Source organism: Manacus candei, unplaced genomic scaffold, assembly GCF_025592945.1.
Source record: "Manacus candei isolate 608988 ecotype Guabito, Panama unplaced genomic scaffold, ASM2559294v1 h1tg000014l, whole genome shotgun sequence".
NCBI classification, from domain to species: domain Eukaryota; kingdom Metazoa; phylum Chordata; class Aves; order Passeriformes; family Pipridae; genus Manacus; species Manacus candei.
The window spans coordinates 47,167,844-47,282,246 of record NW_026138062.1 but is presented as its reverse complement, the minus strand read 5'-3'; the positions used below and the strand labels follow the sequence as shown (position 1 = coordinate 47,282,246).

At 42.1% G+C, this 114,403-nt stretch overlaps 3 protein-coding genes and 1 long non-coding RNA gene across 10 annotated transcripts; 2 read left to right on the top strand and 2 right to left on the bottom strand.

The window, feature by feature from the left end:
* Positions 1-6,379: 6,379 nt before the first annotated feature.
* Positions 6,380-24,214, bottom strand: LOC127467376 (uncharacterized). 3 transcript variants are annotated; one of them, XR_007903075.1, is made up of 3 exons: positions 11,010-24,214; positions 8,606-10,919; positions 6,380-6,981 (listed from the first exon to the last, which is right to left on the bottom strand). It is a non-coding gene; the product is annotated as an uncharacterized LOC127467376 (long non-coding RNA). The 3 variants fall into 3 exon arrangements; XR_007903076.1 differs by having other exon boundaries at positions 6,761-6,981; positions 8,606-21,809; positions 22,101-24,214; XR_007903077.1 differs by having other exon boundaries at positions 6,761-6,981; positions 8,606-22,232; positions 22,808-24,214.
* Positions 24,215-24,594: 380 nt separating this feature from the next.
* Positions 24,595-73,477, top strand: RAB30 (RAB30, member RAS oncogene family). 5 transcript variants are annotated; one of them, XM_051779292.1, is made up of 7 exons: positions 24,595-25,175; positions 27,802-27,947; positions 28,409-28,445; positions 56,374-56,474; positions 57,899-57,982; positions 62,644-62,827; positions 64,932-73,477. In XM_051779292.1, the coding sequence occupies exons 4-7, from the start codon at positions 56,382-56,384 to the stop codon at positions 65,180-65,182; spliced, it is 612 nt and encodes a 203-aa protein (XP_051635252.1). In that variant the 5' UTR covers positions 24,595-25,175; positions 27,802-27,947; positions 28,409-28,445; positions 56,374-56,381; the 3' UTR covers positions 65,183-73,477. The 5 variants fall into 5 exon arrangements, with proteins under 5 accessions (XP_051635252.1, XP_051635253.1, XP_051635255.1 ...); XM_051779293.1 differs by lacking the exon at positions 28,409-28,445; XM_051779295.1 differs by lacking the exons at positions 27,802-27,947; positions 28,409-28,445.
* A 4,601-nt stretch (positions 73,478-78,078) lies between these two features.
* Positions 78,079-85,846, bottom strand: DDIAS (DNA damage induced apoptosis suppressor). The gene is made up of 5 exons (XM_051779231.1): positions 85,515-85,846; positions 84,653-84,781; positions 83,508-83,669; positions 82,614-82,731; positions 78,079-80,877 (listed from the first exon to the last, which is right to left on the bottom strand). The coding sequence occupies exons 2-5, from the start codon at positions 84,763-84,765 to the stop codon at positions 78,328-78,330; spliced, it is 2,943 nt and encodes a 980-aa protein (XP_051635191.1). The 5' UTR covers positions 84,766-84,781; positions 85,515-85,846; the 3' UTR covers positions 78,079-78,327.
* A 226-nt stretch (positions 85,847-86,072) lies between these two features.
* On the top strand, positions 86,073-113,975 carry PRCP (prolylcarboxypeptidase). The gene is made up of 9 exons (XM_051779264.1): positions 86,073-86,367; positions 102,486-102,626; positions 103,669-103,770; positions 104,105-104,286; positions 105,050-105,207; positions 105,821-105,993; positions 107,422-107,586; positions 108,719-108,906; positions 112,737-113,975. The coding sequence occupies exons 1-9, from the start codon at positions 86,242-86,244 to the stop codon at positions 112,939-112,941; spliced, it is 1,440 nt and encodes a 479-aa protein (XP_051635224.1). The 5' UTR covers positions 86,073-86,241; the 3' UTR covers positions 112,942-113,975.
* The last annotated feature ends 428 nt before the right edge of the window (positions 113,976-114,403 follow it).

Below are 114,403 nucleotides of genomic sequence, written 5' to 3'. Positions count from 1 at the left end.
GTAGCTGATTTGTAGAACAGCCTTAACTAGAAAGTTTGCCAATATAGTTACAGTAGAAGACCTGGTAAACCCTCCTAGAGGCATGATCCAATTTAAATTGCTTTTCTAACTGTCTATTGCTTATACCAGAACTGCAAAGGATGTTTTGCCACTGAAACTACACCTGTGGATTTTTGACAGCCAGCATAGCTGTATTGATTGGTGAATGTTGTTTCAGTCCTGGTATTGCTAAATCAGCAAAACTTTTAAAGATAAATCAAGCCTCCATCGTCTGCCGGCCAGATTATTCCTTGTCTAGGTTACACAGGTCTCACACAGCTTCCCTCACTTTTATTCACCTTTAGAGTTGTACCTTGGTGACCTCTGAACTAGTAACCACAAGCCTTTTATAACAGGATTATCTCCTGTTTAGAGCTAAGCATCTAGGTTGCTCTGAATGTGAAGAGCCTAGTTTTCTTCATAAGGTCAAAATGCAGGAAATGCTGGAGTTGCAGATTTGTGGAAGCACAAAAAATTTCAGCTTGTTTTTCCAGTATCTGATGGTGAATAGAGATGAATTGGAGATGCTTGATGAAGGAACCATCTACTAACATTTCAGTACTTTAAAAATTCTGGATATTGTAACTTTTCTAATATAGATAGGGTTTCACAACCTCAGAAATTCTCAAGGTGTGATAAATACATTTAGTAAAGGATCATTTGCTCAGTTGATAATTAGGAAAAATTCAAATACTGACATACTGAAAAATATGTTTAGTATGTCTAGACAAATGTACTAACCTATATTGCCCTTCAAAGCTTTGCAAGATAGTCCTGACATCTTGTAATCTCTGTAACATTTTCATTATGATGGGTTCATCTTTACAGTAAGGCTCAAACAGCGATGAGCCAAGATCAAAGGCTGAGAATAGATAGGAAAGGAACTGTTGAGTCTACATGTTCCTGCCTTGGTCAATCTACACTAAATACTGTGGGGAAAAATAAAAAAGGCAGTGTCCTAGTTACAGGGGCCAGGACCAGTTTATCACTATGTGGTTGTAACCAAAACTGTGTATTCTGCACCCTCTATGTCATTTCTGATGGACTGTTAATAATGGATCGTTTGCAGCAGCTGCCCAGGGCACACCTGACACCTCAGCTTACAAACTGGGTGTTAAAAACTCTGTGAGAAGTGTTTCTTTATTTTCACACCAATGACTCAGCTGTGATGACTCCCCTCCAGGGAGGCATGAGCACCTTCACACTCAGCCTGAGGGGGCAACTCTGCTTATGGGCCACAAAAGACTGGCATAATAGGCAGCTGCAATGACCTAGTCTATCAAAGATTCCCAAATATCCCATGACTCACAGAGTTAAATCACCTATTGTGAAACTGCCAGCCCTGGAGGAAGTACTGGACATTCCCACCTGAACCCAACCAGATATAATCTTGGAGTTTTGGGAATTCCAGTACCACTCGTCGGATCCAGAGGAGGACCAGAACTTCAGCAGGACTACAGCCATCATCCAGAGCAACAGGTTTTTCTTTCCTTTTACTTTGCACCCAAGGGAGCCATGTGGTGCTCAGCACAGGGGCTAAGGAAGACTATTCTGTTCTTGTCCCGGGGTGCTGGGTTATACATCTGTCTTTGTGGGTTAAAACCAGTTTTCTCTGTATCACTGTATTTATTGTAATCTTTTTAGTAAATTGTAACTGACTTAAAATCTCTCTTGAGTTGGGTTCATTTCTCCTGCTGGTTTACTTTTAAACCAGCACAGGCAGATTTCAGAAACATTATGGATAGTGTTATCAAACCTAGCATTTGGTATGTGGATATAGCACCCAAAGATGTGACAGGGAGCTTTTGTGAACCACATCCTTATTTATATTGATTCTAAAGAACCGGATTACCAGTAAGAGCCTGACTGCAGCAGTGTCCTGGTTCTAAAGACTTGCTGAGTTCCCATGAAGACTTGTGTAATCTTTTGAAACCTCATGTTGTCACAGCTAAATTGTTATGGATACCTGGGTTGACATGCTACCAGCTCACCTTCTGAAATGACATCTTGGTGGGTCTTGGGAGACTGGAGGACTCAAAACCCAGATAATATTTTATTCTGGCACTTCTGTGTTGTTCTCAGCTACCCAGACAGATATTTATTACCATTCTCTGCTAGCTGTGACTGGATGACATTTTGCTGGGCAAGGTTCTGGGTTGCTACAGTAACTGTCTCTACAGATCCATTCAATCAAGCAAGGCTCTAGTGACAAGACTCATGCTTTCAGCAGGAACATAAATAATTCACATTTTTACTGGCCAGCTCTCTCTGCCTTCCCTACAAGCAAGCTGGCAGCTCAAAGGAAAGCAGCTGTGATTAGTTAGAACTAATATCTAGAGAGTTAAAGGCATGTTAGAAAGTATATACTATGTTTTGGAAACATTTTGCTTCAGAGCCTAATTTTTTTTTTGAGAGGGGCAACACCAGCAAGACTGTCAACTGTTTTTCAGAGAGATAATGGAAAAGACTCTTCATTTAACTAAACCTGCTCCTATCACATCACATCACACTCCCCCAGTTATCCCTCAGTGCAGTACAGCAGCCAAAGAGGCAGCTGGCTTTCTTACTGATAAAGCACACAGTCACGTAACACCACAGAATTAACCTGGAAAGGATTCCCTGGTGTTTCAGATTTGTCTGGCTGTCCCTACCCACGGACAGCCATTGGCACAGATGCCACTGGGTAACCATAACAGTGAAGGACCTACAACGTTTAGGGTCTGTTTATGCAGGGTGCTGGAACTGCTCATTAAAACTTGGTGTGACTACTATAATACTTCTACATACAAATTCAAGAGGATTCCCTCCATGCAAGTTGTACACCCTTCTCACTTTTCCCACCTATGCAAACTGTCCATCCAGTATTTAATCCATCTCCTTCTCAACTATGCTTCTGCTGTTCAGTCTGGGAGTTCAACTCTTCCTTCTGCAACAACAACATCCCCTTTTACAACTATTTTCAATGAATATGGGATGAATGTCAACAAAAATAGGATGGATGTCAATAAGTATGGGATAAATGTCAATTAATATTGGAAGATGGGAGTCTGCAGCAGTGTTTGGATGAGCCAAGGTCTCATTCACCTTTAGCAAGCGAATTGCCCAAGAATTTTGTGAGTAAATTTCATGTAATTAAATAATATTTAGGTTGTATTAGTGTTCAATGTGACTGCAGCTAGCCTAGCCTCAGTCATAGACTGACCTTTTCTTTCTGTTACAGTGTGGCCTGATAAAAAGTCCTTTAGCACTTACATGTGTGCTGGTTTGGGCAGGGGTAGAGTTAATTTTCTTCACAGTGGCTGGTATGGGACTGTGTTTTGGATTTGTACTGGAAACAGTGCTGGTAACACAGACGTGGTTTCCTTACTGCTGAGTAGTGCTTACAGAGTCAAGACCTTTCTTGCTCCTCACCCCACCCCACCAGCAAGTGGGCTGGGGGTGCACAGGGAGGAGACACAGCCAGGACACCTGACTCCAACTATCCCAAGGGATATTCCAGACCATATGGTGTCATGCTCAGCATATGGAGCTGGGAGAAGAAGGAAGGAAGGAAGGAGGGGATGTTTGGAGTGACGGCATTTGTCTTCCCAAGTCACCATTACACGTGATAGAGCCCTGCTCTCCTGGGAATGGCTGAACACCTGCCTGCTCATGGGAAGTGGGGAATGAATTCTTTGTTTTGATTTGCTTGCATGCACAGCTTATACTTTACCTATTAAACTGTCTGTATTCCAACCCACGAGTTTTCTCACTTTTACCCTCCGGATTGCCACTGGGGTAGGAACGTAAGAGAGCGGCTGTGGCTGTGTGGGGCTTAGTTGCCTTCTGGGGCTGAACCACAACAACATGTCATGTGTCTTTCTTTAGTGGTCACCTGCTTGTGTTGGAGATTGTAGATGCCAGATCATTGTGCTGGGAGCTGCTATCTGAATTAACAGCCCCTCCTGCCTTTCCTTTTCTCGTCACAGCTGTTTGTGATTGCAGGACATTCTGGGGTTTTTGATGCTTCTGTGCATTGCATCCACTTACTAAATGTTTTGAAGTTGGTGTGGGAGAATGTATCTACTTTTCCTAGGTCCCTTTTTAGAAATACTTCTAGCCTGCCAGTTCTGTGGAATAAACTATAAAGAGACTGGAAAGCTCTAGACTTCTGGTTGTGGTTTCTGCTCCAAATAATGACAGCAAATGGATCCACATCAGAGTAAAGACCTAATCCAGGCGTATCCATGCAACTGATATTTCTGCCACAGGCAACAGTTGCAAAGCATGACAGGTGGTAGAAGGTGTGTTCTGATCCTTTTGGGAAAACCAACTGCTCACCAGCTCTTTCTCCCCTGTTTTCTGTGTGCCAAATCATTCACGACTTTGTGCTGCTCTCCACTGCATTTCAGTCCTCAAAATGTTGCTCTGCTTGTCAAGTTTATTTTGAATTTTAATCCCATCCTCCATTATAACCGCAATCTCCCCCCTTTTGCACTATCAGCAAATTTGACACATGTATTTTCTATTTCACCGTGTGCATTGTTAGAAAAACTTTGAAAAAAACTAGGATAAAAACATGTAGCCACCTTTCTGTGGTGAAAATATATGAAACCAGATTTGCGCTGACCCTGTAGGGGTTTTATCTAGTTTGTTTATGAAAATGCACCACAAGACAAAAATTTCACTTTAGTCCACATATCTAATTATATCTACAGCTTTTTGCTCATGAGTCTTGTTAGCCTAACATAGAAAGAAATTTGATTGCGATTTCTGCCAGATATAATTTCTACCTGATGCATTCATGGTAGCTGCTACTCATTTCCTTGTTGTTTTCCAAATGCTTACAAATAACCTTTTATCTGCTCCAAATTGAAGGAACTGAAGATGACTGGCCTTTAATTTGTTAGTTACAAAGACCAAACCCTTCAAATCCTACTTCTTATTGACGATATTAGAGTAACACACCTTAAATGAATCCACTAGAAATGCTGGAATCGATTTACATAATGAATTTATAGCCTGCACTACTGCATGCTCACAGTGCATGCAGACCTGACTAACAAGAGAAGCATCTGATCTTTGCACTACCACTGTAAAAATCAATGGGGGGGGGGGAAAGGGAATGTAAACACCAAGCTCTGAAGAAGAACAGTTCCCTGATGTCTTCATGGAAGCAGACCTGAGATGGGTGCCTGCAGGTGCACATCACTCTGTTCTGATAGTGAATCACTGATAAATGTTTTCTGAGGAGAGTTACACAACCAGTTTTGCACCCCTGTAGAAATTGCAGCTGCTTGGCTTATGGGACTGTTATGTGAGACAGAAGCCCTACTGAAGTAGACATTTTCAGTGCTTTTTTCCTCTCCAAGAATCTGCTTACCCATACAATGATTTCTATTGGTTTGATAAGATTTTTTTCAGATAAATTGATGTTGCCAATTGCTAATGTCTTTGTTACCTATCATGGGGAATAAAAACACCACAAAGACATTAAATACTGGAAAAAATATACAAGGTATTTTAAGAAATATACATTTGTTTTGGGTTTTTCTTTTTTTGTTTGTTTGTTTGTTTGTTTGTGTTTGTGTGTTTTGTTTTTTTTTTTTTTATTAAAAGCAAAGCTCAGATTCTCTTTCATCAGAAGAACCCTATCCATCAGAAAATGCATGGTTTGGCAGTGAGGTATAAAGTGGTTTTCCCCTAAGTCAGTAGATAAGGTAAGAGGTGTCTTTCTTTCTAGCTCTTAGTTTACATTAGAAGGAAGCTTGTGAATTGAATTTGGTTACTGCTCTTGGGGCATTTTTCTGGGAAGAAATATTGTGATTTTTGGCTAAAAATCTCCTCTCGTTGCCTGAAAGTGTCAAATTTTAGGGTTCAGCCTACACTACTAGCCCAACAGCTTAGTATTGCGATGAAAAATCTTTCTGTCTGTATTGTATTGCAAAAGGTTTCCAGCATTTCTCTTGAGAAGAGCAAATCTGGTCTCAGGATGGTGTTTTAACTCTCACTTAACACAGCTGTGGTTCCAGCAACATTAACACTCATGGGACCCTGAGTAGGAGGCAAAACAGACACCCTCTCTTTTCCCACTCCCATGCTGGGTGGGTTGCACTGCTATGCATCTCCCTACCAACACATCTCTTCCTTCTCTAGGTTTCAGCGTGCACAAGAAAACCCAGGCATGGATCAGAAAACAAATTATTCTTGCAGTCACCTGAGTTTGTATGTTCACAAAATAACATTGTTGCTACCTCAACAGCAGAAGCACTTTCAAGAAACCCTTCTCTCCTTATCCCACCCTGTACAGGTGTTCTATATGAAATAATATAAAAAAATGTTAAATCTCAGTGGGCTGGACTCTGCTTCTGGAGTAACCACACAGAGGGTGGGGGGACTGCAGCATTATCAGCACATTACCCCTTGTTATCCAGAATAGGCTATTCCCTGATTCTTCAAACAGGATTTTCCTGTTACTGTGTGTGGGCTGGGAGGTTTAACTATGTTCTGACTCTTCCTACTGCTATGATTGTTATTGTCGCCTAGAAATCTTTATGGATATTGAGCAAGGAGGCATAAACCTGATCAGGGGAGTAGTATCAGTGCTTGGCAAACCCAATCTTTCTAAGGGACAGCTGTCATCCTCACAAAACGCCAAGTGAGCAACAACCCCCCTCAACCCTTTACATTAAGGAACAGTTTTTGACTTAAGCCTATTTTGTATCTTATAAGAAGATTAAAAGAATTAAAGAGAAACCAAGTGACCTTTTCAGTCCATTTAATATTAAGTATATGACACACAGCTTCATCTTATACAAGGCCAGAATAAGTAGAAGGACATAATGATTATACACTTGTTGTGCTGCTCTTGGGGACTTCCAAGCTGGATTGCCCTGCCTGCATCCATCTCCAGAGGATCTCCAAGGCTTCACAGTTGCATACACGTACCTTTAGCTACAGTTCCTGGAAAAAAAATCCTATTTTTGTTATAGCAGAGTGATCACTTCAGTATACTGAAGAGGAAAGCTCTCTTGGCTGTGCTGCAAAAGTTTTGAGGAGGTGGGAAGTGGCTGAGGGTGGGTGGGAAGGGCCACGTAAAGCCATGGCACACCTGCAGACCCTGCCCAAGGGGTCCTGCACAAGGTCCTCATGAATCAGCACTTCTTTCATCGATGGTCTGAATAGACCCTGCTCATCAGTCACATCAGTACAATAGTGGCACACTGGTGTGGGGGACATGGAAGGTACAGAGAATGTGGCCTTGAAAGAGGTGGCCTACAGCAGATCTGTGCCTGACAGCCTGTTCCCCAAGCTGGAAGACAATCTGATGTGAGCATGATGACTTCTTCCATACTGGTGGTGCCTAAAGCCCTTGCCTTTCCCTCAGTAAATGCCAAACTAAGTTCAATCTTTTTGAGGACTCCATAGACACTACCGTAAAACAACTCACTGGCTGACCTAAATGGGAATGATTACAGAAGTATTCAGAATGTTCTTTTCCACAACCATCATAAAAGTCCTAGGCTAATACCCAAGTGCTTTTACAATCCATTTGCCTGAGTTGCTAGTAGGAAAATAGCTTCAACTACAGTTTATCTGCATAGTATAGGAACATATAGCTGCCTAATATCCCTGTCTGCTTGCAGCACTCTGTTAGTTCAAAATGTACATACAGTAAATATTGTCGATCATAAACAATCCATAATGAACTAGCAAACTGTTCTCTGGTATATTGGGATATACTGTGAGAATCAGCACTTGGAGATGTGCCAAGTGAGATAGAATTGGGACATGTTACTGGCCTGGTCACAGCCAGTTCTTGCTTTGAGCTGGCTTTATATATGACTATACCATGTTTGGGTATCTTAACATAATTTTAAACGTACATAGACAAAGAGTAAAAGACATGTATTTCTGTGTCTAATGCTTTGAAATTCAATGCTGTGAGAGGAGAGAGAATCTAGCCCCATAATAAAACTGATCTATGATAATCCAAATATATATATATATATATATATATATATATATCTCCTTTGTATTTTATATGATTTAGGCTGCAATTTCGGTTAAGTCAATAAATTTGCAGGTTTAAATTATCCAGTCACCAAGTAAATGCAGCAGATAAGCAGAATATATATGTATTGGTGAGCTGGTAAGCTGCAGCAGAACTCAGAAGCAAGCAGGCACATTAATAGGTTGCTCAAATAAAATATTTTTAGATTCTCTCTATCTGCATTTTCTTCCTGATAGCAGAAATTCTGGCTTCTTCTTTTGCCTTTTCCCTCTCACTGGTTCCATCACAGGTACAAGGAAGTATAAAGGTACCTATTTGTTTCACCCACATTATGTGAAACACTGCAAAATGCATGCACTAGGTCATGAACAGGTAGAGGAGCAGCAAATATGCTTTGTTGAAGCTCTGCATCTGTTAGAAAGGGCTCCATGCTGCAAATTGTGCAAAGATACAAGCATTTAAAAGGGTGAAAATCACAGTGACTAATTAGCCCAACAGGTTAGCTCTGCTGAGGTGCTTTAGAGTCCTTCTCATTTGCCTTGCCCTTTTATTGCTCCTTACCTCTGTACTCACCTTCTGTAAATGTGAATGATCAGAAGAACAACTTGATGCTTCCAGGCCAAAGTTTAGCAATGGGTTTACATTCAAATCTCTCTGTTCTGCAATTTGCTTTTGTCTTGTAAGTGTGCAAATCAGTGCACCAAGCATAGGGCAGAGGAACAGCTGTCTTCAGCAATTAACTAAGGAATTCACATTATAATCCTGCAAGACACCCAAAGGCAGGCACATCCTCATTTCAGAGGTAATAAACATTTATAATTATATTAACAGCTGAGTCAGCAGATCTTTGAGGTATACTTACTTCCAGTTTTCCCTCGAAACAATTGTTGCAAAACACAAAGCTCTTAACTTCAGAAATCAGATTTTGTTAAACATAAAGGAATACTTAAAACAAACAAAAACCACCAAAAAAACCCCCAACTATAGAGAACACTTCAAGTTAGGCAGAACAGAAAGTTTCTAAATTAACTCCTTGCAGGGCAGGTTCTTTCTTTCAAATACTTCTCTCTGTCCCATCCTATCTTTAAGATGTTTCACCCATGTTTCATGATGCTTAACTGCATCAAAGAAAAGTATGTTGCACCCTTTCCAAGGGTCCAGCCATGGCTGCAGCATCTTCAAGACAGAGGCAGCATCTTCCCTGGCACCAAAACAACACCCTGTATGTTTTATTATAAACCATATTCCAGGGGACAGAATAGATAGTAAACATGAAGAGAGCGGGTACTACCCCTGCAAGTTGCAGGAGGCCCTATGGCTGCAGCTGCTTTGCCCTGCAGCAGTTGGTTGGATGCTCTGTAATTGCTTCCTTTGTCCTGTTTCAAACCTGCTGTGTATTTAGGTAGATGTTCATTAGAGGTGAATATATCTGGCAATTTTATGTCTTGTGTTGACTTACGCAGGTAAATGAAGGCATGCTAGCAAATCCATAGCACATAAGCATATTTGTGATATATAAACAGCTACATTCTCAGTATTGGAAGATAAGTATCTATTGTGGTCACTTTATTGGGGATGCTAGAGCCTGTGTAATGTACAGGGTGTAGGCAGTCACTTTGGAGATGGATGCAAGAGGCTGTATGCCCAGAGCTGTATGCCCTCACAGATTGTGACCCAGGTTGTGGTCTGATGAAGTAAATACATCTTGTGTCCCATGTGTGGGTTGCATAAGAAGGGTGAATGCACACGCATGAATCTCACAAAACACATTTGCCTAATTTACTTAAAATTTCACCAGATTGATTAAAAACAAAGCAATGATCTATATTTTATATGATTTCAGCTCCATTTTCAGTTAAATCAATAAATTAGCAGATTCAGATTATCTGGTCACCAAGTTACCACAGCAGATAACCAGATCACATAATGAAAAAAGTAATTTTTTTTAAGCTTATCTTGGAATGAAATGAAGGTCTAGTTTTCTTATAACCTGAAAAACTCAGCTACTATTTAGCTAATATTTCATTGACACAGTTAACATGTCACTGGAGGACTCTGTCATTACTGGGCATAGGTGGCTGTGGAATATTAAGTGTATATTTTGGTCTTTGGCCAGCTAAATGATCCAAGCAGACAAGAACTGTACCCACACTCAGTTCAACAAATGCAGTTAAACAAATGCTTGTGTGATATCTTTAAATCTCCACGTTAGTACATGTTTTATGTTGTTCTTTGCCATCTCTATGCAGTTACACAGAGTATTTTGACGATTTAACACGCAGACAGATGATGGTTGAATCATCTCCAACAGCAATTTTCAAATAGCACTGGCTTTTTCACTGAGGAATGTAGCAGTGGCAGAGTGCTTTTGTTTTTAAAAACTGTAAAAGACAGTTCACTCTCCTCCTCTCTGACCATGGCTTAATGATACAATAAATCCAATACTAGGGCCCTTAGTATCAGACCATAACCTGCTACCCAAGGTCTAGATCAACCTTCACTCGTGCTGTCAGTTAAAATTTCTTAAAAATTTTGCTAATTTCTTATTGACACACTTAATGTGATTACAACTACCGCTCTCTGTGTGTCATTGTTACTTTATGTGAGATCAGAAATCAGCTACCAGCTGTTATAAAACTCATATGAACTCCAATAATAAAAATTATGGAAACAGCTTCACACATGCACTGGACGCACTAAAATTAAGACATGCTTTCACTGAGAAAAAGTTAAAACATAAGTGGTTCAAGCAGCTGTTTAATTTGTTAGGCTCTTTCTCCTTAAAGTCACTCTGGGATTTTACCAAATTAGGTGTTCTTTCATAAGGGTGCAAGGCAGAGTGTGTAAGGGTCTTGGTTGAGAAAACAGCCCCGGCTCCTGGCTGACACTGCAAATGCAAAAACCTCTATCAGTATGAATTTTGTTTTACAAAAATAGTTAAAATAATTAAAATTTCTTTAGCACAGTATCTCCTTACATGCCTTCTTTTCTTGTCAATCACTGTCATGTTCTCAACATTTTTAAAGCACTCTATATTTTTACTGTGGATGAACAGAAAAGTAATACGAGCTGACAGTTCATCTTGTTAGCTTTTGACCTGAAAAACACAAGACTGTTTGGCATTTTATGAGAGGACATTCCACTAATAGTTAAACAGTTTTCTTGTACCAGTTGTCAGGGGGATTTTAAAAAGCCTCCCATGTTCTCCTCTATGTGTGAGTGAATATTGAGGCTTGGGAAGACGTGGTGTGCTGTCAGTTTTAGTTGCAGAGTTTCAGGGAAGAGCGAGGAGAAGAATGGAGAGAGAAGTGGTATCGTTGCTGCTTTAAGTTAGTACATGGACTCCTGGCTACTGGTGTTCAGTTAGATTTCTGAAAGATACAACTGCTCTGTGCACTGCCTCACATCTCCGTTGCAAAGTTTGATTTTTGTGTATTAAAAAATGGCATTTTTCAATGACTGAAGTTTTGCCCTATTGACTTGCCTTGGGAGACTGACATGTCTTCCCCCATGTCACCCATGACCACAGAGCAGGGTAGTATTTTCCTGTGCTGCTGTACAGTATGTACTTCTTCCCTTTGTCATAGAAGCTGGAGGATGTGTTGATTCAGAAGAACAGACCCTGTAGTAACTGCAAAGACTTCAAATCCTTACAGTCACAGCTGGTTTTAGTGCTTGTCTTAGCTGAATTCAATAGAATGACTGGAGTTGCAATAGCATGGGCAAAGCTGTTCTGCCTTTAGTAAATTGCTTTCCCTTGGCTTCCCACAAGATGAAACCTCTTCTCAGCATTGCTGCAAGGCAGAGACAAGACACATACAGGAAAGAGTAGAGCTTGTTTTGCTGATAAGAAGCTGCTTTTTGAAACAGAATTAGACCCTCCTCTGAGCATGCGTTCTCTTCAAACATGTCACAACGTCCTTGTTTCTAAAGTCTGTCCTGTCAAGTCCTGCCTTGTTGATTTTGGCAGAAAGTTCAGACAAATCAAGTAAATGGTGACTAATCTCTGCTCTAAGAAAGTAAGATCTCACTGGGAAAGCTGAGCATATCCATTAAAATATTCCACAAGAAAATTCATCGTGTTGCATCTGTATTTTCCTTGTCAAATACTTTGAAAAATTCTGTGCCTTGATGAAGCAACTGTCAGTTGTCAATATCTAAAGTCATTGCATTTCAAAGCTTTTACCCCACCAATGTAATTTGGCTTGTTCAATGTTCTTTTCTCTTTCTTTATAGGATAATAGCTAAATTGAGTTGGTTCTAGGAAGGCACAATGGCTCCTCGCATGCACACTATGCCTGAGTTCACACCATATCAGCTGTGTCCAGCAACAGGCAAGACCAATAAGTGACTTATGACACTGTCCAAGAGATGAACAGGAATGTCTCGCTGGCAGAAAGGAATTAACAACATAGTGCTGCAGTCCCCAGCTATTTGGCAGGACACCCAGCACACTGCACAGCCATTAGAAATGCAGCTCTTCAGCCAAGATATGTTTTCAGAGTCAAACTAAACTAACCCCCCATGAATTAGAAGGACCATCCAGCCTGCTTTACCTAAGCCCCTGCTATATGCTGTAGAGAAAGGATAAAATACCCAACTGTGCAAACCTGACGAAAGATCTTATGTTTTCACTTACTCTATTTCATCCCTTGAAGGGTCAGGTGTCATATTGCTGAGATTTCACTGGCATTAGGGGCTTTCTCCAAAAGACAGGAAAATATAATCTGGTGGAACACTGCAGTATGTACTTTCTATCTGCATCCAGAACTACTTGGCCCCTGGACTCATTACTATATGGAAGGAGAGTAAGGTGCATATAGGAAATGCAATTAATCCCTAAAATCAAGAATTCATTATTTCAACCCAAACTACACACAGGTAATTTTTTAGCAATTTGTTACAATTCAAATCAGCAGTGCTGAGGATCAAACCTTTTTCCTAGGAAAGTGCAATAATTCATCCAAAGCTGGTAAAACTGGGACTAGTTCAAGTAAAAACTGCTGTCTGGTACCATCAGTCCAAATCTCAAGGGCCAGGTCGCAAACAACAAAGAGCTTGTACAGGGAAGGGTGAAAGGTTAGAGATGACTCAATATTGCACTGCATCATTGCAAACAGGAAGAGGCTATTTCATAAACCATGGGGCATTTCCATAAGTTGAAAGCCTATCTGTATGCAAACAGGTCATTACAGCAAGGAATCATAAGATTTTCCATGTTATTAACCTTAAGCAGAGCACAAGTACTGGGCACATTAAATCCTGCAAAAGGCTCTCTACAGTCTGTTGTAGACTGGAAACTTCTGGAAGAGCCACAGAGTATGATGGTGTCATGCATACACCCTTGTGTTTGCAATAACCTTCTTTTATCCTCCTGAACCTTTTCCTCTAATCCCTTAATAATTGTTGAGGCATTTCTGTCTTTAAATACACCAAACACACTTCTTGCATGTGGCTTTGGAAACAGGTTCATAAAGCTTAATCCCTGCAGAGGAGGAAGATGTGAATCCTATTAATGTTTGATATTGCCTGTGTTTTGTGGAAGGGAAAACAAGATGTTATCTGCAGTTTGTAGCCAGTGGGAAGATGCCTCTTTGATCTTTTGCTGGAGTTGGTCACTAGGTTGCTCTATTTCTGCAAACAGAGAGGAATTTTACCTACTCTAGGAAATACTAAGGCCTCATCTGCGCTACACTTCTGCAATAGTTCAAAATAGTTCAAAAGATTGCTGGTACTCAGATTTTTTTTTTTTTTAATTAAAGACCTTTAGATAGGAATTCCATTTTGAAAATATTTTCCAAGTGGTAAATAAATGGAAATCAAGGACAGAAATTGTTGAATTTTTGTTCAAACCTTTCAAAACTACTTAAAAATGTGTAGGAAAATTTTCAACAGAACATCTAATTCAGAATATAAATCACTATATATTAGAACATGATGCATTTTCCATCATCATTTACTACTACCTTTTATTATGTACAGCTTCCCAACAGGTCTCCAGTCAACGACAGTCTGAACTACTTATACATGTGCAATTGGTCCCATGGGGAATTCTACTGATTTCAGAAAAGTTAATGACTATCTACTAGTTACATGGCTTTAACTGTCACACTTTATTCCCTTGGATGTGAAATCAGATCCATAAAATCTATTAAGTGTGTACAGACCTTCAAAGAGGAGGCAGAGTACTACCCAATGGTAGTAGCAGCAGCCTGCAAGCACAGCGGGTGAGATGTACCCCAGCTAGATGTGTAGGTCAGATGTCTAATGTTGAGTTGTTCTAACCTCTGCTCCCTCTGTAGTCAACAGAAAGGAAAAGACATCTCAAGAGACAAATTTGCCTCCCTGCAACGCAGGCGCAAGAATTGAGCCCATTCCTGTGTAAGTTACTCCTATAATTAACTATCTAGTCATTAACTGTCGCGCATAGTGTGACTCCACATGATAATAATACAGGCACAAATGCTGTTTGGGATCAGGCTTCTGCTAGCTTGTGTTCTGTAAACTTAAGACTCTTGAATTAGCATAAGAGGTGTTGAAATCAACCTTGATATGTGTGCAGTCCTCTCCGCAGAGTGCAAGGAAAGCCCACACTGAGACGAGGCACCTGCTGGGTGTCTGAAGTTCAGCGAGATGACTTCCATTCACTGTTAGTGGCTTATGTTTCAATCCCTAATAAATGCTAGAACACCGACAACTTATTCGATTATTTATTTCAAGTACTTTGGTCCTAGGCTAAAGTAGTTCTAAATCATCACCAACATTATTTCAAACCTGTCTTCCTAAATTTAGTTATTTTTGGTTATTCTTACCTGGAAGAATGATGCCAGAGGAAAACAAACAAACAAACAAAAACAACAGAAAAAATGAGAAAAATCTTTTCTAGATTCTTCTTACAATTACTAAAGATGAAGTATTAAGAAACAAAGGAAGCAGTAAGGTCATCATGCTCAATATTCAGCCCATACAGTGTTTAAACATTAAAGCAATACATAAACGGTCTTAAAACCTCCCTCTGCTGGCGGAGACTCACCAGTACAGTCTGCCAACAGCTACAGCTGCCTCTCCAGTGTCAGAACCAGCAGAGATCCACACCTCTGACGTGCATTTTGCAGTGCCACGTAGTATTTGGCTACACTGAAGACTTCAGAGGTGTGACACGACTGGTGGGGAGCTCGGGAGATAGAAGGTCGAGGGACACCCTCTCTCTGCCCATTAGTGTTATGGGTTCTGCCATTCCCTCAGTCCTCTCACAGCTGTATCCAGCCCAGGTTCCAACTTACAGCCATGGCCTACGAGTGTCTGCCACATGGGAGAACATTGCTAACACAATACATGTTCTCTCTGCTGCTCTGTAGATAAAACTGGTGAGCTAAGAAACCACAAACACTGCCTGAATACTGACTTGTGTAACCACCTGCATGCACTCACTTTATCTAAAATCAGGGCTCCTTTTATGATTTTTAGTGTCTTTTAAATAACTAACACAAAGCCACCTTTTATTTTGGCCTCAGAAATGTGAACATATCTGATGATGTCACAAATGGGCTATATGAAAATGGCTCAGTAGTTTAAGCTGTCTCAGGAAGTTACATTTATCTACAGATGGCTTCCAATATAATCTTTCTATGATTATGAATGTATTCAAATTAGGGGAACCCTACAGAGGCACTCTGATTCTCCTCGTTAAAATGTGTCAGCTAGTTTTCCAAAGGATAATAGTTTTTAGACAGAACACTGTAGAAGTAACATGTAAGAAGGGCTGGGTTTGCTCAGCCTGCTGATGGCTTTTTGCATGATTGTATTTTAGCTGTGACAGGTTGGTTCCCAGCAATACACTGGGTCTGCACTTACAGGGCATGTGCAAAATGTCACTTATGTCTTTGCAGTATTTGAGGCAATTGGCTGTAAAGATCTGTTTTTCCTCAGGTGTCATCAGTTTAGGAAACGGAAAGTGCTACTCTGAAATTTCAAAATGCAAAGGTTAAAAATATGAAACTCAGCACAGGAAAAGCACTTTTTGTCTACTTTTAAAGTGTTATTAATTTGTCCCCTCTCCTTCCCCCCCACCGCCCCAAGATTCAAGAAGGAAAGCAAGGCTCTTTCCTCCAAGCTTTCTTTTTTCTTCTTAATAATGATGGGATGCAATAGCTGGAATTCTGCAGCCATCAGAACCACCACCTTCACACAGTTAACAAATGATAATTATCCTAGGGCTTCTCACACTAAATACTGAGTGTGATGTACTATGTGTGGGTGACAAGGAGATAGAAAAAGAAAAAAAATGGAAGCATGGAAAGCCTGTGTGTTGGCACACACCTAGATAGAAACAAAATGATGACAAAAACCAAATGCCATTTGTCAATGGTGGACACGAACAAAATAATGCTTTGCTTTTCCTGCTCTGTGACTGACTGCAGAGCAGTAAATTCAGGGAAGACTGGAGTAGCCATCCCTTTGCATTGCACAGAGGTGAACGTTACCTGGAAACTGCAAACATAAAAGCACTACCATAGCAGAGGGAAAGCTCAGGGAGCACATTTCCTTTGGGAGGAATAAGACTGGTACATCAACAGTACCCAAGAGTGGTACTCATAGCACAGAATGAAGCAAGCATCTTCCTAACCCAGTATCTTCCAAACCCAGCATCTTGGCTGAAGTGATTTGTACCTAAACTTACCTTCAGATAATGGAGAACTGCCCATAGCAAAGGGCTGGGATACCTGAGATACCATCAAACCCGTGCAAACGAAGCTGCAACACCACTCAGAATGAATGGCAGCAATGTTATCCATCTCAGAGAGCCACAACACTCAAGTGTTGACAGAAACTTGTGAGACCCCACACATACCTGGTTCCATAGCCAAGCATGTCACATGCCTCAATACTCATGACAAGGTTAATCCACAACCAAACAACCTTCTCGAGGATAAGAGTTTAAAAGACAGATGTGATTGGACATTTTAATAAAATAATTAACATAAACTGTATTTGTTGGGGACCAGATATTCATGTTTGATTTGTGCTCAAGAGGAAACAGCTTCTCTATCCCAGGAGTCTGTCAGCAAGACAAAACTACATTTTATGAAGTGTTAAATTATGAATTATTATACAATAATGTATACAAATGTATTTAAATATATACCTTTTATATACATATATGCACAATTTCCAGATATGTATTTATAAATGTATTTACACTACAAAAATACTTATAAATTACTGTATAAATGTATTATTTATAATGAAAAGAAAATCCATTTATTTTCATTGGGCCTACTAAAACTCCATTTCATCACCTCCTTTTTTCCAGGACGCAGCACTGAGAAAGCAGTTACTCCAGTCACAATCTACCCTGGAGGTCAGAGGAGCTTTCAGTGGGCAGGAATATGAAAGAGGCCAAATGGACCTCAGTGATATGAGCTAGTAAAGCTCATCCTTGCCATTCCTCCCTGGTTGAGACACAGTACCCACTTGTACACAGTACCCTGTGCAACACCCTCTTGCCAATTCACCTGAGGATTGCACCTGCCCGTACTTCGCGTTTCTCTACAAAGGGTAACAACAGCAACAGTCTAACTCTTGGGGGATGCAACTGCTGTTTTAGCTGACATCCGCTAAAGCAGAGCATGTACAGCAAAGCCGCTGCTCATCACTCTGAAACAGCTGCCACCACATTGTCCTCACCAGAGAGCAACATTCACCATTATCACAGTGGAGCAGTAAATCATATTAGCATAGCAAGAGTTTATGGTAGAGCAGCCAATTTCATTGGTAGCAGGAGGAAACTGGGATTAGCTTTTCATCTATTATACGTGGAACATTTTAATACCTAATTCTCTCTTTTGCAGACCTACTCTAACATTAAATATAAAATTATATTTGGCTACGTGTGCAGGGGTAACATACAACTCCCCGCATGTAAGAATTAGTTCCATAAGAGGAAAATATATTGGTACTCTTGGTAAGGAAAAAACCACGTCTCACTCCAGCTCTCTGTTCATGCTGGGATTCGTCTCGACTACATTGAGCTATCACTAGTCCTGCTTACAGGAAGTGAATTCATGAAGCAGGAGGCTTGTGCAAACCTGATCTATGCAGACCGCAGTCAAGACATGAATGTTAGCTACTCACTAGCAGTCCACTAAATTATATCCTTAGGACTTTGTATGTAGATAACAAAATAAAGAAAGTGAAACCATGTGAGTGGAAACTTGTCCAGGAACTGTGATACTCACTGTGGTAGCCAGTTTTTCAGGAAGAGGCACTTGGAAAAGAAATAGCAAAAAACCCCCCAAAAAATAATGAGGTGGTAGAAAAGAGTCAGGTAGCGATAATGTACAGAAAAGCTAAAAGTCTGGGTAAAGAGACTAAGGAAAAGAGCAAACCCAGGGAATTCTGGTATAGACACTATTAAATGCTGCTGTCCCAGAAGTTGTGTGCTTTTTCACAGCGCAGCATTACTTACCCAAAGGAAATGGTTTGTGTGCACTAAGGAGCGCTCTGACTGCAATACTGTTGTTCAGGTACTCACCTGCCTAAGCTAGTATTTTAAGCTGAATCATACAGGAAGCAACACAAAATTTTGCACCTCTGCACACAAATAGCTGGAGAACCTGAGAACACTTGCATGCATAATGAGAGACTCCAGTCTATCAATTTAGTTGCAGGATTTTCTAAGAAAATAAATAATGGTGCATCATTTGACTTAAAAACTATGGTTGCTAAAATTAAATTTTAACCTCTGGTTATGGCTTTCACTCTCCCTGTGTTCACTTTTCAACCACACCTCACAAAAACAGGGACAAGGAACAGCACTGGAGGCTTGCCATAACTAAAGGCTCACATTGCTCTCGTCACAGGAATCATCATTTCCTAAAATGTATTCTTTCCACAAAGATATTTTTAGTGAGTTTTCAATTTCAGTACAACTTATGTGACCCTTGAAAAAAATCCTCTGCTGCCCCTCGCCCCCCCCCCTTTTTATTATTTTGAAAGTATTAAGAGCTAGTACCATGGTCAAAGATTTGTCAGCTCATGGACTGCTCGCCTGGCACAGACACACACATCAGCTGAGCAGTATCGGTTACCAACTCAGGTTTACCCCTACACAACAAAAACAGACCTTTCCATGATCAGTGGCAACTGAGTGAGGGCCACCCCAAGCACAGTCTCAGCACGATACCTCCACCTGCTCTATGCAATACAGGGCTTGATCGAGCTTTGTGCTGCAGAGGGCAGTGCAAACACAAAGTACATCTAAACACGCAGCCTGAGTGTTTGTGGTTCCACATGGAAGCACTCGTGTATCTTAAAGCTTCAACAGTGTGAGCCAAAAGATTTATGCTCAGCTCTGGAGCCTGTCTGAGTAATTTTCTATGCAAGTCTTCAGCAACTCGTGGGTGTGGAAGGCGTATCTTCACCACAGTGCTGCCATGAGCCAGCTGGCTTTGCAGGAGTGAGGTGGACAAAGAAAAGCTATCGTTCCAGGAAATACTATTATGTGACAAAACCTGAAGCTTTTGGGGTGCTTCTGAATTGGTTAGTGGCACACATGCTCGTAAGAGAAATGTGGTCTGCTTACAGCCCTATGGTCTTCAGTAGTCATGTCACACCATCCCACCTTAAGAGATATATCCATGTGCAGCTAAGAGACAGCCACAGAACGTTTTGAGTCTCCTTGTGTTTAGCAAGTTTTCCCCACTGTTAGTGTGCCTTCTGAAGAGGGAACTTCCCACAACTGGAGCCCTGGAGTCTCTTTTACTCAAACTACCTGCAGTTTTTCAGTGTCCTAACATTTTGAAGTCCTGCATATTGTGATGACCGTCTCCAGTATCTACATAAAATCAATTTCCTGTTGCAGTATTATCTCTCTTTTCAACTCAAGACAGAAGTTGTGGAAAAAACCACATTCTTCTCTCTAGTGAGCTCTTTCAGATACCAGATCTTATGAACCCAGGGACTTGCAGTAGCCTGCACACCCTTTCCTGTTGTGTAACTGCTATTGAACTGCTGCCACGTTTTGGTTGAAGAACATGTTCATGCTAACTGAAAAGGTTCTTGACTGCTCTTAGAGCACTCTTCTTGTGCTGAAAGACACACAAAAAAAAGAAAGGTTACACTTCATAATTAGTCACTAGAATTATTTCCAGAGCAGCTTTACAGACTCCTTTTGCTATGCAGGAATACTAGGCTCTTCCAGATACTGGTTTAACAGCTTCCTCCCCACAATTTCATTGAAAACATTTAAAAAAGGCACAGAAGCCTTCCACTCCTTCCTGTTTTTCCAAGCTCTCCCTGTCAAAGAACCAAGACAACACAATGCATTCTTCTGTGCTATGATTAATATACTTGGAAACAATAACATGATATAGAAATACTTACCTATTCTACCCAGCTAAATTCACCCTCTCACCTTTCACTTTGCAGCTCCGTAACTTTTTAGGAAACAGCTCCATGGGAGACAATTGCAACCAACCAACCAACCAAACTTCATTGCAGCTTCTTCATCCGCCATCATCTGAGCAGTAACTTTGATGTGAAAGAGTTAACACCCTTCCACCAGAGGCTTTGAAATAAGCAGTTGGGACTGTAGACAACCAAGTTATACAGCTGGGATAGTTAAGAAAATTGGATTTTAAAACACAACTCACATTCCAAGAGTAGCATAGAGGTACTCTTGTAAGGTATCAATAATCCTTACAAACTATATTCCACTAATGCTAATGTGCATACCACGAATTATGTTAGGCCTGACAGTGAGTTTGCAAGAACCAAGACAACCCCTGACAGTTCTCTGTGCTGTGCTGCCATGGATGTTGACACTGTGGCATTACAACACCAGACACCTTAAAAATTACATAATAATCTATTTGTACACTTCATCTCGAAATCTGTGTATCTCATGCAGACTGCAGAGCTGGCGTAGTACAGTATCCAGTGACTGCTCAATGTAGAGCATCCAAATCCTTGACGCTTTCATTTAGAGGAAACTTGTCAGAATGAAAGCTGAGACACAAAGACAGGTTTCTACATATGAACTTAAATTAAACTTTGATTTAGCAATTTCTTCTTTAAGTCATCACACATTCCTACTTATCCTTCTCTTCCTCACATCTCCTGCAGGATCTTCCAACTCTTTCTCCAGGTCTTCAGGAAACTGGGTGGTTGCTTACCTGAGTCCACAGTGACAAAAATCACTTCAGCAGCAAAGAAAATCCATAGTTTTTGCAGTGTAGGATGTCAGCATAGTAGTTCAAGTACAGACAAACATATCAGCTTCATAGGCTGAGGACCAGACACACACCAGAGTAAGTTTCCACTAACAGCATTAAAGTAGAGCATACCTTTGTGTTTAAGAAAAGCCGAAGGCAGGCTTTCAATTCTATCACCACCTTGCATATTTTTATATGAAACGCCAAGAAAATGTTTATTTCTGCAGTAGGACTGTAAGCTTCTTGTGGATCTTGCAACTAAGATCTGTTCGGTCAGGAGAGACTTGTACATTAGCGCTTTCAGGTGGACATACTATCCAAGTTTGACACATAGAAAACAGGTTTTGTCATTAACAGTTCTAACAAGTTGTCATCAATGAGTAAAATCCATACATTGACAAGTATCAGACACCCCCAAACTGATTGAAGTGAACCACACACACAGAGAAAACTGTTTTACTTGTCTCTTGTATCAGGCATTCACTTGGGTTGTTTCTGAAGTCATTTCCTGTTTCCTACATTTTGATATGCTATAGCAACTCTCTGCTGAGACATCAGGGCATCTACACGTAAAGAAATAAGGTATAAACAATGGTAAAAACAATGAAGAAAAACTATCTGCAAAGTGAGGTGCACTTCTCAGAGCAGCAGCACTGACTCCAGTGGGATGGGGAGGGAGAGAGGGAAACCACTGCAGGTGGTTTAAAATGAATTGTTTCTAAACCAGTTTAAGTAACAAAACAAACTGTCATTAGACCAGCAGATCATCCTGGTTGCAGATTTCACATACACTTCTGCTGCCAGTTATAGAAAACACAATCGAGCCTACCCTAGAATTCCACTGCAATACTTACCATCAGTACCAGGTATCAGCTGTGCAGATAAAAGCATAGGGCTAAAGTCTACTGTGGAACACTGTTGTAACTGTGAAGTCATCATGCCACTGCCCCTTTATTTCACCCACAGTTCACCTAATCTAAAGGTATCTGCAAAGAAAGAAAAAAGAAGTAGAAAAGAAATAAAAAGGGCTGTACTTGTAATCCAGAATTCTTCAGATGTATGGAACTATTAATGAAAGGTACAGTAGCAAGAGAGCATTCCACCCTCTCTTTTTCTTTACTCATGAATATGGCAAAATGGGACAACTGGGACATGAGGAGAAGCACTTACAGGACACTAGACTTTTTACAGGATGGCAAGCAACTGGTTCTGATTCTTTAGCTGAAGAGAGCTGCATATAAAGCCACAGAAGAATGGCACACATTGCTGTAATACCAGCAGATTTTGAAAGGTTGCAATGTTCAGGTGAAGCAAATGCATCACAGAACATCTCATGACATCCTCCCTTCCCCCCTTGAGTGTCTCCTGGGGCAAACACACTATCTGTGTAGTTATTGTGAGGCAATATCCTGAGCAAATACATCCTACTTACCTCCAAGAGGAGCCAAAGCATGAAATAAACCCCACAGCCCCATTTGTCCTGAGCTGTACCACTACTGGACTTTAGCTAACACATCAAGCAAGCCTGTAAAACTCTTCACAGCTCCTTTCAATTGCGTACCTTCTTGAGATAATAAAGTGCTTTATTTCACAGGAATCACTTGTAGCCAGAAAGGGTATTATTTCACAAGCCATGCAATACCTTGAGCATCCTCCCTTCGAGTTTACATTAAAAGTCTTCTATACATTGTTTCAGGGAACTTCAGTCCCCTTAAGCCTAAGAGAGCTTTGATTACTCTCTCTTTTGGTGAGCAGATCATTTCCCAATCCCCAACACAAAAGCCTAGCAAAAGCAGTACAATAAAGTCTAAAACCCGCTGGTCAAAATTCTAGCCTACCTCCTAGATGCCAGCCAGAGGTATGCTGAAACTAAGACAGCACCCAGTCATCTGCCTAAGCCACACCAACATCAGACAGCAAGCACAGCTAAGATAATGGGCAAGCAAGTTAGATGAACTGCTGAGATGCCTTACAACATCTCATCCATTCTCTCAGCTTTTTCAAGGCTGATATATGACTCTATGGACACAGAGTCATAGGTCTGGGTTGGAAGGGACGTTAAGGACCACCTAGTTGCAACCCCCCTGCCGTGGGCAGCGATACCTTCCACTAGACCAGGTTGCTCAGAGCCCCATCCAACCTGGCTTTGGGATGAGGAAGCCACAACTTCTCCAGGCAGCCCGTTTCTGTGCATCACCATCCTCGAAATAAAAAATGTCTTCCCTATATCTAATCTAATCCTATTCTTTTCCAGACATACTGAGGGCAGCTGCCTCTAGGAGGAAGCAAAGCTCCTCCTGCTGGTCACACTAAGCCCTATGTCTATGACAACCAAGCACCACTAGTGCAATTATCAGACAGAAGCTACAACCCTGAAAAAAAGCCTCAGAACAGCCAACACAGCCTGTCACCTGGTATGCGACAAGGGCATGACCTAGCCTACTCCCTTTTGACGACCTCTCCCACCAAGGCCAGCGCTACTCTTTAACCCCCAGCCCGTACTTGGTCCCACACCCAAGTGCCGCGGCTGCTACAGCCCCGCACGTACCCCTCTCCCCGGACAGCTCAAGGGGCACAACCCCGAGAGCCACCGGAGCCGCCCCGGCTCCTGCGCCACACAGAGCAACCTCCCCCTGCCCGCCCAGCACCGCCCCCGGCCGTGACCCGCAGCAGCCTCACCGCGACCCCCGCCCGCTCCCACCGCACACCCATCGCAGCCCGCCCGGCACAGGGCCCGCTACCGGGGCGTACGGGCCTCGCCGAGTCCCGGGACAGACCCCCTAACCCCGCCTCTCTCCCGCTATGGAGAGAGGCGCTGCCCCACCCAGAACCGGCGGGCACGGAGAGACATCCACCATGTCCTTCAGGGCCCACCACCGCGCCCCTCCAGCCACTCCTCAGCCTCAACCGCAGCCTCCCCTTCTTCCTCACCCCCTCGCACACAAGCTCTTGCTTGCCCCTCAAACCAAGAGCTAGCTCCCGCCCTCCACCCTTTTCCGACATCTTAACCCGGCTCCCCGGCCGCTCCTCCCGAGCCAAAAGCGTCCCACGCCATCAACATGGCGGCCGCCACAGCCTCCTTCCCCACCCCTCCCGCTCCCCACCGCGGCCGCGCGGCGCGGGGCCTGCCGGGAAATTGAGTCCCCGCCCTGTAGGCGGCTGTGCTATGGATCCTCCAGATAAACTACAAACCCCAGAAGCCCCCGCGCCCCGATGGCGCCAGCCAATGGCTAGGCGGCATGGCGGCCGATGGCCCCGCCCCGGCGGGCTCTGGGGTGATGTCATTGCCCAGCGGGGCCGCGGGGGCGCGCCGCGCGCCGCCGCTCATTGTGCTCCGCTGGTGCCGCCTCCGCTGGACACGGCGGGGAGGACCCGCTCCCGCTACATTCCCGACCGGGGCCGCCCTGCTCTTACTCCTGCACCGTCCGGGGCGCGCTGCCCTGCTCTTGCACCGCTCGGGGGGGGCTGCCCTGCTCTTGCACCGCTCGGGGGGGGCTACCCTGCACAGCACCGTGGGCGGCCCTGCCCTTATCCCCGGAGAGGGCTGATTTGAGCCGAGCCCCGCTGCTCCTATCCTGGGGATCCTGGCCCGAGGGTGGCTCGGCACCATCCCGAGGGGCTGCGCTGCTCGGGGAGTGAGCACCCATTCCCGAGCGGGACTGCCTTGCGCCTAAGCCCGCTGCGCCCATCCCGGAGAGCTGCCCTGCGCCGGGTGGGTGGCTAGCACCTATCCCAGAGGGAGCGGGCTGCCGTGCGCCCATCCCTGGGGGCAGCACCTACCACGGGAGTGCGGGGACTGCAGCGCGCCCAGCCCCGCTATCCCCGCCGCGGGGCGGCCCCGGGCTGCCGCTTCTCCCGTCGCCGGTGACCGGCTCCTGGCTCCCACCTCGTTTCATGTTTGTGGATAGGGAGGAAAAATCCCAAACCAGGTTAGTTCTGCGCTCCTCTTCTCTTTTTTGTGTGTGTTTTTCCTTCTCCTTTTACCCCCTCCCCGCCAGGCCCCTGTCTCCGTATGCGCTTCCTCGCACTGTGTGTTCCCCAGCGGGGAGCAGCGCTGCCGAGCGGGGCTGCGCTGTCTGTCCCTGGCTCTGCTGGAAAAGGAGGAACGGGGGAGAAGGAAGGGGAAAGACCCCTAGCGCCCTAAATAGGGTCATCCCTGGGAGATGAGTGCCCCTCGCCGCCTTTCGGGCCCGGTGGCAGCCCCCGGGAAACTCCCGCAACTCCGGAATGCTCCGGGCACACCAAAGCGGCGCGGTCCCGAACCGGGGACACCGGCGGGGAACCCTGTCTTATTTGTCTCCTGCACTGGATAACAGCGGAAAATAAGATGGATTTTGAATTGCTATCGCTAAGCCTTGCTAAGTCTGAGAAACCCGGGGCTCCTGGGGATAAAATAAGTACGGGGTGCATTTTAGGATGGTTTTGGGGGCGCTGGTGTGTGCTATCGTGTGGCTTCAGTGTTTTGACACCTCTATGCCTCCCCTCTTTCAGGGAAATGGGGGAGATTTGAATCCAACTGGCTCTCAATCCTGGCTGTTTGCAACTGTCCAGCTTTCTTTTCCAAGTCACATAATGAGTTTGTGTCTTAAAAATTGTCAATTGGACAGCCTGATGGTATATTTCAACTTCCAAACTACTACTCTGACCTTTTTCACTTTTATCATATATACAAGAAATGCCTGTATTTTAAACTTTGTAGAAAGTCTGTAGTCCAGCAGAGCTTTGTTTTACTGTGCCTTTTTGTTTTTTTCCTTGTTCCTTGCTGTTTGTGAGGTGTAGTTCAGATCTTTACTTGAACAATGCTAAGATATTAGAGTAATATACTGGATATTTTTTTGTTAATACGTAACGTCAGAAGGTTTTATCCCCTTTTATTACTACATTACTCCTGCAGTTGCTGGTGGACCCCAGATATCCCATTTTGCAGTGGTGACAGGGAAATGTATGCACACAGAGGGGTCCTGCTGGCCTCAAATCTGTCAGCGTTTCTCAGTGCCCTTTAAAGTTAATCCACCCCAAAGCCCACTTGGAGGCTGTTCTGAGAGTAGGAAGAGAGTGTGCAGCTGAGCTGATATTTTTAATTTCCCCCCCCTCCCCCCCGCTGCATATTTGCTTCTGCGCTTCTCTTGTGTAACTGGCACTGTGTGTCCTCTGGCAGGGCTCTCCCTGGAATCGCAGTGCTGGGGAGAGGGTGACATGAGTGCAGTGGGGACAATGAAACTCCCTGTTTGATTTGCTTGAAGTGTTTGTAAACACTGAGGCAGTGTTGGGGTGTCCCTATGCAATGGGTGGCATTTTACAGCTTTCCCTCCTTAAGTGAGATAAACATGCTGCATCCACATCTCCTCCCTGCATTTATTTTATCTGTGTTTTTTCTTTCCTTCCTCTTTATTATTGACTCAAAGGGGAAGAACAACAGCGCGTGCAGGCGTTGCCTTTGGTTGGTCTTTTTTAAACATTTTTATTTCCTGGAATGGTGTTTTCCTCTTTATTTTACAAGGGAGGGAACGGATAATCTAATAGAGGGTTTCCCATCTTGGCTGTAAAAGGAGCAGTTTTATAGCAGTGATTTTGTTAGCCTGGGATAGAAGGCACTGGATATGAAGCGATAACTTGAAAGTGTAGACTGGGAATTGTTCTGGGAAATACTGATACAGAAATTGATGAGAACAAGCAAGGAACCCATGGCCAGGAATTTTGTATTTAAGTAATACAATCTTATATTCTGTTTTCATCTTTCCATGTGTATGTGTCTTTACAAATATGTATTGCTGTTTTGCTCATTTGGGGTGTTTTTTTTTTTCAAAAATTATTACATTTGTTGGATTTAGAAAGATTTGTGACAATGTGTGCTAGCATTTTAAAGTTCTATTATACTATAACACGAGGTGGATTAAAAATGTACCTCAGAAATCTACACTATTATTCAGGTGAAACTTTGCCTTGCAGCAACTGAAATATAGCACATAAAAAGAGACCAAAAGCTGAAAATCACTCTCTAGATAAATGATTGCTGTGAAAAAGTAGAGGTGAGCTAAGGGCCCTTTTCTTGTCCTGCAAAGACCTAAATGCAATGAACGTGTTTACTGTGATTCAAGAAATCCTCAAGATGCCAGTTACTGAAATTGAAGAGAATATCCCAGAAAGACAGCACTAAATATTTCCTCAAGTCTTTTTCCCTAATTTCTTACTAGTGTCCAGTTTCTAAAGGGAGATTCAGGGCAAGGTGGTCTCATGGTCATACTCTGTAGAGTTTTCTTATATTATAGTCCTGTTCTTAATGAAACTGAGTATGATGCCTACGATTGACTTCTTAGTAAAGCCAGAAGTTGCATCTTTGCACATTGGTTTTATCAGCATCACATATTTGCCATGCACTGCATTAAATTGCCCAAAACTGTTGCAGAAAGAGATTTAAGCTGCTCTGGGGTGTTGGGTGTCACCCAACCTCATGTACAGAGGGACCCAACGACTGATGAGATGAGGGGAACTGGGAAGGGCCAGAGCTGGGCCAGATTTGCTGACTTTTAAGCTTAATTTTTTTCTTTGCTCCAGAGGTGAGCTATGAGAGGACAGTGATTTCTGTAGCCTGGAGTTGGGATCTGGCAAGGCAGCTGAAGTTCCTGAAGCAAGAGGTGGATGGCTGAAGGTGGCTCTTCGGGGAGGAACTGAACAGTGCCAAACAGGCATGGGGAGGGAAGGTGAGAATGGGGCAGTGGGAGAAGGGTGTCTGCAAGCAAACGACTTCTGTTTGTCACCTTACTGTGAGAGAGCTTTCCTCTGTTGGCAGATCTATGCTGTGTGCTTCCTGTCTTCCCAGCCCCAGCTACAGGTGGTCGGTATTGCTCACTGCTTGAGCTGCAGTGTTGTGACTCTCTGATTGAAGCTGTAGAGAGCTCTTGGTTTCAGCTCTGGAGCTGCTCTTGTTTTGTCCTCAGTGGGATGGCCAAGCTGGCATCCATCAACTGGCAAATTGAGGTGCTTGCTCTAAGTTTTGTGGTGTGTCCCAGATAGGTGTATCTGCAGCTGATTTTTTGTGGGAGTGATAGATTTGTTGGCATTTTCTTATGGTTACATAAAATGTAGCCAACAAAGAGATTATAGTACCTGGGAACTAGATCAATTCCTTTTCTAATTTTAAAGCATATTATCTTTTTTTTAGGACAGGATCAGCAGTTTGAGTGCAAACCTTGTTCTTGGTGAGTACAGAAAGAGGAGTGGGGAATGTGCTAGGAGCTAGTTCATGCATATTGTCAAATAACCACCCAGGCAGTGTGAAAATTCAAGAAATTCATTGCAACTATGTGGCTGGCATGACAGGAGTGTGGAAAGTAGCACAGGATGGGCATACCTTGCAGTGACAAAGCTGTTTAGATATTGATGCTTGTATGGATGTTTGTCAAACTTTGTAACAGAAGATTTAGGAGACAGTAAAATCATCACCTGTATTATGAATAGGTTTCTGACACCAAAAACATCATCTCGGTTGGAGAACTCTTGGGGCAGAGATGCTCAGCAACAGCCCTGCTTTGGCTGGAGGACAGATGAGATGACCTAAGGCAGTGTTTTGATTGACTCTCTACTTTCCACAATTTCATTTTGCAGCAAGCCATTTAGCTTCCTGCTCCCCCCCCAGAGTGATTCTGTCAATAACTAACTAAATTCTCATTTTAGTTTTAATGGCTCTCTTAGAGTAGGAAAGAAGTGATCTGTCATGTTTGCCATGTAATTCTGGTTGGTCTGTGCATAAACTGTGAATTTAAAGGGGGGGGCAGGGTGAGGTGAGTCAAATATTCCTCAGATGCTAATATGTTGAAATAATTAGGGCACAACAAGGATAAACTTGTCCCTTAAAATCATTGTCAGGATTTAAACAGAGTCAAGACCACATTGAAGTCTGTTGCTATTACAGTAGTTTCATAACTAATCTGTGCTATTAAACATTGTCCCTGCATAAGGTATTAGTGAGATTTGTGTTATAATGTCATTTGATTTCACCTTGCATAGATAAAAATAATTAGGGAGCTTTGTTGCTTTGAGCTGAGGATGGATATTTAGGTTGTGAACAGCTTGAGACTCAATTGCTATTTGTCATCTCGCCTCGCCTGGAGTAACTGCCTCTTGCTACACTGCAGAGGTGTGCACTCTTCCCTAATATACTTAAGGCAAAATTTAAACCTATTTAAAACCTATTTAAACTAACCTAGCTATTAGTTTCCTGAGATAATTAGGGAATACTTGTACAAACAGAGGAGAAAATCTTCAGTAAAGTCTAACGGAAATCTGCTTCTGTCCTTTTAAACATCACAGGATACCTTGTTTATATTCTTTCCTTTTAGCAGAAATGCTTTCTTTTAGGTTCTGCTGAACTACAAGTTAACTGTAACCTTTAAGTATCTGAATAGTGTTTTCCTTTAGACCTTGAAAAGAGTAATGAGAAAAGGAAAGAGAGAAGAGGAAGTGGAGGAAAAGCTATGCTGGCATGAAAAAAGATGAGCTTGCACATGGTTTCTCAAAAGCGTGTATCCTGCAGGCTGAATTTAAAGGGAAAAAAGAAAAAAGGTGTTAGAGATGCCAAAGTGTACAGAAGTCTGTCCTGCTAAAGATGCTGTCCATGGAGGGAGGGACTTCATGCAGGACCCTGGCAGCCCAACCCACTGCTGCACTGTTCTACTTCTCCTCTGCAATGAAGGTACTGAAACTCTGCTTTTTTGATTAAGCAAAAAGCCAGTTACTCAAAGGGCAGTGTGTGTGCATTTAAAGTGGGAGTATTTCTTCATATAAATCCAGGCTGTTGTTTGCAAAAAAGAATTGTCAAGGAACTACCATCCTGTAGGCTGGTGCTGAGCCTTGATGCCAATTTGCTGGGAACAGTGCAGAAAATTAATCTGTGTGTGAGAGTCTTGCATCCCACAGTAGCAATCATTTGCATGTGCTTTCTGGAGTATTTTGGACAGAACCCCTCACATCCAAAAACAGGAGCTTTCATTGCTTTGGCAGGGGGGATCACCCCCTTACCTGGCTGTGGAAGGATGGGATCCCTCTCCAGAGTAATCAAGTAGTTAGGATAGTTTTAGTTGGAAGGAACCTAAAAAGATCATCTTGACCAACTGTGTCTTGAATATTTACAGGCTTGGGCTATTACCTGCCTCTCTAAGAAGTTTGCTGCAGTGTTTTACCGCTCTCTTGGTAAAGAAATGCTTCCTTCTGTTCAGTCTGAATCTCCCTTGGTGCGGCTTTGAACCATTCCCACATGTCCTATCACTGAATCCCAGGATAAAGAGATCAGCACCTCCCTCTCCACTTCCACTCCTCAGGAAGCTGCAAGGAGCAATGAGTTCACCCCTTTTCTTCAAACCAGACAAATCCAAAACCTTAGCTGTTCCTCACAGGGCATGTCTTCCAGCCCTGACAAAGATGTATGGGGTTATATGGAATGTTTCACTACTCAGTGGGATGTTGCCACTGAGATAGCACCAGCTCAAGGGGAACTGCTAATGTCCTTATTCCCACCCACTTTCTCCCTTCTTGTTTTCCATCTACCTAAGCCTCTCCTTGCTCCAGTGCAATCACCCCACCTCCCCTTCCTCCTCTGCTCTTCTTCTGTCTAGTGATGTTCAGCAGTAACCTTTAAGAGCTTGGATAGCCCCAGACTACAAATGAATCTGAGAAATGGGTATAAAGGGAGACTTAGCTGAAGAGGATGTGATGCCAATAGGAAACAGGTTATTAAAGATGCTGAGTAGAATAATGTGTATCTGGTTAGTAGATCACCCCACCTATGCGCGCTCTTCCCTGAGACAGATGAAACTTAAGGCACAGGAGCTTGTCAAACCCTCCTGTCTTTTCAGTGGTCATTCTTTTGCTATAAATACCCATTCATCCATAAATACAAAAGAGACGGGAGATCTAGAAAAATCTATCCTCCAGAAAAAATCCTGGATCCATGTTCAGGATGTAGATCATGAGCTGAGACATGAACACCAGCGTTCAGATCTACGACCAATCAAAGAACAACTGAAAGGGATTGCCAGGATTAGAAAAGAGATTTGGGGTTTGCTATGTTGCAAAGAGTACTTTCAGTAATGAAAAGCTGACTTGAAAAATTATCATTAGCACTTCTCTGTGATTTAAATTTCATTGCCTGAACTCAGAGAAATGGAGGATAGATCAGTCAAGGCTTTTTATCTAACAAGGTTCTAAAGGAAGCCAGATTCATGTCTAATTAGTGAGAAGTTCTTCATGGTGCCATCTCTTAAGCTTCCAGGGGCTAACATGTGGTGTTTTCCTGACAGTCGTGGTTGCAGCATGGGAATATTTACCTAAAATAACACCCTTAATTAAAAACGTGGTTACACAACCTTGTATAACCTGAATTATTGACCTCAAGAAATCCTGTAAAGGGTGTTCATGCTCTGCAGTCCTGTTGCTTTCTGATGGTGGAAGAAGTTTTAAATTCTATCTTCTCCAACACTGGAGATTCAAGCTTTATTCTAATGGCTACTGAACTTGATTAACTGAGAGAGGGGACAACTGCCACTTGGAAAAATAATCATTTTTTTAATTGTTCTTTCTTTATAGCTATTTACACAAATACCTGAAAAGTAAATGTAGGCTTGAAAAAGCTTTTCTGGCTCATTTGGTCTCCCTGCTAGTCCTCTGGAGACATCAGATTATTCCATCCTGAGACAAGTAATCTTTAGATGTGAGAATCAGGTAGCCTGAAATTGCTGTGGGGCTGTCAGTTCATTTTTGCATATGAGGAAGAAGATTAAGAGAAGTAACATTAGCCTTTTTATTCTTGCATCTCCCTCGAAGTTCATGGTGCAGTGTGTCCTGTGGAGAAAAGGTATTAACTCGGATAAACCTGCAGTAATGAGTCTAATTAAACCCCAGCAAAGATTGAAGAAATCTCTAACTCTCACAAAAGGGTAAGGGCATATTTTGGATTTCTGTATGTCTCTTGGCTGCTGAGGACTTTGAAATGGCTGATTTCAGGATCAGATTCTGCGTGTGGTTGACTGCAGATGTAGAGGCAAGTTCAGCCTCTGTGATGATAGGTTTGGGCTCTGCTCTTCTCTGTAATCCCACTTTCCATGGCATAATTACAGAAAGTGCTTTCACTCTAAAGGAAATGTTTTAACATAGTTTGCAGCTAATTCCATGTTTTCTATCTGAAATACACTCAAGTGCAGCGAGTGTCTGCACCATTGCAATTACTCCAGCCTTTTGAGCAAGAGGTGTTCTCCTGTCTGTAACCACCAGAAGACAGAAGATTGTAGTACTCTCTAATTTCTCACATATCTGAAAATATAAAAATCCTCACAGTAAATATTTGCTCTTGAGAACATTAGATAGTTGTGGGGGGATCCTTGAACAACGTTGGCTCTATTAAAAAAAAATAGTTGTGTAAAGACTGTATCCATGTACCAGCAGCTTGAAACTGCAGAAACAGAGTTGGTGCCTGATTTCTCTATTGCATTTATCCTTGTTCTGAACAATTTGTTCCTTCTAAAAAGGGAACTGTGCCCATTTTCTTCAACTCAGCAGTATTCACATTTCTAAAATGTGGTAGTAGCATTTTGCTTGGATTGATGTGTTTGTGTGCACATAGAAAATCCCCAAAAAATGCAGGTTTCTGTTAACTCTTTACTTTCAGCAGGTAAATGGGAAATCTAAAGTTGAGCTCTTAACTCCATGTTGTTAGATTCCTGCTCGATCTATTTAGGAGAGAGAGGCATGAGTGTTAGACACTGCTGGAAACTGCTTTGTGGGATCTGTAGGAATGAAGACTCCTCTTGTGTTGTGACCTGCTATTGGTATGCCCTGACCATCTCATGTAGGGATATAGTGTATGTTCAAACAAAGAAACAAACAGTGTCTTTTAGCAGTCACTAACCCCAAATTCTGAAGTATTTTGCTTCCCTCTCCCCCCCGCAATTGGAAAACAAACTTAAATATATCCATATTGTTATCCTGAGGTACTTCTCAGTATTTCCATTATGTTTGTAAAGGATTTTTGCTAATGTAGAGTGTTTCCCTCTACTAGGAAATCTTTCTTTCCTTTAAGTAGCACTTCTGTTTCCACGGTTCTGCAGGAAACCTCTGTCTTGGTGCACTCCCAGATGGCTGTGCAGGTCACTGGTCTCTATGTGTCACTAGGAAGCACTGACATAATGGTCTTCAAAAGCATGGCCTGTGAGAAGTGTCTGCTGGGTCATGTTGGATATCGCTGTGCTGGAGATACTTGAGATTTCTCTGTCCTGTGCCATTATACATGGTTATTATGGACCATTCCTAAGCTTTCTACTGCAGATGCGAATGTAGTATGGGTAATTTTTAAAGCTCCTTCTCAAGCTGATGCATGGCCAGAGATGTGTGCTTCCATCATTAGTAACTTCACACTGGTCATTGTGAATGTTCAGACTTTTGTCAAGGGCCATCTCACTTATATCAGGATTGTCGCTAACCTGCTGTGCCTCTGGATTGGAAAACTGCTTGGATAAGTCAGTCTTAAAATTAATCTTTTTGCTAGGTTAACTTTTTGGGATAGTGTCCCTAGGCTGATTCAATGTGGGTGGTTAGCTGGTATTTAATAATAATAAATAAAGGCATCTTTAAAACAAATCCTCTGTAGTTAGAAATTCACAACTGAAGAAATTCAAAATAAATTGAGTATTGATTTGCACAATGAAATAACCAAAGAAAACATTCATTGTGGGCTGAGGCTATTTCTGTTAGAATAAAGGAAGCTGATTCTGAAATAAATACTAAATCAAGTATCTCATTAAAATCTGCAGTTTTACAAAAGCTGTTGCCACAGGAAGGAAGACCCTAGTGTGAATTATTGTTTTACTGCAGCTGTCAGTCATTGCAGCGTGAACATGTTGCACCAATTTGTAAAGTAGCCACTAGTAACCAGGTCATCCTGCTTAAATGTCAAACGTCTTACTGGAAAATGTGTGAAACTACATAAAAACTCTTTCCATCTTGTTAGCACATCTTTCACAGTATTTCTCATTTTGCTTGATGACATCAGTTCTTGAAGATACAGAGGAAGGTTTTAAAAATACCTCCTGGGCAATGCTGGGTGATGCTTAGCTAATGAATTTATTGATGTTTGTCTGATATTCTGGAGGGTTAGTCCACTTCCTCTGATGCAGTTTTTGAGTCATCACTCTCTTTATAACTGTTCCTGTATTTTATGTGTAGATTGGATTTCATTATCCTTGATAAAGTCTTTGAGATAGAACTTCTATCTGTTACTCCCTACTTTCTCCAGTGAGAATCTGCAGTTCTCTGCAGTCTGTAGGTGTTACTGTAATGTGAGTAACCAGTGCTGTAACTTGGGTGGGAATAGCCATTAGTGATTTTAGGGAATGACAGTCTCCTTAATTTCACTGCAAATCCATCTGTATAATTTACAGTTTCGTCTAGAATTACATATTTTGTATTTTGAAGGCAAGACAACTGAATTCTGCATCTGTTTTGTGTTTACAGGCAAGCCCTTTCTAAACTTTGTTTCTTGGTTGCCTCCATCTGTAAAATGGAGATAACCTCAGAGGGATGCCTTGAATATTCATCAGTGATTTATTGTATGCTACTGAAGAGAAGTGTTACCAGCAATGCTAATGAAGTTTATTACTCAGCCCCTCTGCTGCACATTGATTGATATTTCAAAGATCTGCAGTCTCCACAGTGAGTGCTAGCAAATTCTTAACTGGACTTAACTTGGAGATGACACTAATAACTTCGATTTACATGAGGCTCTTCCTTTGGAAGAGCTCCAAAGAATTTTATAAACTGTAATGCAAGCCATAGTGTAAATATTGCCTTAGCAGCCACCAGCTATCAGGGAGTTCCTGTGTGATGGATATTGCAGTGCAGCTGGCAGCTGTACGTGAGAAGATAGCAAGGAAGAAAAGTAATTCTGCAGGTGGTGGAGGTGACACAGGGAGGGAAATAAGAAAACAAACAGACACTACCTGAATTGTGATTTTTTTGTTTGTTTGTTTTTTGTTTTTTAACCATTGATGTGATTGATTCTTATAGATCAAGTGACTCTCTTGTGAAACATGGCATTTTTGTTGTAGTCTCACGGTGTTGTGATATTGGTTCAATTCCAGTCAAGCAGAAAGAGCTGTGCTAGCAACAGGGTGTTTTTTCTTGCAGAGCTTGTTTGTTTCTGGATGTCTTAATTCAAATACTGGGATGGAACAATGTGATTTCAGCGGTTCCTCAGGCTGGTATAGCTGGCTGTGTAAAGTCTTCCTCTAATGGAGGCAAGAGGCACAGCTGCTTGGAGTTTGCCCTGTACATCAAAAAGACTGGAAGGCATACCCCAGATAACTTACTCTGAAGCTGAAGTCCCATTAACCCTAAATTCTCTCAGAAAGTGTAAATAGTTTTGCAAAGATGTTGGCTTAGAATTTGTTCTGTTTGGTTGGGTTTGTTCACTGAATGGTGGAGCCTTGGCTTCTGCCCTGAATCATAGGCACCTAAGTTGCATTGTCTAAATAACATTGTTGTTATTTTAGGTCCCAGACACCATCACTGGAGGGAGATGGCAGATTCAGAAGTGCTCAGAGATGTTTGTCTCAGATGTTTGGTAGGGAAGCCAGACCTTGTATAAGACTAACTTGGACATTTTGGTGAATTCCTCAAAGGCAGGTAAGACAAATCAGTGCCACTGGGTACAGTGTAATCTGCCAGAGCAGTTAGTGCTTTAATAGACTAGACACAGGTGTCAGGGTGTCAGATCACTTAGTAATAAAGAGAATCATCAGTTTTTGTGTCCCATGCAGGAGCATCTGTTTTGGAAAGGTTTTGAGCACTTTGAACTCTGATTGCTGAGCGCTGAATCTTCAAGGGCTCAGAAGCACTAGACAGAGGTTCAGAAACTGGATAACGTAAAATACATAGTTACAATTGGAAGCTATGATAGGAATATCTGGATAAGAAATGCATGGCTGCTAAGTGTGCTCTTGATGGGCAGCACTGTTGTGAAGAACCAGCCAGTTGCAACCAAACAAAAAATGTCAAGGGCAGAGATCAGCCCACTTAGAGGTCAGTGACAGTGTGGATTTTGATTTTCGGCTCATCGCAGCTGCCTGGTGATCAAAAGAATTGTAGAAATTATGTTGTCTTTGTAATTTTGCTGAAACACTGTTTCCTTTGGTAACTTTTGAGCCTGTTGGTCAGGCTAGATGATTCCAAAAGCTTGTTTTCCTAAGAAAACAGGGTTAAAGTGTGTATAAAGTTTTAAGGGGCAGGGAGCTTGTTGAATTCAGATGCTTGTTTGGCAATGCTCATCCAATGCTTGCCTGGCATGGAGAAGAGGTTTCACTGCATCATCTTTAGGCTTGGTCTGGGCAAATGAGTATTTCTGTTTGTAGCACCTAATGGAGACCTCAGCAGTCAATAGGGCACAGTTTGTGGCTTGGCTTCCTGCCTGGCTGTGTGCTCACACTAATCTTACAATAAAAACAAAATGCAAAGTGTAATTATAGCCTGGTGGATGAATTTATATTTTTGGTATGTTCTGTTGCTGGGAGTATTTTAAAGCCTCTGTGTCCATGATTCTGGTCTTTCTAGATATTTAGAACCCTGTCAGCTCTGTATTTTGCTAGACCATACCATCTATTAAATATATATATTGATAACAGTCAGTGAGTGCATTAATGTTTAATTCAGTACATTTTTCAGGTTTAGGATCCCACTCATCCATATTGTTGTAATCGATTCCTCCTGGAAATACTGTGGTAATTAGAGGAGAGCCTGATTTGCAAGCATTACTGTGACATGTGTAACCAACCTGTCTTGTTTTGAGCCTTTCATTACCTCTACTTATGACTACAATTGTGTGCCATCTCAAGGAGAAGTATGAACTTTTCATTTGCATGTTAATGACACTTTGTCTGGGAAGGTGTTACAGGGATTCAAGCAGTGCTATGCAGAAAAAATGTGTCTAGTGAGTAAACAATTTTGACTGTTAGTGGTTCAGACGTTGCTAATAATAAAGGTGTTCTTTTTCTTCAGATGTAGCAAATGCAACCTTTCAAATGGGCAAGGCAATCGGTATGATTTAGGAAGAGAATTGTTACAGATAACTGCTTCCTGTAATCAGCATCTGTCTCCTCCTAGAAAGGAAGGAAGGACTTGTAACTCCTGTGCCCTTTCTAAAGGCAGGATGTGTTAATTGAGTCTTAATATGTGTTATGATACATAGAGATACATTGAAAAAAGCTGTACGCTGAAACTCACTGGATTTCTCATGTGCAAGAGCTGTATGTTGCTGGGAGTGTGGGCTGTTCTCAGGAGATGAAGGACTGATGTACTGGTTATTTTGTCAAGCTTGTTTGGCATTTGAGGGATTTGTGCAAAGCTCTGACATATCACTCTCAAACTTCTAGTTTTAGAAAGGAACATTTGTGATTTTAGCTTAACCTTGAAGTGGGCCCCAGTATGCCTTAGCGTGTGATTGAGGTCGTTTGTCCTCTTGCTCTGAGTAGCTATTTTGGCTGTTCCTGGGAAAGTAAAAGAGTCCATCACACTTCTGCTTTTGCATGGGAAGGGGTCCCTCTGAACAGTCACAGAAATCCCCGTAAATATTAAAAATACGTTCTGTGTCATACTTAAAATCCTTCTTCATAATTCCCTACTCTTCTACTGTTTACAAGAAACCTGAGCCACGTGCTTCCATCTCACCATCAGCTCTCAGTCTGATGGATCCAGGAGGAATTGCCATTCTCTGTAGATCAGACCTGGAGGAAGATGAGTGGCATGGGCATAACAGCCTAACATTTCCATTTAGGACAGTGGGATAAGCCTCAGGAGAAGAGACCTGCTGCTTTAAATTAAGAGTGGCCATTCAAGCAAGATTCATTCTGCCTTGTGCCACTGTGTCTTGCTGCAGCATCCCGTAGCCCATCCTCATATCCTGAATAACTGTGCAATGGCAAAACAGTTTCCACCTAGTAGAGCTCAGCACTTTCTGGTGAGTGACAACAGGTTATGGTCACTAACAGGCAGGGAAATTTTTGAGTGGGTGAATGCTTAGTGGGTGTTTGTAGGGAGATCTGACCAGGTGAGAGGAAGAGCATGGTTGACAGGCTTGCTTTTGCATTAAGGATGATTAGTGGGATGTAGCCTAGTCTGTAAGATGAATGTGAAAAGGAATGACAAGGAGTTGGGGAGCCTTAGAAAAAGAAAAAGTGGGAAACCTTGAAGATACAAATGGGGAAAATTGGGAGAATTGTGCTTTAACAGTTTTGGGTTTTTTTGAATGCGAATGCCAATGATCTGTTAAGGCTAGAGAGGGACAACTGCAATAACTGAGATGTGAGAGGATGCTGGACTTTTTTAGAAAGCTTCGCTGCTGTACTTCATCAGGAAATAACTCTCTCACCAACTGAGATTAAACCAGTTCTTCACATGAATGACCTGCATGAACAGGAAAGGTGTCAGTTGGCCAAACTTTGGTTGGGAAGGGAAGGGCGGTTCTGTGAGCTAAGGGAGGACAGGGTTTAAGAGGAGGTGGATGATGTCTGTTTTAAGCTAGAAATCTGAAGTCTTCTTAGATGAGTATCAGCTACCTGACATTTGCATTGACCAGTTCAGTTGCTGCATGTTAAATGCAGAATGTTAAATTAGAGTAGAAAGCATATTGGAGTCTGGGAGCAGAGCTGGCACTAAGGCATTAATGGATAAGGGAGAATTTGGGCAGTTGCAGAGCAGTGGATGTCGCCTGTCTGCATGGGGAAATGGTTGTGTCATCATGGGTGACTTCTCCTCCAGCACCTAGGAGTGAGTGGGAAGAGAAGCCAGAAGAAAGGATTATATTCTGTTTTGATAGCTTTAGCTTTTATACAAAACTTATTAATTAAAAGGGGAAATTTCCTGTATATAGCCCAAAAATAGTTCCCAGAGAAAAATACCAGCCCTATTACACCTTTTGTAGTTAAGTTAGAATAACAGAATATTCTGAGTCAGAAGGGACCCACAAGGATCATTGAGCCCAACTCTTAAGTGAAAGGCCCGCATGGGGATCAAACCCACAACCTTGATGTTATTAACACCATACTCTAACCAACTGAGCTAATCTCAGCACTTTCTTGGCAGACAAAGACAAAAATGTATATAGCATGATACCAGAGCAGAGGAAGGCAGATATTGAGACTGCAGAATGACAAGATAATCATCAATGATAGTAAAGAAAAGCAAAGCAGAGTTTGGGATATCAGTGGCAAAGAGGTTGAAGAGATGAAATAGTCCAACAAAGAGAGTTTAAGGCTTAGGTCTGGTTTCCATGGGGGCTACTCCCAAATTTCTGTCCTTGGGCAAGTCACTTGTCTGTTAGTTTTCCCTGACTTGCTTGTGTGTATAGAGTGCTCAGAGATGGACAATAATGCTTAGTAAGTGATTTTTCTTAGCATAGAGTACTGTTTGGCCATCGGCCTGCCTTGAATTTAAGTGTTATCATGGTATAGACTTGAAGTTACTCTTAATAATGAAGAAAGGGGGGAAATGTACATACTGTTTATGCACAGCTTGCTCTCCCTTTAAAATTTAAAGGATGTACAAGTGGGCATGCATGTGGTGGAAAGTGTGCAATACTTACAACTCAAAGGCTTCACTCAACTTGTAACTCCACCCTTTAAAAAATGCCACAGGCTGCTTTCAGTGTAATAGACCAAAAAAAATTGTAATGTATTCTGTCAAAGCACAACTCATTTATATTGTTGGAGTCCATACAACCTTCTGTACAACCTGGTATAAAGAAAAGTTGTATTGTGCACACTGAGGTACCAACAAGTAGCAAATAACAAAAGGGTGAAGAACAGTCTAAGAAGTGTGCAAAGCAGAGGCACCACACATATAGTCTGTAACCTCTGGTGCTTTTAAATAACCAGCTGATGTTTTAGTTAGTTTTACATTTGAAATTTTGGTTGTTGTAACGGCATGATGAAGGACTAATTTAATTTCATTTTATATTACGTATTTAATCATCGCTTCCTAATTCCTACATGCTTATCACAACCAGGTTCTGGGTCTGTCCAGGGGTGCATTTGTGTTGAGAGTGAAGGGGATGATGTTTGTGACCATGCTCAGACCTTATTTTGCTGGCTTTGGGGCAGAGATGAGAGGACACAGACCTACTCCAAAGAGCACGTGCTGTCTTCACTGACTGCTTAAGTGTAATAAATGTACAAAAAAATGCAAGCGTGGTGCTTTACATGTGACCCTCATCTGCAGCTATTGTACCTGGGAAGTCTCACTTGGTGCTTCCTCGGTCTTGTGGGAGGGGGGAAGAGAGGTTATTAGTTGCCAAGAAAAGAAACTCAATTTAAGTGAGCACTTGGAGCTGCCGGCTGTAACCCCGGGCAGTATGTGAGGCTACTGCAGAGCAGCAGCAATAGAGCTGTGAACCAAAGCATCAGATTAGTGAGCCCACAGTGAAAACTTTTATTTCTCCACTGGAGGTGAAGTTCTTCACTCCAAAGGCTTTTTTGGACGTGGAGCACTTTTCTGTGCCACAAGCCGACCTACATTTCTATGCCAAAACAATACTTAAAACCTGTCCACTTGCATTTCACCACGAATAGGATACTTGACCTTTAATACCTAATGTTTCCCTGATTGCCTTGGGTTCTTTTATGCTTTTGACAGTGAACGAAAAGTCTGTTTGTGACTTACAAATTCATGTTCTGTTACAGATGGATGTGTTAGCTGGGGCTGTAGTGATTGTTGTTCAGGCTGGCACTGAGATTTGCACTGAAACCTGATTTGTGCTCAGGGTTTGAATTCAGATTCCCAGATCCAACGCATAGTCTTGCCAGGATATACATCTCCTTTGCAAATTTAAAAATGAAGGATTTTCTAACTTTTGGCAGAGGCAACCCCACAGCTTTTATCTCTGTAGGTAGCTGTAGGTGTCAGTCCAGGGTTAGAGATTGTTTTTTGCCAGTTTGTTCTTCCCATCTTCCCTTCCAGGCAGTATTTTTCCTGCCCTTTTTTTGCTGTGCTGCACAGGGATGCTCCTCTCCAGAGTGTGGCTGGCTGGACTCATGCCTTCATGCTCCAGCAGCATCTGCCCAGACATCCTTATCCCAGATTCATGCCATATCCTTCTGTTCTTCCTGTTTTCCCTGCCTTTTCAGTCTATAAATTTTATTTCTTCCTTTTATAATCTTAACCTGAAATTGCCTCACAGTTTCTTTAAACCATCTTTTTTTTTTTCCTTTTAAACCTAGATCTTTACAGCTATTATTTGTTTCCTTTCACCATCACCTCTAGAAATTCATAGTACTACCAGCTAAGCAAATACCTCAGTCCAGATGAAGGCAGTTTTACAAGCCTTGTTACCCTGCCTGGATTCTTTACCACCACAGCAGCTTCTCTTTTGCTTTTGATCGTACATGTATCCAGTTGTTCAAGTTGTCTCAGTTTAAGTTGTTCTGCACATGACTGTTGCAGAGGCATTGAGGTGCTTATGCTACAAGAGAGCAGCAGTGCACATTAAGAGTGAAGTTTTCCACTGGAAAGAAGCTAAATAGGTTGGAGAACAGAGTAGTTTGAAAAGGTGGTTCAAAGCTGGAATTCACGTGTTCTTACTTGAGTTAGCTGACTGCAATAACATTGTGCAAGTCATTGCAAACCCTGTGTTTTCAGAGAGAAAACAAGTGACTTTTTATAAATCTGCTTTTAAAGTTAAGAGTTAAGATAATGCTTCTGCACAAGTTCCTTGCACAGAGCTTTGCAGGATGGCTGAATCTGGGCTTGCAGCGCCACTTCAGGGCAATGCTGATGACTGTTAGGTAGGAAAGAGCAAAATCTCAAGTGCCACGTAAGACCTGTCCTGCAAGCTATCAAAAGCAGAGCCAAAAATCTTATATTCTGACTTCTGGTCTTGGTCTTCACCTATTTTCTCTGCTAAGAGGAAAAAAAAAATCTGTTCTGTTCTCTGATCTATGGTACAGTCCTGGATATCCAATCTCAAGTCACATGTAGTATAGAAATACATTTAGAAAGGACTGGAAATAAATATAGAACTTCTACGGAAGTCTTGTCTTTGCTTTAGATGGACTCCATTAAACATGACATCTCTTTATATCTAATGGCAATTAGCTGTGCAATTAGGAGCTGTTGTTTGTATGTTGCTTTATACTTGATGGCAGTGTGCTGTGCTGGGGGGCAGCAAGGCTGCGCTTGCGCATGGTGGAATAAATGGGAAGCTGAAACGTGAAGAGGGAATTCTGTATTTTACTAAATGAAAATGCCTTATGTTGAGTTTTGAATTACAAGTAGTGTTTTTGGGTAGACTGTCCATTTTGTAAAAAAAAAACCCCAAATGGTACTGGTCCAAATAGTTTTGTGCAAAATTGGGAAAATGCAAGGAATGAACAAATGCAAGATGTGCCTTACCCCCCATAAGCGCAGTCTGTCTGGCTTATACCATCTCCTTTGACAAGCTCTATCCTAAAGAAAAATATTTAAGTATATATGTATTTAAGAAGCTGGTAATGCAGTCTTTTTTTGTGACTGAAACATTTTCTTCCAGGACTGCGTGTCAAGATCTTAAACATGCGAGTGTAGCCAGCTGGCATTAGCCTTGAGACTAAGTCTCCTAGTTGGGATGGAAAAATATTTTCTCTGTCATATCCCTTCAGCTTAAAGCAGTAAAACTGTGTGGTGTCCAACAGTACCAGCCCACTCTGCTGTAATACCTAAAGATAATTATTCTTGCTTGGTTTTGGTTTTCTATCTGTTTTCCTTCCTCTCTCAGCCTGCCTTTTATTCGCCTTTGGCTTGTGCTTTTTCCCTTTCCCATCCCTCCCCACATCCACCCATGTGCACAGCAATCCAGAAACTTTAGACTCTAAACCAAGCCAGCAATCATTGCATGGAGAGGATGCTGCAGGATCAGCATGCTGAGGGGGTACTCTGGCAGGAGTCCTCCATGGAAAAGTCCTGTTTTCTGCATAGCTGGCTTATTGCCTGGGTGAAAGAGCAGAGTTCCTTTGTCACATGGGTTGTGATTGCATTTCCAGTAACTTCAGCAGCCTCAAAGTTTCACCTTTGTGGTGTGGGTAAGGGTTAATGTATGAAGCTGTGATACAATTCACAGTGTTGCAGCTGAAAAGTTATTGTGGAAATCTGTTTCTCTCGTACTCGATACACAGTGACCTCCTTTTTGTATGTGCAGGCTGTAAATGAGAGAGTGTCTCACCTGCAGTCCTGCAGGCTCAGCCTGGCCAGGGAGGATGATGATGAGTCTCCTTCTTTCTGCCTCATATTGAAAAGATAAAGGATCCAAACTAGTTATCCATGTGTTATCCCATTGCCTTTAGTTAATTTGCTTGGGCATCCCTGATTGTGGGTCAGTTTTGTGGGTGAAGTTTGGGGAGGAGCATGGTTCAGTTTGCTGTCACAATGAAGGCTGTGCAGTGCAAGTGGAGTGAGGCCAGGGACTTTGGTAGGATGTGGCCCTTGGTGTACGTACACAGCCAGTGTTGGAGTGCAGTGGTGCAGTTTGATACATAGCTGCTTTTTGGGGGAAGTAAGGGAAGGAGCTTGTAGCTTTCATTACAGAAGGGGCTGCTTTCCAGCCAGCCACACATCTGAGGTTGTGCAACTTCTGGTCTCCCCCATGGAATCATGGTGGATGGGGGTGCCAGAAAAAAAACCTACCCCGCAGAGGAGCATTGCTTACAACATTGTGCAATAAACATTATTCCTTAGGGTCCTGTTGCTCCTTCTGGACAAACGGTCTGGCATTGAAGCCCAGGAGTGGAGAGAGATTTGCAGGAGGGGAAGGGCTGGAGACAAACCAACAAACTAAGACCTGGTGGTGAAATGAGTGATGTAACTGTGCTGTGTGGATATCCTCAACTTCCCAGATTTTTAGCATGCATCCAAACCCAAAAGGCAATGTGGCTGGAAAGAGCAGGCTCTCTGGGGACCTGTTGTTGAAGTTACAGCCAAATAAATCTCCCACCTATATTTAGAAAATCTACTGTAACAAATGTGTGATGCTGGTCATTCAGGCAAAGTGCTTTGGATTGCCTGGGTTGGAGCGAACACAGTGGTGTCTTTGCTGCTTTTACCTGTCTGGCAGATTAAAACTCAGCCAAGTATCCATGGATTTGGCTTGCTTTGAGAACACATGAAAAAAACAGGCATTGTTGGACATGCGGCAAGAAATGACACAGTGATGCTGAGTGTGGGAGCAGGGGAGGGGACTCATGCTGCTGCCAGGTTCTCCTGGCCATGCTGTGCTGGCAGCCTCCCCTGGGAGCTGGTGGCAGAGCTGTCACAGAACTGAGACCCCCCTCGTGGCTAGTTCAGGCTCTCTTTGGCAGGCAAGAAGTCACCACATGTAAGAGCACATGATTCTCATTACCCACGCCTGAATGTCTGCTGGGACTGAATTGCCTCGATCTCCAAGAGTTGCTCAGTAAGAAACAGCAAACGTTTTTCCTGGGAAGGAGCAGCTGTTTATATATAGTGCGCTGTAAGTTCATGAGTGATTATTAGGAAAACATTCCTTTCTAGTCATAAAAAGGGCATTTTTGTTGTCTCCTTTCCTCTAAAACACACAAGTTGGAGAGTCAGGGATTTTCATTTGCCATGACAACCGATGAAACCACCAAGCCATGTGATATCTTTGTCCTTCCCATGATTAAATCTTTTCTTTAAATGTTTTTAAGGCCATGTTGCTGACAGAGTTGGGAAACATCAGGTGTTATTTGCTTTTCTCATGTAGACTAGTCAGGATTTAATTTGCATGTTTACATGGGAGCTGTAGAGAGCTGGGGGATATTGATAATTCCGTGATTTATGGTAAGGACAGTATCTTAGTTCAGAATTGCTGTACTGTACTGATGTCTTAGCCCCCCACTCCCTCCCTCTTTGAGCCAGTGCTATTGCTGAGAGGTCCTGTCTCCCACAGGACAAAAACTATTGTGGGACCCATCAGTGCTGCTGAACAGTGAAGTTCAGAGCCTTGGAGATGTTGGTTTACGCGTGATACAATAACCAATTTATTGACCCAATAAATCTTTTCCTGTTCTTATGCCAGGGCAAGGTTTTGCAAAGGCAGAAAGTGTGATGGCTGTGACTCTTGGCCTGGTCCTTGTGATGGTTTCCCTTGGTTCCAGGTCCAAGCACTTCACACTAACCAAGAACTGGTGCGTGGTGTTGCTGTCAGCAAAGCTTGAGTGCCAGCATTTATTCTCTTTCAAAAATTGCTATCTTCTGCTCAGGAATTTCCCCAGGGTGCCAAATATAGATTGAACACAAAAAACCCCCCACAAACCCAAACTCAAAACCCAACCTCAAAAGCTGCTCTGTTGCTAAGGAATAAAAATAGATGGTCACAAACACAGTGCTGACATGCCAAGTTGTGCCCCCATGACCACGCAGCTTTGAGTGTGAAGGTTCTTGTCCCAGTGACAGCACTGCTCAGGCTGCACACATCATGTTGGCATCAGTGTCTATGAAGACTGGCTACTGCTTGTTTTAAGTAAACAAGAAGAAATAACTTTTTGCTTCCTAGTCTTACTCCCCAAGAGGTCAAAACTTCAGTAGGCTGCTGCCTGGAGATCAGTAGTAGTACAGGAATATCTCTGTATCTCTATCTGCTATTATCTATAATACAGGAATGTCTATACAGGAAAAGCCCTGAGAAATTGTGTTTGTGATGGGAACATATATTTGAGCAAAAGCACCGTGCTTCAGGAGGTCCTGGGCTGTGTCACAGAGCTGTTGGTCATTGACAGTATCAAAAGGGTAAATATTGGTGCTGCATAAGCTGTGGTTGTGCCTTCACCTTCTTTCCGAATGCAGATCTCTCTCTGCAGATCTCTGCAATAATATATTAACCCATGTGGCAGAAGATGGGGAGTAGCTGAGCTGGGAGTGGAGGTGTGCAGAGGTGAAGACATGATTTATCTGTGCTAGGGAGCTGCTGTGACCAATGCTGTCATTTAATGTGTGTGTGTGTGTGCATGCACATGCAATGCTTGGTTTTGTGGGGACCTTCCTGCTTAATCCTCAATGTACCATTTCCTTCATCAGTTCTAACCAATAAATCTCAAAGACATTTTTGGAACACATTTTTTTTAAATTATTTTTTCAGATTTTAAATTATTAGGTAAGCTGTCTGAGTAATGTCCCTGCAGTGGTAGGAGACTTAGAGCAGAAAGCTTCCACTAAGTGCTGCTTTTTTATGTTTCAGGATTTGTTTCAGTGCCAAATTTAACCTGTGCAGTGCCTTGAATTGCAGCTGGGCCAAAGCTGAGATGAGGTTTTCTAACAGCACATAGCTGCCCTGGAACAGTAACTGTACTTTTACCATGGTTTAGGACAAATAAAAAGTACCATAACCACCTGAAACTATAAGGGGAACTGAAAATAGACTACTCGTTAGCATGTGAGCTAAAATTTAACCAGAATATGAATACTGTTACTTACTTTCTGAAGAGACTTGTGATATCCTTATGAAGATCTTACTCAGGAGCCGTTGAAGAGATACTAAAGATAGTAAACATACTTCCAAACAAAATTACAGTCTGTGGCCAGGGCTGTAAAAATCTAATTCTGCTGTCCCACCCTCAAATTTTTTTCACATCTGGATTGAGTCCCTCCTGCAGCTGGCAGGGTGCAGGCAGGGCTGGGAACCTTCCCACTGGAGGCATCAGCTTAAACCAGCCCTAAAGCTATGCCCAAGACTCTATTGTTTCTACTTTCTTCCCTCTCTGAACAATTTGTTTTTTGTGAAACATCTGCTGCTCTGGCAGATACCCGCAGTTAAAGCTGTACTGCAGTGTTTCTTTGCAGAAATGCAAAGAATATTCGCTGTGAGCTCAGCCACTTGCCAGATGGGATGGTTGATCCCAGCTGAGAGGTTTCCATTAGATGAGGCCATTTTTAGAGGGGAAAGCTTCTTACATGGTACAACGCTTGTGCTGGTGGTGCAGTTCTGTTAGGAAGCTGAAGCATATATACTCGGGTGCATAAGCATGCATGTTACAGGTAAAATGTGCTCCCCGTCTGGAAATAGGAGGTGATAAATTGGGCAATAATCAACTTAGAACCCATTAGCCCAAACTTGATTTTAGTGGCAGACAAGGTCCTCTAATTTGGGATTCTAAGCTTGTCTTTGGAGCGAATGGGGACCAGGGAGATGAGCTTCCCTGAACCTCAAGCTGTGGGGTGCCAAGCACAGCCCTGATCTCAGATGCCTGAAAGTGAGGTTAGATGAGGTTTAATTACTTATTACTTCTACTAGGTTTGATAGAGAAGTGATGTAAATCCCAGTAAATCACAAGCTTAAGCAGAAATAAAGAGGTGGAAATAATGGCTTATTTTTTTCAATTAAAAAGCATTCTTAGGAAACAAAACCTTATTAGTTTTTTTTTTAATTTTGTTCACACCACAGTCTGACACAATCAAAACAAACTGGTCAACAGCAGTAAGACATGTCACTGTAGTTAGAAGTTGAGAAAACTTTCTTGGATATACTTCTATAACCCAGACTAATGTATTCATATTTCACAGTACATTTATGGTTCTTATGTCATTCGTTAGTGGCATAGTTACACTTGTGCTGCTTCTGCATTTGCAACCTCATTTGAGTCATGATGTTCTTGTAAATATTTTATTGAAATTCTTTAGTTATGATGGCTTCTCTTGTATATTTTCAAAAATGGTGGAGTCAAACTGTCTAATCTTGCAAGTGTTTTAGCAGAGCCCTATCACCCAGTGTCAAAACGTCTCCATGTATGGCCACGATGCCAGCCCAGCAAACTAATGAAATAGGAGAGTTCTTTGCTTCTTACCCACTTGACATGCACAAACCTTTCTTCTAGATTGAGGATGAATTGTTTCTCCACCAGCTTTGCCTCCTTGCAAGTTGGTCAACCTGCACTTCACTGCATACTGTGCCCACAAACCTTGCTCAGCTCATGGGAGACACCTGGGGTTCATCCTGATCCTGCACCTGGTTTCTAGAACCAGAAATTCTCACCTAAGTTCCTGATGGGCTTAGTGGGTCGGGTCTTGGTGTGGGAGCTTTATTTCCCATTGTAGAGAGCTGGACTTAGGCAGCTTTCCTGGCTGTTCCATACAAGACATGTTTCAGTTATCATTTGGCTGTAGTTTAAAAAATAATTTTGTTGGGGTTTTTTTTCCCCTTTGGGAAGAGGCTCTTATTTTTGAGAGGATAAAACAGCATTTTTGGCTGGATTTCTGGCAATGCAGTTTTCCACACTTGGAAGTCAGCCTGTCTGCTGTGCTGGCTGAGTCTGTAACTGCTTCAACACACAAAAATGTGTTGCTGCAGAGCATACAGCTTGGTGGTCGCATGATGTGCTAAAACACAGCCAAGACCCATGGAGTGTTGTTTTGAGCATGCAGTATTGGGTCTCTGTCTCCAGGCATGTCTTAAAGATGTTTATAAAAGCATGTGTTAAGGTTGCATGAACTTTTTTTTGCAGTCAAAAACCCAGATTCTGACAATAAATGGAGTGTGAGGCTGTTCTTATGCTTGGAACAAGTTTTCTGATGATGGTGTGTACTCTGGGTGTGCTGGTGTGTGGGTTGGTCAGACACTGTTGAGGCTTTTTTTCTTTTGATTAGTTTGTTCAAGGAGAATCATCATTGATTAGCAGTTGAATCCTCAGATGTATTTGAGGAAATATAACTTGCTGTCTGTATGTGATATTTAGCACTTTCATAGACAATCCCAACACTGAAGTGCATAAATTTCACTGATTCTCCCTTCCCCCTAAGAGGTGGGAAAGTTAGATGAGAGTGCTGGACCAGGCAAGCTGTGACTTGGCTGGTCTCTCATGAAGAGCCTTTGGTGGCACTGATATCCTTAATGATGTGTATTAATGCTGCTCTTGACACCAGTTTTAATGTCGCACCAAGCTGAGAGCATGGATCCCTTGTGCTTGTGGTTTTGCTACCAGCAGCACAGAGGCATGGGTGATCCAGGCTTTCTTGGGAATTAAGTCTCTTAATTTTTCTAATGTGAATGGAAGTGAAATTAAACATTGTGGAGATGAGGAGTGAGGAAGGCAGGCAAAGAAACAGAAGGAAATCCAGGCTGCTTGTTTGTAGAGGGCATGAGCTGGGCTTCTGCTTGCCAAGTGCAGGAGCCTGCTTGAGTTGGCAGATGCTTTGGAAATGAAAATATTTTATCCTGAGTTATGTAATGCAGCAGCATGTCCAGACCTGAATTCCCTGCAATTTTCTGGCCTGTGAGGAATAATTCTCTGCTTGAAATACTAGCCTTAGCTTTGAATTTTGTGGTTCATATGGCATGTGTGATCAATGTAATATCTGTATACATAACTGCTGCTGTTTGAACTTGAGATGTTTAAATAAATTTATTTTAGTTTATAGCTGTTGGATGATGAAGAACAGAAAATACTTGTTTATTAAGAACTATATTAATACATCAAAACCTGCCCTGACCTACTGGTTAGTTTCAACAGGTGGAAGAGGCTGCAGATCCTTTTTGGTGTCTAATTGAAGCAGTAGGTTGTGAGGGGGATTTCAGTGGGATAGAGCTGAGATGCAAATTATTGACATTCCTGGCTTGATATAGTTTCAGTCTTTATTCTTAAACGTGGAGAAACCTTTGTTTTTTCTTCTGTTTTGTTTATTATCCAGCTCTTCACTGGGGAAAAAAGTAATTGGATGCCTGAACCCAGAGCATCATGGTGAATGAAGTTGCATACAGCTGGCAGCCAGTCCCAACTGGTGTTCCCCAGACCTCAGTTTTGGGGCCAATCCTGTTTAATATCTTTGTCAATGATCAGGAGAGGGGAGCAAGGGCACCCTCAGTTTGCAAATGACACGAAGTTGGTTGAGCGTTGATCTGCTGGCGGGTAGGAGGGCTCTGCAGAGGGATCTGGTGGACTGGATCAATGGGTGAGGCCAGTGGTGCAAGGACTAACAAGGCAAAGTTCTGGGCCCTGCACTTGAGTCACAACAACCCCAGGCAGTGCTACAGGCTGGTGGAAGAGTGGCTGGAAAGCTGCCCAGGAAAAAGGACCTGAGGGTGTTGATTGACAGTGGCTGATCATGATCCAACAGTGTACCCAGGTGGCCAAGAAGGCCAATGGCATCCTGGCCTGTATCAGCGGTAGTGTGGCCAGCAGGACCAGGGCAGTGATTGTACCCCTGTACTCGGCACTGGTGAGGCTGCACCTCAAATCCTGTGTTCGGTTTTGGACCCCTCACTACAAGAGAGACGTTGAGGTGCTGGAGCAAGCCCAGAGAAGGGCAACAGAGCTGGTGAAGGGTCTGGAGCACAAGTCTGATGAGGAGCAGCTGAGGGAGCTGGGGGGGGGTTTAGCCTTGACAAGACGAGGCTCAGGAGAGACTTTCTCACTCTTTACAACTACCTGGAAGGAGACTGTAGTCAGGTGGGAGTCTATCTCCTCTCCCACATAGGAAGTGATAAGACAAGTGGAAACATGCCCCTGGGCAAGGTTTAGGCTGGATTTTAGGAGAAAATTCTGCACTGCAAGGGTGGTCAAGCACTAGAACAGGCTGCCCAGGGAAGTGATTAAGTCACCATCCCTTCACATTAAAAGATGTGTAGATGTGGTGCTTAGTGACATGGTTTAGTTGTGGACTTGGCAATGCTGGGTTTACAGTTGGACTCAATGCTCTGATTTGACCTGTTCTGTTTAGGGGATATTGGTCCCCTAACTATGGCTTGTAATCAGCATTTGCCTACAGAGTCTTCTAATAGTTTTTCAGGCTACAGGAAATGAGACTATTGGGGAGAGAGGGTGATGCCATGATATGCAATGCACTCCCAGTTCCAGTTGTAACCTGGCTCTGCAGAGATGTGAACTGTTCCTCCTCTAACTGCTGCATGTCTAACTCAGAAGAGGACTGAGATACCATGGAGGTTTAGAAACACCAGCTTATTTCTGTTTTGTTCTCCTAAAATGAAGGTGTCAAAACATTCTTTTAAACATTAAAGGTTTTTAACTTCAGATGAAGGCTGTCCACAGTGTTTCCTGAGCATGCGTTATCTTGTGATCTTTGGGGAGGTTAAAAGACAAGCAGAGGTTGGCATATCTTGCAGCTGACTGAGAAAAGTTTGTTCTTTTGAAGTATTCCACTCTAGCTCTGGCTTCATAAGCAAAAACAATTGGGGTAAAATCATCATTATGCCTAGAGGTGGAAATCTTCCTTGAGCAAAGGGGTCAAGAGAGAAGTGCCAGAGATTTCTTTACCAGCTGAAAACCTCACTAATACTTAGTGGTTGTTTGTGCAAACACTAGTACTGATGTAAAAGCTGATGGGGGACAGGCAGAGTAGTGATTTCGTCCACATGAAGGAGAATTTGATCACTCCAAAGTCATTCACGCCTCCAGGTAGTATTTTAACCTTTGAATTGTATTTCTGCCACTTAGTTGGTAGCCAAAGAGGCTGAGCAAGACATGGTCAAAGCAGGTCAGGGGTGAAGAGAGACCCTCTGTGACCATCCAAACCAATGGGTAAAAAAACACTGCAAAAAGAAAATCCTTAGTTCAGGTGATAAACACTGCCAAGTAAATGAAAGTGGATCAGGCAGAATTAAGAGGTAAATGGAGTAAATGCATAGAGGACATCACATAAGGGAATAAGCAGAAACATACCTGGATATCTCATTCCCTGAAGCATATATTTACAGTGGATAAACTCCCTGCATTGCAGTGTATGGTGAACATAAAAAGCAGGAGGGAGTGTGTCTTTCTCCTCCCTCAAATGTACTGCTGTCCCACATTTACATACAGTGAAGAGCCCACAGCAGGGTGAAACAGGACTAAGTCCTGCTAACCAGGCTATGGGAGAGTTTCTAGCAAGAAACACGGGGAGAAGTGGGAGAGACTGGTGCACACTTGCCTTTGCAGCAGTGCTTGCTGCATGGGGAAAGCAGCCCATGACTTCTGCATTCCTTTTTCAGGTGTCTCCATGGGAGCTGGAGCTTGCTTGGATGGGGAGAAGAAGAGGTGAAAGCCCCTGTCCTTTGTGCTTTTAGTTTGGGTGGATCTCACCAGTCTTTTCATTGAATTGGAATTAATAACTGAAAAATACCAAGAGCATTTATTGCACTGTCTTGCCCAAATGAAGAAACATTGAGATGCTGAAGCACATCCTGAGAAGGGCAGTGGAGCTGGTGAAGGATTTGGAGCACAAGTCCTATGAGGACCAGCTGAGGGAGCTGGGGGTGTTTAGCCTGGAGAAAAGGAAACTCAGAGGGGACCTTCTTGCTCTCTACAGCTACCTGAAAGGAAGTAGTAGCAAAGTGGAGGTCAGTCTCTTTTCCCAAATAACAAGTGATAGAATGAGAGGAAGCATCCTTAAATTGTGTCAGGGGAGATTTATATTGGGCATTAGGAAAAATTTCTTGACTAAAAGGGTAATCAAGCACTGGAACAGGCTGCTCAGGGAAGTGGTAGAGTCACCATCCCCTGAAGTGTTAAGAACATGTAGATGTGTCACTTAGGGAAATCGTTTAGTGGTGGACCTGGCAGTGCTGGACCGTATCTTAGAGGTCTTGTCCAACCTTAATGATTCTGTGAAAGCCAGCTAAGTCTAAAACATGTCCTGCTGTCCTTCAGCTGCATTCCCAGTGATGGATCACTTCTCCGGGTGGTCTCCCTGCCTCGATTTACCCCTCCTGGCCTCTTGTTCTGCTCAGTGACTGTGTGTGGGGTCATGCGAGGAAGTGGAGCAGAGCAACAACACAAATTAAATAAAACCCTGCAAAACTGATTCCCCGGGAGTCAGTTGGGAACAGCCCATGGAGGCAGTTAGGTTGTGAGCTGCAACTGGGAAAAACAGCTACGAAACCAAATTTTCTGCCCTGCTACCAGCCTCAGGCTCTACTCCTGCTTCATCTCATGATAGGGCATGTCTTTGTGCTGTAGCCAACTCTGTTTATGACTTAAATTAATGTGGTGAGGGGTGGCTGAGGCATGGACTGGCATCCTATCCCTTGCCCTCACTACAGTGTCTTGTCTCTGCCAGAGGGTGGGAAAGGCAGCTGCATCCTAAACACTTTAAACCACCACAGGGATGTGAGGCAGAGCACTGTGCCTGTGAACGCAAGAAGAGAGAAGATGGTGGGAGGGAAAAACCCACACCAAAAAAACCCAAGGAAAAAAACCCCAAAAACAAACAGCAAAGTTGTGCAAGTTGTGCTCCATGTATTATAATTTTTTTTAAGCATATAATTCAATGTGCGCTGTATTGCTGAGATGCACATTCCCGAGTGGGGCAGAGGTTGAGACACATCTTGTCTGGGGACAGGGAGGGTAGCATGAGCAGAGTCAGCAGCAAAGGTCACTTGGCTGAGAGGCTCGGGTGCAGGAGGAGAGGATTGCATAATGTAACTGATGCAATGTTTGTGTCCAGCACTGACAGCGTGCTGGGGTAGCGTGTGTGCACTTAGAGGGGAAACACCAGTTTGGGTAATAGGGTGGTGGTGGTCAACTTCACCTGCCCAAATCACTTCTCACTCTTCCTTGCTGCTTCCTTTGCTTTCTCCCTTCCCATACCCCCATTTCTTGTATCTCTTCTGTTCTGACATTTAATCTCATCATTGCATGGTTTGTTTTATGGTCTTGGTTCACTTTTCAGTTCCCGTTTGGGGTCATTATCACATATGATTAGTCCTGGAGCCTAATGAAGGGGATCAGACGTAACTCTAGGGTATTTCTGAGCCATTTAGCATTTCTGAGCTCAAAGATCTGCAGAGGAAGTTTATTTTTAAGCTTCCTAAGAAGATAAATTTTAATTTTGGATTGTTTAGGGTACAAGTAATCGAAGTGAAATCTTTCTGTGGGGAGCCTACCCTCTGGGGTATGAAGAATCCCAGGAATAATTATGCAGTGCTGAGTGAGTATCGTTAGTCTTGAAATAGCTTTTAGTGGATGATCACATTTTTCTTCGTGTTTGCTAGTGTGAAAGCTTGAAACCTTATATTAACATTTTAACCTTCATTGTAAGAGCACTGTCAACATGTTTTTAATACTGCTGTTTTTATCCAGTCCTACTCTGGGAAAGCCAATCATGGAGATATGAAACAATTACACAAAATAAGAGCCCCAGAAAATAAAAAAGGGCACTTTTGAGGTTGTTCTTTAAGGTCCCACTCTTTCACTGTGCTAAGAGATACTAAGGAACTGCAAGGTCTTGCGTGTTAGAGCATCCTCAGGACGCCTCCAGCAGCTGTTGTTTGGTGGCACTTTGCTGGCCCAGGCGAAGTGACATGTCTGTGTAGTGACTCAGTGTGTTCCTGCTAACCATCTGCTGATGTGATGCAGCTCATTAGTCACTAATTGGCGTGGTTACCCTTTTTTTAGGCTGTTGGAATGGTCAAGGGCCACATAGATGTGAAAGCAGCTGAATCAGTCTTCCACCTCTTTTGCCCCCAGATCCATTGCCCGTCAGACTCTTGGTAGTGCTTGGAGAGCTGTTGCCATGCACCCTGCCAGGCAGATCCAGACTGGCTCAGTTCTATCTTGTATTCTCTGGCTGTTTGACTATAAGCCTATCACAACTGTTTGGTGGGACCGGGGTATGTAGCTGGAGCCTTCTGGTGTGTGGCAATGAACCCTTCAGAGGAAGGACCTTTGGAGGCAGTGGGAGAGGGCACTCTGACTTTGGGCTGAGCATGAAAAGCTGGTTTCACCCAGGCTGCATTTGCTCCCTTCATCAGCTCTGTAAAGATCCTCTAAGGAATCTGTGGCTTTACTGAGGATAGCACTTTCATAATACTTTTTTTTTTCCCCCCATTCCCCACCTATCTGCCTTATCCTTCTCCTGTACTTACCATCTTTGGCTCTATCTCCTCATTCATTTCCTGATCTATAGGTACTGGTGTGTTAGGTACTGATGCTTAGGTTTCGTTCTATCTGGTATCTGAACTGATGGCTTGTAAATCTGTCTCTTCACTTGAGTCTTTTATGCCATTACTCCAGACCAGTCTTGAGGACAGCTCTTTGCCACATACAATACCTGGATCCTCCTGAACATAATGGAGTTTGGACATTGCCCTTCTACTCCCTTGTGGGTTTTTGTCTGCCTAAAGTCTCCAACTGAATCTCTTCTGGCTGTTGTTGCTTTTCTTGAAGGTTACAGACCCCTTTTCTGGTCACAGTGTTGGCAGCACCCTCAGGTGCACTGGAGATGGAGGTGTGCATGCTCATTCCTCATGACTTGCTCAGTTGCAGCAAACTACATTTGTCTGTTTGGTCCTCCCCACACTCTGAGTGGCCTAAGGAAGCCCTGCATAGAGGTCTTCCATGTAGGCAACCCTGCCCATCTCCTGTGATGTTGCCGAAATCATCCTGCTAAGAAGATTTGACTTGTGGGGGGGTGCTGGATATGCCTGAAGCTCCTCTCTGTTCAATTCCCATTTGAGCAATCTATCCTCACAAAACTAAAGAAAATTATCATACTAGTAATATTGCTATTAGCATCTATTATTTCTTTTTTTTAGCTGAAAACATTAAAAGATATTTTTAAACTGTTACCCCAGTCCTCACTACAGTTTTAGCACATAAACTCTTTCTGTCTTTAAGGCAAACACTGCTGCATTTGTTTTAAAATTAAGTTCCCCATCTGTTCTGCCCCAACCCTGTTCTGTGTGTACCCAGTGCCCTCTCAGAGGATCTCATGTGAGGTTTTTGGGTAATGCCCTCACAGAAATAAATTACATGATCCCCTTGGACAATGGGACAAAGTCCACACTGTCCTTTGGAGCTGATGTAGTTAAAATAAAAAAAAAAAACCTTTGGGGACATCTAGGAATCAATGTCTCAGGTTTGTGAAGCACTGCTCAGAAAGCTGAAAACCAGCATCTTTAATTTGTGGGCAGCCAGGTGAGAGCACATGAGAACTGAAATATGGCCAAAGTTTCACAGCAACTGATTTTTGACTACGTGGATGCCCCGGCTCAGAGTGGGAAGTGTTCTTCTCCCTTATCTCAGAAGCCACGTGTGTGCCAGGAGACCTTTGAATGTTTGGAGTAATAAAGTTCAGCGGGGATAAAAGGTCGTGTCCCCTCTGATTTGATTCACGTAGTATTGTGCTTTCTCTCTCTTGCAGCTGCGTAAATGAGTATGGAAGATTATGATTTCCTCTTCAAAATTGTTTTAATTGGCAACGCTGGTGTGGGGAAGACCTGCCTAGTCCGTCGCTTCACTCAGGTAAAGTTGGCTACCTCTTGGATGTGAGACTTTGAGATGGGGGATAGGGACAGCACTGGGATGGATCATGGAGCCTGTGACTGTACACTGAGGGCTCTGCCAGCATTACAGCTCCAAAGTATTTTGGTTTTCACACTCTTGGTGCAGGTATCACCTATAGTGACACACTGGCACAAGCAGCACATCTTTATCTAATGCTGCACTTGGCCCTGTTCTGGATTGAACTTGGCCCTGTTCTGGATTTTGCGTTGGAGAAAGCTCATTCCTCTGTGAAGGTGGAAATTCCCCTCTGAAAGCCACTGGGATAACTCCTGTTTTGGTGGTTATAAGGATCAGCACATCTCCTGGTCTCTTTCCTATCTTTTGCTGCACAAAGTTCTCCCTGTTATTTGTCGTTAGTAGATAAATAATCTAGGTCCTGATCTGTCAGTCCAGTGTCTTCTGGACCTTTTTTTGTGGCAGAATAACAGGGAAAGGACCATGCTTCTGTGATCTGGGGCAAGAGAAGGCTTTGCATGATGTACTTAAAACATTGTGGAGTTTTGGTTGCACTCTCGACTGGATATTGTCAGCAATTTTCTTCTTCACTGTTAATTTCAGTTTTAAAGCCATGGTGATGTTAGAAAGTCTCCAGAAACATGTGACAACCAGTGGTAATAAAGCTAGTCAACCCCAAAAGGTTAACAGCAAGAATGTCTGACCATTTCTGCTAAAGCTGCTGTAGGAAAGGGATGTGCCACAAAATCAACATGATTTGGTAGACCAGAAAACAAAAAACTATTGTTTTGTTTTTGTTTGTTGTTGCTCCTTTCTGATTGTGCTGCAATCAAATACCACAAGCATCAGTCTGTCCCTTGCCATTGTTGTGGCACCAGTGATGGCTGGCTCTGTGCTTCACTTTGGAAGTGCTGTGCAGAAATGTGACCCCATTGCTGAGAGCTGCCAGAAATGCCTATCCTTGCCATGGGGTGTGGTGGTGGGAAAAGGAAAGGCACAAGGCTGCAGAAGCAAAAGGTATTGTCCAAGCCCATGCAGATGGTCACACCTCTTTCAATGCATTGGGAAGTACAATGGAAGGTCCTCACCCTTCCCCTGCCTCTTCCAACTGCACAGAAGTAGAAGGGCTTTCCCCCTCTCTTTTTTCCCCTATATGTATCTTCCTTTTCTTTTCCTGTTTCCCTACCTCTGAACTCAGTGACTTGCTACACAACTAGAGATGCATACACAGGGAGAAAACAGTAGGGTTGAATTATGGCAACCTTCATGCTGGGGAAATGTCACACTCTAAATGTGACAGAAATAAGTGTCCAGGGAAGGGGACAAGGGATGAATAGTTTTGAAGATGAAACAGAGAGGATTAGTACCCAGTGAGAGTTTTATCTTGCTACAGATATATGCTTAATCAAACTCTTGTTTTCTTCCAGGGGCTTTTCCCACCAGGGCAAGGAGCCACGATTGGGGTTGACTTTATGATTAAAACTGTGGAGATAAACGGTGAAAAAGTAAAGGTAGGAGCCTTGATGATTTTATGTGTAAGTTCATGTCTCAGTACCATAGCTGAGGTTTCTTGCTGCAGCCCTCCCACTGCTGGGAGGCACTTGGCAAGTGCAGGGCTGTCTGGCACAGCTTGGGCAATGCAGGGTCTAAAAATCTGTATGCTCCTCTCCACAATTACCATCAGAATTGCAACATATTCCCCTACTGCAAGGGAGGAAATGGAACAGGGAGATTTCGCAAAACTCTGTTCTTGCTTAGGAGATGGTAAGATTCTGCCTGGCTGGGGTTAAGGAAGCACAAAGGAGTGTTTCAGTGCAGCCTCTGCTCGCAGCATTTCTGGTAAGCAGAAATCTATTGTACTCCCTGGGATGCGCTTGATGAAAGTCTTCTCCTGTGAGCTCCCAAGACAGCCATTGGGTAGAGCAGGCTTCTGGACTTGTTGGGTTCTGCACAACAAAGGCTCATCTTCCACTTCTGCCAAGTTACAGATTTGGGAGAAGCAGAGATGACCACAGTACTAGTGTCTGAGCCAACATTTAACTGCAAAGGGCACAGGTCTCCATATTATTAAGTCTTTCACCCTCTAAAATAGGGTGATTGCAACCAAACCACTGCTGGGAAACTGTCCTTGTTCTATGCTAACTCCCAAACTGAGCCTGAGCATCACTTGGCAGAGACATATTTTGCCTGGGCCAAGGCACACTGGGGACCAATCTCATGCTTTAATGGGATCCATGGTTGGGTTCCAGAGCCCAGAGATGTTGGCTGGCACCACTTTGTTCATTAGTAGAGGTTTCACTACAGCTACTCTGGTGTCTAAGAGATGAGAGAAGAGTATGGTTATCTGAGCCTCTAATGTCAAGATGTCCAGGGTCCCTGAGCCGCTCCTGGATTTACTCTGCCAGCATGAAATTCAGGGGTGCATGAAATTCCAGTGGTGGGATGGAAGCAGTGGATTTGGGCAGACTTTCAGCCCCAGGCTTTTTTTAACCTGTATTTCACCACGGAGGTTTTTTAAGAAGAACATTGTGTGGTGTGTTCCGAAGTTCAGGACAGATTTTAAAAGCGGTGATCATGTCAGCAGCCTGCCACCCTGCTGCACGAGGAGCTGTGCAAACCAATGGCAAGTGATGGTGCTTGACCAGGAGACCTTCCTGCCTGAGCAGGTGAAGGACAAGAGGTATAAATACCTTCACCTGCTAAAGACTGAGTTAATATTCAGCATATGGCTGTGCAAGTGGGACAGAGCAGCAGGCAGAGAGGCAGAGCGGATTACGTGTAGCCCCTGTGGCGTTAGTGCTCAGCCCAGTGCTTTCAGTGCTCATTAGCGGGCAGTAGCAAGGTTGGCCAGGACACGGATGCTGTTTGTCCAAGCTCCTCAGACTGCAGAGATACTTCTTTCAGCCAAAATCGGCTCCAGTGAAGCAGCACAGAGGATCTGAGCTGGTAAATGGCTTAATCACTGCACTGGAGGTGGAATTCATTTTTTCCCCGTTATATATCTGGCTTAAAACAGAAGTCTCAAGATTGTCCTGGTCACTGGAGGGAGAAGAGCAATCCTGGGGAAGATTAATCACATCCACCTCGGACACCTCTCCTTTTCAAGCATCTGGTTCTCTGTCAAGTACTGATGGAGCCTTAAGAACATCACTTATATCTGAAGTCTGGCTTTGGTATAGATGAACTCACCCTAAGGATTTGTCTTTCACTTGTTGCTCCTGTGATACAATCCTGTTTTAAGACTAACTCAGGCTGACAGTGCAAACTCCTTAAGTGAATGTTGGGAGCAGTCATGCCAACATGGGCTATCTCAGGGCAAGGATGGTTATGGGGTGCTCTACAAGCTAAATGAGAAGTCCCTGCTGCTCTGCAAATGTGTGATGAATGCACAGGTGTCCCTCCAAGCAACTGCCTGAATCACCCTGAGGCAGGATTGTGTGTCACAGAGCCTTAGTAAGTGGTAGCTGACATACCAGCTGTATTTCACATAGCAAATGAGTTCTTAAAGTCCCTCTCCTGACACCACCAATGCAGTAGGTTGGAGTTGCTGGAGCTCAGCCTCAGTGACTAAGCTTTGGAGGGCTAAGCTTTAGTACGATATTTGGATATTTGAATGAGCCTCCTGGAGTCTGAAAGGCAAACAGATCTCTTTCAGGGGGTGATATTGTAGCCGAAACTTTTTGAGTAAGCAGTGCTTGTGAGAATAAACATTTAATGAGCAGGAAAAGCAGGAATGAGTCAGAGCAAAGAGCAATAAAAATGACATCTTGGTCAAACAAGACACTGCTCTGACTGTTAGATCATTTAGCAGTGCCTGAACCATGACTCTGCCTCTGTACTGGGCAGCCTTTCCTGCACATCTGCTGGGATCCAGAGCTGTTTACCAAAAAAGTTTTTAGTCTTGAAAATAGAATAGAGATTTCTGGGGAAAAGTACTTTTCAACTTTCAAAACTGTCATTAGAAAGTCAGTGAAGAGGGACTTGCTGGTATGAAAGCTGTATGCAAGCTCTTTCAGATATGAGCAGCTACTAGAGCTCACTGGCCAACAGACTGAGAGAGCACTGTGCAGTTGAGGGAGATTTTAATCTGGCTTTTTCTAATAAACCCCAAAATTATGTGCAACACTGGTACCAAGAGGGTCCACAAATTTGAACCAGCAGTTACTGTGCTGGTCAGAGCTAAGCATCATTAGTGCTACATGGACCTGTGTCTCATTATACTTGGTGGAAAGCTAAGTGTGTGTGCAAACACTGGGAGAGCGGGAAGCTCCAAGAAAATAAACGTCTAGATTTTCCACAGGCTGAATCAGACACAGTCCTTTGGTTATTTTGATAAAAAAAAATTATACAAGTAAAATGGTTGCTATGAAATATTTTATTTGGCAGAAATAACCAATGAGGGGAAGTGTGAGATGTGCATTTTATGTGCAGGAAGAGTTTTTCACTGGCTGTAAGATCAGGGGCACCCAGCTCAGAGAGAGACTCATAACTGCAGCCAGTGAGAAACCCTCTCCCCAGCACAATCCCCTTCTGTTTTCAATGTCTGTTAGATTAAAGCAGTGGAAGAACATATTCACAGCAAGTTTTTATGTTCTCAGTAAATGCAGAACCTATATAAGCTGGAGTTAACCGGTAGACAGTCAGTAAATGTTTTTCCTGGGTAACAGCTGAGGAATAGCAGAATTATCTGTATCTTTCCATATGCCAGAGTTTGGAGGCTGGTTTGTTTTAACGAGGACTCATTCATTATCTGATTTTCACGTTCAAGTAATTTCATTTATGGTTTTGTGTATCACTTTACAGGTGCCAGGTTCAGCCACTTAAATACAACTATGCCAAGAGATTAAAGCACAAAGGTGCCCAGGGGCTGTGAGCCAGCCACAAATTACTTTCTCTGCAAAAAATGTATTTTTTTCAAAATCATACCCCATGTCTGAAAGCTGCTACTGGGAGCTCTCATTTCAAACTAACATCTTTATGATGAGTGGCTGATGTAGCTTGACTTTGGAACTGGGCAAGAATAAGATTTTCTCTGTTACAGGCTGCTGAATAAATGGAAAAACTCTGAAACACCTTTTTCTTCCCAAAGTACACAGGATTTTGGCTGGAAGTCATCCTTTCACATATTTGCTTCTAGAAAGAAGTGCTTTAAAAAAAGAAAAGCTGAAGAGAAATACTCTTTTATCTTGAAATGTGTTAATTTTAGATGTTTGTTCTTAGACTTCCTTTTTGAAGGATTGAGGTTTTGATGGCCCACCAAAAACTATCAGATGGTCAAAATATAAAACCAGTATAAGTTTAGTTTACAGGGGGAAATGTATGTTGTCTTCCTGGATCCAGAGGGTTTGGCAAGCACTCATGACTTCTTTGTTGGTGGTGAGACATGGGAACAGGCTATCCAGAGAAGTCGTGGGTGCCTGACCTCTGGAAGTGTTCAAGGCCAGGTTGGATGGGGCCTTGAGCAACCTGGTCTAGTGGAAAGTGTCCCTGCCCATGGCAGGGGGGTTGGAACTAGGTGGGTTTTAAGGTGCTTTCGAACCCAAAGCATTCTGTGATTCTGTGATATAGTGAAGGCCATGTCAACCAACTCTACATGTTAGGAAGGCAAACTATGAGATGGCTGAAGTTGTAGAGAGGAAGTACATAAAAATCCTTAGATCAGCCTTCAGAGCCTTCAGCTGAGCTCCTTGTTTGTTCCTTTGCTTTCCACTCATGAGTGCATCATCTCAGAGTAACTATAACTAGCTTTGGGAGCTAGAGGAGAGGCATTCTTATTTTTTCTTGGGAATGGGTGCTGCTGTTGTTGAACTTCAGGGGCAGGAGAAGTGACTCTCCCTCCAGCACTTGCATTGTAACTCCAGGCCAGCAGCTCTGTCCACAGTAGAGGGAGATGCTGGAAGTCACATGAAAGTGCTGAGACCTGCAGCTTCCAGGGGCCGTTGACCACAGTGCCAGCTGACTTTGTGCCTTGCATTTCAATCCACAAGTGCAAGAATCGAAACAAATAGTGCTGGGGGAAGGGCAGCCAAAGGGAGAAGAGCTAAGTGCTTTCCTAGCATTGCTTTACCCTGGAAGGTGTTTTTTTCCTTAGGTCAAAACAGCGCTGCCATCAAATAAAAAAGTTAAATAACTTTTTTTTTCCTTTTACCACCCTTCCTTGTTACGTCAAAAGCTGCAGATCTGGGACACAGCAGGACAGGAGCGGTTCCGATCCATCACGCAGAGTTACTATCGCAGTGCTAACGCGTTGATCTTGACCTACGACATCACCTGTGAGGAATCCTTCCGGTGCCTCCCCGAGTGGCTGCGGGAAATTGAGCAGTATGCCAGCAATAAGGTCATAACTGTGCTAGTGGGTAAGTGACAATCGTCCCTCACGGGGTGCTGTGAGGAGGGGGTAGGCTGCGCGTATTGAGGGGCAGATGGAGGAGTTAGCAGGAGGAAAACATGGCATCTGTGTGAACTGCTGGTGCAGGATGCTTGAACTGGTCCGGTGGATCTTGTTGCCAGCCAGTTGTAACTGTAGGTGGGCACGGGGTCCAGCTGGTGCCTTAAACCCAGTGCTTGAACCATTCCTTCTGCAAATAACCCCAAGACAATGATAGTGGTGTTCAAGATGCTGTGGCCACCTTTGAAGTGTGGTCCTGTTTCAGACCTAAGGCTATTGCATGCAGAGGGGGATGCTTTCCACCACATGGTCCCACAAGGGACTGAAGTGTGGATGGGGCAGCTACCAACCAAGCTAAGAACAGAGCTGTTCTCCTTGTGACTTCAAACTACAAATATGTGAGGATCTGCGCAAGCTGGTGATGACTGCAGGTTGCTGTACCCCATAGGAGTGGGACAACCAGTCTTGTCTTAAATGGTCAGGATCTGGGAACCACATCAGGATGGGATGGTTGCGTGGGTCGTAGCATTCATAGGTGGGGCAGAGCTGGAAAACTGGATAATTTTGCATGGATTTTAGGGAAACTAAAAATAAATAACTGAATGTTATATTAATCTGTGGAGCTTCAACTCAAGACAAAACAGACCTCAGGCCATCTGTCTGCTATAAGCAAGGGGAAGGTTATTTTGCCTACCCATGCTTTTCCATACTCTGCTTTCAAGCATTTGATAGTCTGGATTTGGCTTTTAAGGGTCCAAAATATATAAAGAACAATGGAAAAATAACTTGGGGAAAGCCAAAAAGTTGCATGCTGCAGTGTTGATATCACCTTTAATAGTTTGTTGTCTAAACGAAAAAGTCTAGGTAACTGTAAAGACTGTTTATTGTGTATTTGAAAAAAAACAATTCTTTTGAGTTTTACATGCCCCAGTGGTATGTCAAGTGAGCTGTGGGGTTCATAGAGCTTCCATACAAGAAACTCCTACTCCTTGAGTATGGCCTGGGTACAAATGGGCAGAAATAATTATTACATGACTAACAAATGTACACATTAATTTTTTAGTGAACATTAAGTTAATTGCCAGCATCTACAGTGCAACGTATAAAACATATTTTAGTCATAATTCACATGTTGAAGATGGTGACACCCATAAATCACTTGTGTTGGATGGTAATCTGTTTAGAAAGGTAACTTCATTGAATGTAGTGGGTCCAAGAAACTGCATTCTTGGGAAAGAAGGCAATCTCAAATGAGAGGAGGGCAATGAGACAAGGCTTGCTAGTGGAAACACCATCTTTTCCTCCCACTAGTTCTCACAAAATTGCCGGTAGGAGTGAGGCCAGGAGATGTTTCCTCCTGAACCTACCGAGTCTGTGGACACAGCTGCCTGTTATTGCAGGTCCTGGTCTGTTATCTTCGTTATAAGATTAATTTATGGCAGAAACAACATGTTTGAAGTGAAGTGACCAGTAATAGTGTATAATCATATCAGATACTTGCTTGAGGCTGTAATCAACTCTCTGCTCAACTGATCTCTCTGAAGCAGAGGGTTGGTTTCTCGCCTTGCCTCACTCTGTAAGTGCCCCCCAGTCCTGTCCCTCTTCCAGCCTCCACAGCCAAATCCTATATGGGAATATTGAAATAGGAAAGCTGTCTTCCATGCCAGGCTTTTTTTAAAAGCTTGTAACATGATAAATATCACATTTAGTGTCTCATATGCTATAATTGACATTTTAAGTGCTCCTCAGAGCAAGGATAGAAGAATTTTCAATAGATATTAAAATGGAAATCCTTTAATGTTAGTTGATAGCAGCAAACAGATGCACTGGTGCTAAATTAGAGCTAACTGACTTGAATGTTCACAAGGCATATTTTATTAAATGCCCTGATATTAAATGAACTTGAGTGTATTGGGGAATCTGTTATTTGGAGGGGAGAGCAAGCACTAAGAGTTACATATCAAAACCACTTTACATACAACTACAAACTCTTGTTTATTCCTTTTAAACCTCAGTTTGTCTTGGTTTTGAAGTCAAACTAATTCCTTTTCTAAAATATTTTATCAATACAGGTAATAAGATTGATTTAGCTGATAAGAGGGAAGTCTCCCAGCAAAGAGCTGCAGAATTTTCCGAAGCACAGGACATGTACTATCTGGAAACATCAGCAAAAGAATCAGATAATGTGGAAAAACTCTTCCTGGACTTGGCCTGCCGGTTGATCAGCGAGGCACGACAGAACACCCTTGTGAACAATGTCTCATCCCCCCTACCAGGAGAGGGGAAAAGTATCAGCTACTTGACTTGCTGTAATTTTAATTAAAGAGCTGACATGTGGGCCATGGGCCAAGAGGATTTTTTTTTTTTTGGTGGGATTTATCTGCTTGAAAGAATTCTTGCCAATCTGACCCATGTGACTTACCCTGAGTCAGGTTGCAGTCCTGGAAACATGGCAGGCTGATGGCTCCAACTACATGGCAAGGTAGCAGGGTTTAAATTGCATTTTTCTCAAAGTCTGTGGTGCAGGTCAGGAAAGGAGGAGTTGCACAAGTCCTTCATGTAATGCAGAACATGAGCTGTTTTGTTTCCTTCTGTGGGAGAGTAGACCAGCCTCTCTTGAAGATATTGAAGAGATCAAAATCTGTCTTACAGAACAATGTGTTTGATCGTTTTTAAAGTTAAAAAAAAAAATAAGAAAAACCCCAACAATGAATGCTGACTTTGGACTACACTGGCAATCTTCCAGGCTGTCAGTGAGTGAGCTCTTAGGACATGTACATAACGTCTGCCCATCTGTCTTCATGGAGGACTCTGGTGTTTGAGATAGTGTTATGTGTCTCATCTACGGGCACTTTCATGAACGTGGGGAAAAAAAAAGTTACGTATATCAACGTTTTCAAGACTGAAGAAGACATGGATACAGCTCAGTTGCTCCCTTTGGTGCTAGCAGTTCAGCAGATATTCCATAGACCAAACATAGTCTTACTACATTACTGTTCTTTGAATGTGTAACTTAGACTGGTTAAGAAAAAAACACTAATAAGCACTGTTCATAAAAATAAAAAAATCTCATTACCTCTTTTTCTAGACCTGAACATAGTGGGAAAGGACTGTGCTTTTCTTTGATATCCAGTGTAGGATGACAAGAGTTTCCAGAAATAAAAATAAATAAATAAACAAACCATTAGTCATATCCTACTGTAAAAAATTAACCTTAGGAAAGATTGTTGGTGAACTTGGAAAAAGTGCACCAGACATGACCAAAGTCTTGTGCACACTTGGATCGTGTATAAGGGTTCAAAGAAAGCACAGTTTGAAGTGATGGTCTGCAATATGTCCAGCTTAAAAATAAAGCTTGTAGATACAGTTGTTGTTGAAAGGCAAGAGTACAATTTTGTAGAGGTTTTTTTTGTTTGTTTATTTTTAATGCTAAGTGGAAACAGCAATGGGTTGCAAGTGGTATCATTCCATGTCTAACTCATCCAGCTCTCGCCTTGTGGAACTGCTCTCAAAGATGCTCTTGAAGGTATCTTCTTGGCATCCAGTCTCTCTATTAGAATAGCTTTCAGGTTCAGGGATGTAGAGTCATTTTATTTCCTTGATGCTTTGTGATCTTAATCCCAAACTCCAGTGTACATGTAACTGTTTAGGCAATTTCTTCTTACAAAATACCTGAAGTCAAAGCACTACGGAGTTTGTGGTGTTATTCCACCTCTACTGCCATACAATGCATCACAAATTTACAAGTTGCATTAAAGTGCAAAATCAAAAGATGGTGAATGTGCACATAATTATATTTAGAAGTTTGACTTCAGTTTAGCTAATTGGGGTAAATCTCTTCTGGCAATTACATGGCTGTCATATGCTGCAGTTTAGAGTTACTGAATTTAATATTATTTGGCTTTTACTGAAGATTATAACAGGGCTTCTGTATTGACATAAAAAGCTGCCAGTAAGTACTTCTTGAAAAAAACAACAACGAAAGGCATTTTAAAATGTGCTTTTTTTTGTTTCCTGGAAAGGCTTCTTTGGGCTTTATCATGTTGTGCCTTTGATACAAAATGGGGAGCTGACTCTGTGTTGGGGGGGAATTAATGTGTCATATGGCCATTTTTAATATTTTCTTGCTATTTTTAAGCCACTTTTATGACTAGTGGTAAAAAGGAAGATGTAGAAGTTGTGGTATGAAGCTTGTTTGTCATTTAGGTAACACTTAGCCAAGAGCTTCTGTAAGTGTGAGGAGATGGGGAACACATCATCTGCTGCTCTGGCCTGGTCCTTTTCAGTCTCTGCTCATGTTGCAATCTGGAACATTTAGAAATGTGTGGGATTTGGTGGCTTCCACTGTGTTGGACCCTGTGATACAGCCTGTGCTGAAAGATAATGTCTTCTTTAGCGTTCCCCAAATTGCCAAATGCAACCTCGTTTGGGCTTGTGAAGAGCACCCAACTCAGAGACAGCTGCTTCTGCACAGCTGTTAGGTAGTTCCTTATAGCAAGGCTGAAGGTTCTATGTCAGGTAACACTCAAGTTAAAAATCAATACGATGTGCATTTAATTTGTAGTTGTTCTTGCTCCCCTGATGCTGGACCTATCAGCATGTAATTGATAACAAATGGGACAGGGCTCTTTGATCAAGTTAATCAAGGAGGAAGGAGACTGCCCACTAAAACACCCGTGGATTTCTCAGCCTGGTTTCGAAAAGGATCAAAGCTGGGCAGGTACTCTTCATCCCTGCTGAGTACCATTATAAATTCATTTTACAGTGCTCCTTGCATCACTTCTGGAGGTGGAATTCTAATGCATTAACATGACTGAACAAGCTGAACTGTTCAAATAGCAGAAACTGCTAACTTTATTTTCTGGGATATTTATTTTGAGGTTTCTAGAAGCCTAAATCTCTTTTTCTAGTGCTTTCCTAATCTGTAGGTGACTATCTGGAGACTAGCCTACTACCAACCTCAAAGCATTGTTTCTTTTTATTGCTAGCAAATCTTCATGTAAGGACTCGATCTTCAAACAGTGATGCTCTTTTGGGGCGGGGTGGAGTGCTGCAGTTAGCCTAATGTTCTCCAGTCAAATTTGAACTAATTCCTTTCAATGTTTATTCTGCCTATACTTAAAAACTTGAAAGGAAACAGTGGTGGTATGTGCAACATTTTACAAGGTCATAAGCCAAAACTGTAGTTTGAGACTCACCTCTTTTTCTGACTTTTGCAAACACACCTCTTGTTGAAGAAGTGGTATTTTATTGTAGTAACTCCTTTGCTGGAGTTACTTTTGTACACCTTTGAGTATCTCTGGAGTGCATATAACCCGCCTTTCCTTGTAGCACTGAGGGCTTATCTTCTCTTCTACAGTCTGATCCACTGCTGAACGCTTCCCAACTGGAAGAGGAGCTTTATTGGCTGCTAATGATAACTTAGTGTTGTGGCATAGTGATTAAACTCTTGAAAAATAAAAGAACATAAAATAAATACAAATCCCAATTATGTGATAATCAGCTCACCAACTAAACAACTTGCTGGATTTTTGAGAGAACTGTCAGTAAAAGCCTTGTGATGCTTGCTGGATCAAGCGTCCAAAAGTCATGCAGAATTGATATAATGGGTCCAAATTTGACTGGGCATGTTCTCTACTATCAAGAGAGCCAAGCATTACTTTTATTGTCATTGCTGGATTTTAATGTATTTTCAGAGCAATATATTCACAGCCATGAAGTAATCTTATTTCTGGGTGAATGTTAATTTTTATAGTAGTCTCATGACAAGACCCTTTCTTGACATTTTTTAGCACAATGATTATCTCCAAGCAGAAGCCAATATTGGATGGTCAACAGGTATTTGCTTAGTCTAGCAAGCCTTTATGCAGAGATTAGTAGAAACATCTCTAAAAACTGGATGGTCTAAACTCTGATTACCAGTGCAGCCACTGATTCAGTCAAGCTGATCTCAAGTAAACCAGCAAACATTCTGTGCTTCAGATCACTGAGTGTGAAGTGCTTGCTGGTATTTTGCATTGGATATTTACAGCTAAAGTTTGCTAAGACAAGCCATGACTCCCTTCTATTCCTATTTGTGTTTCCTATGAAAGTGCTAGGGGGAAAAAAAAGCCCTTCGGGTCAAAGAGATAAGATGGAAAAAGTGAAATTATGAACTGTGTAAAGAAGGGGAACACTGGGTGCCTCCTCCTACCTCAAACCCTGAAGTCTTGATTTGACCTAGAGATAAGCTGTTTGAGCATGCAGTTCAGATATGTGTTTGTGCTGAATGCTAAATGGCTTTGTGATCGTTATTTAATGAAAACCACACATGACAAATTGTCGGGCGAGATACTTTGTTCTTTGCTGTGGAACACATGAAACAGCCCTTAAAATCTGTCAGCCTGCTGGTGCTGTTTGTCTTTTTTTGAAATGGCTGAATTGGTAACAGTTGGCTCCTTCTAGTCTAGGTTCAGCAGTTAATGGCTATTGAATTCCTTCAGCATCAGTAATAACAGTAGCAAACTGAGGTTGACACAGGAGACAGTGATTTGAAAAGAAAGAAAGTCGAAATCAGTGATGCAGAAGCACAGTAGGTGCACACATGTGGGACAACAGGCTTTCCTGAGCTTTTGCTGACAAGGGATGCAATTAGTTATAGTCAAACCCACTGGGTTTTGCCTTGTTCATTATCCCTAAGGACTGCTGTTTGTCCAGCTGCTTTTCCACTTGTCTTCTCTTTTCAGTATGAAGAACTGTCTATAAATCAGGCTGAAATGTCGAGCTGGCATGATTCTTGCAGTCAGCGACTGAATTCAGTTGGAAAGTAGGTGAAATTCTCCAGCTGTTAAAATAGGCTGAGCAAACATGCAGGATAGGCTGCCCTTTGGGGACCTGTGGTGCTATTGGGGTTGGATATGGCTGGAAACACTATCACAGAAACCCTCTCCTGGCTGTGGGGCAGAACAAGTGCTACAGCCCATTGTGCAAGGGGAAAATGACTCTGTGGAGCAACAAATGCTAAGTAAAGAGATGATTCTGCTTGCTCAGGATTTTCTCCATCCCCTCCACTTTTAAAACTGCATCTGTGGATTAGGTTTTGATTGGACTTTCATTAGGGATGCTCTGAAATTGAGTATAGTCTGAAATTTTGCATTCTTTTACTTTTAATGTTAAAGCACCCAATATCCTTATGTGGGTGGCTCCTACCAACAAAGTCCTTTTTGAGTTAATTCAGTTAGAAAAAGGTGTTTCTAGAGGAAACTTTGTGAATTCCCTGTGAGCAAGTATGGAAACTCTCTGTCCTTAAATGTCTCTGTACGTAAGGGCTCACCAGAAAACCCTGAGGAGACAAAGGAAATACTCTAATCAATTCTGGTAGTAAAAACCGCACGAAACATGTTATATCAAAATGTTTTCTTCCTCTGTTTATAAACTTTATTTTTTATCTGAACAAATTTGGATTTTGAAATCACCCTTTTTCCTTGCACCAAGTCTGTTCTCTTTTTGCTGTGGCTAATAATTGTTGTAGTTACTGTTCACAAGCAGCAAAGGATCACTATGATGAGTGGTGGGGAAACACTGGCTTGATTTCTTACAAGAAAGTAGTGCATCCTAAGCAAAGCAGCCTAAACTACAGCTGGTCATGTCTTTGAAATGCAATCATCCACTTGAGTTGTAGTTAAATGTACCATAAATGTTACTGATCTCACATCTGCCTCAGTTTAGGATTTATCTTGGCTAGGAAAGACAACAGGGTAATCATGCTGACCGTGATGCAAGGCTCCCAAAGCTCGCTGCCTTGCTCTGACTTACCTCGCTAATCACCACCTCTCTCTACTGACCCAAAGTCGCCTTTGCTCTACTGTACTGTATCCAGCTGGGGTAGATCACTGGCTGTCATCACTCATGGATGCCATTACACCCTTTCCCCTCATGTGAACGAGCTGTAACTTAAACCAGAAGTAAAAACTCTGCTGTGTGAGCTGAGGATCTTTGTTTCTTTCCAAGTGGGAGACACACATCCAGAAAGAAAGCCTAATCTCTAAAGCTTGCTCCTCCAAATACGGTCAAAAGGTAACTGGGGAAAGATAACCCAGATAAAGCAGAAATGAGATGGCAATGAGTAATTTAGGCTGTAAAGGTTGTCAGTGAAACATTAGACTGGTTTTAAGAGCATAGTCAGGGTTAACAGCTCAGTTTCTCTGTCTGGATAAACAGGAGCTGGCTTTACAATACTCAGAGATTGTTCACATTAATAACTTGCAATTAGCACTCTGAGGATGTGACCACATTTGTTGAACCAGTTATCCTTTTCCATTAACCTCAGAAGGTAATTTTAGCTCTGGTTAGTGCTATAATTAAACTCAAGAAGCAGATGCCACCTTTACATTTGCACCTTTGCTTTTTCCTCTACTGCTTATCTTGGGATAACATGCCGAGGACATGCACTTGTGAGTACATTGTGGTGGTGTCCCTGCTGAGCACCTTCTGAAGTCCAGTTCCCTGGTCCACAGGGAAAAAGTGACATGGCCAAAACCTGTGTCGGTCATGGTTTTAGCTGTGCGTGGTTCCCTGGAGCCTAGGAGATGTTAAAAGTACTATTATGCTTTCACAGGCAGCAATCAAAGGCTATGGTGTGTCTGGTGTCACGAGAATGCAAACCTTGGCACTTTTCAAAGCTTTATTCCTCTTGTATCTCTCATCAGTGACTGTTCTTTCACAATACTGCTCATGCCTCAAGCACTGTGAAGGGAGATCTCAGACTGGGTTGCATGGTGTCCTGGTTGCATGAACCACTGGCTCTCACTCCTGCTTTGGTTAGAAGGAAGAGCATCAGTGGCTCATCTTCTGTGCCACCTCGAGCTCCTTGCTATGGACATAAAGTTAATAATTCAGTAAGCCCCTTCCAGCTAGGGCACCCCATAAGGAATGTGTCCTTTCTTATGGGACCAATACAAGAGATTCAGATGTTAAGAATGAGGGGCAGGGATTGGTACAAGTGAGCAGGTGGATGCTGCTCTCCAGCCAGTGAGACTTAGAGCTATGTGGAGGAGAGTCATTCTGAGCTGTCATGGGAGCAGGGGTGTGAAAATCTCCGAGGGGCTGGGTTGCATCACTGGCATGAGCTTTAGTAAATGTAGTGGCCACAGTGTCCCCCAGCAGCCAAGTCTTTACAGAGGGGCAGGCGGAGGAGAGGGAATACTGTTTTTACATTTTAATGGAGTGAGAATAAAATACTTGGTCTGTGGTAGGGACAGCTGCTATGATTTCAGGCATTGCAATTGCCTCAACTCCTGCAGACTGTTTGGAAGAAAGGGTTACCACTCACCCCCACATACAGCCAGCACTGAAGGGGAAAAACTAACTTCTGAAGCCAACATTTTAGTGGAGAAAAGGCCATGTAATGAGAGTATGGAGCAAGCCCAGTGCTTGTTGCTATGCTGATTTGGAGTGACAAGTATATCTCTGGATATTAGGGAAGTAGTTTAAAATATGCCATGGTTTTTAGCATAATAAGATGCACTGCAGATATGCCACATCCATTTTATTCTCCACAGCTGTTTACAAAAGGAAAAAAAAAAAACAAACAAAAACCATGAGATTGGAGCAGCTGCAGTCACTCAGCTGTCAATATGGGACATGGCTCTTTCTGCTTTTTTATTTCCACTTCACTCTGTTCTGCTGCACATATTTGGCTGTTCTGTGAATTTGCAGATCATGAGTTTTTTTTCCAAACTGCCTTTGATCTATACAAGAAGACTCACCCAGCTCTCATTTGAATTCATTAATACTTTGAGTAGGCATTTTAATTTTATGTTTACTGGCTTGTTTCCCTTTGTAATGTTATCTAACTGACAAGTTTGTCATGCTCTGCATTACCTTTAGGTTTTTGAATCTAAAACATTTCCTCTTTCCTGAAAGCTATGATAATTTTTAGAGATGCTACAAAGGCATCTTCATTTCCTCAGGAGAAAATCTGAATTACCCTCAGCTTTGATTACTATCAAATCAACATTGAAGCACGTAATTTTTTTTACAGCATGAACAAAGTATGTTTTATACCATCAACTGTAGTTTGAATTGTACTTTAAAAATCTGCTTAAGAACTAACAACAGCATTTTGTTTGCAATTCCCATGCCAGGGAAGTCACAGCATTAAAGGAATTTCTGGGTTGGAGTTTTTCCCACAAAGCTCTGCTGTCTTTTCCCCAACAATTGTGAATTTAGCACAATATACAGAATTTCAGCAAGAACCCTGATTCTTAAACATGTAGCCAGAAGGATGACAAGGGAATGTGTTTCTTGTTGATCAAGCACAACCATTTCAGTGGAAAAAATGCACCACAGCTGGTCAGACCATTGATCTTGCTGTTGGGGTAGTGCTGTCTTTGGGGAGGGTATAGGTGTTAGCAAATCACCAAACTGTGAATCATTGACTGTCAGAAGCATTTGGCTTGTCTCTTTAAGTTCTTGTGGTCAAGTGTGGTACAGTGGGCTTGAGAAAGGAATGTATTTTGGATGACCAGGATGATGAATGTATGATGCTTCATGTTTATTTGTAATGTCCTTTTTTATACTTAGAAATTGCTTACATGTGTATCTGTATGTAAATAAATGTTTAATCCTTTCCACTTGGTGTTTGAAGTGTTTGATTTGTTTGGTTTTTGATTTAAAGTGCAAAGCAAAGTTGCCTTAAATACAAGGTATTCACTTGACATGATGTAGCATCAGACCAACCAATGAATGGCTGCTGAAGGTTTTCTGCTTGGGTTGAGCATGCCAAGGCTCTTGCAGCATTGACGCCGCACAAGAAGAGCAGATGTAGAGCTGCTGCCCATGGGAGTGATGTCCCTTTTCATTAGAAGAGAAAAAAATAATTATTTAAAGCAGGAGAGATCATAGCCAAAGAAATGCCGGTATCAGTCACTAGAGGGTGGTCTTCGACAGAGGCACCATCCCACTCACTGTCGTTGCAAACCTGCAGCAGGCTAAACTCTTGTCCTAAGCACGGTGTTAGGTTTGTGTTGGATAAAGATGATGGTTGGATACTTCAGTTGTCTTTGATTCTTTGTCCCAGTGACTTTTTTCTCCTCAGTCTTCAACTTGCTCTTTTTGTGCCCATTGAACTCCCCTGGTGTTCCCCAATGACCTGCCCTCCTGAAGGCCTAGAATTCTTTTGCGCAAGATCTCTCATTTTAAGCCTTTAGTCTTTTGGTAAATATTTATAAAATTTGTGCTCTGACTCATTCTGGGGATCAAGTTTCCTCCCCTGTGCTCTGCTCCACTTCAAAGATGACTTGTGCTAACACTTATGCTGAGGAACAAGCTGTGAAGCTTGAAGAAACCATGTGTCTTTTATTGCCTCTTCCGCTGACCTTGAAGCTCCTTCCTTGGTCAATGTCTGTCATGAGTGCTGGGCCATCTGCTCTGTGTTCCCCAGGAAGCTGGCAATTTGAGGCACTGAGAGAACAGAGAGATATTTGGATAGTGAAAAGTCCCTGCATGCTTCTAGGAAGGAATGGAACAAAGGGAGGAGAAGGAAATATCCTTAATACTCAGACAGCTCAGGAGGTGAGTAGAGGGATGGAGTGTTGCCTGTGGGGGTGAAGGCTGGAGAAGGGAGTCTAATCTCTTTCTGGGGAAAAGTAAAGGGCAGGTGAATAGTAGCAGCCCTTCCTTGCAAGGAGCCTCTAGCCAGTGGGATGTGCAACCTTCTTCTTGTTCATCAGGTGTAGCAGCAAGGGCCAGCCTGTGCCAGGCTTTGCTGTGGGTGAAAGGATTGTGAGCACACAAAAGCTCCCTGTAAAAAGCAAACAAGCTGCCCAGGGGAAAAAAATACAAGACTGACAGACTACAGGAGAAAAACCAAGAGAGCTTTTACTGCCTCTCTTCCACCCTCTCATGGTCAATCTCCCTACCGAGCACATGAGGAGCTCTGTCCAGAAGATGTCACCTTGCTGACAGGGGCCTGTCACACAACAGTATTTTTTCCTCACTCTGTGTGCAGTCCTCTTGCACAAAGCACTGGAGATCTGACTGCCCTGCATTAATTTCAATGGTATGCCACAGAAAGTCCTACCTAATTTAAAATCTAGTCTTGATTTATGGATTTTTATGCAAAGGGATTCAATCACAAAGTCAGTATGCATTTCCAGGAGTTTTATTACCTTCAGAATCAAACATGCTGAGCTCTAGTCTTTCTGTACAAGCTTATAATTATAATCACATCAGCTTGCACCAAAGCTATTGCTTACCATAGTATGTGAATGAATTGTCTGCTGAGAAAAATCACTCATGCTGGACCAAACATTTCATGTCAAGATGCTGTCAGGTATATGATGTAGAAGCTCTGGCAGTGTTTCATAGCTGCATCAAGTCTCTGGCGTATCACTTGGATCAGGCCTAACCACTGTGATAAAGTGGGTGTCTGTCTAGTTCATCACAAGGGAGTGCTTAGAGAGCCAATGATAACTGCGGTTTCCTACTATGTGCTGTACTAGAAGCAACTAGTTTTCAAGTTTTATGATGTCTTAAAACCTTTTCTGTATTGCCTTCCCTGTGCTCAGTGATTTGAGTATGAGTAATGTTGTCTTTCCCTTTATTTCTTCTACATAAGCTACAAATGCAGATTTACCAAGGCAGGAAACATTTCTTACTCCTTTTCCACTTGCCCCAAGGATTCATCAAGTAGGATTTTATTTGCAATAAATAATCTTTTCAACAGGCATAGCATTGGTAAATACAGGTGCAGGCACAGGCCGTCTCACTTGGCCTCACTCCGGAGCCCTGCACTATCCTGAATGAAGCAACCATGGTGCAGCTCTGGTGTTCTTGATTTGCTGTCAAATGCAGGGCTAAAGCTCTGCTGGGTAAGTCATCAACAGTTTGCAAAGTCCATATGGCTTCTGCTGTTACCCTCACGTCCCTTTGGCTGTGCCAAGAAGCCTTGATTATGAAGCTGTTTGTCTCTTACAGTGCAGCATTGCTGTGTTGGGCAGCAGTGGTGTCACTGGCACCACACTCAACAAGTGACTCCATTTGCAGGCATGATGTTTGTGGTTACTTTGGTCAGTGAATCACAGAATGGTTTGAGTTGAAATGATCTTACAGATCATCTTGTTCCAACCACCCCTGCCATGGGCAGGGACACCTTTGAACACACTGCCAGGGATGGGGTAACCACAACTTCTCTGGGCAACCTGTGCCGGTATCTCACCATCTGCATAGTGAAGGATTTCTTCTGCATATCTAAAGTAAATTTTCCCTCTCTCTCTTAAAAACATAATCAGTTTATCAATTAAACATCATCAAATTGTGATGTCTAATTCTGATCCTTTTTGCCTCTTTCTTTGCTATAACTAGATTTTCCTTTCTCTTTTATTTAACGTTCAGGGACTGTGGGGATCTAGGCTTGGACTCATAAGAAGAAATCTTGAGCCTCTTTCCACTGCCATCTGCTGTTGCAGCATCCTTAAACACTGGGAAGAACTTTTGGGATGTGCTTTAGTAACTTGCAGGGTAGGACAGTGAAAAGATGGTAATTTAGGGTCTCCAGAGCTGGACTCCCTAGTCTTATGTCAGGCAAGTCTTTGAACCTGTGCCTAGGTTTCCTCAACTGTAAGTAGTGAAAAAAACCAAACCAACAAACCAATGCTGAGTGGAAAAAGCTTCTTTGTAAAGGGAATGTACCTGTACAGACTTGCTGCTTGCTGTTTTCTTTGGTCAGCCTGCAGTCTGAGTACACCCATGCCCTTGCAGGAGAGCCTGTACCTCATTTATACCCTGCTCAGCTGCAGAAGCAGCTTGTTTGATTTCAAATACTCTTCTCCTTCCCATCCCTCAACGGGAAATGCATTTGATTAGAAGGTGCAGAACTTAGGGTAGAGACTGAGAAACTAAAAAGGTTTACCTATATGATTGTAATGGTGATCCATGCTAAAAATAGTAGGTAAGGGACAAGGTGGCAAAAGTAAACGCCCTCATACTTCCCCAAGTTTCCTGAAATTAATGAGCAGGTACATAATTATTTCGTAGAAGAGATATGAAGGCACACAAAGATTACAGCTCAAATTCCAAAGGTGTTTTTTCCATCTATCCCAAACATGGTTTCTGTTGGCTGCCTTAGGAAGGTCCTGCCTGAATTTGGTGGTCTGTGTGGATGCCCCACTGAGGTACCTGTTGTGAGACTAGGGGACTGTGAAGTTAGAGAAGCCTTTCAGTCACACATGAAACACTTCTAGCCTTGAATTCAACAATGATCAACAACACATAGTGAGTAAAATACATAGGAACTAAGTGAGCACAAAATGATACATTCCCACAATACTCTTCTAACTTACAGCAACGTCTGCCTCTCAGGTTTCCTAAGGCAGAAGTGCTGTCTTTATAACCTGAAAGTGCTTTAGATACTAGTATTGATGCAATTTGTTCCTTGCATGCTGAGACACAAAACTCTTCTGAACAAACACTGACTCTGGGGCTTAAGTAGGTGCAATAAAAATGAGGTGAGGCCTCAAACACAGGAATGCAAAAATGTCCACCTTGCAGCTGAAGTAATGAACCAAGTAACACCTCCCTGTCACCAGTCACAATGTGAATGATGCACATTCATTTTATGCCTCAAAAGAAAAAATAAAAAGTCACAGTAGGTACTTTTAGGTCTGCATCTGGTTCTACAAGTGTGATGGTGCATCCTCTCCGGCCCCTTTGAGTTGCACTATGACCTTAAAAACACTCATTTGCAACAAAATGTCAGTTTTTCAGGCTGAGGACATCCTGTGCTACCAGATTCCCACACCCTTCTGCAAGACCTGACATAACAACTTGCAGCAACACATCCAAGATTTCTCTATTCAATGACCCTAAATGCAGCTGTTTTGGGTGAGGGATATGGAAGACCCCAAAACAAGGGAAAGACACTGCCAGGAATCTGCCACTAGCAGTCTTTAACTTGAAAAATCTTACAGGAAAACTGGGACCTGCTACCAACCTCTCAGGATGGTGCCCTCCCCCCAATTCAAGGCTGTCACAGATCCAAATGGGCTCAAAGACAAGGCGCCCATATGGCATTTGAAATTTTTCAATGAAAATTTGGCCTTTCTCCAGACAGTCTCATCAGGTAATAAGCTGGAATGGACATGGACTCCAGGGCTGCTCTTGTGATGAAAAGACAATAGTGCAACATTAAAACACTCCAGTTTACCTGTACTCGATAAAGTGAGATCTATTCAATACTCACACATTTACAAAAGTTTTTATTGCACATCCTCGAGTTAATTTACAATAAAATAAAGTGACTGCAAGCTTTGATTTTCCCCATTTCTGTGGTACAAACATCTGCAAATAAACACAACTCATCTTAGCAAGACATATGCCAATAGGTGTATAAACAATTTAGTTCTTAAATAGCTCTTTTATCCTGCTGGATCCTTCCCGGAAGTTTAACAGAAGTAATTAAAAAGAACACAGCATTGAAATATCTTTTTTCTAGTATTTTGGCTTATTGGAAAAAGGGGTCCGTGCTTGGAAGAACAACTCAGGAGACCAGCCAGTCGGCCTTTCCAACATACCTCCTGAATAATTTCCACTTGAAAGGCGATTCTTGCATTCTGAAGGGGAAAAAGTTTCCAGGACTGTATCTTTCAAAAACAAGGCATTGGTGACACCTGCAGATAAAGGAGTTCTTACAATACTAGTTGTGTCCCCAGGGCTTAGTCTCTCATTTTGGGCAAGATTTTCATAATCTTCACTGTTCTCTCTGCTTTCAGGAACAGGGTCCCTGCCAGTGTGCCCACAGGTGGATTGCAAGTCAGTAGCCCAGCACATTCTTTTTAAATTTAAAGGCACGGTTGGACTATGCCTTTTGTTTGAAGAGGGAGGGATCCACTCCTCAAAGTTGGCAGGCAGTTGGCTGTTAAGGAACTGCTGTGAAGCAGAGCTACTACTTTCTTTGTCTTCCCTGCTACTTGGCCTCCCACGTTTCACTAACCTGCCAGTAAGCTGCTGCAGCAGAGTGTTTTGAAAGGAAGACCTAGATCTCTTGCATTTGGAATGCACTTTAGTGGGATTTTTAGGGGTGAAGAGGGTGACAAAAGAACTTCTTTCCCCCCCTGGCCACACTTTCTGCAGAGGTTTTGTCACAGGAGTCGACTGTGAATAAGGAACAAAGTCTTGAGCACTAACTGAACTGCATTCTGAGTCATGAAAGGAGCAAGCTATGGGCGTACTGTGCTTACTAAAAGCACGAGGGGACCTGTGTAGGGATGAGCTCAGTTTTGAACTGTTACAAGGAACACCTCCAGGACAAAGCACCAATTCAGGAGCTGTGACCTTCTCTGTCAAAGTATCTTCCTGTATTAAAGAATTACATGATTTATTTAGAAATTCTACCGGTTTTGATACCTCTCTTGCACTTGCATCAAAGAGATCAGCAGAAGCATTGTAGCTGCCTTCAGGGAAGACACTGTTCCATTGCACTTCCCGCCTTCTAACACTTTTGAAGGTATTATCTGACAGTATTGTCAATGGTCTTAATTCTCTTTTATATATCCTACTTATATTGTGCAGAGTTGGTGGACCAGAGTCCCAGGCTCCTGTGAATGTAAGATCTGGTTTTTGGCTTGCTGTAGAAGAATAATTTTCTTTATTTTCACAAGCAGCTAAACAGCTATCATGTGCAGAATGCACACACGTAGCTGCCTTGCTCCTTTTTAAACAGGAGGTTTCTCCATGCAGACTAATAAAAGACCAAGATGAATCTGAAGTGTCACTATCTGCTTCTTTGGATTGCACACATCTGCTCTCAAAAACAGAAGGCTCTGATGTAACTGGTGAGGACAGTGACGTAAGAGGTAGATGGGGATTAGATATAAAGCAAGGTGATCCACATTCCTTAATGGTTGAAGAAAATACACCAGAGGAAGACTCACATTGTGGCACCTCAGCACTTGGAGGATTTGACTGAAGACAAGCCAACAGTGTGTTCTCCCAACTATCCCAACTATCATTCTCTGCTGGTGGTAAGAACCTCCCCGAGATGCTCCTTGGTAAATCACCAGCCACTGGGGTTTGCCTCGAACATGATTTGTTAAGATTTACACTCAACTTTCTATGTTCAAGAAGGGCATATCTGCCTGCATCAAGGCTGGGTGATGTTACAATATCCTTGCTGTCTTCTATTCTGGCTAACAAATCATTTAGGCTTTCCGAGAACGGGAGCTCTTCCCAAAGCATAGAGCCCACCTGAGACACTCCAGCTACGGTTACATGATTAGGAGCTGAGGCGCCTTTCTTGTAAACAAAGGAGTTGTGGAATTTTTCTGGGTAACAATAATTTCTACTGTTAGTCTTCAGGCAAATGTGTTTTACCTCAGATTCCAAGGGATGTTGTAACAACCTGGAACAGTTTCCTTGCGAACATTCACTCCTTGGAGAGGGTACTCTCTCCAATTTACCAGTTACAGAGATACTGTCAATCCAACTAAGCTGAGAACTTAATTCATTATCCTTCTCTTTATCTCCTTCCTTCACGGAAGAGCTGCAAAACTGTGAATCCCAAGGAGTTTGATTGCTGAGGCTTACACTGCACAATTCTGCAGAGACGGTCCTCGCCTCTTCTTCATGCTGTTCACTCACCAGCTTTCCCACTTCCAGAGTGGGAAAGTCTTCCGCTGTTACCCAAGCAACAGATGAAGTCAGGCTGAAGGATTGTTGCCAGGACCCTAAAAAACTTTCTCTGCCACTAGACTGAACAAAACAGGAGTTTCTGTTCAGGCTAGACAAGCTGCTGAGCTCACTGAGAGGTTCATCCATTGGAGCTGATGATGCATCAGGTAAATACGAGGTGTTATTACCACTCCTGAGTTTTGCCGACTGCAAGAGATGATCTAAGTAGCTGATAACAGTAAAGCCAGTAACAGCAGCATTTGGCAGGAAGATCTGGCAAGCTGTAAGGTTTTTCGTACTTCTATTAGTTCTGGAACAGTTTTGCAAGATGCTGCTGGCAGCAGAACACCCTCCATCTTCCCTTGCACAACCCTGGGGGGAAAACAAAAAACCAACCAACTTAGAAAAAAAAAATTAACGTGCCTTTTAAGTCAGGCTTAAATTTAGGTCTCACTTTTTCTCAGGATCTGCAGGGAAGAGAATACAAAACAGTCTGTCACACAAAGCAGTCCCTGGGAAATAAGCACTGGCAAGAGCTATAAAGGGCATCACAGTGAGAGGTTCTTTGCTTGTTGCAATTACACAAAATTTTGGAGCTGGAAAAACAACCAAGAATTGTAAGAAAGGACTTCACAGAAAACTTTTTCCTCTCTTTAGGGCACTGGATGCTTCCGGACTTCCTCCAATGCAGTTCAGTGCCAACAGCTCGCTGCCTCAGGCCAATGCTTTTATCCAGAAGGCACTGGGCAGCACTTGAAGCAAAGCACTCTTGTGCCAGATACTTGACTTGGCAGCTCAGCTATCAAAGCCAGCATGATATTTTCTATGCACTACCCCTGTGAAAGGGAAATAAGCTATAATCTTTATCTTCTCAGATTTTTATGGAGAGTACTGTTTCAGAGGAGCTTCAGCTACAATACTTTATAAAACCTGCTTCTCTCTACACAGAAACGACAGATGAAAAATTACATTTAAAACAGAGGGAATTATCTAATATTTTAAGTGGATAAACCCTTTCTCATCTACCCCTCAAGGTCTGGCAAAGCCAGAGGCCAAAAAGCAAAAATAGTTATCTCTAACAACCCTCCTCCTCCCTGAATCTGTGTAAGGGTTGAGGCTGAAGGCTGTTAGCCAAGGACAACACCCTTCCAAGGCAAGTCTTAAAAAAGTGTGGTAAGCTGATTGAGTTTTATCTGAGAGGGCACAACTGTAGGCATAGCTGAACACAACTACACAGAAATGTCTACAAACAAGGGCTGAGCAAATGGTCTTTGAATGTGTGTTCAACCATTTGATATGGCTGTTGATATGTAAGATTTGTAAAGGCATCAGGCACAGAGACATGGTGAAGGGTTCCAGGCAAGTAAAGTTAATCCATTAACTCCTCCAACTTCCATTAATTAAGATGCTGTGCATTAGGAAAATCTAAACTCAGATACAAATCTCATGATACCTGTGGGAGAGGAAAAACCCCTGCCAGGTAGTGTTTAGTTGACAGATTTAATAAAATGAATGACTCACACCAGCACCACTTGAAGAGAACTCAGAAGACTGTTTCTGTGGAAGGATTACTAAGAACTAATATTTCAAAGTCTGTTAAGCACATAGAAGAGCCACACACGCAGATACTGTACTTTATCAACAATCTGAAACATGCTCTTAAATCCAAAAATATTAAAAGGGTGCAGGGGGATGCGTTTCTCCTTACATTTCAGACACTAGGAGACCACACAGCATGGGAAAGGTAGGGCAGTGCTTGGAAAGACAGTCTTGTTTCTTGCTCAAACCGTATATGGTTTTTTACAGACTCCAAGCTGTTACTGATATGCACAGGAGCTGGCACTGCTCAGGCTCTCTGAAAAGCACCCTGACAAGCTGTCAAGCTGACTGCTGCCATTCAAGATGACTTTTGGATGTGACTCATCTGAAATAACACAGGAATCTTGGGGAAAAGAAGCAGAAACCTTCTCATGTCCTAGCCTTAAATCTTCTCAAATTCCCAAGAGATGTTGTACATGATTCATTGATAACTCAGTCTATACTCCTTATTGGCTACAAAACCTGTTGAAAAAAAGTCATTAAAAGAGAGTAACATGGATTAAAATTACCTTCAATCCAAATATAAATCTTTTTCCAATGAAACAAGTTTCCACTGCTTGAACTAATAATCCTGTAGGTGCCTCTGCATTTGTTTCTCCCGACAGCTGACTGAAGTCTTGAATATACCTTGAGTAAAAACATACAGAAGTACTGGACTGACAGAGAAAGCCCTACATAGTATTTGAGCTGTACTATAGTGCTAAAGAGGACACATATTAAGGAGAAAATTTTGTGGTAGTTTAAACTAAACATGGAATGAAAACAGGAACCTATGAATTCGACTGCTTAGTTCACTCAAATTGTTAGTGAAATAGAAGCAAACAAAACAACCACTCTGAGTAGGTTTAATACACTCACAATTTTTGAGTGTTCCTTGCGTGGTTGTGATTTTTTGATGAACACAGTGACTGTACAAGGCTGTCAGTATTCTGCTATTGCTTACACATCCTTCCTGCCCAGACCTCTACAGCACAGCAGTATCCATACACGGAAAAAACTGCTTTTCATGGCTGACAGCAGTACAGCAGTGCAGGGCAGAATGCCTGCCATGAGTATGTTATTTATGCTGCTAATATGGGATTAAAAAAGCATTCGTCTTTGAGCCAGTGATAAAACAAGGCACTGAAAAATAACAGACTAGAGAAAGAAGCAGGGAACGCATCTGAATATCCTATCCCAGCAGTTCCACATTTCAGAAAATCTGAAGCCTACAATGTGCACTGTCAGAGAAAAAAAATAAAATCAAATTTCAGCATTTTCTCAAGGTGATTGGTACTAAGGAAATGCTGGAGCACTTCAGCAGCTTCTTCTCACTCGTTTCCCCACCATCTAGGCTCATCTCAGTTTTTTTAGGCTAAATAAAAAAGCAGCAGCTATATGGTCAGACAGAATCCATTCCTTACCTCTGCAGATTTTCTGCGGTGACCCCAAAGAATGGATCTAAGCAACTTCCAAAAACAGTGATGTCAAACAAATCACTAGTGTCAGCAATCTTTAGGGACAATCTATATCTGTAGCTTGCATCTTTAGCTTCACCTGAGCAGCCACATTTTAGACAATTAAACCTGACAAAAGACAGTAAAAGGATAAAAAAGATTGAATACGTGACCTTCTGTTAATTACTGCTGAGGTAAGAAGTTACCTGCTGTAGTACTACTATAATGTATCAAATATTTCATCAAAAGCTGTAAGATGTTTTTTCTTCTTCTGTACTTCTTGAGGCATTAATCTTACCAAAGGCTCAGAGCAAGGTGTCTGTATCATGACAGAATGCCTCTGGCTTCTTTTACTAATGTATTAAATGCTACCCTCTTGTGAAACTGGAGAGCCAGTGGGCTTTGAGTGACTGCTGGAGTGTAATTTTCAATTCCCTGCACTCTGATTTTTCAAGTTTCATTCTGGGTTGGGATTTTTCATCCTGCAGCATTAGTATAAATATCTAGGTTTAAAAAAAATCATCAGGACCCAGCACTGTTACCTTGTACTTCAGCATTTGAAACAAAAGATATCCCTGCTTTACAAAGTCAGCTCCTTCCACTCAGTGCTGACATTCATTGATTTACTGTTCTTCACCCAACACTGCAATTAGAAAGGAAAGCCCACACATTTCTGGACACACAGTCAGCGGAAGAGTCATACAGGACTACCTGGTGGGTTGCACATATAGAATGAGATGAAAAAAAATCAAATCAGAATTTCAGTTAGAGGGGCTTTCAGTCAATGCTTTCCAACTTAAGAACAGCATAGAGGGACTGGACAGACTGTAGGGGATGCACTTGGAAGCCATTAACACACATCATTTATTCTGCTAATCTGTCCTTTGATATTGCATGGCACTAAATGCAATAGAATCCTTGGTCCACAATGATCTCCAAGCTGCTACTGGAATACAAAGAGATTCAAATAGTGATAAGCAACATAAATATCTGAAACCAGTACTTTTTTCTACAACAGCTGGATTTTCACCAATTTCCTTCAACTTGTGTTCAGCTAACAGAGATTCCCAAGTTAATGGAAAACAGTTAATGATCCCCAAAACAGGACATACCTCCTAGAATCCAGTGTCAGCCTAGATAAGCAGTTTTGACAGGCAGGATAGATGAAGCATGAATTCTGGATGGAAATCACAGAGGCAGCCAAAAGTCCCTTCACACTACTCATGTTCTCACAGCATCACCTGAAATGAGTAAGTCAAAATGATTTGAAGAGTTTTCATTTTATGAGATGTTAATATTAACTGCTTTTAGTTGGGTTGCTTGAACACTTTGAAAAGCAGCCCTCAGGAAAAAAATGACCATTGTTTGAATAATAACTCAATTAAAGTAACATCTATTATTACCCCTAATTAACTCTTTAAAAAGAGAAAAAAAAAAAAGGATGAAGCTATGCAATAAGAAGGAAGCGTTCACGGCGTTGCACACTACTGCAGACAAATCATACAAATTCTCATTCGTATTTAGGGAATCTTTAGTCTAACTCACCTTGAATGCAGCACTACGGCAAATCATTTTCTGATTTTTTTCGCTAATTTAGAGTGAAGTCACAACATGGGGTTAAAAACTGAAATGATTCTACACTTTTAATTCTGCAAGCACTGGTCTTCAACTCAGAACTAGAGAAACAAAGCTTACGGGTTTTTTTTACCTGCACTTTTAAAAGACGTTAGAAAAAAACAAAAACGCATCCCAAAAAGCAAAACACACTGCAAATATTCCACTGAAATACAAGGGATATAACGCAGCGTGTAAGTGCTCAGCAAGTTCTGTCAAGGGCAAAGAGACTCAAGATCTGTAGCTCTATTCCTCTTTGGAAGAAATACAAAACTCGTTGTCTCGACACAAGTTAAAAGAGCACAGTACAAACAAATCTGTTTTACTTTAATTTTTTGTAATAAACAAAGCAACCCAAACCTCAGCGCTCGGCCGGGGAACCACGAGCCCTCCAGGTGCTCCCGCCGCGCTCGCTGCCTCTCGGCAGCCCGGCTCTCCCCGCGGCTCCCGCCGGTGCCTGGTGCCCTCTAGTGATCCTGCCGCCTCGCTTTCTCCCCGAGGAAAAGCAAAGCACGAGTCGCTAACACGCCTCACACCCAGTTTTCCCCCCTGAGCCTCCCTGCACGGGCGGAGCGGCGGGGCGGAGCCCGGGCTACGCTCAGTGCCCCCTGCTCGCCCCGGCACTGAGGCCACGGCGGAAGGGCGGAAGTGCGGGCTGCTGCGGGCCCCTGATAGGGGCGGGACGAGGCGGCGCTCAGCCAATCGTGACTCAGCCCGACGGCAGGGCGCCTCGGTTCGCCCAATCACAACGCACGGAGGGGTCAGAACGCCTCCACCACGCAGCGCCGAGGTGGGCGGATCACGTGCTCCGCGCAGCCAATCGTTGTCCCCTCGCGGGAGGTCGCTCGCCCGAAACACCTGTTGAAGTGGCCTCAGCCAACCGCGAACGGGCGCGCGAGTTCATCCCCGACTGCTCAGCCAATCGGAAGGCTCCGCTGCTCAGTGCCGGCCCCTGCACGTGCCGGGCTGGCCCCGCCCCCCACCGGGTCCCGCTCGGGGCAGCCCCGGCCGGGAGCGGGGCCAGGATAAAGCGCTGGTCCTGCTCCTTCTCGTCCTCCTTCTCCTTCTTCTCCTTCTGCCTGCGGCGATGCTGCGGTTCCTCCTGGTTCTCCCGCTCCTCGGCGCGGCCGGCGCCCTGCCCGCCCCTCCCCGCCTCCGCAGGGGCGCCGCGCCGGCAGCTGGACCATACCTGACGCGCTACCTGAGCCAGCCGGTACCTGGGAGCCGGGGGCGGGCGGGAGGGGGTTTTCGTGGGCATGCGGATGGCATTGTCCACTGTCACTAGCCTCACTTGAGCCACAGGCGGGACAGGACTATCCGCAGGTTTCTGAGTGTATTATTACTAATTATTATTACTAATTATTTATAAAAAAACACTCAGTGCTCAGTCGCTTTGGTAAAATGCTCCAAGCCTTGAATATTCCCTTTAAAAGTGCAACTATTTAAAGTGTTAGGTAGCCTGCTCTCTTGCGTGTCTGTACATGTATCGTGACCGCGGGATCCGTATTCCAGCGCATCCTGCTCGGTAGCGAGGGGCCGGGGACCGCGGCTGTCCCCGGTGATGTTTGCAAACGTCAGCTGTGTGATTTATTTTGTTTTCTTTATCACAGAATGGTTCGGGTTGGAAGGAACCTTAAAGATCATGTAGTTCTAACCCTTCTCCCAGCCCTGGGCAGGGACACCTTTCACTAGATGAAGTATGGAAGAGATTTCTGTTACTAACCTGATCTTTGTCATCCTGTCTTCTCACAATTTGTTCACAAAATCCATAGCTCACGGACAGAACACAGGGCTCTGCAACACAGGCTTCAAGTGTTGGTGTGGTTTCCTTGGGTAAGACTTGGAGCCCTGCTCGTTCATAGGTTTTCACAAAAACAGTCAACAGATCCTTTGATGTGTTGAGGCAGATCTCTGTTGTCACCTCTGCTGTACCTGGTTTTCACAGAGGAGGTAATGGTTCCTTGTACTGGGAGGTACAGTAAGGGAAGAGGATGTTTCTCTAGTATTCTCTTGATTTGTTTAGAATCAGGCTTGTAGCATGCATCTAAATTTCATGCTCTGGTCTACATAAGGAGTGATGGGAAGGAGGTGTTTAATTCACAGGCATGGAATCATTTAACCCAGCACTACCATGTTCGCCACTAACCACATCTCTGAGTGCCACGTCTACACTCCTTTAAACACCTCTAGGGTGGTTGATTCAACCACTTCCCTGTGCACCCTGTTCCAATGCTTGATAACTGTGTCAGTGAATAATTTTTTGTTAATATCTTACGTAAACCTCTGCTGGTGCAACTTGTGGCTAGGCATCTTGGGTGATATGTGGATTGAATATCTCCTATTTCAGCTTTGTAAAAGGTGAACTTAATGATGGAATGAGCAAGATGGGAAGATTACACTTTCAGAGATAATAGACATGAAGAAAACAGAGAACCCTTTTAAGGTTATCCTGAATAGCTGTGGAATAATTTGAGAATCAAGGTCCCTGTTATTTGAGATGAGAGATAGATTGGGAACAATTTAAGTGAGAAATCCATCCTTTGAGGTTATAACCTTCTACAGACAGTGTTACTGGCTTTGGAATGCTCCTGTTCCAGTGATCTCCCTGCATAAATCATGGAATTTCTGTCTCTTGAAAACATCTCTATCTAATGCTTACTCAGGTAGTGATTTGAGATTTGTGTCTCTCAATTAACCCTTCTAACAGCACTGAATCTTATTTTTGTAACATACTGCAAATACCTTCCTCAGTGTGTGGTCAGCCTTGGCCAGGATGTCAATCCTGTAGTGGTGGTGTAACTCTAATTGTTCTGGCACACCGGTTGTTACACATTGTTAGCATGGTATCAGTGATTCTAATTCTGTGCTGCGGTCTGAACCGCCCTTTGTCACCATGCTGTGACACCTCTGTCCTCATCTCCTCCCTGGCTTGTGGTGTCACCTGTTTTTTCTCCTCAGCTCTCGACAGAGACAGCCTATGTGCCTTCCAGTCACCAGCAAAGTGGCAGAGGGGCTGTGTAGCTGAGATATGTGGATTTTGGGACATAGGTAGGTGAGGAGAGAAGGGAGGAAAGTGCCACAGTACCATGGTGTTGTAAAGTTGATGCCACACACTGTTCCCTTCAGTCTCTTCCTTGTTCTCTTCCTTTCATGCTTCAAGCAAAATCATGTCGGCTGAGAGTGGCTGCTGCGGGGAAGAGGGAGCCTATGTGCAGGCCTTGACATCCTTGTTGTCCTTGTCAGAAAACTTTTTTGACCAGGGTGGGAGGTGTGCATATGTTAATGTATTTTTCATATTCACCAAATATTTGATTGCTGCTGCCTGGCACTTGGAAGATACAGCGGTAGCGTGAGAGGTCTGATCACACAGGGGGTGTAAGACTACTCTTTATCTGTAACATAATGTCTAGAGCTGATAGGCATTCTCTCCTTATGCACTGAAAGCTGCTGTCTGGGAATTTGTAATTACATTGCTATTCTGTATTCACAGGCATGGAATCATGATTAACATGTTAAACAGGGGTGGTGATACTTTGCCACCTCTCAGGATTGTTGAGGTTTAATTATTTACATTATCTTTACTTAGAGTTCATGAATGAATCATTTGCTTGTGTTCCATGCTGCTAAGTCTTTCTTCTTAGCTAAGCATCCTGTTTTGATTCTTGTTTCTCTCTTTGATGGTTTACATTATAAGTTGAAATAATTTATATAAAACCATCCAATATAAAAAATACTTTATAGTGTGGCAAAATGTTATACTCACAAAGGAAACATTTTTATACCTATTTATATTAAAAATATATTTAAATAGAGTCTTTAAATATTTTATATTTCTACAAAAGAAAACGTTAAAAGTCTAAACAGATTCTGTGCATGAATTTTGTTGCTTAAAAAGTTACCTCCTGAGCACTGTGAACAATTTATTAATGTTGCACATTGGAGAACTGAGGCTGAGAATTTTCATGTGGAGTTCCAACCTCTAAATGGAGCTTCTTGGCATGAAGGACTATAGACCTGTAGCATTGCTTGAGGGTCAGCTTTTACTGAGAATCAATGATATTTAAGTCTACTTTTATAAAAATGGAGAAATAACATGGTCAGAATTCAGCTCAATGCTGATTTGCATTGAACTTCCTCCTGTTTACAGTTTTAAGTGTCACACATCCCTGATGACAGGGCTAAAAGTCTAGAGTATTGAGAAATAGGTCAAGCAATGCCTGTGTCTGTGATGAGTGCCTTTGCTTGCTTGCTGGCCTGTCTGTCCTTAACAACCCTTATCAGTAGATGGCCCTTGAAGCAGAAACTCTGCAATCACCCTCATCTTTACATCAACAAATTGTATCTATATTGGGGATGTTGATATTGGTCTCTTTTTGAGTGCTGATGTACTAGTGTGACTTCTGCGTGCAAGTCTATTCTCATTCCACTTTGGTATTTTGCTTGCTTGCTAAAAGATTGCTTGTGATTTGTGTGTTAAATTAATCCATCCAAAACTGAGCTTTACAGAGAGCGTAGGAAGTACAGAACTGCAGAAAGACCACTACAGTCTGGATGTTTTCTTTGTAAGCAGCTGTGCCTGTGACCATGGTTCAAATTTATTGGAAGGATTTGATGAGGCATCCAAGAGCCATCTACTTCTCTTTACCCAAGTAGAAATAATCTTAGAGCATACTGGGGAGGGTCTTGAGTCAGGCAGCTGCTCTGACCTTTGGGTGGCCTTGTTTGGTACTTCTGTATCGCTGTCTTTAGCACAAATACCAGTGTTACAAAAACCATAGCCTGAGAAATTGTGCTGGTTTATGTGTGGTACCACTGAGAGAATGAAACCTTAAATTTCCTGATATTTGAAGGCTTCTCTGATCAACTGTCATCTTAGAAAAGAGAGTGGACGAGGTATCTCTTCACTCAATTTGATAATTGATGGCTGCATGAGCCTTAATGTGCTCTTAGACCCTTCACCCCAATCACACTTTGTAAGCACACACTTTGCTTTGTGAACCGCTATGAATTTGTCTAAGAACCAATGTAACAAGTACAAAGTAATTTTTGTTCAGCAACTTAGTGAGCCTGGTCCTTCAATCAGATTGAACTAATATATGTCAATTGTGTCATCCTTTCCAAAAGAAGAGTTCTGATTGCATTTAATAACCTCCTATATTTCACACCTATGTCACTATTTCATAGCTTAGTCTATTCACATGCAAGGCTTTGTGCTCTGAAATGCATCTACACTTCATATTGTGTGTACATAAAAGGAAGCTATCTTGAAGCTTCAAAGTAATGAAGTTGAAAAAGTAATGCAATTTGATCCTTTCTGGCTATATCAGGAGTCTTTAATACCCTATTTTGTGTTACAGGCTGAAGTTCTGAAGCATAGAAAATGAAAGCTTTGATTGAAAATGCGAAAATTAAAACACAAGTTTCAAGCTAGAAAAGAATTTGAGGACTACAAAGGGGAAGATATTTTTTTTTCAGACATGATTCTTTCTATTTTACAGAAAGAACCAATTAAAAGGAAATGCATGAATAAAAGAATTTTCCTGCTCTAACTAGAAATAAGTACTACATCAAAAATCAATTTGATGTCTTAATTTGTCAAATTAATCAAAACTAAGGGTGCAGTTTTTCTCTTAAAAAAATGTTCCGTCTCTTGTACTCACAAGAAAAAAATTTGCGTTTATGGAACAACATATCCTTCATTCAATTGAGCATTTTTCAGTATTTGAAATTTTCACTGTTGTTGGTAAAAGTGGCACTAAAAACATGTATACAACAGTTATATATAAATGTTTTTAAAGTTAAGGGAGTAGTTTTCAACCACAGGTCTAAAACTTACTTAAAAAGGTATTGAGACAGATTGAGGTTATCATTTTTAATTGTGGTTAGCAGCTCTTTTAGCATCTTATTGTGACTCAGGTTGGTGTCTCAGAATAGTAACAGATGTCGGGAATGGTTAAGATGGGTTTGTTTTTCATGCCTGGCACCATAACACAATAGCACTTTTGACTTCTGGTGAAGGAAAAAACAAAGTGCTTTTTACAGAGCCCCTTGGTACCAATTAAAAGTTATGCCGGTGTTTAGAGAAGAAGTGATGCTGATGTTTGTCTCTGAGGTGAATTACTTGGAATATATGTTTTAATCATCAAGCAGTACAAGAGTACTTGGCAGCTCTTACTGTGTGATTTCATAGCGTGATTTAAAACAGGAGCTGTAAGCTATAAACCAGGTCCATAAGCAGAAACAATAGCTCTTATTCAGTGGACAGGAAAACAGGGAAGTACTTGTTAAAGCTTGTCAGTGAATTTTTATTTTTATGCACTACTTATCTGTGGGGTCACAATGCAGACATCAGCTTCTCAAATTAAGCAGGAAACAATTTCCTCACTACTTGCAGCCTCTTCCTTCAAGTGAGCAGTTAATACTAGTGACTACAAAAAACATCAGTGATCGCTACTCTCCCTCTGAAATGGAACATTTCTTATCGCACTAGCTTTAATCATTAAAAGCTGTAATAGTCCACTGAAAGATTTCTGGTAGATTGTCTAGATTACAGAAAGTCTAAAGAAACAAAACAATAAGCAGAAGTGCATATGACTGAAGTAGCAAGCTGTTTATAAGCCAGATGTGCATGAGAACTCCTGTTAACTTCATTGAATTTGGACTTGTACCAGGAGCTTCTGGAAGCTGAAGTAAAGTCTTAAGAGCTGATTTTTTTTTTTCTTGAAGAGGGGACTGAGTGGGGATATATGGAGGAAAATGAAGTAAAATATATAATGAAGGAAAATGGAACTTGATGCTAATGAGTTCTGTATCTGTTTCTTCATCTGACTTTGAGGAGATCAAGACCAGCCATCAGCATAAGAAATTGTGGTAGACCACACAGATAATTTGTAGCATTATGCCAATTTGGTTAGAGACCAGGGATCAGACTTGACTATTTCATTTTAAGCCTTCAAAAACTGAAGAAATAGCTTGATTTATTTAATCAATTCTGGAATATTTGGATTTTATATCTAAAGTAGTGAAACTTATAAGAAATTTAATGGGGTAAACCAGGCTGTACTCAGTCATCTTACTAATATTCTGTGAAAATGGTTAATTTCTTTGCTTTCCAGGCATGTGAATTCAGAGAATTAAATACAGACAGAAGAATGGGCATTGCATTTCTTTTCAACACAGTCAGTAGATACTCCTTGCCTGTGGCGTAGGGGGATAATTTTCTTTTTTATTTTAAATTTTTAGCTGCTGTCTCCTATGCTTTAGTTCAGCTCTAGCATGCATGTGTAGTATTTTCTGACACTCAGTGCTGTTACAGTGCTACTGCCAAGTGGCATTAGTGGTCAGTTGTGCTGTGGTGTGGTTGTTGTTCTCTAAACGAACATAGTGAGCAAAGAACAAAACTTCTGATACTTGTGGGCTGTTATTTCTAACTTCAAGTCGATGTAAGAGCTTTTTCCAGTATTCACTCCTACAGCGAAGATACAGAGTTTATGTACAAGTTCACCCTTGTGTCAGGCTTAAAGTCAGAGTGATTATGTGAAGGTTATCTGGAAAAGGTGTTTGTAGAGTAAAATTTGAGAAGTGTCTCTTTCCTGAAGAGAAGAGGGTTCACTGAAAATCCTACCGCCATGGGATAGCAGGGAGCTATGATACTGTGTGATGTCTTCTCCCTCTGACTGCTGATTCAGACACACTTAGTGGTGCATCTGTTTTCATTCCTAGTTCATTTATACTGTTTCCAAACGGAATAAGTTTTTCTGTCATTGTGAAGTAAAAAACCTTTTTAAAAAGCATCCACAAAGGGACTTAGTATGGAAAAAAACCCTGAGAAAACAAACTGACCAAAACCAGTCAGAGGTAGGTTTAGATGGTAGTTGCCATTCAGGAACTTCCTTTCAAGACAACGGGAACAGAAAGTGATGGGCATCAAGCCCCTTGGCTTTGGCTGGGGTCCAAGTCCTGCTAGAGTGAACTAGGGGAAGTGGGTGAAAGCAAAACTAGCATGAACAAAACATTTGATGTGTTCCTGAAAGCAACAGCTTGCTTTGCCCTGCTGTGTGACTCCCTGAAAACGAAGTCTTCCATAAAAGCTGTTCAGAGCCACATGCTGCTCTGGAAGTGCTGGCTTTTCTGTGGTGCTTCCTACACAGTGATAAATGGCTGGCCACCTACAAGTGTGCACTTTTCAGTCCTGCGAGTCAGTGCTAATGGGGAAGGGAATGTAGAGTTCCCTAGACTCCTAAGCAGGAGCTTCTGTTCTATCAGATGATGGAAAATGGCTTTTAGCAATGTCTGTGGAATTCTTCAGTCTGTTCTGAACAGGGTAGTTTGTAACAAAATGCTCATGTTTTTTAAGTGGAAAAAGGAAAGTAGAAATGGAAATAAAAAAAGCTTTTGGGATGAAAATCTGAGTGCTTCTGTTTAGATGAGAAAACTGTTGCTTTGCTATGAGAAGAAAAGCATCTGTGGTCTGGCTTGATTCTGGGTACTAACTACACTGGTATGAAGACTTTTCATTTATCCATATGTTTGCTAGAGCTTTTCAGCCTCTGGAGAACTTTTCTAATGGTTATGACAATAGACCTAGATGTTTCTGTTGTAAAGTAGAGCAATTTCTCTGTAGAAAAACTTTTCACTTGTGAGGAGCTGTGGGTGTTATTTCCCTGAATGCTGCTGATTCCCTCGTCATCCTGTCTACCAACATCTCACAGCCCTGAAAGCAGAAGTTGTTCTTCAGTGTTCAGATATGTTGCAAGCTTGCCAAAGCAGAAGTTGCTATGTGGTATTTTTGCTATTGCATCAGGGCTGTATGAGTAATTGCTGCTTTGATGCTTTGTTTTCTGAAATTTCCCCCCCCCACCTCACCTTGATGCTCATCAGAATTGGTGGCTTTTAAATACATGATTCACAGTGGCACGTGTAAAATACATAACCTTTTAATAGTGATAAATTGCCATCCCTGCGCTGACCTTTTGTAATTTTGTCCATGCTTTGCCGAATTAGAAGACAGAAGACTACCTGGATGGATGACAGGACAGTTTACCTGTTTGCTTTCACTGTCTGTCTCTTCTTCCTTGGATCCTTTGTCTTCTTGTAGGACTAACTGTAGAAAAAAATTAAAATAACAGTAGTTGAACTAAGGTGGGGAGAATGATTAAGTTGTAGTTCTGAAACCCTGGGAAGTAAAACAATTGCAGCCTGAATTAAACCTTTTAAAAATATTTGACAAAGTAGAAAGTTCTAGCCCTTTTGGGGCTAGGGATACAGGTGTTTTAAATATGTAATTTCACTAAATAAAAATATTATCTTTAATCTGAAATGCTTTTATTCTCCGTGTCTTTGTTAAAAAAAAAGAATTGAGGAAGCCTTTCAAATGAAAACTGTGTTGATCAGAGAAGATGAAACTTTGTAAAGTCTTTTGTTTAAACAGTTAGTCCTCCTCAAAACTTGAGGACACTCCTAGCAAAACTGGAATGTTTTAATGCTGCTTCGTCTGTGACATATTGAAGCTTCATGTCCAGTTTTTTCCTGTCCTCTGAAGTTAATCCTCCAAATGTGATGGATTTGTAATTCAATCTGGAAGGCACATGGAAAAAATTAGTGGCCTTTGCCTGTTAAGGGTGTGAGAGACCTTGCACAGGGGTAACTTTGTTCTTGCTGGTGCTTTTTTCAGCCTTGCAAATTATTGCACCTTGGGTAATACAGCTCTGACCTGGTTGTTCCCTATGCCTTGCCCCATCCCATGTCCTGTGGAAGAATTTCACCAGGATAATAATGCCTTGAATGGAAGCATCAATGGTGTGAACATCTGGAGTGTTTATTGCTATAATAATTTGTTACAGATTTATGTAGCTGGTGAATTCTGAGTGGCACAAGGCCCTCCATTGCTTGGAGAAGAACCAGGGGAATGTGTGGTTAGGGAGTGTCAGTAGTAAAGCTGATTGAAGAGATTCCTGCCATCTCCTGCCTTGGTTGCCCACCCATTCTCCCACTTGGAGCTCTGTGACTCTCAAGTCTGGGACAGAAAATGCTGGGATGCCCTGTGGGACCTGTCCTTTCAGCTGGAGGTGTTTTAACAGGGAATAGCATCCTCACTGTGACTGCTGGGGCATTTTACATATAAGTAATTAAAGCCTAAATTTGTTTATGGACTTCATTTTTACATGGTAAGCAGAATCTGGAGATTCAATTGCAGCATAAACGTACTAATGGTTTGTGGAAGTTGAAACTAATTTGTTTGTGTTCTCGTTAGCTGCTCAGGTTTCCGACATAAAAATAACCTTTTATCATGTACTGTTTGTTTCTAACGAGGGCTGACCTGAGTACCCTGGGGCTTTCCTGCAGCATATCCTGTAGCTGTTTAAATGTTCTTTGGTCTTTTCAAGTGCCTGTCCAAACTGTGTGACTCAGGGCAGGGGTAGAGTTCCTGTTGGAAGCTTTCCTTGTCAGTGTGTTTTAATCACTGAAGAGATAAATGAGTGCTAAAAATCAGACTACCTTAAATGGCATCCCAAGAGCAGGTGATGTGACTTCTGTAGCATAAGAAAACCTTCAGTAAGATACATGAAGTGTAGAATCATGGACTTATTTAGGTTGGAAGAGGCCTTTAAGAACATCAAGCCCAAATGTAAACATAACGCTGCCAAGTTCATCACTAAACCATGTGTCTAGTCAAAGGCCAGTGTATTCTCAAGGACAATGTTGGAATGATAGATGTCCTTCTGTTACTAGGATCCTAAGCCTGCATTTGCTTTGGGGGGCATATTTGGCTGAAAGCTGATTCCAGTCATGGAAAACTTGGTGACAGTTGCTCTAGACCATCTCAATAGTTGAATAGAAGTTGGAAACAATTAATAGGCAAAAAGCATATATATTGTTGTCTGTATGTTTTGGTAAATGTGACGGATTAACAAATAAATCTGGTAAGCAAAACTTCTGTATTATGGGGCATGTGGAAAATGACAATGACATGAAGTCAGTCTTGGCTTGATGAGTGTACTCTTTGCTGGGTAGAAAATTGGCTGGATCACTAAGCCCAGAGAGTGGTGGTGAATGGAGGTAAATCCAGCTGCTGGCCAGTTCCAAGTGAGGTTCCCCAGGGCTCAGCACTGGGACCAGTCCTGTTTAATATCTTTATCAAAGATCTGATGATGGGATTGAGGGCACCATCAGTCAGCTTGCACATCACACAAAGTTGGCATAGAGTGCTGATCTGGTGGAGGGCAGGAAGGCTCTGCAGAGGGATCTGGACAGGCTGGGTTAATGATCTGAGGCCAATTGTATGAAGTCCAACAAGGCAGAATGCCAGGTACGCTTGGGTCACAACAACCCCATGCATCGCTACAGGCTTGGGGAAGAATGGCTGGAAAGCTGCCCAGGGTAAAAGGACTTGGGAGTGTTGGTCAACAGCAGCTGACCATGATCCAGCAGTGTGCCCAGGTGGCCAAGAAGGCCCAGTGGCATCCTGACTTGTATCAGAATTAGCATGGCAACAGGACCAGGGCAGTGATTGTTCCCCTGTACTCAGCACCGGTGAGGCTGCTTGTCGAGTCCTGTGTTCAGTTCTGGGCCCCTCAGTAAACAAAAGACACTGAGGTGCTGAAGCGTGTCCAGAGAAAGGCAGTGGAGCTGATGAAGGGTTTGGAACACAAATCCTACGAGGAGCGATTGAGGAAGCTTGGCTTATTTAGCCTGGAGAAAAGGAGACTCTTGAATATGATGTTATGCAAAGATGACAAGGCAATCCCTGGCCTCATGAAGTTAAAATTTGGATGGAGGAAGCAAAGATTATAAGAGGAAACAAAATTAATAGGGCCAGCTGACTGAACTGTAGTCTCACAGCCTGACAGGAGTAAAAGCAGGAATCGAAACACATCAGTGAAATCCCAAGGAGATTAGGACATCTATTCATTAGGACACTGCTATTCATTAAGGAGGATATCCTCAGACTATCCTGTATCTTCCTGTCCCCAGGAAATAATTCAGACAGGATGAGCACTCAAAACAACTCCATGAACATGTGGAGAGTGAAGCATGACTCTTAAAATCCCCTGGCTTCTCACCAGTAAAACAACTGGCTGGATTTCACAGGGAATATCCAATTTGGGAAAATAAAGCTGTCACACAGAGGAGTGAAATTCAAGGCATGACAGAAAGGCTTTCAGGTGCTCACAGTCTTGCCAGAAACTCAAAAACATAAAACCATCAGGTGCTGATTTACCATCTCAAATGATATCAAATGCTTTTGGTTAGAAACTGCCCTGTGAATTATAGTCTTTTTTTGGTAAAGGCTTGGCTTTGCTTCCCTGTCTCTGTAATCACTGATGACCTTAGGTGCTGCTGAGAAGGAAGTGGGTTTTAGCCCACATGTCCTGTTTTGTCTTTGTATTCTACTCATTGCTATAGCTCCTGAATACTTCCAGAAGTCCATTAAACAGGCTAACATCTGTACAATAACATCTGCTGTGCCTTTTTTGTCTCCTCCCCAGGGGAAATGTGTGGCAGAGTGGCTTGTTCTATTTTAAATGGATTTCCAAAAAAAACCCAAAAAAGCACATTAAAAAAGCCCCACTCTGAGATAAGTCATCTTTGAGAGCTTAACAAAAGCATGTGAGAAGTGTGCACTTATAAGGTAAAGAGATAGAAATGTGCTGTATATTTCAAACAGCAAGGTGGGTTTTGGCCCTTCCTTCCAGTGTGAGTTTGTTCAATAAACCAGTCTAGAGAAGGTTCTTTCTCCTGAGCTGAGTTGCTCTTCTCTGTAGAAAGTTTCTCTGAGCTAAAGGATCAAAGCTGCTGACTTGAGCCTTCAATCTGGAGCTCTGATTAGCCTTGTGGGCAGAATGCCCTGTGCTGCCTACTGCTGTTTGAAATCCAACTCCGGGAGTGCAGTTTCCAGCTGCTGTGCTGCAGGTAGTGACTGCAGTCTTCCAACAGAGCAATCTGCCTCTCAAATTTTCTCAAAGACAGTGCAGGAAAATACAAGGCTTTCTTAATCAAACAGTGTTCACAAAGGTTTTTGTACATGTAATTGAAACTTTATAGTTTGCTTTCCTATCCTGCCTGCCTCATCTGAGGAGAGTTTCTTAAACTTATTAATAATTTACCACTTTCAGAGCTTCTTTTTCTAATTTTATCCTTCCTTTTGTTAGTATCAGAATGACTGTTTCTGTGTCAGTAGATCATATTTTCATTTGTAAAACATTGCTGTTGCATCACAGGTGATGACTGTGTTCTTAGTTCTAGCCAAACTTGCTAGGTAGTCACATGTATAGAAACTTAAAACTTTCGGCTGAGTGACTGTTTTGGGTTAATCCTAGAGTAGTTTAGCTTTGGAAGGGAACTTTGCATGTCATCTCATCGAACCTCCCACTCAAACCAGGGCTGATTTCAGAGTTGTATTAGGTTGCTCTGGACCTTGTACTGACATCCTGACCATAGTTGTAATTATGAAGATTGTATTTCGAAAAAGCATATATATGCTAGTTTATCATTATCATTGTTTTAACCAGCAGTTAAGGTATTGTACTAAACCACTTTTTTTCTTTTGCTTTGTGGTCTGTTCTAATTAAGTCTGGTTGCAAAAGTCATTGCCTTTATCTTGCTCATTTTGAATAAGTGTGTGTGTGTGGGGAGAACCTTTATGGTTCAGCTTTTTAATGAAATCTGACTTAAGGAGGAAAAAAAAAAGCCAAAAAACTATCTAGTCGGTTTGTATTGTACAGTATACTTCACACAGTTACTGGGGTTTATTTCCTGTTTGTATACCTGTTCGATAAAGAATGGTGAAAGCAAGCCCTTGTTTGAATGAGACCCAAAAGCTGCTGTGTGCACCTCTGCATCTCACTTTGGCTACACCACAGCTCCATCTGCTGTTCCTGAGCTACAGCTTTCCCTGCGTGTCCAAACCTTTCACTTCAAGATTTGATATTGATTCTCGTGCCTCTTCCCTCTGACTTGGCACATTTTCACACAGTTTTTACTCCTGTGAGGAAATACTCCTTGGGGACACCTCCACACCATGATTTTGACGTTCTGGATTCAGCATTTCTTTGAATAACCAGCAGTTGTGGTTTGCTCTGCAGTCTCTGTCTGCTTTACAATCATTAGGTTTGGTGGTTTTTTTAACTTGTGTTATGTGTCTTACCTTTGCAAACACAAGTTACTACCAGGTATAAAGCCCCATCATGTAGCAATAAAGGAGTTTCTGCTCTTCAGTTGAGTAATAGGTTCTTGTGATTTTTTTTTTTTTTTTTGTTGGTTGGTTGGTTGGTTTTTTGTCTGGAGAAACCTGGACTTGTGACTGTGCTGCCAGGGATCTTACATGTGTCCATGTTTTGATGTGTTATGAATATGATGAACAGAGGCAGTTTATTGCTGCAGGACTATCAAATTTTTACAGACTGAGGGAGAATAGGAAAGTATAACATGGCTGATGGCAATGAGGGAGTCTCCAATGTGTGTCAGAGTCAAGACAGAGAAACATGGCACTTTGATCAATGTGGTAACTAAAAAAGAACTTAAATACCTGTACTTTTCTCTCTCTCAGTATTGAGAGGCAGACTCACTAGAGCATTGGGCTTTTGGGGTTTGTTTTGGGGAAGTAGATTGACAGATCACATCAAAGAAAAAACACAGTATCTTTAAAGAAAAGTAGCCTTAATTTGGGAAAATATATGCATATCAGAATATCACTATCCTAATTTTCCAGTACCTGTGGAAAGGAACAGTAAAATGGGCTTTAGAATCTGTTCTGCACAATACCTCACTGGATAAGCTCAACCTGGTGCCAAAATTTTTTTCTCTCTGGTTCCTTGTGTGGTTTTGTTTGTTTGTTTGTTTTTGGTTGTGTTTTTGTTTGTTTTTTGTTTTGGTTGGTAGGGGGTGTGTTTGTTTGTTTGTTTTGGGGGGTTTGTTCGTTTTGTTTAGTCTTCCCCCTCCACTCTTTTTTTTTTTTTTTCTTTTTTCTGTTGCACAGTTGAATACTTTTTGGGGTGTGGTTTTGTAGTTAGCACTCTGGCTGCAGGCAGGAAGGATGCCGAATCAAGTTTTAAAACTAAATGTTTAATTTTAGAGGATTCCATTAAAGGCGAACAGAACACATGAGCTTGTTTTTCCTATCTCTGGCTAGCAGCCTAACCAAAAAATTTAAATAGAAAAAGAGACTTCTCCCCTTTACAAACAGACCTGGAACAAAATATGTATTAGTTGCGCTTTCTAATAGTGTTGGAGTGTATTAAACTATACTTTGACTTTTTAGATGTGCCCAAACTGATCCATCTTTTTAATCGTCCCAGGGTCTTGACCAAAGATTTTTTTCATTTGCTGACCTTGTTCTGCCTTTCTACATCTAATCACTCTTGATTGTGCTTGATGTAGAAAACGAAACTAAAATTAATAATAACTGTGCAAATGGAAAAGGAGCAGGTGAGTTGTCAGTGTAAAATAATCCCAGCATATGTTGTCAGCACTTGAGTTCAGTGAAAGAGCCCTTTTATGGTAACATCAGCATGTACTTACGAGTAAGAGTAAATGGTCCCGTTGAGGAAAACTATAGAACGTACATAAATTACTTTTGCTTGAGTCTGAAGCAGTCAATGAAGATACTTATTGGGGGCAAAGACCTTGTCTCTGGTGTGTTCAGACTACGCACAGACATCTGACTGCTCCTGCTGTTGTAGCAGTGAGCTGTGGCACATGGCTTCCCACTTCAGTCCAAAAGAGAGTTGGCTTTGAAAGAATTTAGAAAAGACATTCTGCAGCAGATTGTATATTTGAAATAAGTTCATGTGGTCTCTTTGACCCAAAGCAAATGTAAGTACATGGTGTGGAGTAGCTGGATCCTGCAGATCAAGAGTTAGGCTTTCCTGAGCTGTCTGGAGGAATCTGCCTAGCAGACAGGTCACTACAAAGCAGCAAGTGTGATTTGCTGCTTCTCAACATTACTTTGCAGATTTTTCCAAAACAGGGAATGTGAAAGGTTGGTTCCTGGAGCATGTGACAGATTTGACAGAATTGTGGGTGTAAAGGTGGATGGGTGGTTGAGCAGAGATCCTCAAGCCAGCAGATGTCAGGCTGTTACTGCCGGCAAGAACTAGGAAAGGAAAAGGTGAATGTGTGCTGATGGAAGTCGAAACTGGGAAGCTACAGGTCATCTATAGCTGATGAATAAAAGCAGTGATGACCTGTGGTAATTAAGTAGCATAGGTCTTCTGGAGTGTTCCATGGTTTGGTTTGATTTTTTTTTTTTTTAAATATTTTATGGTAAAGGCCTGCATGGGTATTCCAGAATAAGATTATACCCATGTGGGGAGTTACCTTGTAAAAGAAATTGATAAACTTTCCAATACAGATGAAAGCTTGGGGAAGGGTTGAGGTGGATAGTGAATACAAAGTAGTGTGAGTAGAAGTTGAAAAATTGATGTTAGAAATTGAATTTTTAATGAGGACATAAAGCTAACACTCTGGGGTTTGGGTAAAGGGATATGATGTATAGGCCTGCAATATTTGTAGGGCAATGGAAAGAACTGGGGAGGTTATATGGACTAGTGAAAATTGCAATGAGGAAAAGGAGAAGTACCCCACAAAACTATCTGAAAAATGTACCAAGAGCACAAGAACTACAGAGAAATAGTGTTTTCTAAGATTAAAACCCCCAAACAAATAAACTTCCAAAAAGCCAACCAAACAAACAAAAAAGCAACCAAAACTCATTTTCTAAAAGAATCTGTTTAAATTTCATGCTTATGGAGAATGAAATTATCCAAAGGAAGGAGAAAAGGAAGAGGTGGGATTTTAGTTGGTTGTGGGTTAATGTTTTGGTGTTTGGTTGTTCATTTGTTTTTTAGGGCTTTAGGGTTTTTTTTTCAGGTTTTGTTTGTTTTTTCCAAATAATAAGATTAGGCTAGTAAGGTTTTCCTAAGATTCAAAACATTGTGGGAAGATTTTTTTATTTTTTTTTTGTTGATACAGTTTTGTTGCATGAAGTACTTTTTGACCTCTTAGCAGATTGGTCCATCTTTCTAAATATATTAGAATATCTCATGTTAAATATGATACTATAAAAAGGGCATGATTTTTTTATTAATGGCTGAAAATAGCATTTCTCCTTCAGTATATACACCTGTAATTTTTGCTGTTTTTCTTCATAAAGCAGAAGAATGTTGATGTATAAGGAATATAAATGAATTCAATTTTTTTTTTAATCTTAGTAAAACTTTTACCTTTTTCTTACTTTTCTTTATTTTCCATCTGCAGAGTGACTGTCAGCACTCCCAGTGGATTCCAGGATCAAATCTAGCTCTCTGAATATGTTGTTCCTTGTTCTTACAGATTGATCACTTTGGATTTGATGAAAATCGTACATTCCAGCAGCGGTATCTAGTAGCAGATCAGCACTGGAAGAAAGACAATGGACCAATACTATTTTATACAGGCAATGAAGGAGACATCACGTGGTTCTGCAACAACACGGTGTGTAGAAAATAAATTCTTGAATTACAGTCCTTTCTTCCAGTAATGATTGTTCTGATTGTTATAGGAGGAAAAGGAAGCAGAACAGAAGTACAGAAAAAGTTTTAGGGAGTTCAGGGTGTTGTCTGAAGCCCAAAGAAACCAAAGGGATGCACTGTGTTAACTTCTTAGAGTAGTGAAGAAAATTTCTAGAGGAAACACTATTAGGTGCTTTGAGCTAAGAATTCAGAATTTTGGACCATATCCTAGTACTTATCCTAGTACTTTAGATTCCCCAAGTAAAATGGGAGGTTTTGATGTTTATGTTTTATCACTATTAAGAGAAGTGTGAAGTGAAATGAAAGAGACTGGAAATCAAGGGGGCTGGATGATTCTTGTTCTCTGCAATACCTGTGGAAGTTTTTACTTCCCTGGCTGATACAAATGCAGAATGGAGTGTGTGAGTATTTTTCAGCCTTTCATTACAAAGTCCAGTAACACAACAAGACCAAGCTCAAAGCAATCAAGGCCTGCTTACATACTTTGTTCTGTCGACAGGCAATCTGTGTCTGCCTGTTTCCATAACAGGTGGTAACAAGCTGTTATCGAGTACCATCACGTTGTACTTATTTATTAGTTGAAAATAAGTGTATTACAATGCTCTAGATTATTGCTTATTGCCAAACAAGTTTTGTGTTTTCTGTAATGTAGTCCTAACTCAAATGCATGCTTTTCTCCTGTAGCCTTTTTTATTTGCTGTGGATGAAGCTCATGTCATAGGAATTCTGTCAGGATTGCTTGTGCGTAATCACAAAACAATTCTGCCTAATGTTTTGCAACATTAAAATATACATACTTTCTTTGCATGTATCACCTTCTCTGTGTGGGTATCTGTTTTATGTGTTTTCTTCAGTGACACTTTAAAACCAAATTGCACTCTCTGGTATTTTGATAGTGCCATCTTTCTAATCCAAGAATAAGAGTTGAAATACACTAGACCGAAAGTAGAGACTTTTAAACAAGTTGAATCAATTATTTTCAATGTCTGTTTTCCTCCAACCAGGGTTTTATGTGGGATGTGGCTGAAGAACTTAATGCTATGTTGGTGTTTGCTGAACACAGATATTATGGAGAATCTTTGCCCTTTGGGAATGAGTCTTTCAGCGTAAGTGTCATCTTTGGTCTTCCTTATAGATGTGTTCTATACAAACATAATTCTGCATGTTGTAATCCTTGCCAGGGCAATTAGCGTTAACTTGAGTAAGATGTGAATGTGCTAGAAGAACACAACTATCCTATTTTTGTAACTCTCAATTCTAGGATTAAAAAAAGAAAAAAAATCTGAGATTTTTTTTTTTTAGTGCTTCAAGAGACACCTGCAAAGCATATTTTATTTGTTATCAGGCATAGATTTAAACCTTTACAGCTGCTGTGGGGAATAGAAGGACTGCTGCTGGAAGTCTCTCATGCTGTATATAACCTGCTTTCTTTCCTCTCAGGATTCCAAGCATCTGAATTACCTGACATCAGAACAAGCTCTGGCAGACTTTGCAGTACTAGTTGACTACTTAAAGACAACTATTGCAGGCGCCCGTCACAGTCCAGTCGTAGCTATAGGAGGATCTTATGGAGGAATGCTTGCAGCCTGGTTTAGGATGAAATATCCCCATATGGTAGTTGGGTGAGTGTACTCATCCTGCTTAAACAGAGCAGGCATTTGTTACTTCCATGCTATAAATATTACAGCTCTGGGAGAAGTACCATAATTCAAGCTGGCTTGAATTTTTCACTACTGGAAGAAGGAATCAAGTTACTTTGAATTTGGGAAGAGGCACATCTGCCTAATAAAGGCAACTGTAGGTCAGCAGGTACTGGATTCTGTATATTTTCAGAGCTATCTGTTAGATTTGTGAAAACAGCACACGGCATCTAATTTTTTTGAGCGTCTCCAGACTTCCTAATGACTTTAGGCAGGTCTTTAATCTCTTCAATGCCCTAGTTACCCTCTTGGAAAAAAGAATAGTAATTTCCCAACTTTTTTGTGCGGGAGAGTATATTTTTGTGAACAGTGGCTCTCTTAATTTGAGTTTACACAATGTCTAGTGAGAAAGACGTAGTCGCTAGATATGAAAAACATATCGCTAGATATGAAAAACATATCGCTAGATATGAAAAACCTATCGCTAGATATGAAAAACAATAAACTAATCGAGTCTGAATTTTTACTTCATGTATTTACTGATATCTTTGTACTAGTATCCAAGACTTATATCCTTCAGCAGCCTCTGCATGCAGACCTATGGAACAGTTTTGCAGCATTATGGTTAGTTCACCTAGAGCGCAGTGTCCAAGTGCTGCTTAGACAGTGGCTGTGGGGAGGGTATTGACCAGAGGATGGAATTTCACTTTGCAGAGGTTCAGGGTCTTTTTATGTCCCTTTGCAGAGCTGTGGCAGCCTCCGCCCCAGTCTGGCAGTTTGGTGATTTGGTTCCGTGTGGCGCTTTTTTCAGCATAGTGACCAATGATTTCAAAAAGAGTGGGACAGGCTGCTCAGAAAGCATCCGGAATTCCTGGAATGCTATTAACCACCTTTCCTCAACAGGTAATACCTCACCAATACTTTTTTCAAAGAATAGTAATATTCGGGGTTGTGTTATGGCTTTCACTTGTGTATGTATTGGGTTTTTTGAAACTATATGCCTAGTACTGAAAACTGCCAAGTGAACTTAGCGGTTTTTTTTTTAAATGCCTGCTCTTTTGTATCACAAGCTTCTTTCAGACCTGGTGGGATGCAGAATCCGGGTCCAAACATCCCTAAGGTCAGACAAAAGCAGACTTTAGAACCTCAAGGCTTGTATTCCTTTCTGACAAAATAGGCCTGATAGTCATTACTATAAAAAAAAAGTTTGTTTACTGAGACACTCAGGTAGAGAAAATGACTGCAATCCTTATGGACTCAGTGATAGGGACTGGCAGGGACTCAGCTGGACTTGAAGATATTGAAGATCTCTTCCAACTTAAGTGATTCTGTGAGTCTACAACTACCTGAAAGGAGGTTGTAGTCAGGTGCTGATTAATATTTGATCTGCTATACTTGTATGTATGTGGAATAATTTCACTAAATTAGTTATACTAAATGAAAATATTTTTTAGCAGCAGAACAAATGACTTATGTGTTATTGTACCATTATTTTATCTATTTCTTTTTATTAAAGATGCAGGTTTGCAGTGGCTTTCCAGCACATTTCATTTGTGCAGCCCATTAAAAAATCTGCAGGATGCTGCTGTATTGAAAAATTGGCTGAGTGAAACATGGGTAAACTTGGCTATGGTGAATTATCCTTATAAAGCTGACTTCTTGCAGCCTCTGCCAGCTTGGCCTATACAGGTAATTCAGAACTAATATCTTGTAGAATTGACCATTTGGTTTAACTAATTCTCTCCTTCCCTCCTAGCTTGCACCTTTTCCTTTATTTTTTTGGCTCTGTAGAACCAACATGACTGAGAAAACACAATAGGTTGTATCAAGAGCCTAGAAGAAGAAAAGTGTCAGGGATGATTGAAAAGCTTCAGCTGTGCTGCAGAGCTGCTCTCGAGTAGCAGAAATGCTGCAGAAAAAAGCACACAAAATTAGGGATTCTGGTGCAGGCTTAGTTGACAGAGCTTGCAAGTGAAGAGAAAGTTTTGAGCCTCTGTCCTTTTTGATGTGAGAAAACTAGTGAGACAAAATGTGGATCTCCACAAATGTATTCCTTACAGGGTCACTTCTCAAAGCAGAACCTCTTCACACTTGCAAACCTTCACTTGTGCAGTTCTGTTTATCCACAGTGCTCTCTCCAAGATTTTCATTTTCTTGGAGTGTTTTTATTCATTAAGACCCTGGCTGAATTTCCCTGCAGGACTTTGTGTCACTGTGTAAGGTAGGTTAAGACAGATAAGATAATTAGTATTTCAGGCTACTAAGCAGCAGTTAATTATAAAACAAAAATTTTCATTTGTGTAAAGCTGCCTGATGGAGGAGAGAGGGACGTTCATCTGTCCACGTGGCTGTCTGCAAAGGGCAGTATAAACACCTTGAAAATTAGTTCTGCTTTGTTGTCAGTCTGACAGAACCTGAGAAACAGGCTCACCTCCACCACTGTCCATGTTATCTCTGACAGGTATAAATCTAAAATAGAAAAGGCTGCTATTAATCTGGACTGTACTAATATATGAAATCTGAGTTATTTAAGCTGTTCAGATACTCTTTTTCTGAAACAGAAGCTCTAATATGACTCTGAGGATGACAGAGGGGGAAAATGTGGACTAGATGATCTTGGATGTGTTTGCCAACCTTAATGATTCTATGTGTAGAGTAGCTGGATATACGTGTATCTTGCTTAATCTCTGTTGTGAGCTGCCTACATCAAACTGCAGGGAACCCCAATCTGTACCTGGAGCTTCTTTGTTATACATTTGTATGTGTTGTCTTTCATTACAGGGGAGCTAAATACTATTTATTAAATATAATCTATTTTAAAGTGTGGTAAATGGATTGAAAAATTTGGTAAATGAAATATTAAGGTGGCACTGGGTCTTTTTTTCAATTTTTTAGTCAGGAAATATGAAGTTTCAGCTTCCTGATAGTAGCATGCACTACATAAATGCAATTTGTGTATACTTTTTGTGATAATGCTCAGGATATATCATCACATATAAAGATGTTTTCTGGAATTGCTCTGACTGTACTTGGACAAGAAATCAATATCCTAGCAGGTATCATGTCCTAATATTTAATACCTATAGATTTAGACTTCCCCTTCTCTCTTTGTTGCAGGAAGTCTGCAAGTTCTTGAAGGATCCCAAGCTCTCTGACAAATTGTTACTGCAGAATATTTTCCAGGCAGTAAATTTATATTACAATTATACAGGAGAAGCCTTATGCTTAGATGTGTCTGAGACTGCAACAAAGAATCTGGGCCAAACTGGTTGGTACTATCAGGTATGCACAGTAGCCTTTCTAAATTGCAACTCACTGAGGTTTTTTTGAGCTAGAGCTGGTAAGAGTTGTCAAGTCATTTACCTGTCAATATATTGTGTCAGATGTATTGATGTACTGATGAGAAATATAGTGACAAACCAAGTATGATTGTAGTGGTGAGGGCAAGGCAGAAAAGAGAAGCAGATTTAGGTTGTATCTTCACTATCTAGCTAGTTGTTGAGTTTCTGCTCTTCATATAGACTGTAAAACTACGTACAGCAGCCAACTGTTTGAAGCTCAACAAGGCCAAGTGCTGGGTCCTGCACTTGAGTCACAACAACCCCAGGCAGCGCTACAGGCTGGGGGAAGAGTGGCTGGAAAGCTGCCCAGAGGAAAACTACTTGGGTGTGCTGGTTGACAGCAACTGACTGTGATTCAGCAGTGTGCTCAGGTGGCCAAGAAGGCCCAGTGGCATCCTGGCTTGTATCAGCAATAGTGTGGCCAGCAAGACCAGGGCAGCGATCATCCTCCTGTACTTGGCGCTGGTGAGGCCGCACCTTGAATCCTGTGTTCAGTTTTGGGCCCCTCACTGCAAGAAGGACATTGAAGTGCTGGAGCGTGTCCAGAGAAGGGGAACAGAGCCAGGGAAGGGTCTGGAGCACAAGTCCTATGAGGACCAGCTGAGGGAACTGAAGGTGTTCAGTCTGGAGAGGAGGAGGCTGAGGAGTGACCTTAATGTTCTCTGCAACTACCTGAAAGGAGATTGTAGCAAGGTGGGGGTCAGTCTCTTAAGTAACAAGCAGTAGAATGAAAAGAGATGGCCTCAAGTTGCACCTGGAGATCTTTAGATTGAATATTAGGAAAAATGTCAAGCATTGAAACAGGCTACTCAGGAAAGTCCTGGAATCACCATCCCTGGAGGTATTTAAAAGACACTTTGCACTTAGGTACACAGTTTAGTGGTGGACTTGGCAGTTTTAGGTTTGTGGTTCAACTCAGCCTTAAAGGGTCTTTTCCAACCTAAATGATTCTGTGATAGTTTGATAGTAATTACTGATCAAATGCTGTTTAAGCTTTCTTTTTTAAATACTGCACTAACAGCTATTGGACAGTCTCCTGAGAATACATCTTATTGATCTGCCGTTTCTTTCAGGCTTGCACTGAGATGGTGATGCCCTTCTGCACAGATGGTGTCCATGACATGTTTGAACCTGAGAAATGGGACTTTGATGCATTTTCAGAAGAGTGTTACAGACTGTGGGGAGTGAGGCCTCGCCCCTCTTGGATTCTTTCTATGTATGGAGGAAAAAACATCAGTTCACACAGCAACATCATCTTCAGGTGAGCCCTGTTTCAGCTTATAGTGTAGAGTCTTCCACCAGTTTGGGTTGTCAGTGAAGAGAAAGTTGGCCTAAGTAGCAAAAGGATCTGTCTACAGCACTCCAGCTGAATAAATGATGGGAATGCTTTGTGTTGCTACTGAGAGTAAAATGGTCAATGTGCAGCGGCTAAAGAAGCCAACTGTTCTGTTACTGCCTCTGTGACTCTAAAAGAAGAATCTGGATTGAGATTCTGCCAAATATAATCTTCCCATGTGGAATCCTTCTTATCTTGTGGCCAAAATCCAGGTTTCCCATGCTGGTAAATTCATCTAACTTTTATGAACCCAAAGCACTGTCACTTCAACAGAAAAGGAAAGTCTAAACAAGCTCTAGCTATAACACAGAATCTCAGTACCAAAATTATTGCTCTGAGTTGATACCAGCCTTGTGGAGGGGCTGGTATGACATTCCTTATCCCTTTGATACAGGAAAGAGAGGCAAGTAACTTGGGGAGTTTCTATTACTACCAATAACCCTTTTTTTTTTTAGTGGTATTTAGGCAAATTTCAACACAGTTGTATAAGATGCAAATACAAAGACATTTCCATTTTAGTAAGGCATACTGGCAATACAACAAAAGTTTGTTCTGAAACACCTTTATATGTGGACAAAAAGTGAAAGAAATTTTTCAGTCTAGTTCAAAAAACTGGGGCTTGCTGCTTGCTCTCTATTCAGCCTTCACTTTCCTTATTTTTAAGATTAAACTCAACTATCTTTAGAGGAAGGTTCATGTAGTTGTATTTTTGCTGTGTGGTGATACAGATGAGTGCTGTCTGTTCATCAGGTACTTATGTTCATCAGGTGTTCAGTACACCCATTGAGGCCTGTGCTTCAGGAGTCCTGACTTGCTGTACTGATTGCCCGCTGTGGGAAGCTCCTGGATATATATTTCTCTGTGCTTTGGTTAAAATTGTGCAAGGCCTTCTCATAAAAAACCCTACCACTTCTATAAAACAAGATCAGAATTAGACTTTTGGACTTCGTAGATAGGTGTACATTTTAACAGTATAAAATTTTCACTTAAATTAGGGGTTATTTTCTGGATTGCAGCTCTTAACATTGGTCTGTTTGGCTCTAAAGGCCTGTTGCTTTCCTCTTGTATGCCTCTTGCTGTTTCTGTCCTAGCAGAATATCTACTCTGGAGTGAGAAATTCCACCTTCTTTTGGAAAACTTTTTTAATAAAAGAAGTTTGTTGGTTTAACTTAATTTCTGTGGAGTGTTGCTTATTTCCAAGGTCTCACAGCTCTGTGCAGTAGAAATCTGCTTTGTAAGTGATAGACAAGCAAACAAATCTAAGTGTTTAAGAATTTATGCTAGCTGAAGGAGCTGGAAATGAGAAAAGCCTGAAAGCAACCAAATGAATGTAGAAGTTAGTGCTGTACACACAAAGCTGGAAGTGCTGTGCAGTGGTGGGAAGTGACATTTTAACACTGTTCATGAATGCAGTGGCAAAGAGCCTGTAGCATTTATAGTGTCTCATCATCAGCGTACTATGGTAGTCAAAATCAGCCCAGGTTATATCAGACAGTACAAAATTGAGTGTGCACAATCTAAAAATGAGTATTTTTCAGTCTGGATGGATCACACCTAGGTTGTATACACCCTTCTGAGTTAGGGCACCCACCTACCCAGTTCTGCACAGGGAGAGGCCAAAAGTGAAGGCTCTGTTATGAGAAGTACTGGAGTTCTGTACAGAAGGGAGAATAGTTAGCACAAAAGGAGGGAATTGGTGGCAATGAAGAGAAGGTACAACTATGCCAGACTGAAGAGAAAAGGAGAGAGAAAAAAGTTAATAAAAGGAAACATGGCAGTTGTGGAGAGCCAGCATCTTTAAAAAGGATGCACAGACAGTGCTGCTAAGATTGTGTAAAACCCAGGGCTGGAGGGCTGAGGAGATTGAAGAGAATATAGGAAAGGGATTGCTGTGAGATAGGCAGAACCCTATGTATGCTGTGAAGGAAGTATAGCAATTGAAAACAGGACTAGAATGCTCATATTTTTCATTAGGTTTTCTTTGTTTTGTTTTGTTTTGTTGAAAGTCTTACTTACCTGACCACTGCTAGAAAGGAATGGCTGACTTTTTTATTCTTTCCCTTCTTTTACTTCTTTGGTTTACATTGGGAAATTCCTGTCCCGTGAGATGGGCAGCTGAGTACTTACATACATGCTTAGTTTTAACACATAAGTAATTCATTCTAGTTGGTACTGAATTATGTTATTCCATAGAAACTGTTAAGACTTATGATTTTGTGGTGAGCCCTCCATCCCCCCTCCTCTCAGCAAGTCTCACTTGCCAAACTGCGTCAGTGCCTCTAGTGCCATCATTTGGCAGAGGACACAGCCAGCAGCTTGCAGAAAAGCCGGAGGCTGTGTTGTTTCCTTGTGGCATGCTTAGTTTCCACATGACTAGGACCAAAAGATCCAAGTTCATGTACATCATGGGTCTCTCAGCAACTCAACCCCCTGTTGCCAAGGTGCTCTGCTGATTCAGGTGACCTTTTAAATCCAATGCATTTGGTTTATTGGGCAGCTCTTTATGCTTTTTGTTTTGCAGATACAAAATGTTTCTCTTGTCTGAAGTCATATTTAGAATCACTGGAAGTAAAGAACTACAGAGACTCAAGATACTTGGGGGTTTTTTCGGTGTAAAACAAGAAAAGTATTAGTTCAGACCCTATCAAGTTTTCACTGTTAATTATTTCTAAAAAACCTCTTTTTTTACTCCTTATTTTTCTGGTTTGTGGTTTGTTGTTGTTGTTGTTTTTTACTGCTGCCATTGTGGTATTTTTCTAGCTGCATAACTCTTAATGTCCAAGGATATTTAAATTTCTTAGATCCATCTAGAAGTTTACCCTTGTGTATCATAGCCCATCTCTGACATTTCCTTTTGTGGGCAGATCCAGTGCTCTGAGTGAGGAACAGATCTAGATTTGCATAGTTCCACAAGTATATGGATGTTGTTTTCTTTGTGCAGAAAGATGGACCATGTGTGGGAAGAGCGTTGCAGTAAAGGAAAATAAAATGTAGTAGGGATTACTGGATCAAGTCCAATGCTAGGAATGAGAGATGGAAAACTCTCTCCCCAGCTGAGCTATTGACTTGCTCTAGGGTCTATTATTTGGAGCCATATCTATAGTGCAAGGAATCCTTTCAAATGATTTGGGGTGAGGGAGGAGGGGAGTAAATGGCATTAAATTGTCCTATTACAGAGGAAGAATCATTTTAGACAGTTTTTGGGAGATAAAAGCTTCATTTTAATATGGTTATTTTTAGAAATAAGTGGACTAATGGAATGTCCAAGCATTTCTTTGCAAAACCAGGCTGGCACCCAGCTGAGACAGCAAATGTAGAACTTCCTGAAAGTTCAGCTCTAAAGGGGTTCAGCAGGTTATTTGTTTATGGCAGGCTGTGAAGAAGGAAAGTGAAGTGCTTTGATTTGGGAATTTGGAGATGTCTTGTTTACAGGGGAACGTGAACCTTTTATGATGATTATGGGTGGCAGCAAATTTATCTCCAGAGACTTTGGCATTGTTAAAGATTATTATCTGAATTAGCAGATAATTGTGAAGTGTAACCTAGCTTAAGATGCAGATAGCTCCATACCTCTGTCAAAAAGGCTTCTCTCAGCAGAGGGGTGGGCACAAGACATTGAGACAGGGCTGAGGTCTGTTTCTGTTGCTGCATATGCAAAACTAGTTGAAAGTTGGGTGAATATGTTGATGTGAAGCTGCGGCTTCACTGCTGACTGCTGTGCACATGTATCCTGATGAAATACTCTTTCCTTATAGCAATGGGGACCTGGACCCGTGGTCTGCAGGTGGGGTGACCCAGAACATCACCAATTCTCTTGTGGCAGTTGTGATCCCAGATGGAGCCCATCACCTGGACCTACGTAGCCGTAACCCTTTGGACCCCAAATCTGTACAGCAAGCTCGAGCCTTGGAAATCTACCACATGAAGCAATGGATTGAAGAGGCCAGGCACAGTCACTGAAGTCACACTGCAACAATTGTGGCTATCATACCTCCATTGGCTTTGCTTGGGAGTAGGACCAGGCCTTACAATGTGGTCATTTGAGCATTTCCCTCCTGCTTCCTCACCTGCATTGCAGTGCTCACCATTGCTTGTGCCCATGAGAGAAGCAGGCAGCAGAGGGATGGAGAGTGTTCTCGGATGATAAACTTCAGTCCAAGTTCATGGATTGAGCTGCCTGCTCTGCCTTGCTTTCCTCTTCTGCTCTTCTCAGATGCTGTATTTTACCATGTAGTAACAGGTTCCTGTTCTAGGCTTGATGCCTTGCTCCTCACTGAGCTGAGTGATTGTTCCAACTGCTGGTACGTACAATGGATTAAATGGCAGTGGTGTTGATGAAACTCCTGCTGCCTGCAGTGGGATTGAATTTCAGACATCCTCAGCTGGTGGAGATAATGGGGGAACAGAAACTATATCTTACTGTGATGTTCAGTGGAGAGGCAGGGAAGGCATGGGGAAGCTGGCTGTGCTGTTTGTAAGGAAACTAAACAGCCCTTGCCCTTTGGAATCAGTTCAGGAATAGAAATAAATATATAATTTTTTTTCTCCTGAGTTTTCTTGTGGCTTATTAATCAGGTGGCTTTTGTATTCTGTGCTGTACTGAATGGTCAGGGCTGGGCCCAGACTCACTCTGCTGATAAATGGCTGAGCATGCACAATCTGCATCGGGGTTTTATTTTTTCCTTTGCTATTTGTCCTAATGCTGAAAGATCTGTCACTGTGATGATGGTTGCCAAAGAAAACTGAGTATATTTTGTATGTGTGTATATGTGTGTCTCCCCCAGAAACACTTAGCTTTTTAAATCAGGAAGCTTTTGAAGCTATTCTCTTGAAGAGCAAATGTGACACTTGTGCTGGCTAGATCTTATGAAGTGACAAATAATTGGGGCTGTGCCTTGTGTGGGTTCCTCCCTCCCCTTCATTCTGTGTATTGTTCAAATTCTACATGATCTGTTTGCTGATGGCTCTTCAATAAAAGCCTTTTTTAAAAAAAATTGTTTGCTGGACAAACTATTGAAAACACAGAATGCAGCTATCCCCTTGGATCAGCCTAAAGCCTGATGCTGAGCTCACCAAGCCAGGTGCACTGGGCTTTCTGTAAGGATTCCAAACCAGACAAACTGCCCTGATTCATGAGACAGCATATTTGACATTAATAAATGGCTGGGGCAGTCCCCTCATTTTCCAGCTTTGGCTTCATTCACACTGCAGCCCTTCTTCAGAAAGGATTCTTTGCAGTTTAAAGGACAACTCCATTTTAGAACGACTCAGGCTAGGCTTCGTGTCCCCAAACTCTTAAAATTCCATTTCTGTTGAAAAGTTTTCTCAGCTTTGATGATATGCCTGATAGTTGAGTATTTTCCTAAGACACCAGGTGGCCTTTTCTGTTTCCAGTCTCCTCCTATCCTCTGCGAACAAAGCG

What these genes read in the sequence shown, in the direction of transcription:
- RAB30 (XM_051779295.1), top strand. Translation starts at nt 56,382, where the DNA reads ATGAGTATGGAAGATTATGATTTCCTCTTCAAAATTGTTTTAATTGGC. An exon ending in TAGTCCGTCGCTTCACTCAG is followed by an intron (nt 56,475 to 57,898) that starts GTAAAGTTGGCT and finishes GTTTTCTTCCAG; the next exon opens with GGGCTTTTCCCACCAGGGCA. An exon ending in TAAACGGTGAAAAAGTAAAG is followed by an intron (nt 57,983 to 62,643) that starts GTAGGAGCCTTG and finishes TTACGTCAAAAG; the next exon opens with CTGCAGATCTGGGACACAGC.
- DDIAS (XM_051779231.1), bottom strand. Translation starts at nt 84,765, where the DNA reads ATGAGTAGTGTGAAGGGACTTTTGGCTGCCTCTGTGATTTCCATCCAG. An exon ending in ACCGCAGAAAATCTGCAGAG is followed by an intron (nt 82,732 to 83,507) that starts GTAAGGAATGGA and finishes TTTTTACTCAAG; the next exon opens with GTATATTCAAGACTTCAGTC. An exon ending in GATTTATATTTGGATTGAAG is followed by an intron (nt 80,878 to 82,613) that starts GTAATTTTAATC and finishes TTTTCCCCCCAG; the next exon opens with GGTTGTGCAAGGGAAGATGG.
- PRCP (XM_051779264.1), top strand. Translation starts at nt 86,242, where the DNA reads ATGCTGCGGTTCCTCCTGGTTCTCCCGCTCCTCGGCGCGGCCGGCGCC. An exon ending in TATCCCCATATGGTAGTTGG is followed by an intron (nt 104,287 to 105,049) that starts GTGAGTGTACTC and finishes GTCCCTTTGCAG; the next exon opens with AGCTGTGGCAGCCTCCGCCC. An exon ending in TAACCACCTTTCCTCAACAG is followed by an intron (nt 105,208 to 105,820) that starts GTAATACCTCAC and finishes TTTTTATTAAAG; the next exon opens with ATGCAGGTTTGCAGTGGCTT.